This window comes from Bos grunniens, chromosome 18, assembly GCF_055505025.1.
Source record: "Bos grunniens cultivar Pamir isolate PY7600 chromosome 18, Bosgru_T2T1.0, whole genome shotgun sequence".
Lineage (NCBI taxonomy): Eukaryota > Metazoa > Chordata > Mammalia > Artiodactyla > Bovidae > Bos > Bos grunniens.
In genome coordinates, this window is record NC_141182.1 from 46,391,123 (window position 1) to 46,513,018 (window position 121,896).

Below are 121,896 nucleotides of genomic sequence, written 5' to 3' on the forward strand. Positions count from 1 at the left end.
CATGGTAATCCCTGGCAGATTGGCGTGAGGGACAGGCCCTGTGTTACCTTAGTAGTGCCAGATCCATATGCCCTAATGGAGGTGAGGGGGCAGGGAGAGAATTTATGGGGTGGCAGGAGGGAGAAGGAGAGTTAGAGGGAGTGGGGAATGAAGGGGCAAGAAGAGTTTAGAGGGTAGAGAAGGTGTAGAGAATTATTTAGGGAGAATGGATTTTGGAGAACTGGAAGGTTGTAATTAGTGGAAGGAGAAGAAATTCAAAGGATCACCAAGCTTGTTTCAGAGGCAGAGGTGTTAGGAGGAACAGGTCAGGTCTTTAAAAGGGGACAGAGAAGAGGCTATGAGTGGACAAGGAGAGGACTCAAAGTTTATAGTTGCTCTAAGAAGGTCTGAGAGGAGCCAAGTGAGAGGTTATTGAGGAAGGCAAGAGTTTAGGGGTGAACAATAAGGGTCAGAACAGGACCATGACAGATTCATAGGGGCAAAATGAGTGATATTATTATAAAAGGGACAAGCAAATAGCTAGTAAAGACATTACAGGTATTATAGGGTGAAAGTTTTTAAGGAGACAATGGAGGTTTTATACATGAAAAGTGAGTGTGCTAGTGTTGAGTGAGGGTCTTCTTAGTAAGGTGGTTTATAGGGACAAAGAAAAGGTTGCTTGGAGGATGATGAGAGTGTTAATTGAAACAAAGTATAACAGTGGGTCAGTTGGGGTACAAGGAAGCCAAGTGAGAGTCATCTGAATCAGTAGGGATTTTTGTGGAGACAGTGGAAGGGGTCATGTGAGACATCCTGTAGGACCAACAAACCAGTTACAGAAGACAGAGAAGAGCCGACTGGAGGTGGGGGAAATCTTACAGAGAACAGAGAGGGGTTATAAGGCATGAAGCAGGGGCCACAGGCTGAGAGTCCTGGGGACAGGAAGGTATTAAAGAGGACAGGGAGATGCTGAGGAGACATGGTGGGAGTTAGAGGGAGTTGGTGAGAGTTTTCAAGGGGGTCAGTGAAATTTTTATAGGCACCAAGAAGAGACGCGTTGAGAAGTCAAAGGAGACATTAGAATTCAGAAGCCATATTAAGCTATGTAACCCACTCCCTGCCCCCAGTCATCCCAAACTGTGTCTGAGACCCCCAGTGACCACATCTTGCTGTCGGTCTTGGCCTGCAATATGTGTTGCCCCTTAGGCACCATAGCCTTGTACTACTCTTTACAGGTGGGAATTCGAATTATGCCAACCCTCGCCCTCCCCTCCCTCTCCATCCTGGCCCTGATGCTGAACAAATTGTATCCATGTCCTCCCTCCTGTTTCTTCAGATCCTACCCTGTGCCCCCACAGACCCATGGCTCACCCCTATTCAATAATCCTTTTAAGTCCAACTATTCCTGCTCCACCTCTCCCATCCAACTCAGACAAGGAACTACATCGATAACAATGAACTTGCCTTGGCCACCAACTCCTCCCGGAAAGCCTTCACATTTGCAGTCTCAGCAATTGTTATAGCATCTGTCTGCCTGATCTGCATCGTCCTAGTCTTCATCTCAATTGCAGTCCTACTATTCATAATTTCTCAGTAACCTCCTCTCCAGCTCATGAGAAAAACACCAAATATATTTAAGTGTGACTTACCGTGGCTCTAAGTATCCATTTGGCCAAATGGGACATCATTTCGTGCATTCGTGTGTGCTGTCACTTCAGTCGTTCCTTACTCTTTGCGACTGTATGGACTGTAGCCCACCAGGCTCCTCTGCCCATGGGATTCTGCTAGCAAGAATACTGGAGTGGGCTGCCACGTCCCCTCCAGGGGATCTTCCTGACCCAGGGATTGAACCCACATCTCCTGCATTGCAGGAGGATTCTTTACAGCTGAGCCACCAGGGAAGCCCACACCATCTCATGGTTGGAAGTAAAAGGTGTTGCCAGCCTGATCCAGCACCTTGTGGTGGCTGATGGGGAAAGGAAGTGGGAGGTCAGACAGCTCACTGGACCAGAGTTCAACACCAACTCTGGACCCCACCAGGACACGGGCCACGGGAGACAAGAGAGGGCACTCTTTCCCCAGGGCAGCCTCCCCTCCTATCTACATGCATGCATTCATGCCATAAATCTACTTATGCCAACCAAGGGACTTGACTGAGTTGCATGACTCTCAGGACACAGTAGTCATCACTACGGACTCAACCCCAACCCCTCAGAACTGTTAACCAGACAGCGACACTCCAGAGTGGTTTTATCTCTAATGGGGGAAACATAGGGAAATGGGTTCTAAAAGTCTGGACCTAACCTGGGGCCTACCAGAAAACCAGGGAGTCAAACATCTGTCAGTGAACTGGTTAAAATTAGGGTCAAATTAGGATTGTAGAGAGCTTCTATAACAGCTTTGGTTGCCTCCTCTCCCCACCAACACCAGTGCTTGTGGTTTAATCATTATTCAACAATACTGAGGGGGCATCCATGATCTACCAGATACTGTGCTGGGAACTAGGAAACTTTCAAGAGCAAGATAAACAAGACACCTTTCTGATGGAGCTTACGTTCTAGTGGGAAGAAAATCATAAACAAAAAGATTTTTAAATAAACAAGATAATTATAGTGAACTGAAAATGCTGTAATTTTGGAGAAAATAAAACAGGGTAATAAGCTAAAGCAGTGCCAGTACTGGTCCACCAACTGCTGCTGCTGCTGCTGCTAAGTCACTTCAGTCGTGTCCGATTCTGTGCGACCCCATAGATGGCAGCCCACCAGGCTCCCCCGTCCCTGAGATTCTCCAGGCAAGAACACTGGAATGGGTTGCCATTTCCTTCTCCAATGCATGAAAGTGAAAAGTGAAAAGTGAAAGGGAAGTCGCTCAGTCATATCCGACTCTTTGCGACCCCATGGACTGCAGCCTACCAGGCTCCTCCATCCATGGGATTTTCCAGCCAAGAGTACTGGAGTGGGGTGCCATTGCTTTCTCCCCACCAACTGCTAGTGGCCTGCTAATGGTGCGCAACAAGGTAAGTACTGAAATTGCTACGAGGTGCTCAGAAATAGCAATCTGACATCATCACATCCAAGTATATGATCAAGAGTCTTGTCTTGTTTAACAAGGTGTAAACCAAAAGGATCAGTCCATGACAGACTGGAGATATCAAAAACAGATAACTACTTCACAACTGGGCTAGTGGGCAATATACAAATAAAAATTATTAATTTGAGAAATTAATGAGAAATATGAATCCTGCCATTTGCCACAACATGAATGGAACTTGAGGGCATTATGATAAGTGAGATAAGTCAGACAGAGAAAGACAATGTATGATATCACTTCTGTGGAATCTGAAAAAGCCAAACTCACAGACACAGAGAGTAGAATAGTGTTTTCCAGGAGCTGGGTGATGGAGGAAATGGAGACAGACTGGTAAAAGTATCCAGACTTTCAGTTGTAAGACGAATGAGGTCTGAGGATGTAAAGTGTAACACGATGACTATGGTTAACAGTACCTTTGTATATATCAGTACTAACACTTGCTAAGAGAGTAAGTATCCTCACCAGAGGTAACTATCTATAGATAACTATAGAGGTAATAGATGTATTAATTAACTTGTTGCTTAGTTCCTAAGACATGTCTGACTCTTTAAAACCCCATGACTATAGCCCGCCAGGCTCTACATGTCCATGGGATTTCTCAGGCAAGAATATTGGAGTGGGTTACCTTCTCCAGAGGAAAATCTGGAATATTGAGTCAGTGTCTGTGTTTCTTAAGTACAGGATGAATCAGTTACAATCTGGGGTCAGGGAAACTCAGAGCTGTAGTCTTCACCTGGATGTCTAATATCCAGGTGAAGACTGGATATAAGACATTTAGCTTCTTAAGCCCTAAAGAAAGAAATTTAATCTTGCCTTTGATATCTCCTTTCTTTCAGAAATTACTTTATTACTCTTTACTAATTTGGGGGGGATTTATTGAGGTATAATTCACAAGAGTATAGATATTTCAAGTATACAGATAGGTAAGTTTTGACATATGTATACACCCATGAAACCATTACTACAATCAAGGAAATGAAAATATCCATCACCATCAAACAGAAAATAGCTCTTCCAGTAAAAGAAAAAATTAGAGGAAATATTTCCAAAATCATTTCATTAAGCCAGCATTATCATGATACTAAAATCAGAAAAAAAAATGTACCAAAGATTACAGATCAATATCTGTTATGAATATAGATATGAAAATTCTCAAAGAAATAATAGAAAACCAAAAACAGAAGTATATAAATTGAATACAGCATCACCCACTGGGGTTTCTCCCGAGAATGCAAAATTTGTTCAATATTAGAAAATCAATGTAATCCACTATATGAACTGTCTAAAAAAAGGAAAACCACATGATCAATCGATACACAAAAGGGATTTGAGAAGAGTTAATATCCATTAAGATTAGAAACTCAGCAAACCAGAACAGGAAACTTCCTCATCCTGATAGTGTCCACAGAAAACCTATAGCTGACATCATATGTGGTGGTGAAAGTGCGAAAGCTTTCTTCCCTCATATATGCAACAAGGCGAGGATATTCACTCTCATCACCCCTATGCTGCATCAGATTGGAAGTCCTAATTAGCACAATAAGTCAGAAAAAGGCGGGGGGTGGTGAGGAAAGGGCATAGAGGACTTCACTGGTGGTCCAGTAGTAAAGAATTTGCCTGCCAGTGCAGGAGACACAGGTTCAATCCCTGGTCCAGGAAGATTCCACATGCTGCAGAGCAGCTAAGCTCATGTGCCACCACTACTGAGCTCACATGCCGCCACTACTGAAGCCTGTGCATCGAGAGCCCTTGCTCTGCAACAAGAGAAGCCACCTCAGCGAGAAGCCTGTGCGCTACAACTAGAGAGGAGCCCTTGCTGGCCACAACCAGAGAAGGCCCTCATGCAGCAACAAAGACCCAGTGCAGTCAGATACATAAACGTTAAAAGGGCATACAAAAGGATATTAAAGCTACCTTATTTGCAGATGACATGATTCTCTGTGTAGAAAAGCCCAAAGAATCTGAAAAAATGAAATAAAACTCTTAAAATCGATGAGTTTAGCAAGATGCAGGTAGCAATAATCAATATTCAAAAATCTACTGTATTTCCATACGCTTGCAATAAACAATCAGAAACCAAAATTTAAAATGTTTTTAAAATACCATTTCCAGTAGCTCCCAAATAGGCAAGTAGTTGGGTGTAAATCCGAGACTTCCCAGGTGGCGTTAGTAGTAAAGAACTTGCCTTCCAATGCAGGAGACACAAGAGATGCGGGTTCTACCCCTGGGTTGGGAAGACCCCCTGAAGTAGGAAATGGCAACTCACTCCAGTATTCTTGCCTGGAAAATCCCATGGACAGAGGAGCCTGGCGTGCTACAGTTCGTGGGGTCTCAAAGAGTCAGACACAACTGAGCATACACACATTGGGTGTAAACTTAATGTATCATGTGTATAAGTTGTGTGTGTAACTAGATGGCTGATGAAAAAAATAGGAGAACTAAACAAATGGAGAGTTTGCCCACAGTTGATAATTGGAAGGTTTGACACCTCTCTCAACTCATTCTGAAATTTTTTATGCAATTCCTTAATAAATATTTTTTATTGAAGTATGGTTGATTTACAATGTTTCAGGTACACAGCAAGGTGATTCAGTTATACATATACACATATATTATTTTTGAGATTATGAAATTCCTAAAGACAAAAAAGATTTGTAGATCTAGACAAGCATAGTCAAAGAAATTCTGAAAATTAAGAATAATTTTAAGTAATTAAGTACTCACATGACCCAACTTTAAGAATCATTATAAAGCTACATGAATAAGACAGTACAGTACTGGCAAATGGATAAACACATAAGTCAACAGAACATAATAAGGAGTGCATATAGAGACCCACAATAAATACAGCCATTTTATTTAGAATGGAGTGCAAAGGTAATTTACCAAAGAAACAGAAACAGTGTTAGTTTAATTGGACCACCATATGCAAAACATAATGTCAACTAAAACTTCACATTTGAAACTCAATATAGAGCATAGATTCAAATGTAAATTGTATTATAAATCTATTAAACTTTAAGATGAAAACATAGGAGAAAATCTTTCTGGCCCTGGTTAAGCAAGAGTCTTAGGCATTATACCAAAAGCACCTTCATAAAAAAAAAAAATTTAGATACCATCCAAATTAAAAACTTTTGATCTGCAGTGCACACTATTAGAAAATGAAAAGATGAACTACAGAATCAGAGAAAATATTTGCAAATCTTACATCTGACAAACGACTTGTATCCAAAATATATAAAGTGAAAGTGAAGTCACTCAGTCGTGTCCGACTCTTTGTAAACCCATGGACTGTAGCCTACCAGGCTCCTCTGTCCATGGGATTCTCCAGGCAAGGATACTGGAGTGGGTTGCCATTTTCTTCTCCAGGGGATCTTCCCAACTCAGGGATCGAGCCCAGGACTCCCGCATTGTAGGCAGACGCTTTACCGTCTGAGCCACCATGGAAGTTAGACTATAAAAGACCCTCAAACTTAACTGTAATAAAAAACAAAGCAATTGTTTTAAAATGAGCAAAAGAGATGAACTGACCCTTCTTCAAGGGGGATATGTAGGTGTTAAGTAAACACATGAAAAGACGTTAATTCTCACACACAGCAGCCGCCACTGCTGCAGAACCACACTCAAATCGTTAAATGACCCCTCTCAAGCTACCTGAAGCAACCCAAGACTCCTAGGCTTATATCACTCTTTGCTCAAGCGGCGCTTTTTCCCTCAAGGCACCTCGGGAATTGATCACCTAAGAGAGTAGGAGGAGCCTGAACCCCTACAGACCAATCAGAAGCCACTTGAGTGTTTCCCCAGCAGCCACTTGAGTGCTTGCCCAGCACACACAACCTCCAATCAGCCAATAGAAGTGGAACTACAGAAGCGGGGCCTGCCTGGTCTCCATGGTAATCCCTGGCAGGGCGGAGTGGGAAAAAGGCTCTATGTAGCCTTGGTAGTACCAAATCCAGGTGCCCTAAAGGAGGGAGGTGGGGGATTAGAAGAGGTAGGGAGAGAATTTATGGAGTGACAAGTGCCAGGAAGAGAGTTAGGAGGGGTAGGGGAGAATCAGGCGGAAGGAGAGTTTCATGAGCCGGAAGAGAGGGTTTATTAAGAAGAGAAGTATTTAGAGACAGTACAAGTTTAGCAGAACAGGGGAGTTGTGTAATTAGTAGAGGAAAAAGGAGTTCAAAGCTGGTTTCAGAGGTAGAAAGAAGACGTTAGGAGGACGCAGGGCATGTCTGTATAAGGGACAGACAAGAAGCTACGAGTGGATAAGAAGAGACTTCGAGTTTACAGTTGCTTAAAGAAGGTCTTAGAGGAGCCAAGTGAGAGGATAGATGAGGGGAAGAGTTTACAGGTGAACAATAAGGGTCATAGCAGGACCATGAGAGATGCTTAGGGGCAAAATGAGTGATATTATTATAAAAGGGACAAGCAGAGAGCTATTAAAGACATTAAAGTATTATAGGGTGAACGTCTTTAAGGGGACAATGGAGGTTTTACACATGAAAAGTGAATGTGTTAGTGCTGAGTGAGGATCTTCTCAGAAGGGTGGTTTATAGGGACAAAGAGAAGGTTGCTTGGGGGACAATGAGGGTGTTCATGGAAACAAAGTATTACAGTGGGTCAGTTGAGGTACAAGGAGGTCAAGTGAGAGTCCTCAGAGTCAGAAAGGACTTTAGGGGGACAATGGAAGGGGTCAAGTGAGACATGCTGTAGAGAGCAGCAAAGCAGTTGTAGAAGCCAGGGAGTAGCTTCCAGGAGATGGAGAAAATGTTACAGAGAACAGAGGGGTTATAGGGCATGGGGGTGGGGAGAAGAGAGGGTCTGGGAGTTATGGGGTAAATGGATTTATTAAAATGGATAGTAAGGTTTAAGAGAATACAGCATGAATTCAAGGAAGTCAGTGAGTCTTTTAAAGAGTGTCAGTGAAGATTTTATAGGAATCAAGGACAATCAAGGAAGGAAGTTACAGGGAATGGTAGGGTCCAGAAGCCAAGCTGAGCCATAACCCACTCCCTCTCCCCAGGCATTTGAAATTATGGCTGAGAAGCCCCCCAGTGACCACCTCTTGATGGCGATCTTGGCCTATCTCCTGTGCTTTCCTTTAGGCGCTGTAGCCTTGTACTATTCTTCCCAGGTGGGAATGTGTGTCGTGTGAGTCCTCACCCTCCCCTCCCTCTCCATCCTGGCCCTGTGTGTGTGTTAGTTGCTCAGTCATATCCAATTCTTTCCAACCCCATGGTCTGTAGCCCACTGGGCGCCTCTGTCCATGGAACTCTCCAGACAAGAATACTGGAGTGGGTAGCCATTCCCTTCTCCAGGGGATCTTCCCGACCCAGGGATCAAACCTGGGTCTCCTGCATTGCGGGCAGATTCTTTACCATCTGAGCTACCACAGAAGCCCTGACCTTGGATAAATTTCATCCATATTCTCCATCCTGTTGGTTCAGACCCCACCCTTGCAGTGCCTTCACCCCCTCCAATAACCCTTTTAAGCTCATCTGTTCCTGTTCTGTCTCTCCTCTCAAACTCAGACAAGGCGCCACAACCGCAGGAATGAACGAGCCTTGGCAGTCAAGACCTCCCGCAAAGTCTTCAGTTATTCAGTGGCGGGAATTATTCTGGCATGCATCGCTGCTGTCAATATCTGGATTGTATTTCTAATAGCCACTTTTAAACGGTAACCTCATCTCCAGCTCATGAAGAAAACCACAAAAATATACAACAGCATTGCTTACCAAGGCTCTCAGTATCCATCTGGGCCAGTGTCTGGTGTGCCAGGTGTTCTAACTTGAAGCACCTTGAGGTGGCTGATGGGGGAAGGAAGTGGTAACTCAGGCAGCCTATTGGACCAGAGCTCAAACCAACCCTGGGACTCTGCCAAGGGAGTGGGGCTCATGGGAGACAGTGTAGGGCACTATTTCTCCAGGGCAGTCTCCCCTCCTGCCCAAATACATGCCACAAACCTGTTTATGTCAACCAAGGGCCTTGACTGAGCTGCCTGACTTTGGGGATACTGCAGTCAACTTCAGGTCAAATCCCCACCCTTTCAGAACTTATAAACCAGGGGGGAAGACATATCACCAGATAGTGACCGTCCACATTAGAACTATCTGTAATTGAAGAAATCCAGTGCTGGGTATTGGAGGCTGAACCTAATCTGGACCTAATCTGGGGTACTTGTGGTCTAACAGAAAACCAGACAGTCAAGCAGCTGTGAGTGAACTGACTAGAATTCAGGCCAGGTAGGATTGTAGAGTTTCCATAACAGCTATGGTTGCCTCCTCTCCCCACCAACACCATTGTTTGTTACTTAGGCATCATTCAACAATACTTTGTGAGCACCTACTATATCTCGGCCACTAACTGGGAAAGCAACAGAGCAAAATAAATCAGACCTCTTTCTAATGGAGCTTATGCTCCAGTGAGAAGAAAACCATAAACAAATAGACCTCTAAGTAAACAAGGTAATTACAGGGAATATAAATACTACGGAGAAAAATATCACAGGGTAATAAGCTAAAGCAATGCCAGTACTGGTCCAGCAACTGTTAGTGTTAATTACACAAGATAGGTGCAGAAATTGCCAGTTTAGTTCAGTTCAGTCGTTCAATCGTGTCCGACCCCATGGACTGCAGCACGCCAGGCTTCACTGTCCATCACCAGTAATTGCCAGTAGGTATGTTGAAAGTGCAGGAGTAACATTTGTTCCTATGTAGATTTAATGTTGGTACATAGTAGAAAACCTCAAGAGATGATTGATATTTGGTCTCAGTTGCAGAGTGCTCATTTAAAATGCTGAATTATGTGCAAACTACATTTTACATAGAAATGTATCTCAAATAGTTCCCATTTGTGTTCTCTTCCATTAGAGGTCATTTCTATGTAAAACCATCAAAATTGCCTTTATAGGTCATGTCCATTTGACAGCCTCTAAACCCTTCAGTTCAGACGGTAAAGCGTCTGCCTGCAATGCGGGAGACCTGGGTTCGATCCCTGGGTCGGGAAGATCCCTTGGAGAAGGAAATGGCAACCCACTCCAGTATTCTTGCCTGGAGAATCCCATGGATGGAAGAGCCTTGGGGGCTACAGTCCATGGGGTCACAAAGAGTTGGACACGACTGAGCGACTTCACACACCCACTCATGTTGAAAGTGAAAATGTTAGTCTTTTGGGCCTGATTCTTTGTGACACCCATGGACTGTAGCCCACCAGGCTCCTCTGTTCATGGGATTCTTCACTCAAGAGTACTGGAGTGGGTTGCCATTCCCTTCTCCAGGGAATCTTCCCAACCCAGGAATTGAACCCATGTCTCTTGCATTGCAGGCAGATCCTCTACCTTCTGAACCACCAGGGAAGCCATACGTTGAAACTTACAGCAGTTTGACATTGTCATGGCATCCAAGTATAAGGTCAAGAATCTTGTTTCAATCAAAAATTAAAAAATAAAGAGTCTTGGGTCCATCTAGTCAAGGCTATGGTTTTTCCCGTGGTCATGTATGGATGTGAAAGTCGGACTGTGAAGAAAGCTGAGTGCTGAAGAATTGATGCCTTTGAACTGTGGTGTTGGAGAAGACTCTTGAGAGTCCCTTGGACTGCAAGGAGATCCAACCAGTCCATTCTGAAGGAGATCAGCCCTGGGATTTCTTTGGAAGGAATGATGCTAAAGCTGAAACTCCAGTACTTTGGCCACCTCATGCGAAGAGTTGACTCATTGGAAAAGACTCTGATGCTGGGAGGGATTGGGGGCAGGAGGAGAAGGGGACGACCGAGGATGAGATGGCTGGATGGCATCACTGACTCGATGGACGTGAGTCTGGGTGAACTCCGGGAGTTGGTGATGGACAGGGAGGCCTGGCATGCTGCGATTCATGGGGTCGCAAAGAGTCAGACACGACTGAGCGACTGAACTGAACTGAACTGAAAGTCTTGTCTAGTTGAACCAAGTATAGGCCAGAGTACGGGTGCAGCGGCCTTGGCCCGGAGCACAGGGGCAGGAGTGGGTGGCCAGGCAGATTGGGCTGGGAGGTGCTGAGTGGGTCCACATGGGGTGAGAGGCCTGACTAGATCTGGAGCCCTGGGGGCAAAGCAGCTGTGTCCCTCACGATGAAAGGTCTGGGGACAACTCTCTCTCCTTTGTGTAGTTGATAGTTTGAGCAGTGAGGAAATGGCTTACAGTATCAAAACCTTTCTGCAGGACCCTGCCAGGGGAATCAAAACCTCCATCTGGGGAATTTGTACCATCTCAAAGCTAGATGCTCAAATTCAACAGAAGAGAGAAGAGCAGTGTCCAAGAAAGGCAAGCAGTGTCCTGGCTCAGAGGAGAGCCCAGAGCACTGAGAGGAAGCAGGAGCGTGAACCACATGTTGTTAGGAGAATTTTTCAGTGCTGCACTTGGAATGGTGGAGTTTTCTGGTTCAATCTCCTCTTGTTTCATCACGTGTTTATTCCTGTGCTTCAGTCAGTAGCAGCCCAGATTATTGGTGATCCCATCACTACACAGGGATGTTTGGTCATGGCTGGAGATTTTCCCTGGGTCAACTTTCAGAGCTCTCTCGGTGCACTCTCTCTTTGCGCTCACCAAAGTCGTAAGCTCAATTTGGTTCCATGATATAGCTGACCTGGCATCCGAGGTATCAGGAAGGAAGCCTCCCACATTCCTTGCTGCTCCTGCTGCTAAGTCCCTTCAGTCATGTCCGACTCTGTGCAACCCCATAGACGGCAGCACACCAGGCTTCCCCGTCCCTGAGATTCTCCAGGCAAGAATACTGGAATGGGTTGCCATTTCCTTCTCCAATGCATTAAAGTGAAAAGTCAAAGTGAAGTCACTCAGTTGTGTCTGACTCTTAGCGACCTCATGGACTGCAGCCTACCAGGCTCCTCCATCCATGGGATTTTCCAGGCAAGAGTACTGGAGTGGGGTGCCATTGCCTTCTCCACCCACATTCCCTAGTGTAGCAAAATAATTGCTGACATGCTCTTCAGCCTTTCGCTGCAGGCTCTCTTCTTCCTCCAGGGGATGTTTGTGAGTGTTTTTCCCATCTAGCTGGTTAGTCTGGTTAGTCTTCTGCATATGTCTCTTTTCTACTCACTACTCACAGTTCATGGAATTCTCCAGGCCAGAATACTGGAATGGGTAGCCTTTCCCTTCTCCAGGGGATCTTCCCAACGCAGGGATTGAACCCAGGTCTCCTGCTTTGCAGGAGGATTCTTTACCAGCTGAGCCACAAGGGAAGCCCAAGAATACTGAAGTGGGTAGCCTATCCCTTCTCCAGCAGATCTTCCTGACCCAGAAATCGAACTGGGGTTCCTGCGGATTCTTTACCAACTGAACTATTAGGGAAGCTCTACTCACTATATTGCTTGAATGGATGGTTCCATAAAGGAATTGAAATGCACCAGCGGTTGTCAAACACAGAAAGGAATTGGCCTTGCTTTGGATTTGGCTTTCCTCACAGCAAGGCAGTCTCCAACATTGTCAGTGGCTGACCCTTCTCTGTCCTCTTCCCTTTATTCCTTATCAGCGCCAATGAAGCAAAGATCCCTGGCAAAGCAAACCTTTTCAAATTGCAGCTCTTCTCCTTAGTGATTTTCTTAAGCAGCAGACTCTTCCACAAGATGGGTGAACCTGCAGTAATTTCCACTTCTGCAGAGTTTCTTCACCACACCCATCTCCTGCCTGAACTGAAGGCTGCTGTGGGCCCCTGAGTCCATCACCTGCCATCTGGAGGAGATGGGAGGGATTGGAAGGATGCTGCGGCAGCTCTTTTCCTGGTTCACCTCCATCCCCTCCCAGGGAAGCTGGGGCCCACCATGCCAAAGGCCCTAGATACATTCCCTTCTCTCTGAGGAATCCGGACTTTTGTCTCTGGTGCACGTAAGGCAGAATCTTCCTGACACCACTATGGACTTTAAGCACTGGTGGGTCTGAAAGGACCTCAGGTTTTATCTGCAGCTCTTCTCTAACATTTGCCAGCCTCATGCCTGGACTGATTTGAATACTCTTTCTCCCTGTGCCATTTCCCCTTCCACTTACCCTTCCTGCCTCCCACCACCCTTGGATGAATGGATTTTTGTGATTCTGGCTGCTGTATTTTGTGGATCTATTATTTTTGTTTTTCTGTGATGCACATATATTGGCTGTGGGAGGGACAGGAGGCTCTGCTGCTCCTGGTCACTCCCTTTTATAGCCATCACTGTCTTGTTTCTTTAACTCAAGTTAGATTTTGGTCTCTTGCTCCACTGCAAAAAAAAAGGAGAAACAAGCCTGAAGAGATGGGACAGGGAGAAAGACTGCACAGCCAGATCTGCTGGGTTTTGAGGAGTGATTTTCTTTCTTCCCCGTGAAGGAGAAAAGCTTTTTTCACTGGTACATTTAAAGCTCGCTTGACGACAGGGAGGTACCAATTTTGGACAAGTGCCACGGCAACGTGGAATGCTCAGAGAACCTGACTGTTGGCCACTGCCAGGTCTGTCTGGTATTTCAAAGGAATACTGGGTGCTGCAAATAGGAAGTGAATGGGTAAACTTATTAAACCCATTAAACCTGAAAAAAAAAAAAAAAAAGTACAGCCCCAAAGTATCGATCCATGACAGACTGGAGAAGATAGCAAAAACAGATCCTATACTATAGTCACAAATAGCTTGAGATGCAATGAGCTAGTAGACACTGAGGTCTAGAAAGTATATTGTTTCAGGTCATGCTAGTGGCCATAGTAAATATACTAGCTCACAAAATAGAAGTGTATTTCACATTCCCAGAACCTCAAATTTGGGCATTTCAAAGGAGATGAGTCCTGCATGTTCTTTGGAAGGAATGATGCTAAAGCTGAAACTCCAGTACTTTGGCCACCTCATGCGAAGAGTTGACTCATTGGAAAATACTCTGATGCTGGGAGGGATTGGGAGCAGGAGGAGAAGGGGACGACAGAGGATGAGATGGCTGGATGGCATCACGGGCTTGATGGACGTGAGTCTGAGTGAACTCCGGGAGTTGGTGATGGACAGGGAGGCCTGGCGTGCTGCAATTCATGGGGTCACAAAAAGTCAGACACGACTGATCGACTGAACTGAACTGAACTGACCCACAAATAATTCAGGGATCCCGTCTCCTTCTATTTGGTAATTCCACCATCCCCAGAGGACTGAGTCTTTTGAATTCAGGTTGAAGTAGACAGTGAGATCCCCAACTTGATTTTTAAAAATCCCTGGCCTGCAAGTGAGCACTTGTACATTGTTGGTAAGAAGGTAAACTTGGACAACCACTATAGAAAAAAGAATGGAGGACCCTCGTAAGTATAATTTATAGATTAATTATGATTGTCTATCAACTGATGCAACAATTTCACTTTCGGGCATATGTCCTAAAGAAAGAAAATCACTGCTTCAAAGACATATCTGTTCACCCTTGATCATTGCAGCATTATTGACAATAGGCAAGATAAGGAAACAACTCAAGTGTCTGATAAAGGATGAATATCATCCACATAAAGAAGATGTGATACATGTACAGAAAGGAATATTATTAAGCCATGAGAAATATGAAATTCTGCTAATTAAGACAACAGAGATGGACCTTGAGGGAACTACCATAAATGAAACAGGTCAAACAGAGAAAGATAAATACTGTATGATACCACTTACATATGTAACTTTTTAAAATATATTCTTATAGAAACTAAAAGTAGAATGATGGTTGCCAGGGGCTGGAAAATGGGAGGGAAAGGGACAAGCTGGTAAAAACTTTTTAAAAAGTAGAAAATTTCAGTTACAAGGTGAATAAGGTTTGAGGGTCTAATATATAACATTGTAACTACCATTAACAATACTGTATTGTGAACTTAAAACTTGCTAAGAAAGTAAGTCTTAAGCATTCAACACCCCCCCTCCAAAAATAAAGAGGTAACTGTGTGAGCTAGCAGATGTGTTAATTAATTTGATTATGGTAATAATTTCACTACAGATATGATACAAATGAATAATCATAACAAAACAGAAACAGAGTCATCGATACAAATAGTTGCCAAAAGGAGGATAAGTGGAACAGGTGAGGGAGGTTAAGAGAGCCAAACTTCCAGTTAAAAAATAAGTGAATCACATCTATGTACATCGTGGGGAATATAGTCAGTAGTAATGAAATATCTTTGTATGGTGACTGATGAAACTAGACTTATCACAATGATTATTTTGTAATGTATAGAAATATCAAATCACTATATTGTGTACCAGGCATAGGTCAATTATGCTTCAAACAAACTCATAAAAAAGAGATCAGATTTGTGGTGACCAAAGGATGGGAGTAGGGGGAGGAGGACTTGGATGAAAGTGGTAAAAGGTACAAACTTCCAGTTATAAGACAAATCGTTACTAGAATATTATATATAATGTGATAATACAATCCACACTGCTGTAAGTTCTATATGTAAATTGTTAAGAGAGTAAATCCTAAATCCTAAGAGTAAATCATCACAAGGCAAAAAAAATTTTTTTCTGTTATTTTGTATCTGTATGTGATGATGGATGTTCACTAGGTTTATTGCGGTGATCATTTCATGATGTATGTAAGTCTGATCATCATGCTGTACACCTTAAACCTATGCAGTGCTATATGTCAATTATATCTCAATAAAAATGGAAGAAAAAACACATGCATACATATATATTCCTGGAATTGGTAACATGCGTTTAGAAGATCACAGGGTACAATATCAACAAGCAAAAATCTAAGATATTAGCAAATGCTAGCAATGAACAATAAGAATGCATATCTTTTTAAAATACCATTTTAAATAGTTTAAAAAAAAACTAGTAGAGTGTATATCTAAGAGATTCTGTGTATGCACTGTCTATTTAAACAACAGCAGCTGACGAAAGAAATAAAAGAAGACTTAAAAGTGTTCCCACAATCATTAGTTGAAAAGTTCAACGTCTCTCAAGTAGATACGAAATTTTAATACTATTCGTATTAAAAGACCAACAAAATTTGTAGATCTAGACAAGAATAGTCAAAACAATTATGAAAAATAAGAATAAAGTTATAGAACTCATGTTACCCAATTTTAAGAATCATTATAAAGCTACATTAATAAAACAGTGTGGTATTGGCAAACAAATAAATACATAGGCCAACAGAATAGAATAAGGAATGCAGAAAGAGACACACAATAAATACGGTCAATTTATTTTTAAAAGAAGTCCAAAAGCAATTTATGAATAAAAAAGGGTATTCATGGTGTTTAATTGGATCACTATAACCAAAATATAATTAATCTCAACTAAAACCTCATATCTTATACAGATATACTCAATACAGACCATAGAGCTTAATGTACATTGTAAATCTAACATTTAGAAGAAAACATTGGAAAAAATCCTCCTGAGTTAAGCAAAGAGTTCTTAGACATGATACCAAAAACACCTCCATAAAAGAAAAAAAAGTAATTTAGACTCCCTCAAAATTAAAAACTTTGCTCTGCAATGGACACTGTTAGAAAATAAAAAGATTAAGCTACAGACCCAAAGAAAATACTTTCAAGTCACAAATTTGATATCTGGATTCAAATATATATGACCCTCAAACCTAACTGTAATTAAAAAAAAAAAAAAAAAACTATTTTTAAATGGGAAGAAGACCTGAACTGACACTTCGTCAAAGGGGATGTACAAGTGGCAAATAAGCATATGAAAAGCTGTTCGTTCTTGCAAAGATCACCCTCCACCTGTCACTGCTAATGATCCTTCTCAAGGTGTCTGAAGCAACCTAAGACTCCTAGGTTCATATCACTCTTGCACCAAGTGGTGTCTCTCCCTTGCTGGGACTGATCAATCATCAGAGAGACTAGGAGGGGCCTGAACTCCTTCAGACTAACCAGCAGCCAGATGAGAATTGGCTTCCTCAACCCTAACACACAACCTCCAATCAATCAATAGAAGTAGAATGATAGAATATTCTAGGATAGGAGGCGGGGTCTGTCTGGTCTCCATGGTAATCCCTGGCAGATTGGAGTGAGGGACAGGCCGTATGCTACCTTAGTAGTGCCAGACCCATGTGCCCTAATGGAGGTGAGGGGGGCAGGGAGAGAATTTATGGGGTGACAGGAGGGAGAACGAGAGTTAGAGGGAGTGGGGAATGGAGGCTCAAGGAGGGCTTCGTTAGAGGGCAGAGAGGGTGTAGAAAATTATTCAAGGAGAATGGATTTTGGAGAACTGGAAGCTTGTAATTAGTGGAGGGAGAAGGAATTCAAAGGATCACCAAGCTCGTTTTAGAGGCAGAGAGAAGGTGTTAGGAGGAACAGGTTAGGTCTTTAAAAGAGGACAAAGAAGAGGCTATAAGTGGACAAGGAAAGGACTTAGAGTTTATATTTGCTCAAATAACATCTTAGCGGAGCCAAGTGAGAGGATATGGGCGTGGGGGAAAGGGAGGAATTTATAGGTGAACAGTAAGGGTCATGACAGGACCGTGACAGATGCTTAGGGTCAAAATGAGTGGTATTATTATAAAAGGGACAAGCAGAGAGCTATTAAAGACATTAGAAGTGTCGTAGGGTGAGAGCTTTTAGGGGGACAGAGGAGGTTTCACACATGAAAAGTGTGTTAGTGTTGAGTGAGGGTCTTCTTAGTAGGGTGGTTTATAGGGACAAAGAGAAGGTTGCTTGGGGGACAATAAGAGTGTTAATGGAAACAAACTGGAACAGTGGGTCAGTCAAGGTACAAGGAGGTAGAGTGAGAGTCCTCAGAGTCAGTAGGGACTTTAGGGGAACAGTGGAAGGGGTCAAGTGAGACATGCTGTAGAGAGGAGCAAAGTAGTCACAGAAGACAGGGAGGAGCTTATAGGAGATGGAGAAAATGTTACAGAGAACAGAGGGGTTATAGGGCATGGGGTCGGGAGGAGAGAGGGTCTGGGAGTTATGGCATAAAGGTATTTATTAGAGTGGGTAATAAGGTTTGAAGGAATACGGTGTGAGTTAGAGGGAATCAGTGAGAATTTTAGAGTGTCAGTGAAGATTTTATAGGGATCAAGGACAGTCAAAGAAGTTACAGGGAATAGTAGGGTCCAGAAGCCACGCTGAGCCATCACTCACTGCCTCACACCAGGAATCTGAAAGTGTCTGACGAGGCCCCCAGTGACCACCTCTTGCTGGCGATCTTGGCCTGTCTCCTGTGCTGTCCTTTAGGCACTGCAGCCTTGTCCTGTTCTTCCCAGGTGGGAATGTGCGTCATGTCAGTCCTCACCCTCCCCTCCCTCTCCACGCTGGCCCTGACCCTGAACCAATCTCATCCATGTTCTCCATCCTGTTGGCTCAGACCCCACCCTGAGTCCTTGCAGCGCCTTCACCCCTCCACACCCCCCACAGTAACCCTTTTAAGCCCATCTATCCCTGTTCTGTCTCTCCTCCCAGACTCAGACAAGGCGCCACAACCATAGGAATGAACAAGCCTTGGCAGCCAAGACCTCCCACATAGTCTTCAGTTTTGCACTAGCGGGAATTATTGTGGCATGCATCACTGCACTCAACAGCTGGATTATATTAATAATAGCCACTTTTAAATGGTGACCTCATCTCCAGCTCATGAAGAAAACTGCCAAAATATACAACAGTTATTAACCTAGGCTCCATATGGGCCAATGTCTGCTGTGCCAGGAGTTTTAACCTGAAGCACCTTGAGGTGGTTGACGGAGAAAGGAAGTGATAAGTCAGGCCAGAGCTCAAACCAACCCTGGAACCCTGCTGAGGGGTGGGGCTCATGGGAGACAGTGTAGGGCACTGTTTCCCGAGGGCAGTCTCCCCTCCTGCCCAAGTACATGCCACAAACTTGTTTATGTCCACCAAGGGCCTTGACTGAGCTGCCTGACTTTGGGGATACAGCATTCAACTTCAAATCAAATCCCCACCCTCTCAGAACTTATAAACCAGGGGGGAAGACATATCACCAGATAGTGACCATCCACAGTGGACCTATCTGTAATCAGGGAAATCTAGTAGGGGATAAGTGAGGCTGGACTTAATCCGGGTACTTGTCGTCTATCAGAAAACTAGGGAATCAAGCATCTGTGAGTGAACTGGCTAGAATTCAAGTCAGGTAGGATTGTAGAGAGTTCCCATAACAGTTACAGTTGCCTCCTCCTTTTTCCACCAACACCATTGCTTGTGATTTAGGCATCATTCAACAATGCTTCCTGCTGCTGCTGCTGCTGCTAAGTCACTTCAGTCGTGCCCGACTCTGTGCAACCCCATAGACGGCAGCCCACCAGGCTCCCCCATCCCTGGGATTCTCCAGGCAAGAACACTGGAGTGGGTTGCCATTTCCTTCTCCAATGCATGAAAGTGAAAAGTCAAAGTGAAGTCACTCAGTCGTTTCCGACTCTTAGCGACCCCATGGTCTGCAGCCTTCCAGGCTCCTCCGTCCATGGGATTTTCCAGGCAGGAGTACTGGAGTGGGGTGCCATTGCCTTCTCCGAATGCTTCCTGAGCATCTACTATTTATCAGCCATGATAACAGGAACTAGGAATGCAAAAGAGCAAAAGAAATCATACTCCTTTCTGATGGAGCTTACAAACAGAGCTCTAAATAAACAAGATAGTTACAGGGAATGTAAATGCTATGGAGAAAAATAACACAGTGTAATAAGCTAGAGCAGTACCAGTACCGGTCCACTGACTGTTAATGTTAATTACAACAAGCTAGGCAGAAATTTACAGTAGGTGCATTGAAATTTACAGCAATTTGACAGTGTCATGGCCTCCAAGTACAAGATCAAGAGTTCTGTCCTCTTGAACAAAGTATTACCCAAAAGGATCAATACATGACAGACTGGAGACATATGAAACAGATTCAATGCCACAATCAAAACTAGTTTGAGATGCACTGGGCTAGTGGGCACCAAGGTCTAGAAAGTATACTGTTTAGAGTCATGCTAGAGGCTGTAACAAATAAACCCCCTCAAGTCAAGGGCTCACAAGATACAAGTTTATTTCACATTATCACAACCTCAAAATGTGGGCATTTCAAGTGACCCACATATAGTTCACAAATCCCATCTCCTTCTGCTTGGTGATTCCACCATATCCAGAGGGCTCAGAATCCTTTGAACTCAGGCAGATAAAACAATAAGACATTTGCTTTTTAATTTTATTTATTTTTGCCTGTGCAGGATCTTCATTGTTGCACATGGGCTCTCTCTACTTGTGGTGCGTGGGCTTTTCATTGCAATGGCTTCTCTTGTTGCAGAGTAGGGGCTCTAGGGCATGCGGCCTTCCGTAGTTGTAAAGCACAGGCTGAGATGCCCTGTGGCTTGTGGGATCTTCCTGGACCAGGGATAGAACCCATGTCCTCGATCTTGGCAGGTGGATTCTTAATCATCTGACAACCATAGAGGTCCTCCACCGGCTTTTTTAAATCCCTGGCCTGAAAGTGAACACTTGTACACTGTTGGTGGGAATGTGAACTTGGACAACCACTATAAAACACAGAATTGAGGATCCTCAAAAATATAATTTAAATATTAACTATGATTGTCTATAATATGATGCAGCAATTTCACTTTTGGGCATATGTACAAAAGAAATAAAATCACTGCTTCAAAGAGATATCTGCTCTCCCTTGATCATTGCAGCGTTATTCACAATAGGCAAGATAAGGAAACAACTCAAGTGTCTGACAATGGATGAATGGATGAAGAAGATGTGTTATATGTACAGAAATGAATATTATTAAACCTTGAGAAATATGAAATTCTTCCAATTAAGACAACACAAATGGACCTTGAGGGAATTACTATAAGTGAAATAGGTCAAATCAGAAAAATATAAATACTGTATGGTATCATTTATATATGCTGCTGCTGCTAAGTCGCTTCAGTCGTGTCCGACTCTGTGCGACCCCATAGACGGCAGCCCACCAGGCTCCCCCGTCCCTGGGATTCTCCAGGCAAGAACACTGGAGTGGGTTGCCATTTCCTTCTCCAATGCATGAAAGTGAAAAGTGAAAGGAAAGTCGCTCAGTCGTGTCCGACTCTTAGCGACCCCATGGACTGCAGCCTACCAGGCTCTACGGTCCATGAGATTTTCCAGGCAAGAGTACTGGAGTGGGGTGCCATTGCCTTCTCCGATCATTTATATATAGAATATTTTTTTAAAAAACATAGAAACTGAAAATAGAATGAAGGTTGTCAGGGGCTGGAAGGTAGGGGACAAGCTGGTAAAAAAAAAGTAGAAAATTTCAGTTGTAAGGTGAATTTTGTCTGAAGGTCTAATATATAACATTCTAACTATGGTTAACAATACTGCATTTTGTACTTAAAATCTGCTAAGAAAGTAAATCTTAAGCATTCAACACTCCCCCAAAACAATCAAGAGGTAGCTGTGTGAGCTGATAGATGTGTTAATTAATTTGATTATGGTAATAATTTTACTACCAACATGATACAAATGAACAATCATAACAAAACAGAAAAAGAATCATAGATACAGAAGGGGGTGTGGAAATAAGTGGAATAGGTAAGGGAAAACTAAGAGGTACAAAGTCCTAGTTAAAAAATAAATGAATCACATTTATGTACAGCATGGGGAATATAGTTAGTAGTAACGTAATATTTTTTATGGTGATGGATGATAACTAGACATCACAGTGATTATTTTGTTCTGTATAGAAATATCAAATGATAATATTGTGCACCAGGGATAGGTCAATTATACTTTAAACAAGCTCATAAAAAAAAGGGAGACCAGATTTGTGGTGACCAAAGGAAGGGAATTGGGGAGGGGATATTGGATGAAAGTGGTAAAAGGTATGAACTTCCAGTTATAAGACAAATAATTACTGGGATATAATGTTGTTGCTGTTGTTCTGTTGCTCAGTCATCTGACCCTCTGCGACCCCATGGACTACAGCACACCAGTCTCCTCTGTCCTTCACTATCTCCCAAACTTTGCTCAAACTCATGTCCATTGAATTGGTGATGCCAGCCAACCACCTTATCCTCTATTGTCCCCTTCTCCTCCTGCCTTCTGTCTTTCCCAGCATCAGGGTCTTTTCAAATGAGTCAGCTCTTTGAATCAGGTGGCCAAAGTATTGGAGCTTCAGCTTCAGCATCAATCCTTCCAATGAATATTCAGGACTGGTTTCCTTTAGGATGGACTGGTTGAATCTCCTTGCTGTCCAAGGGACTCTCAAGAGTCGTCTTCAACACCACAGTTCAAAAGCATCAATTCTTTGCTGCTCAGCTTTCTTTGTAGTCCAACTCTCACATCCATACAAGACTACTGGAAAAACCATAGCTTTGACTAGATGGACCCTCAAGGCACTCCTGCAATTGATCAGTCACCAGAGAGAGTAGGAAGAGCCTGAGCTCCTTCAGACCAATCAGCAGCCTCCTGAGTATTTGGCTTACCCTAGTCATCACACACAACCTCTAATCAGCCAATAGAAGTAGAAAGATAGACTAGGAGGCGGGGCCTGCCTGGTCTCCATGGTAATCTCTGGATAGTGAAGGAAAGGCTCTATGTAGCCTTGGTAGTACCAGATCCAGTTGCTCTAATGGGGTGTTTGAAAGGGCAGGGAGAGAATTTATGGGGTGACAGATGGGAGGAAGAGAGTTAGAGAGGGTGGGGGAAATAAAGTGGGGAGGTTTAAAAAGGGACAGAGACAGTTTTATAAGTAAAGAAGTATCTAGAGGGAGCACAAGTTTAGGAAAGCATGGAGGTTGTAATCAGTGGTGGGAAAAAGAGTTCAAAGGATCACCAAGTTGGTTTCAGAAGTAGAAGGTTTCAGTGGGGGACAGGGCAAGTCTTTATAAAGGGATAAAGAGGCTGTAAGTGGAAATGGAGGGAACTTTAGTTCACAGTTGGTCAAGTAACAGAGGAGCCAAGTGAAAAGTTATGGTGTGAGGGGGAGAAGGGAGAAGTTTATGGATGAATATAAGGGTCATAACAGGATCATGACACATTCACAAGGACAAAATGAGTGGTATTATTATAAAAGGGACAATGAAATGAAATGTTAGTTGCTCATTCATGTCCAACTCTTTGTAATCCCATGGACTGTAGACTTCCAGGTTCCTCCATCTATGGGATTCTCCAGGCAAGAATACTGGAGTGGGTTGCCATACTCTTCTCCAGGGGATCTTCCCGACCCAGGGTTCAAACCTGCATCTCTTACATCTCCTGCATTACAGGCAGATTCTTACTGTCTGAGCCAGCAGGGAAGCTATAAAGGGGACAAGCAGAAAATTATTAAAGACATTAGAAGTATTATAGGGACTTCCCTGGTGGTCCAGTGGCTGAGACTCCTTGCTCCAAATGCAGTGGGCCTAGGTTCAATCCCTGGTCAAGGAACAAGATCCTACATGCTGCAACCAAAAATCTGAAGTGTCACGACTAAGACCCAGCACAGCCAAATAAATAAATGTTTTTAAAAAGACATTCAAAGTATTATAGGGTGAAAGATTTTAAGGGGACAATGGAGGTTTTACACATGAAAGGTGTTGAGTGAGGGTCTTCTTAGTTGGGTGGTTTATAGGGGCAAAGAGAAGGTTGCTTGGAGGACTATGAGAGTGTTAATGGAAACAAAGCATGACAGTGAGTCAGCTGAGGTAGAGGGAGGCCAAATGAGAGTCATCAGAATCAGTAGGGAATTTAGGGGGACAGTGGAAGGGGTCACGTGGGACAAGCTGTAGAGATCACCAAGCAATTATAGAAGACAGAGAGGAGCTTACAGGAGAAGGGGAAAATGTTACAGAGAACAAAGAGGGATTCTAGGGCATGGGGGTGGAGTGGGAGGCTGCTACCAGGTCTAGTGGTCAGGGAGGTATCAAAAGAGAGAGGGAGATGTTAGGGGGAGACAGTGAGAGTTTGCAAGGGCTAAGGGGGTGGTCAATGAAGAACTTATAGGAACCACAGAGAGATGTGTTGGTGTAAAAAGAGAGAGACCAGAAGCCATACTGAGCCATAACCCACTCCTTCCCCAGGTGTTTGAAATTATGTCAGAGGCATCACCCAGCGAGGACAACATCATGCTGCCAACCGTGGCCTGCTTCATGTGTTGTCCCTTATGTATGGCAGCCATGTTCTACTCTTCCCAGGTGGGAATCTGCATCTTGTGAATCCAAACCCTCCCCTCCCTCTGTCTGGCTGTGACCCTGAACCACCTTCTCCCTTGTCCTTCCTTCTTGGTTTCAGACCCCCACCCTGGGTCTGTACACTCCCAATGGCTCACCCCCATTCAGTAACCCTTATAAGCTCATCTATTCCCGTTCTGCCTCTCCTCTCAAACTCAGACAAGATGCCACAAAAATAAAATGAACAGTTTTGTGGGGACAGTGGAAGGGGTCAAGTGAGGAATGCTGTAGGGGTGTGCAAGGCAGTTAGAGAAGATGGTGAGGAGGTTGTAGGAGGCAGAGAAAGGGTTATAGAGAACAGAGAGGGATTAGAGGGTGTAGGGGTGGGGTGGGGGTAAATGAGTTCTAGGGAACATCAAGGTACTATAGTAAGGTTAAAGGGGGTATGGCACAACTAGTGGGGGTCAATAAGACGTTTTTAAAGAGTGCCAGTAAAGATTTTATAGAAGCCAAGCAGGGTGAAGGGTAGGAGGTATTGGGAATCATAAAGTCCAGGAGCCACACTGAACCATAACCCACTCCTTCTCCCCAGGCTTTTGAAATTAGGTCTAACAAGCCCCCAAGCGACCACCTCTTGCTGGCGATCTTGGCCTATCTCCTGTGCTGTCCTTTAGGCACTGCAGCCTTGTACTATTCTTTCCAGGTGGGAATGTGCATCGTGTCAGTCCTCACCCTCCCCTCCCTCTCCATGCTGGCCCTGACCCTGAACCAATTTCATCCATGTTCTCCATCCTGTTGGCTCAGACCCCACCCTGAGTCCTTGCAGCACCTTCACCCCCTCCAAGAACCCTTTTAAACCCATCTGTTCCTGTTCTGTCTCTCCTCCCAAACTCAGACAAGGCGCCACAACCGTAGGAATGAACGAACCTTGGCAGTCAAGACCTCCCACAAAGTCTTCAGTTTCGCTGTCTCAGCAATTGTTTTGGGATGCGTCATTATACTCCTCACCCTGAGTGTATTCCTAACAGTCTTACTTAAGCGGTAACTTCCTCTCCAGGTCATAAAAAAGCAACCAAAAAAATATACAACAGTGTGTCTAACCTTGGCTCTAGGTATCCACTGGGGCCAAATGAGACTCCTGCCTCTCAGTGTCTGGCATTCTGAGTGCTGCCAACCTGAGCCAGTGCCATGAGGTGCTTGTTGGGAGAAAGAAAGTGGTAGTTCAGGAAGCCCCTTGAACCAGAGCTCAAGACCAACCTAGGGACCCCACCAAGATGTGCGCCATGGGAGACAGGGTAGCATACTGACTCCCCACGGCAGCCTCCCCTCTGTCCACATTCACGCATTGATGCCATACATCTGCTTATGTTGACCAAGGACCTAGACTGTGCTGCATGACTCTGGGGACATAGCAGTCATCACTTGAGATCAAACCTTACACCTTCAGAATCTCACAACCTAGGCTGGAAGACAGACATATCACTAAACAGTAACAGTCCATAGTGACCCCATCTCTAAAGGGGAAAACTTAAAGAGAGGGATTGTAGGAGGCTGGACCTAATCTGGGATACTTGTGGGTCTATCATAAAACCAGGGAGTCAGGCAGTTGTGAGTGAACTGGCTAGAATTCAGACCAGGTAGGATCACAGACAGCTTCCATGACAGCTATGGTTGCCTCCTCTCCCCACCAACACCATTGCTTGTGATTCAAAAATCAACAGTACTTTCTGAGCACCTACTATGTATCAGGCACTAGACTGGGAAATAGGAAAGCAACAGAGCAAAGTAAATCAGACCTCTTTCTGATAGACCTTAAGTTCTAGTGGGAAGAAAACCATAAAAAATAGACCTCTAAATAAACAAGATAATTACAGGGAACAGTAAATGCTATAGAGGAAAATAACAGAGTAACAAGCTAAAGCAATAATGTAATGAACATTAACAGCTGGTCCATCAAACTGCTAATGTTCATTATAAGACAGGTGCAGGAATTGACATTAGGTACCTTGAAACTTACAGCAATTTGATGTCATCATGACATCCAAGTATAAGATCAAGAATCTTGTCAAACAAAGTATAGACCAAAAGGATCAATCCATGACAGACTGAAAGTGAAAGTGAAAGTCACTCAGTCATGTCTGATTCTTTGCGACCCCATAGTCCATGGAATTCTCCAGGCCAGAATACTAAAGTGGGTAGCCTTTCCCTTCTCCAGGGGATCTTCCCAATCCAGGGATCGAACCTAGGTCTCCCACTTTGCAGGCAGATTCTTTACAAGCTGAGCCACAAGGGAAGCCCAGGAATACTGGAGTGGGTAGTCTATCCCTTCCCCACTGAATCTTCCCGACCCAGGAATCAAGCCTGCATTGCAGCTGGATTCTTTACCAACTCAGCTATCAGGGAAGCCCTCCATGACAGATTGGAGATACCAAAAACAGAATCTATGCCACAGTCACAAATAGATTGAGAGGCACTGGGCTAGTGGGTACTGAGGTCTAAAAGGTATACTGTTTAGAGTCATGCTAGAGGCTGTAAAAAATAAACCCTCATCAAATCAGCAGTTCAGAAGATACAAGTTTATTTGACACTATCACAACCTTTCCATGTGAGTATTTCTACTGACCCATAGATTAAGCCGGGGATCCATGCTCCTTTTACTTGGTGATTCCACCATCTCCTAAGGGCTCAGAGTCCTTTGAGTCTGGGCAGAGGATGAAAGAGTTAAAACCTCCACTTGTTTCTTAATATCCTTGGCCTGCAAGGAAATCCTTGTCCACTGTTGGTAGATTGTAAATATGAACAACCACTGTGGAAAATAAGACGTGTGTGTGTTTAGTCACTAAGTTGTGTCCAACTCTTTTTCAACCCCAAGGACTACACTCCACTAGGCTCCTCTGTCCATGGGATTTCCCAGGCAGGAATACTGGAGTAGGTTGCCATTTCCTTCTCCAGGGGATCTTCCTGACCCAGGGATTGAACCCAAGTCTCCTACACTGCAGGCGGATTTTTTACCACTGAGCCACCAGGGAAGACCAGAAAATAGGATGGAGGTCCTCAAATATTAAAATTATAACTACATATGATGCAGCCATCTCACTTCTGAGTATACATCCAAAGGAAATAAAATCACTATCTCAAAGAGGTACCTGGAGTCCCATATTCATTGCAGCATTATTCATGAACAAACTGAGTGTCCATCGTCAACTTAAGAAATAAAGAGGATTTGGTATCTATATACAAAGGAAAATTATTAATCTGTGAGAAATATGAAATCCTGCCATTTGAGACAACAGATAGATCTTGAAGGTGTTATGAAAAATGAAAAAAAGTCTGACAAAGACAAGTACTGTATGATATCACTTACATGTGGAATCTTAAAGAAAACAAACTCGGAAGAACAGAAATTAGAGTAATGGTTGCCAGAGGGTGGAAGGTGGTGAGGAAAAACAGATAGGCTGGTAGGGAATTCCCTGGTGGTCCAGTGGTTAGGACTCAGTGCTTTCACTGCAGAAGCTACGGGTTCCATCCCTGGTCAAGGAACTAAGATCCCATAAGTGAAGCCACACAGTCCCCCAACCAAAAAAAAAGGATAAGCTGATAAAAAAGAAAAAGTTCAAACTTTCAGTTATATAATAAATAAAGTCTGAGGGGCTAATATATAATATAGTAACTAGAGCTAACAATACCATTTGATATACTTATAATTTACTAAGAAAGTAAATCTTAAGTGTTCTCCCAACCCCCCCAAAAAAAGGTAAAAAAAAAGAAACTGTAAGCTGATGGATGTATTAATTAACTTCAGTACAGTAAAAATTCACTATATACATGTATATCAAATCACCATGTTGTACATTTTAAATATATTACAATTTTATTTGTCACATATACCTCAATAAAGCAGGGGAAGGGTTTTGAAATAAAGCTTTGGTCTTAAAGTAACAAGCATCACTTTTTTTCTTAATCACTTTTGTCTCAGTCTTGTACAGAAGTAGTCTTATGGTCTCAACTGGATGTAAGGGCCTCTGAGATGAAGCCCCCAGACAGATCCACAGATGCTTCCCAGACCCTGAGATGAAGCCCGACTGCAGGATGTCCAGATGCTGGCCGAGAAGCCAGCAGCAGTCAAGGACCCATAGGCTTCACAGACGTTGAAAATTCGGGGCAGCCTCTGGCTGAGGATCACCCAGGTTCCTCTGGTACCCTAGTCAGCCTTCCATCCCTGGCATCCTGGCTTGCCTCGCCTCTCTCCAAATGCCCAGCACACCGCACCCACTGTCCCAGGCTCAGGGCCAGCACCAGCCTCTGGGGAGCCCTTGTGTGAGTCAGAAGAGGTGCCCATTCACCTGGGCAAGTGAAGCAGCTCCCATGCACTCCCCTGCCAGGTCAAGTCATGAGCAATGGGTACAAAACCGAAACAGCTCCAGGTGGCAGCCCTGCCCAACCATTGTCACTGACCCCCATGAGCTTCTTCCTTCCTGCCCCTCCCCGCAACCTGCAGACCCAGAGAGCCACCCTCCAGGGAGACGTGATCTGAGCCCAGGTCCGCTCTGCCAGCACCCTCTTCTTCAATGCCTGTTCTGCCCTCTGCACTTCCATCACCTCGTTCTTGATCATTTTCTATTGCAGTTGTGGTCATGGCCCTGGACCAGGACTGACAGACTCATCTGCACCTCAGGCAGTAGGACAGAGGAAGGGGGTGGGGAATGAAATGCTTATTCCATTTTAAGACACTTTCAGGAAATTTTACACACACACTTATACACACACCTATTCTGCTGCCAGAATTTAACTACACGTTGGCCAGAATTTAACTACAAGGCCTCTGGCTACCTCCCAGGGAACCTGGAAAATACAGTCTATTCCAGGAGGTCAAGTACCTGGATAAAATGAGAATTTCAGGTTTGGGGACTACCTATATGTGCCACCTTAATTCTAGTCTGGAGGAACAAGTATACCTGTGATAGTTTTTATTTGGAAGACTGAACATCAGGAATGAAAACTAAAAGAATTAAAATGGCAGTTGGAGAATGTGCATTGGTATGAATCAAACCAATTTGCAATCAATCTCATAAAAACCCAAGATGGAAGTGCATGCGATTACCACGTTGAGTACAAAACCTTGTACTGGCTTGATTTTATCTGCCCTCGAGTATTGTCTGCAGAATTGTCTGTCCATGACTTGATGTTACGTTAGAAAAGATTTCTGCCGGTTAACACAAAACAAACAAAAAAGCCAAGATGAACAAAGTTGTTCTCTTCTCTGTGGCACATTTACAGTGTCCATGTGCTACTCAGTGTGTCTAATTACAGCTGGAATTGCTCTTATCTGTGTCAGCTGAGGAGGAGGGCAGGGCAACCCACTCCAGTATTCTTGCCTGGAGAATCAAATGGACAGAGAAACCTGGCGGGCTACAGTCCCTAGGGTCACAAAGAGTAAGACATGACTAAAGTGACTTAGCATGGCACGGCACATGTTGGTTGAGAGGGTTGAGAGTTGCTCGGGTTTGAAGTTGGCTGCACTGTTCTTCGGAGAAGGCAATGGCGCCCCACTCCAGTACTCTTGCCTGGAAAATCCCATGGACGGAGGAGCCTTGTAGGCTGCAGTCCATGGAGTCGCTGAGGGTCGAACACGACTGAGCGACTTCACTTTGACTTTTCACTTTAATGCGTTGGAGAAGGAAATGGGAACCCACTCCAGTGTTCTTGCCTGGAGAATCCCAGGGACGGGGGAGCCTGATGGCCTGCCGTCTATGGGGTCACACAGAGTCGGACATGACTGAAGCGACTTAGCAGCAGCACTGTTCTTAAAATTTATCTGGAACGTTGAGTCAATGTCTGTGTTTTTAAAATATAGGATGGATCATTTACAATCTGGGGTCATGGAAATTCGGATTTATAAACACAAAGTGTAATTCCCAGGCATTTGTTTTTTAATTTTTCATTGGCATATAGTTGATTCAAAACATTGTGTTAGTTTCAGGGGCACAGCAAAGTGAGTTCGTTATTCATGTATCTATTCTTTTTCAGATTATTTTCTCATATAGGTTATTACAGAGTATTGAGTACAGTTGCCCATGCTATACAGTAGGTCCTTGTTGATTATCTATTTTACATATAGTAGTGTGGATAGGCCATTTCGGAGAAGGCAGTGGCAACCCACTTCAGTATCTTGCCTGGAAAATCCCATGGACGGAGGGGCCTGGTAGGCTGCCGTCTATGGGGTCGCACAGAGTCGGACACGACTGGTGACTTAGCAGCAGCAGCAGCATAGGCCATTTAGTTTTTTAAACCCTAAAGAAAAAAATTATCTTGCCTTTAATCTCTTTTTTACTTACAGAATTTACTCTGTCGCTCTTTTATTAACTTAATCTTTCAGAGCTTTATCAAAGTATAATCGACAAGACTACATGATACTTTAAAATACAATGTGATGAGTTTTGACACAAGTAATACACCCATGAAACTATTACCACAATCAAGATAATGAACATATTCGTCACCTCCAACTTATTTCTCCAGCCACTTTGTCATCCCTCCCTCCCATCTCTCCCCAGATGGCTACTAATCTGTTTTCTGTCGCTATAGATTAGTCTGTATTTTCTAGAATTTTATGTAACTGGAATCACAAAGTATGTGCCCTTCTTTTCTCTAATATCTTTCAGTCAGCATAATTATTTTGAGATTCATCAATGCTGTTCCATTTTCAACAGTTCATTCCTTTTATTGCTGACTACTTCATTATATGATTGTGCCACAGTCTGTTCATCTGTTAACCTGTTAGTGGACACTATGATGCTTTCCAGTTTTTGCCTAATACAAATAAAGCTGCTGTGAACATTCAAACACAAGTATTTGTATGGGTATGTGGGTACATGCTTTCATTCCTTATAAATAAATAACTAGGAGTGGGATGGCTAGATCATATGTTAAATACATGCTTAGCTTTTAAGAAATTGCCAAAGTGTTTTTCCAAATTGGTTGTACTATTTTACATTCCTGTAAGCCATGCATGAGACTTCCAGTTGGCCCATCTTTGCCAAGCCCTGGTATGATTAGTCTTTTTATTTTAGCCATTCTACTAGTTATGTAATGATATCTCACTGTGATTGAACATGCCTTTTCCTAGTGACTAATACAATTGAGTATCTTTCTGACTACTTATTTACCGTCAATACTTGGTGATGCGTTTGTCAAATGCTTTGCTTTTTTTTTTTTTTTTTTGGCCGCAACAAGTGGCATACGGGATCTTAGTTCCCTGATCAGGCATGGAACCTGTGACCCCCGGCAGTGGAAGCATGGAGTCTTAACCACTAGACCACCAGGGAAGTCCCTTGCCCATTTTTATTGGATTGCTTCTTTTCTTTTTCAAAAAATATACTTATTTATTTGACTGTGCCAAGTTTAGTTCCCTGACCGGGGATCCAACCTGGTTTCTCTGCATTGTAAGTGCAGAGTATTAACCACTGGACCAGCAGGGAAGTCCGTGTTTCTTTTCTTATCATTGAGTTTTAAGAGTTCATGATATATTCTGGAATCAAGTCCTCTATCAAATTTTCCAGCATGTACCATGTTTTTTGTTTCTCTCAACAGTGTCTTTTGAAGATTGGAAATTTTAACTTTGATGATGGCCATTTTGTCAATTTCTCTTTTATTACAGATCATATTTTTGTTGTTGGATCTAAGAAATCAAGGGTTTCTTAACCCAAGGTTTCTCTTAACATCCTCCTCTAGAAGTTTTATGATTGTAGTTTACATTTAAGTCTAGGATCTATTCTGAGTTCATTTTGATTAGATGCAAAGTATGCATCTGAGTTTACTCTTCTGCATGCATGCATGTGCGTGCTCAGTCATGTCTGACTCTTTGCGACCCCAGGGATTGTAGCCAGCCAGGCTCCTCTGTCCATGGGATTTTCCAGGCAAGCATACTGCAGTGGGTTGCCATCTCCTTTTCCAGGGAATCTCCCTAACCCAGGGATCGAACCTGAGTTTCCTCCATTAAAGGCAGATTCTTTTACAACTGAACCACCAAGGAAGCCACATATAGATGTCCAATTATTCCAGGGACATTTGTTGAAAAGACTGGCCTTCTCCACTGAATTGCCTCTGCATATTTTTTAAAAATTCAAATGTTCAGATATGTTAAGATCTAGTTCTAGGGTAAAAATAGGTTGTACCCTTCTACTGATCCATTTCTCTATCTTGAGAGTAATACCATATTTTTTCATTTTCCATGCCTTACAATAGGACTTGAAGTTAAGGAGTGTGACTGCTCCCATTCTGTTCTTCTTTTTCAAAGTCATTCTGGCTATTTCAGTTCTTTTTTATTTACATCTGAATTTATGAAGAATCTTATAAATTTCGAAAACAAATTTTAAAGGCCTGTGAGTATTTTCATTGAAACTGCACTGATTCTATAGATAAATTTGAGGAGAACTGACATCTTAGCAGGGCTTCTCAGGTGGTGCTAATGGTAAAGAACCTGCTTGTCAATGCAGAAGACATAAGAGACGCAGGTTGGAGCCCTGGATCAGGAAGCTCACCTGGAGGAGGGTATGGCAACCCACTCCAGTATTCTTGCCTAGAGAATCCCATGGACAGAGGAGAGCTACAGTCTATAGGGTCACAAACAGTTAGACATGACTGAAGCGACTTAGCACACACATACAACAACTTAGCAATATTTTATTTCTTTCTATCTATGAGCATGGTATACCTCCCCTTTTACATAGGTCTTCTTGAGATCAGCCCTGGGATTTCTTTGGAAGGAATGGTGCTAAAGCTGAAACTCCAGTACTTTGGCCACCTCATGCAAAGAGTTGACTCATTGGAAAAGACTCTGATGCTGGGAGGGATTGTGGGCAGGAGGAGAAGGGGACGACAGAGGATGAGATGGCTGGATGGCATCACTGACTCGATGGACGTGAGTCTCAGTGAACTCCAGGAGTTGGTGACGGACAGGGAGGCCTGGCATGCTGCAATTCATGGGGTCGCAAAGAGTCAGACATGACTGAGCAACTGACCTGATCTGATCTGATCTGATCTGATCTTTTAAATCTCTCAGAATTGTTTTGTAGTTTCCAATGTACAGAGATGGCATATCTTTTGTCAAATTCATCTCAAATTATTTAATATTTTTGACATCAGTATAAATGGCATTTTTTAATTGTAGTAAAATACACATAACACAAAATTTACCACCTTACAAATATTAAATGTGCAGTTCAGTGGTGTTCAGTATATTTCATATTGCTGTTCAACCAATCTCCAGAACTGTTTTCATCTTATAAAATTATATCTCTATACCTATTAAACACAACTCCCACTCTCTCCCTGCCACCAGCCCCTAGAAATCACCATTTTAGTTTCTGTCTCTACACATTTGACTACTCTAGATTTTTTATATAAATGAAAATCATAGAGTATTTGCCTTTTTGTAACTAGCTTATTTGTTTGTTTTTTGCTTGTTTGGCTGCACTGCATGGCTTTCAGGATCTTAATTAACTGATCAGGGATTAGTTCAAGTTCTAACCACTGAACATCCAGGGAGCTCCCTGTAACTAGCTTACTTCACTTAGCATAATGTCCTTAAGGTCCATCCATATTATAGCATTTATCAGAATTCCTTACTTTTTAAAGCTGGATTGTGTGTGTGTGTGCGTGTATGTATACACACACACACATATATATATATATATACATATATGTATATATATGTGTGTGTGTGTTTTTATAATATACATACATAAAAATGTTTTTATCCATATAAAATACATGTATTTTATATATATCCAGGCTCTTCTGTCCATGGAATTCTCCAGGCAAGAATACTGGAGTGGGTAGTCATTCCCTTCTCCAGATCTTCCTGACCCAGGGATTGAACCCTAGTGTCCTGCGTTGCAGGTAGATTTTTTTACCATCTGAGCCACCAGAGAAGCCCAATATAAACATACATGTATGTATATGCATGTGTGCTAAGCTGCTTCAGTCGTCTCTTACTCTTTGTGACTCCACGGACTGTAGTGCACCAGGTTCTTCTGTCTGTGGGATTCTCCAGGCAAGAATACTGGAGTGAGTTGCCATGCCCTGCTCCAGATCTTCCCCACCCAGAGATTGAACCCTCATCTCCGGCAGCTCCTGCACCGCAGGCAGATTCTTTACCCCGAGCCACCCACATATATTATCATGTATTATAAATATGTGCTTTTATATATATATATATACAACATTTTGTTTATCCATTCATCCATCAATGTATACTGGGGTTGCTGTCACCTTTTAGCTATGGTGAATAATGTTGTTATGAACATGGGTATGCAAATTCTTTTGAAAACATGAGAGTTTTTAATTCCTTTGAACATATACCCAGAAGTTAAATGGTTGGATCATATAATAATTCAACTTTTAATTTTTGAGGAACTGCCGTACTGCTGTCCATAGCACCTGTGCGATTTTGTATCCCTACCAACAGTGCATAGGGGTTCCAATTTCTGCACAACCTTGTCCTCACTTGTTATTTTCTAGGTTTTTCTGATAGTAATCATCCCGATGGATATGAGGTGATAGATATATCATCATGATTTTGCATTAGGGAATGACTGGTGATGTTGAGCACATTTTCATATACTTATTGGCCTTTTACATATCTTCTTTGAAGAAATTATCTAGTCCTTTGCCCATTTTAATCAGATTATTTTGTTTTTATGAGTAGTAGGGATTCTTTATATATTCTGGATATTAGCCCCTTATCAGATATATGATTGGCAAACATTTAATCCCATTCCATCATAGGTTGTATTTTCACTGTTAATGTTCTATGATACATACTAGTTTTTTTATTTTTATGTAGTCCATTTTATCTATTTTTGTTTTTGTTGCCTATTCGTTTGTTGTCATACCCAAGAAATGACTACCAAGTCCAGCGCCATTAAGCTTTCCCGGATGTTTCTATGGATTTTGTGTTTTAGATCTTCTGTTTAGTCCTTTGATCCAGTTTAGTTAATTTTGATGTATGGTGTACTTCATTCTTTTGCATGTGGATATCCAATTTTTCAACACCATTTGTTGAAATTACTCTTCTGCTTGGTTTTATTGTAATTTGCTCTCCTTTTTTCAGATACTCAAAGTGGAAGCTGACATCATTAATTTGAGATGATTTGCTATAGATCAAATGTTCATGTCTTCCCAAAATTCACATGTTTGAAGCCTAATCCCCAGTGTTATGGTACTTAGATGTACAGCCTTTGGGAAGTGATTAAGTCATGAGGGCAGGTATTAATGCAAACTATTGAGCATAAGATAGGCTCAAGGATGTATTGTGCAACATGAGGAATACAGAAAACATTTTGTAATAACTGTCAGTGGAAATAAACCTTTAAAATTGTTTTTAAATTTTTAAAATTTTTAAAAAGATAGACCATATCTTTGATCATAAAACTAACAAATTCAAAGAATTTAAATCATACAAAATCGTATTATCTGACTGTGGTATGTAAAACTCTAATGTGCCCCACCCCCAACCACAAAAGAACTCCAGCCCCTGGTGTGCAATCCTGTAAAATCTCTGAGATTGTGACTATGATGGGATATCACTCCTGTGATTTTCTGGTACAGCTGACCTTAAGAGAAGAAGATGATATGGATGGACCTAGCCTAAACACATGATGAGGCATTTAAACGTGGGTCTAGAGGTAAGAAACAGAAGTCAGACACAAAGCACAAGAGTGATTTTGATGGAAGGAGATTCTCTGTTCACAGCTTTGAAGATGAACAGGACCACATGCCAAGGAATGCAGGTGTGCTATAGAAGCTGAGAATAGATCCTGGCAGCTCGCCTGCAAGGAAGAGGATGGCCTCAGCCCCCAAGCCACAGGGAACTGAATTTGGTCACAACCACATGAGCTTGGAAGAGTATCCAGAGCTACAGAAGAGACATTTCAGCAGACACACTGATATCAGCCTTGTGAGAGCCTGAGCAAGGAACTCAGGCACACCATTCCTGGATTTCTCATCCTCAGAACTGTAAGCCAATATACGGCTGTTGTTTTAAACCACTCAGTGTATGTTGGTTTGTCATATAGAAATAGAAAACTAATGTGCTGACCATAATAAAAGTAATGCAGAAATAAATAATTGAAAGTTAACAGGAAAATCTTCAAACACTTGGAAAATCAATCCTGCAAGTCAAAATAACTCATGAAGCAAGGGAAATTAGAAAATGTATTTAACACATCAAAAAGGTAGTATAGGGCTTCCCTGGTGGCTCAGCGGTAAAGAATCCCCACACTAATGCAGGAGACATGGGTTCCATCCCTGATCCTAGAAGATCCTACATGGTGAAGAGCAACTAAGCCAGAGAGTCGCAACTACTGAGCCCATGTGCCCTAGAGCCAGTGCTCCGCAATAAGAGAAGCCATTGCAATGAGCAGCCTGCAGGTCACAACTAGAGCGTAGACCGACTCCCTGCAACTAGAGAAAAGCCCACGCACGAACGAAGACCAAGAACAGCCAAAAAAAAAGTGTATGTGGATGCAGCTAAAGCAGTGCTTAGAAGTAAACATATTATACTCAGATGCTTATTATATTAGAAAGTAACACGTCTCAAATTAACAATCAAATATATAACGTAAATCTATCAAACATTTGGAAGAAAATATAGGAGAAAATATTTCTGACACTGGGTTAGACAAAGAGTTCTTAAACATGATACCAAAGCACTTTCCTAAAAGAAAAAAAGAAAAAAAATATATATATATATACTCTATCAATATTAAAAAAACTCTTGCACTGCAAATGACAAAAAATAAAAAGATAAAGACCCAAACATAATAATTGCAAATCGCATATCTGACTAAGGGCTTGTATCCGATACAGATAAATAACTCTAAACAAAATAAAAAGAACATCAAAAACAAACAAACAAAAAACTAAATTGCAGTAAAAATAACTCCTAGAATTGATCAGTCACGGGAGAGTTTAGGACAGACCCGCACTCTACGAGACCAATCAGCATTGGTTTCCCACCCCAACACGCAACTTCCAATCAGCCAATAGGAGAAGGTACAGGGTAAGAGGCGGAGCCTGCGTGGTCTCCATGGCAATACCTGGAGGGATGGAGTCAGGGAGAGGTTCCATGTAGCCAGATCCAGATGCCCTAATGGGGGTGTTTGAGGGGGCAGGGCGGGAATTTATGGGGGGACAGGGTGGGAGGAAGAAAGCCAGCATGGGTTGAGGGGAATGAGGGGACAAAAAAGTGTTTCATAAGGGGAAGGGAGGGTATTAAGTATTCAGAGGGAGGCACGGGTCTAGGAGAACCGAAGGCTGCTGTCATTAAGTGTACAGGAAGTTCACAGGGTATTGAAACTGGTTTCAGACGTAGCGAGAGAGCATTAGAGGGCGACGTGGCAGGTCTTTATAAGGGGACAGAGAAGAGGCTATGTATAGACAAGGAGAGGACTTAGAGTTTATAGTTGCTCAAAGAAGGTCTTAGAGGAGCCGAGTGAGAGGTTATTGGTGCGGTCGGGGTGGGGGGTGGAGTGGGGAGGAGTTAGTAGGTGAACAATAAGGTTTATAACAGGACCATGACAGATTCATAGGGACAAAGTGAGGAATATTAAAATGGAGCAAGGAGAGAGCCACTAAGGTCATTAGAAGTTTTTATAAGTTGAGAATTTTGCAGGAGCATAATGATGGTTTTACACATGAAAAGTCAGAGTGTTAAAGTGTTGAATGAGGATCTTCTTAGTAGGGTGGCGAATAGAGACAAAGAAAAGGTTGCTTGGGAAATGATGAGGGTTTGTTTTATAGGAAGAAAATGCTCTTAAGGTGTCAGCTGAGTTTTCAGGGAGGCCAAATGAGAGTCCTTGGAGTCGGTAAATGATTTTGTGGGGACAATGGAAGGACCAAGTGAGACGTGCTTGGGATCTGAAAGGCAGTTATAGAATATGGTGAGGAGTTTACAGGAGATGGGGAAAGCCTTACAGAGAACTGAGCAGGATTATAGGGTAGGGGGGATGGATGTGGAGTGGGGGGCTGACAGTTCTAGAGGACAGAGAAGGTATTAAAAGGAATAGGGAGAGGTTAGAGAGAACACAGTAGGAAGTAAATGGAGTCAGAGTTTTAAAGGGTGTCAGTGAAGACTTTACAGGAACGGAGGAAAGTCAAAGGGAGGAGGTCAGAGGGATGTCAGAACCCAGAAGCCATACTGAACCATAATTCACTTCCTACTCCCAGACGTTTGAGATTTTGCGTGCCAAGCCCCCCAAAGACTATATGTGCCTGTCCATTTTGGCCCTCTTCCTGTGTTTTCCCGTAGGAATTGTGGCAGTGATCTTCTCCATCCAGGTGGGAATCTGAATCATGCCAATCCTTGCCTTCCCCCTTACTCTCCATCCTGGCCCTAACGCTGACTCAAGTTCTTCCTTGTTTCCTGCCTCTGGGTTTAGGTCCCCACCCTGTGTGCCTATAGTCCCATGGCTCACCCCTCTCCCATACAAGAACCTTTTTATGCCCATCTATTCCTGTTCTACTTATTACCTCCAATCAGACAAGGCACTGCAACAGATGGAATAATCGAGCCATGGCAGCCGAGACCTCCCACCAAACCTTCTACATTGCAGTCCTGGGGATTGTTATGGGAAGCATCATCATATTCATCATCTTGATTTTCTCCATGACGGACTTATTTTCTCGGTAGCCTCCTCCCCAGCTCATGAGGAAAAAAAGCACCAAATATATCCAAAACTGTTCCTTACTTTGGTTCTAAGTATCCATTTGGGCCAAATGAGACACCTGCCCCTCAGTGTCTGGTGGGTCAAGTGTTGCCAACCTGAGGCAGCACCGTGAGGTGGTAGATGGGGGAGGAGGGCCACTGGACCCGAGCTCAAGACCAATCCTGGGACCCCGCCAAGATGTGGACCATGGGAGACAGGGTAGAACACTGTTCTCCTCTGCCCATATTCATGTATTCATGTCATAAATCTATTTGTGTTGACCAAGGGCTTTGAATGTATTGCCATACTCTGGGGACAGAGCAGTCACCACTTAAGTACCACTGGTACCTCCTGTGAACTTATAAACCAGGCTGAAAGACAGTCATATCACCAGACAATAACAGAATAGAGGGTCCAGTCTCTACCGGGGGAAGCCTAGGGAAGTGGGTTGTAAGAGGTCATGTTGGGTGCTGTGGTCCACCAGAAAACTTGGGAGTCAGAAACTGTCAGTGAACTCATTGGAATTTGGAATTTTGATTGTAGGGCTTCTGTAATAGGTAGATTAACTCCTCTCCCCTCTAGCCACCAAGTATGAGGCTTATTCACCATTCAACAAGTACTTTTTCCGTTGAGTAAGTTGAATATTCTGAGCGCTTATGATGTACCAAGCACTGTACTAGGTACTAGAATCACAACACAGAGCTTACATCTGGGAAGTTTCCCCACATTCTAGTGGGAAGAAAACCACAAACAAATAGAAGCAAATAATTACAGGGAATGGTGAATGTCGCAGAGAAAAATAAAACAGGGTAATAAGCTATGGCAGTGATAATAGTGGTCTACCACTGTTAATAGTTTGCAATAAGCTAAGTGTGGAAATTGCCAGTAGGCGCTTTCAGACTTACAGCAATTTGACCTGTTACGGCATCCAAGTATTTGAAATAGACTTGTCCCGTTGTGCAGGGCATAGGACCAGTCCATGACAGATTGGGAGATATTTAAAAAAAAAAAAAAAAAAACAGGTCCTATTCCACAATCACAAATAGTTTGAGACGCACTGGGATAGACAGCAAAAGTCTAGAAGGTATATTGTTTAGGGTCATGCTAGCAGCTGTAACAAATAAACCCCACCATTTAGTAGTTCACAAAATAGGAATTTATTTCTCACTCACAGAACCTGCCAAGGTGGTCAAGGGACCCAGGAACCTTCCATGTGGTGATTCCACCATCCCCTAAGGATCCAGAATCCTTTGAGTCCAGGCAGAAGAGAAGAATGGAAAACTGCCACATGTTTCTTTAAAGCCTTGACTTGAAAGTGAACACTTGTGCACTGTTGGTGGAAAAGTAAGTTTGTAGAGCCACTGTGAAAACCAGGATGGAGGCTTCACAAAAATTTAAAAATAGAACTACCATATGAATCAGTAATCTCACTTTTGAGAGTATATCCAAAGGAAATAAAATTACTGTCTAAAACAAATATCTGGACTCCCACATTCAGTGCAGCATATTCATAACAGCCAAGATATGGAAACAACTTAAGTGTCCATCAACAAATTAAGGGATAAAGAGGATTTGATATCTATATTCCAAGGAATATTATTAAGCCATGAGAAATACAAAAGCCTGCCATTTGCAACAATATGAATGAAACTTGATGGCATTATGCTAACTGAAATAGGTGGAGAAAAACAAATACTCTATGATATCACTCATATGTAGAATCTTTTTTAGATTTGTTTTCAAACTCGTAAGAACAGAAAGTAGAATGGTGGTTGCCAGGGACTTGGGGTGGGGGATATGAGGACAGGCTGGTAAAAGGGTAAAGACCTTCGGTTATAAGATGAATAAGGTCTGAGAATTTAGCATAGGACAAGGTGACTGTGATTAACAATACTGTACTGTATACTTAAAATTTGCTAAGACAGTAGCTCTTAAGCACTCTCACCAAAAACAGACAAAAACAAAGGTAACTTTGTGAGGTGATGATATTTAACTTGGTTGTGGTAATAACTTCACAATGATGCATATAGCAAATCACCATGTTGTACATTTTAAACCACATTATAATTTTTGTCATTTATACCTCAATTAAGCAGTATAATTTTTAAATAAAACTTTGGCCGTAAAGTACCAACTATCAAATAAATAAATAAAGTACCAACTATCACATTTGCTCTCAGACCATTCAACAGAACTAATTTCATGGCCTCAACTGGAACAAGGGCCTCTGGGAAATGTAGTCCCACACTGGATACCCAGTGCACACCTTTCTAAGACGTTCCTTGAGCCAAAGTGTGAACAGCTGTTCCAAGAACTGTGAGAACAGAGTTCCCACAGAGTGGGACTAGCAAGTGTAAACGTCCATAAGCTGGAATGAGCTTTGCAATTCAAGGAACACAAAGGAAGCCAATGCGGCAGTAAGTAATGTCATACATCTCCACTCTCCAAAATAGGTGGGGCTCTCTCCTCCTCCTGGTAAGAATCCTTGTAGGTGCTTATGAAAGTCCCAAAGATATCCCCCATTTCCACCTTTACTGAAGAGGAAACCCAGCACTGGTTCTCACAGATCTGCTCACAGGAATATTTTGCACATACAGTCACCCTCCTATAGGACCTCCCAATCCCCTCCATGCCTGGCTCTGTGCTGGGTGATGCTAGAAACACAGCTGTGACCAAGACATACCCCATCCCCGCTTTCAGGAAACCCACAGCCCAGTGGGCAAGGCAGATTCACCCCCACACAGGGCTGTTGAGTTGTTCTTTCTTCTTTCATTCAGCAAATTTTTATTGTGCATCAATTGTTGCCCCAGGCAAAGGGCACAACAAAGCAAACCAAAAAACTCCTACCTCATGGATCTCATGTTCTTGTGGGGTGTGAAAGGTAATAAATGTAGTAAATAGTGAAATATTAAGAGGACTGTGGGGAGAAATAAAGCAAAGTAAGGGTGACTGGAAGTAACCAATCACCAAAACGACAACCAAAATGACAGTGAGGGGCTGTCATTTTAAATAGGGAGGCAGGTAATGCTCCAGTGAAGATCTGACTTTTATTTATCTTTGGCTGTGCTGGCTCTTCATTGCTGCACATGGGCGTCCTCTAGTTGCGGTGAGCAGGGACTGCTCTCTAGTTGCAGTGCTCAGGCTTCTCGTTGCCGTGGCTTCTCTTGTTGTGGAGCACAGGCTCTAGAGCGTGGGCTCAGTAGTTGTGGCACATGGGCTTAGTTGATCCGAGACATGTGGAATCTTCTCAGACCAGGGATCAAACCTGTGTCCCCTGCATTGGCAGGAGGATTCTTATCCCCTGGGCCACCAGGGAAGCCCCAGATCTGACTTTTGACCTAAGTCCTGTAGGACTTAAGTGAGGAAACTAAGCAGATATCTAAGTGAAGCTTATCCCAGGGACATGAAATGCTAGTTCAAAGGTCTGGAGGGAGAAGCATATCTGATATTTCTGAGATATATTAAGGAGGCCAGGTGTAGCTAAAGGGCAGAAGACAGGGAATGGTTAAAAGAGAAATCAGGGAGGAAACAGAAAATAAGATGGAAGTGAGCTTACTTTACTCTGAGTAACATGAACAGCCTTTAAACAGATGAGTGACAAGAGCTGACTCAGGTATTAACAGGCTCTCCATGACTTTGGAGGGGAGCTGACTGTGGGGGAAATGTAACAGTAGCAAATTGCTGTGAAAGTCTAGATGGGATGTGATGGAATATCAGGGCAGTGGAAGGGAAGTGGAAAAGGAAAAGCCTTGATGAATTTTAAAGGTAAGGTAAACAGGATTACTGATGCATGAGTATAAGAGAAAAAGAGGGATTTGGGGCCTCAGAAGCTTGAAGGAGAGAGCTGCCCTCATCTGAGCTGGAGAAGGAGGTGAGAAACACCTCTGGGATGTATGGTGTAGTGATCATTATGAATGTGGGAAGTCATATACTGGCTCAGAGATTGCTTCAGCAGTGGGCATGTGACCCTGCTTGAGTCAATGAAACTTAAATAAATGGCTTCTACAGCTTATAGAGGGCTTCCCCGGTGGCTCAGTGGTAAAGAATCAGCCTGCAATGCAGGAGCCACAGGAGACTTGAGTTCGATCCCTGGGTCGGGGAAGGAGGAGGAGGGCATGGCAACCCACTCCCAGTGTTCTTCCTGGAGAATCCCATGGACAGAGGAGTCTGGTGGGCTACAGTCCACAGGGTTGCAAAGAGTCGGACATGACTAAAGCAACTCAGCATGCATGCAGAGGTTATGGAAGGAAGCAGAGCACCTCTTCCAAATTAGCCTCTAACCACATCTTTGTCTCTCACCTCGCAGGAGCAGGGAAAGTCATTCTACAACCACATGAAAAAGCCTGGGGCTTTCAGGATGAATGAGGGGCCAAGGAAAAAGCAAGTACTAAGAAGTGGAGAAGCAGGAAACTGGGTCTTACTCATCAGGACCATCATCACCACTATCATCACCATTGTAGCTACCGAGCAGTCAACTGTGTCAATCACAATTCAAGGAACTTATGCATATTATTACATTTAAATCCCACTCACTAACCTTAGAGTACCTGCCAAATGGGTAGGGACCTACTGGAACTCTCTCCAGGACTGAAGGTTCCAGCAAGCAGCATTGTTTGATCCCCCAGGACTCCCCACAGCCTGTGCCTGCTCCAGCTCCAGCTGCCTGCTAAGGCTCCTACAGCATGACACATCCCTAGACTGCCCAGTCCATGTGTGCTCCAGCTCCAGCTGTCCACCAAGGAGGCCTTGGCACAACATGCTCCAGGGTTTCCTCTGGCCCCACAATAGCTTCCAGGTATCTACCAAGGACACTATCAGAGTGCCCTGGGACTAACCCCAGCCCCCGCCCAGTTCTCCTCCAGTAGGCCTGCCAAAGCCACCAGGTACAGGCAGTCTACACCAAGGATGCTCCCACACAAGGCTGCTTTTTCCAGACTGAAAGAGGTGCTGGTTCATCTAATTAACAGAAACAAACACAGAAAGTCAAACAAAATTAAAAGACATACAAAGAAAGAACAAGATAAAACCCAAGGGGAAAAAAATCCCTAATGAAATGGAAATAAGTGATTAACAGAAACAAACACAGAAAGTCAAACAAAATTAAAAGACACACAAAAAAAGAACAAGATAAAACCTTAGGGGGAAAAATCCCTAATGAAATGGAAATAAGTAATTTATCCAATGGGCTTCCCTGGTGGCTCAGATGGTAAATAATCTGTCTGCAATGTGGGAGACCTGGGTTCAAGCCCTGGGTTGGCAAGATCCCCTAGAGGAGGGTATGGAAAGCCACTCCAGTATTCTTGCCTGAAGAATCCCCATGGACAGAGGAGCCTGGCAGGCTACAGTCCATGGGGTCACAAAGAGTAGGACACAACTGAGCAACTAAGCACAATTTATCCAATAAAGAGTTAAAAGCAATGATCATAAAGATGCTCACTGAACTCAGAAGAAGAATGGATGAACTCAGCAAGAACTTCAACAAAGAGTTAGAAAATATAAGAAAGAAACAAACAGACCTGAAAGATACAGTAACTGAAATAAGAAATACAACAGAGGGAATCAACAGTAGACCAGATGATACAGAACACATAAGTGATCTGGAAAACAGAATAATGGAAATCACCCAATTAAAACAGCAAAAAGAAAAAAATTTAATGAGGACATTTTTAAGGGACCTCTGGGACAATATCAAGCATATTAACATTCCCTGGTGGCTCAGATGATAAAGAATCTGCCTGCAATGTGGGAGACCTGGGTTCGATCCCTGGGCTGGGAAGATTCCCTGGAGAAGGGAATGACTACCCACTCTAGTATTCGATGCCTGGAGAACTCCATGGACAGAGGAGCCTGGCAGGCTACAATCGATGAGTTCATAAAAAGTCAGACATGACTGAGCAACTTTCACTTCCCATCACTTCAGAAGGATAACAGAGAAAGAGAAAGGGACAAAAAAAAAAACACTTATTTGAAGAAATAAGAGCCAACTACCTTTTCCTGAGGAAGGAAACAGACATCCAGGTCAGGGAATCATAGAGTCCCAAACAAGATGAGATTAAAGAGATCTGCACCAAGACATAATTAAAATGGCAACAGTTAAAGAGAGACTCCAGGTAAAAAAAAAAATCCATTCAAAATCACATCAAAAAATAAAGTAAAATAACTAGGAATATACTTAACCAAGGAGATGAAAGACCTATACTCTGAAAACTATAATATACTGATGAAGGAAACTGAAGATTACTCAAAGAAATAGTAAGGTATCCCATGCTCTTGGATTGGAAGAATTAATACTAAAATAGTCATATTACACAAAGCAATCAACAAAGCCTTTGACTGTGTGGATCACAATAAACTGTGGAAAATCCTGAAAGAGATGGGAATACCAGACCACCTGACCTGCCTCTTGAGAAATTTGTATGCAGGTCAGGAAGCAATAGTTAGAACTGGACATGGAACAACAGACTGGTTCCAAATAGGAAAAGGAGTACATCAAGGCTGTATATTGTCACCCTGTTTATTTAACTTATATGCAGAGTACATCATGAGAAACACTGGACTGGAAGAAACACAAGCTGGAATCAAGACTGCCGGGAGAAATATCAATAACCTCAGATATGCAGATAACACCACCATTATGGCAGAAAGTGAAGAGGAACTAAAAAGCCTCTTGATGAAAGTGAAAGTGGAGAATGAAAAAGTTGACTTAAAGCTCAACATTCAGAAAACAAAGATCATGGCATCCGGTCCCATAACTTCATGGGAAATAGATGGGGAAACAGTGGAAACAGTGTCAGACTTCGTTTTTCTGGGCTCCAAAATCACTGCAGATGGTGACTGCAGCCATGAAATTAAAAGATGCTTACTCCTTGGAAGAAAAGTTATGACCAACCTAGATAGCATATTCAAAAGCAGAGACATTACTTTGCCAACAAAGTTTCGTCTAGTCAAGGCCATGGTTTTTCCTGTGGTTATGTATGGACGTGAGAGTTGGACTGTGAAGAAGGCTGAGCGCTGAAGAATGGATGCTTTTGAACTGTGGTGTTGGAGAAGAGTCTTGAAGTCCCTTGGACTGCAAGGAGATCCAACCAGTCCACTCTGAAGGAGATCAGCCCTGGGATTTCTTTGGAAGGAATGATGCTAAAGCTGAAACTCCAGTACTTTGGCCACCTCATGCGAAGAGTTGACTCATTGGAAAAGACTCTGATGCTGGGAGGGATTGGGGGGAAGAGGAGAAGGGGACGACAGAGGATTAAATGGCTGGATGGCATCACTGACTCAATGGATGTGAGTCTGTGTGAACTCTGGGAGTTGGTGATGGACAGGGAGGCCTGGTGTGCTGCGATTCATGGGGTTGCAAAGAGTCGGACACGACTGAGCGACTGATCTGATCTGATCTGATCTGATCAAAATATCTATGATAGTTCTTACAGAACTAGAATAAATAAACTTTATATGTAACCACAAGACTTCAAATTGCTAAAATGATCCCAAGGGGAGGGGGGAAAGTTGATGGTATAACCCTCCCAGACTTCAAACTATATTACAAAGCTACAGTAATCAAAACAGTATGTTGTTGTCATAAAAAATAGATCAATGGAACAGAATAGAGAGCCCAGAAATAAACTCATATATCTACAGTCAATTCATAGAACATGCAATGGAAAAAAAGACAGTCTCTTCAACAAGTAGTGCTGGGAAAGTTGGACAACTACATGTAAAACAGTAAGATTAGAGCATTCCCTCACAACACATACAAAAACTCAAAATGGTTTAAAGACCTAAACGTAAGATCTGAAACCACAGAAGAGAACTAAAACTCCTAGAAGAGAACATAGGTGGAACAGTCTTTGACATAAAGCATAACAATATTTTACTGGATCAGTCTCCTAAGGTAAAAGAAATAAAAGCAAAAATAAAATAATGGACCTAATTTAACTTAAAAGTTTTTGCACAGCAAAAGAAGCCATTAACAAAACAAGACAACCTATCCAATGGGAGAAAATGCTTGCAAATGATGAACTAACACTTCATCATAAGTACTTAATATCCAAAATATACATCTCATACAACTCAATATATTAAAAAAAATCCCAAATGGAATCAAAAAGTGGGCAGAAGACCCAAATAAACATTTTTCCAAAGAAGACAAAAGATGGCTAACAGGCTTGTGAAAAGATACTTAATGTCACTAATTACTAAAGCAATGCAAATCAAAACCACAGTGAGGTATCACTTCACTGTGTATATGAAGGGCTATCATCAGAAAGTCTATAAATAACAAATGTTGGAGAGAATATTGAGAAAAGGAAACTTTCATACATTGTTGGTGGGAATGTAAATTAGTGCATCCATTATGGAAAACAGTGTGAAGGTTCCTTTAAAAACTAAAAATAGAACTACTATATGATTCAGAAATCTGTTGCATTTCTATACACTAATAATGAACTATCAGAGAAATTAAGGGAAAAATCCTATTTACAAAGGCCTCAAAAAGTATAAAATACCTAGGAATAAATTTAACCAAGGAGGTGAAAAAAAATGTACTCTGAAAACTACAAGATACCAAGGAAAGAAATTGAAGACGACAAAAGAAAAGCACACCATGCTCATGGATCAGAAAAATCAACATCTTTAAAATGTCCTTACTATCAAAAGCAATCTACAGATTCAATGCAACCCCTGTCAAATGCCCAAATGCCAACGGCAGTTTTCATAGAACTAAAACAAACAATCCTAAAATTTTTATAAGACCACCAAAGACCCCAAACAGCCAAAGAAATCTTGAGAAAGAAGAATAAAGCTGGAGATATCATGCTCCTGGACTTGAAACTATACTACTACAAAGCAATAGTAATTGAAACAGTATGGTACTGGTAGAAAAATAGACAGTTATCAATGGAACAAAATAGAGAGTCCAGAAATAAACCCTCTCTCATATGGTCAATTAATCTAAAACAAAGTAAGGAAGAATATAAAATGGGGGAAAGACAGTCTCTTCGATAATGATGACGGGAAAATTGGACAGCTACATGCAAAATATGGCCTTCCCTAGTGGCGCTACTGGTAAAGAATTCTCCTGCAATGCAGGGGCCACAGGAGACCAAGGTTCAATCCCTGGGTCAGGAAGATTCCCTGGAGGAGGGCATGGCAACTCACTCCAGTATTCTTGCCTGTAGAATCCCATGGGCAGAGGAACCTGGGGATACAATCCATAGGGTCATAAAGAGTCAGACCAGACACGACTGAAGAGACTTAGCACACACACACATGCAAAAGAATGAAACTGACAACTTTCTTTCTTTTTGGTGAGAAGAAAAGTTTATTGTTTGATTTATTGTGACAGGTGGTTTTACCTAATTGGATACTATCACTAATCTTAAAATTTTGCTATTGTATTAACTGAAATCAAAACCTCATTTCATGCTTAATATTATTTTTGTTAAATCCACGTCATTCTATTTGTTAGGAATTTCATAAAATACTTTGTTCAGTTCAGTCACTCAGTCATGTCTGACTCTTTGTGACCCCATGGACTGCAGCACGCCAGGCCTCCCTGTCCATCACCAACTCTCAGAGTTTACTCAAACTCACGTCCATTGAGTCAGTGATGCCATCCAACCATCTCATCCTCTGTTGTCCCCTTCTCCTCCCACCTCCAATCTTTCCCAGCATCAGGGTCTTTTCCAATGAGTCAGTTCTTCACATCAGGTGGCCAAAGTATTGGAGTATCAGCTTCAGCATCAGTCCTTCCAATGAATATTCAAGACTGATTTCCTTTCAGATGGACTGGTTGGATCTCCTTGCTGCCCAAGGGACTCTCAAGAGTCTTCTTCAACACCACGGTTCGAAAGTGGTGAACACAGTTCAAATGTTCAACAGTTCAATTCTTCAGCGCTTTAAAATACCTAAGTTTCTTAAAAAGCCCACCCCTGCCAATGCAAGAGACATGGGTTCGATCCCTGGTCTGGGAAGATTTCACAAGTTGCAGAGTGACTAGACCCATGCATCACAACTATTGAAGCCCGAGTGCTCTAGAGCCCATACACCTCAACTGCTGAGCCCACTAGCCCTAGAGCCTGTGCACTACAATAAAGAGTAGCCCCTGCTTGCCGCAACTAGAGAAAGCCTGCGCAAAGTAACAAAGACCCAGCACAGCCAAAAGTAAAAATAATCAATTAAAGAATGAGGATGTAGCCTTTGAAGATAAGAAGGGTAATTGAGTTAGGGGGCAGAGCAGGAATAAAAGCTCAGATGTGAGAGGGAGGGAGTCTTGAAAGCTACTATCCCAAAGAGAACACTGCTTTGCTCTCTGGAAAAGTCTTAATCTTAGAATCCATTCCCTCCAGTTAGCCGTATCATCACTCTCACCAGTCCCTTGCTATGCTTCAGTTCTACCATCCCCTGCCCTAGTTCCCTGCCCTGGCCTCAGTCTCCTCCTGATATCAGGGTTCAATTAGAGAGACTGAACCAACAGCAGGGGATAGATAAGTAGGTAGATAGACAGTCAGACAGACAGACAGACAGGGATTTGACCTTATGCAAGTGGTGGAGACATTAAGCAGTCCCTAATATTATTGTCTTAGTGTCTGATGCTGCCACTCAAAGTGCAGAGGGCAGGCAGTTGTTAGGAAGGGAAGACAGATGTAAATGGGGGAAAGCTAGCACAAGCTGAAACAAACTTGCCTCTGACCTTATTGGTATGAATGCCCACAAGAGAAGCTGGAGCTAAACACACACATGGCCCAGGAGTTGCAGAAGTTGATGGAAGAGCCAGGAGAAAGTGCAACACTTGCTGACCTGGCTGCTGCCCTATGCAAACATGATGTGCGAGCAGCCAGCCAGGGACAACTTGCATGACTGGCAAAATGTCAGCCACCTCACTTCTGGATTTTAGACATTCTAATAGATATGTAGAAGTATTCCATTATTGTTTCAATTTGCAACTCCCTGATGACATTGTGTTGAACAAGTTCTCGTATGCTTACTTGCATTTATCTGTATATTTTCTTTGGTGAGACATATGTTCATAATTTTTGTCCATTTTTAAACTGGATTATTTTCTCATGGTTGAGTATAAGAGTTCTTTGTATATTTTGGGTACAAGTCAATAATCAGATATGTGTTTTGCAAATATTTTCTCCCAATCTGTGATTTGTCTCTTTATTCCTTTAACAGTCAATACTTTCTAACACTCCTTGAAAGGCTCAGAGACCCATGGCAAACATGCTAACTGCTTTTTTTAATAGCAAAACAACCCACAAAAGTTGGAAGGGTGGAGACGTTTGAGAGAAATCAAAACTGTTGAGAAATCAAAATGGTGAAGTAGAAGCTGCTAATCTTTCTTCCAGGAAGCCCATCTGGATTTTACATCAGCCCCAGGCACCCTCTTCTGCATCTCAGCCCATAAGAAGCATTTGAAGCTCAATTCATCTTCTCCCTGAAATCTGCTATCTCAATGGAAACCTTGTAGTCCCCTTGTTCCTGGAGCAGAGACTCAGCTGACCCTTGGACACCTCCTTGACTCCTCACACCCATAGTGTTGATAACATTGTTGTCAACATCTCCTCCAAAGCTGTCCCTTCTCTCATCTCCCCATATCAAGGTCTGTTCCACCTAATCTCCAGCCTAGAGTGCTGTATTTCACCCCTCTACAGCCAGTCAACTTCACATGAGATCCACTCAGTTACCTCTCTACTCAACATCCCTACAGTTGTCCAGCACTGTCCTCAACACCCTCCTCTCCCTCACCCTGCTCCATCCTCTTCCCTGGGTTCCCAGCTTTTAGTCTCACCCCGCCATCTTTCTCCCCCATTTGTTTATTCAACAACTATTTAGAGATTCAGGCTCTGTACTGGACACTGAAGACAGTGATTAATGACACAATCATATTGAGTGAGAGGTATTATTTCTCAGGACCATGTCTGAGGCTGAGTGGGCTCTCCAGGACTCCAGCCCTAGTATTAGCGCTTTCTAGGGGCACTCCACAGACCTCTCACGTTCCTTGACCCCAAAGTGACCCACCCCTGCCGCTTATGTCCTATCTATCCCCACCTGGTGATGCGTCTACTTCCCTCACTGAACTGTGAGCTCCGTAGCATGGAGACTGGGGCTGTCTCAGCCACCGGGGTGTCCCCAGCTCAAGGTCAGCTCACGAATGTTACGGATTGGTAAGGACGAACGAATACCTAGAAGAAAGTATGCCAGGGAAATATTAGGCTCATGCCAACTGCCCCCGTCCCTCGCTCAGACCTGACACCCTGTTTCTGAAATCAAAGGGCAGTAATTTTGGCATCCCCTCGCTGGATTGTCATCCTCCTAGGATGAAAGTCCCATTTTGTCGAGAAAATGAAAGGAGGCATTAGGGACCTTTAGCCTCTTAGGGAACAGCTGGTAGTAGGAAGGAAGACGCAGAAGGCAAGCGGATCCCACCGTTTCTTCAAGTTCTTTCATCTTCGCTCACAGGAACCCCGAGGTAAGAGAGCTGTGGGTCGGCTCTGAGACCCCGCAGAGCGGGAAAGCCCCCATCTTCCTGGAGACCGTGGCATCACTTCCGGCGCGTGCGTGACGTCAGAGAAGGACGCCACACTGAAGAAGGGGCGGGAGGCAGCGGCCTGGTCACTGTCATGGAGTTAGCGCAGCAAGCGCGGGAACTGGGTTGCTGGGCGGCGGAAGAGATGGAGGTGCCCGTGGCGGCCCGGGTCCCGGAGTCGACGCTGCGCAGGTGAGAGCCGCTCTGGGAGTGAGGACTCCCCACCCTGGAGATGGAGTCTCCCGGGATGAGACCCACGTCTTCATCCAAAACGCGCCATCCTCCCCTTGCCCCTCTGCCCCAGTGAAAATAACCTTTGAGGGCTCTGCTGCCGCAGTGCAATTAACCCTCGACGGCGCTCCTGCCCTGCAGGTAGTAAATCCAGGCAGAGGATCCTGAATTGAGTGAGGGAGTCCTGGTGGTGACTCCCACCCCCATCCTCTGAGGCCACCCAGAGTGGGGTCCCTTGCACTAGTGGGGATCCTCCATGAGTTAGTAATAAAGCTCTCTTTTATCAGTGTGAAAATTGGATCTCCAGGGTAAGGCTGTCCCTCAGTACATCACCACCCACCCCAGCTAGTGAGGACACTCAAGTCAGCAAAGACCGCCCCATTCGAGACCGAATGTATAGGAGTAATGACCCACAACTGATCATGAGAGGGCCCTTTCTGGCATTGTACCCCTCACCCCACCTCTGGAAGTAACTGGAGATAATCCTTTGCCAGGAGAGATGGAGCACTCCACCAGAGAATGAGAATACCCCTATCCCCAGTGAGACGCCCACCCTCTCAGTGGCTGAGAACTCCCCAGGAGGAAATACCTTACCCCTAAAAGTATGGGCCCTCCCTCCCGTACAGATGAGAATTCCCTAGTAAAGATCTTACCTCCTTACCACTCTGTTAGTGAGGATCCTCCATCCTGTGTGATGGCCCAGGCATACCTTTACATGCTGTTCCCACAGGCTGTGTCTGGGCCAGGGGGCCGACATCTGGGCCTACGTTTTGCGGCACGTGCACAGCCAGAGGTGAGCCTGGCCACAGAAGGGAAGCTTTGGCAGAGGAGAGGACCCAGGAGAGCCCCACTGTAACTCCCCTTCCTCCTGCCTCTCCATTTAGGAACGTCAGGAAGATCCGGGGAAACCTGCTCTGGTAACTGGTCCTCAAAGCTGTCCCTTCCTGTCTTCCCCAGCCCCATCCAGCCATGTCCCTGCCCCCAGCCTCACACCTCCTGTCTCTCCCCTGGAAGTCCCCATCATCCTCTCACTCTGGTCTCATTTCCTCAGGTATGGCCACCAGGACAATCCAGAGGTGAGAAGCATGTGCTGCAAGGTTTTATTTCATCCAAAAAAAGGACTTATAGATCTTCTGCTCTGGGCCCAGCCTTGTGCTGGGTGATGCCAAGGGTCACTGTGTCACAAGACAGCCCGATCCCTGCACTCACTTGCAGTCCGGGGGGAGGAGGCGTGAGCTGTGAGTGGGGGGACATGGATATGAGGCATCAAAGCCGGTGAGGTTGATGGGAGAAGAGATGGGCTTGGGAGAAATGCTGAGGCCAGTATGGGACCCAGCATGTGCATGGTGCCCAGGTGACATCTTGGGGGAGGCTTCCAGGAGACCTCAGGACTCCAGGTTTGGGGCTCAATGGGAAGATGAGGACTGGGACAGAGACAGGAAACAGGTTGGGGGGACAGATGAGGCAATCCCAGAAGGAAGGAGGGGAACAGGATAGTACCCTGGTGCTCTTCTTGAGGCACTGAAACTGCCTGGGGAAAACCCTATGCCATGTAACTGGGCAGGTAAGAGACTACTGCCCCACAGAGAGCAGTCAGGCCATGCATCTGACCCTGTACCTGATTCCACCAGGCCCGCCGGAAGTTGGAGTTGGAAGCCGACGTTGCCCGCCTGCGGGCAGAGATCCTGGAGTTAGACCAGAGCCTGGAGCTGATGGAGCAAGAGACTGAGGCTCAGGGTGACCCATGGGGCTGGAGAGATGGGCAGCAGAATGGGGTGAGGGAAAGCGCTGATGGCCACCCTTGTTCCTCTCACAGACATGGCCATGGAGCAGAACCTACAGAGAATGCAAGATACCCAGCGCCGTGCTCTCCTCCTCCGGGCTCAAGCTGGGGCCATGCGAAGACAGCAGCGTGAGCTCCAGGATCCCATGCAGCGACTGCAGAATCAGCTCAAGCGCTTGCAGGACATAGAGAGGTGGGCTTCAGGTGTCCAGGGAGCATCCCTCACCAGGGTGGGCATACAGACATTCTTAGAGACCCAGTGCTCTGCCCGGACCCCTTCTGGGTTCTAGAATTCTGAGCTTCACTCCATGGAGCCAGAAATTTTTGCCGTCTCAGCCACCTGTTTTTTCAGTGCTTAGCATGGTGCCAGCTGTATATCTAGAACGCCAGTGCTGGGGGGAGAAAAAAAAAAACAGTAAACGGGACAGTCCTGCCCTCATGGAGCTCACACTCTGATGCAGAGGAGACAAGTGCTAAACCAGGACACAAACAAACCCTATAATCAAGGGTGGAGATGAGCGTTATGAAGAAAAGGTGATGTAGAAAGGGAGAGGGAGATGCTACTCTAGGTACAGTGGTCAGAGAAAACCTCTCTGAGGATGTTAACATTTGAGTTAGGGGAGGAATTTCCATTGAGAGGAACAGCAAGAGCAGAGCCTCCTGAGCCTGGCATGTGGGAAGAACAGCCAAGAAGCCAGTTCAGCTTAAATTTTGAAGGCAAGAGGCAGAGTAGTAAGGGGGTAGGTTGGAGAGGTGGACAGAGCACTGTGAAGGCATTGGAGTTTTATTCGGAGGCTTGGTTCATGCCCTGGCTCAGCTACTTACAGCTGTGTAACTTTGGGCAAAGTATTTAACTGCTTTGTGCTTTAGTTTCTAAGTTCTGTAGAAGAGAGATAATATTAATATCTATTCTAAAGGGTAGGTATGATAATTGAGTTAAATCAAGCAGAGTGCTTAGAAGCATTCTAATTGTTGTTATTCTGTGTGTGATGGAAACCCATTACGTTTTCAAAGGTTTTGAGCAAAACAGGGACTGTTTTGATCTGTCTGAGGTTTTAACAGGATTGTTGGCTTACTGCTGGGTGGAGAACAGACTGCAGAGGGTAAGAGCAGGGAGATGGATGAGGAGATTAATGCAGTCATCCAGCTGGGAGGTGACCTCATCTGGGGGTTGGCCTCTGAGATCCAGGCTCAGTGATCCCTGTGACTAGCTTTGCTGGCAGCAGGAGGGAACACCAACCTCTGTGCTGCCAGCCGCCTCCTCCCAGGACCCCCAGCCCCAACTGAACTCCTCCCTCCAGGAAGGCCAAAGTGGATATAAACTTTGGACCCTTGATATCAGCAGCCCTGGGCCTGGAGCCTGCGGTCCTGGTAAGAGTCCTGGGCCAGCGGGGAGAAAGGTTGGGTGTCCGGGGTTAGATGGACCTCTGGGCCTCCCTCATACTACACCCTCTTCTTCACAGCACGATGTCCGAACAGCCTGCAGCCTCCGAACCCAGTTCCTGCAGAGCCTCCTGAGTCCTCAGGCCCAGGGAGGCGGCGTTCTGTGAGTAGCCCTCGGCCACCAGAGACCCTGTAAAGAACCTTGTTACAGACACTACCTCTGGGCTCTGTCAGCCCCAGGCCCTGCCCTGACAGGGCTCCCAGGCTGGGAAGAGAGGAAGCAGACCTTTAGAGATAGTGACAACCCAGGTAGGTAGGGCTCTCAGAGGGTGGGCAAGCCTGGGAGGCTTTGGGTACCCAAAGGAGGCACCTTACCCAGCTAAGGAAGCAGAGAGGATGGGTGCTTTGGTGAGGAGGGATAAAAGGTTGAGAGGATGTTCCAGGTAAACAGCACACATGAAAGGGTCCAAGGCCAAGGCATTGATATGCTGTTAAGTGGGACACTCAAGTCTAGCTGGTATAGAGGAACCTGGTTTCCAGTCTTTAACATGGGGACAGTGACAGCCCCTATCTTACAGAGTGGCAGTGATCATTAAAGGGTGAATCAATGGTTCTTGTAACATTCTCTGTCCTCCTTCCCAACTCCACAGAACCCTGCAAGATGACCATTTTGGAACTTCCTACCAGCAGTGGCTTAGCTCAGTGGAGGTGAGGGGCACTCTCAAGAAAGGCTACACCCCCTGCCCCATGATTAAACCTCAGGGTGCCAGGACCTCACTCATGATCCCTACTCCTTCTCCATGGAGTCCCAGCTTGCAGCCCTGCCCCCATCCTGGCCTGACTTCACCCTTCTCCCCACCAGAGCCTACTGACAAACCACCCACCAGGCCACGTCCTGGCTGCCTTGCAGCATCTGGCTGCAGAGCGGGAGGCAGAGATCCAGTCCCTGTGCAGTGTGGATGGGCTCCAGGATATGGAGAGAACCAGGTGAGGTGTTGGTGCTCCCAGTCAGCACAGGGCAGGTGGCTGGGTGAGCTGGGACAGGTCAGGACCAGGCAGGGTGACCTGCCAATGGGAACTGAGGCCCAGTAACCAGTCTGGCAGGTAGGCTGACACTGGTTACCTACAAGGGGACAGGGCTTCTCCCACTACAGCTCAGCCCTTATTCTCAGGTCCCAGGCACCAGACCAGTCAGACTCCAGCCAGACCCTGCCATCCGTGGTGCATCTCATCCAGGTGACCCCCCAGGACCCTTCCCAGGACTCCACCCCTTCCCAACCCAAAACACCTTGGTCCCCTCCCTGCCAGGGACCATGTCACCCTGACTTTGTGCTCACTCCAGGAGGGCTGGCGGTCTGTGGGTGAGCTGGTCACCCAGCGGGAACCCCTCCTGAAGGAGCATCAAGTCCTGACCCTGCGCCTCCAGGGCCTGATGGAGAAGGCTGATAGATGTATCCTGGGATCCAGCGAGAGGTGAAGAGTCTCCAAGGGCTATGGTCTCTAGGCCATGTCTCTCCCAAGGGTCTTAGAGTATAGACTTCTGCACCCTGGCTCCTGTTTCAGTCTTCCTGCTTGCTCTGCTGGGTAGTCTCCCTATGTTTACGGCTCCTTGTGCATCCTTGTGCCTCTGATCTCCCTGCTCCGGCGAGAGTCTCAGTCACCTTCCTTCTCCTTTGGTCTTTTCTCCTTGGGCCGCAGGCAAACTTTGGTGCTGGGGCTCCGGGTCTGTGCCCTGTGGGCTGAACTCAAGGCCCTGCGTGCCCTGAGCCAGGAGCTGGAGGAGGCCACTGGGCGTCGGCAGATTCTGCTCCAGGAGCTACAGGCCAAACAGCAACGGATCTTACGCTGGCGGCAACTAGTGGTGAGAAGTGGGATTGCAGGAGAAGTGGCCAGGCTTGATGGAGGGCCTGAGTCAGACTGGGAGCCCTAAGGAGCCAGAACTGGGCCTCCTGGTGAGGGGAGGAGGCCTCAGTGAGACTCCCAAGAGAAGTCAGGGCCTGTGCAAAGGGGTGAGCAGGGGCAGAGGCTCGGAGGTAAAACAGAAAATCAGCTCATCTCCATGGCCTCTTGGTTGCCTAGGAGGAGACACAGGAGCAGATCCGCCTGCTCATCAAGGGCAACTCAGCTAGCAAGACACGCCTGTGCCGGAGCCCCGAGGAGGTGAGATGGGAGTGGGGGCCAATTCTGGGGAGGGCTGGGCCTCCTCGGGAGGGGACTAAGCAGCCTCACACTGTCCTTCCCATCCCTTTCCTTCCCCATAGGTGCTAGCTTTGGTTCAGCGAAAAGTGGTCCCCACGTCTGAGGCGGTGGCTCCACAGAGCCAGGAACTGGTGCGGTGTCTGGAGCAGGAAGCCCAGCACCTGCCCCATCTTCCTCTGGGCCCCTTGCTGCAGCACAGCCCCGGAGGGTGAGATAGGGGTTGCCACATACCCTGTCGTGGATGACTGCTACTCCCTGGGCCCACTCCTAAAACACAATCCTAGGGTTCCCAGGCTGCCAGACCTCACCCTCAGCCCTACCTCCAAGTTCCTGGGCCTCTGGAACCCAGCCTCTCTCTCAGCACCCCTCCCAACCTGGACTTCACTCCACAGATTGCAGCCCCTCCCCATGATCCTGCCATCCATCCACCAGCTGCATCCTGCATCCCCAAGGGGCTCCAGCCTCATAGCACTGAGCCACACGCTGGGGCTGCCTGCAGGAAAGGTGAGTGCCTGTCCCCTCGGCCCTGTCTTCCGACCCCAACCTCCGCCCCAGGTGACTATCCGTCCTCCTCCCTCCAGGCTCCGGAGCTGCTCCTCCCGAGGGCTGCCTCTCTTCGCCAGGACCTTCTGTTCCTCCAGGACCAACAAAGTCTCCGACGCTGGTATCTGCTCCACATGAAGACCAACCTGCCACCAGGACCGTCCACCCAGGGTAGGCCTGCCCCACTTCCTTATCCAGCATCTCAGCCCCTTCCCAGCACCTTTAGCCTCCAGAAGAAATCACAAATACCCACTGCTTACACAGTGCCCACTGTGCATTGAGGTCTCACTAGAGTCCTCTGCGCAGCATCCCCGGGGGTTCTCTCCGTATCACAGAGGGCTTGCAAGCTGCCCAGACGGCCAAGCTAGATTCGAACCCAGGCCGTCTAACATGGGTCTGTGCTCCTAACCATTAGATGACACTGTTCATCAAACTGCCGAATATTCATCCATCATCAAACAGCAGTATACTTGAGTATACAAAGCAATCTGTATAGTTAAACTACTGGATTCTTTTCTCAGCAGTCCCTCTTCCTTGCTGTATGGTCTCCCTCTGCCTCAGTTTCCCCTGCAGTGGACTAAGCATAATCATATTAATAACACCTTACAGAACGGCTGGGAAGACTCAGTCAGGTGGCCTGAACAGGGTGTTGAGCTGAGGCTGGCTGCAGTTAAGCATTCTGTATCCCTCGCGTGATTCCAGTCTCCGCTCTCTGCACATGCACAGCCTCTTCTAGTCCTTACCATGAGGGAAGGGAGTATAAGACTACAGTTTACAGAAAGGAAGCTAAAACGCAGAAGTCCTTTATTCCTGGATTCACTAAGCAAGTACTCACTGCGTATATGCCATGTGCTAACCCCCGAGAATTCAGTGGGGAGGAAGGTGAGAGCTGTCCAGCCCCAGGGTGTCCCAATTGTAGAAGCAAAGAATTCAAAAGAGAAATAGATGGAAGAGGTGGCTTGAGAAGAAGTGAATCAGTGTACTATCAGCAAAGCAGGAAGAGACCATTTTCAGGCCTTTGAATTTTTAGCTCCTTACCACCCCGACTCTTCAGTGGGCAAGGAGCAGTGTGAAGGAACAACAGAAACAGCCCAAGACGTGGCACAGCATTGTCTTACTTCGTGGGCATCAGGGACTTTTAACACATCTGCAACTGGAACTCAGTTCCCTTTAGTCCGGAAAGCAGTTCTGTTTTTTTTTCCTTCCTGGTTTCCTTCCCTTAATAAATGACCCCACTGCCCTCATGCAGGGGCTAAAGCCAGAAATCCAGGAGTCATCCGTAATTTTTCCTAGTCTTCTGAACCCCTACCTTCAACCTGTCAGTAAGCCCTGTGGGTCCCCTCTCCAGAGTGCTCCCATCTGCTCCCTGCCTCACTAGCCTGTGGCTCAAATAATTCCATCTGTGCCTGAGAGTGCCCAAAGAAAGGGCAAGTGTCATGCCTGAGATTACAAAGCCAGGAAGGGGTTCAGGCCCAAAGGGTCTGACCACACTGCTGATCTGCACTTACTCTGAGCTGGGCTTATTCTGAGTCTGTAGAGAGAGACTAGACGAGTCACAGTCCCCAGGGAAGACACCAGTGGAGGGAAGGACTGCAGCAGTCTGAGGAAGCAGCTGGGGTGAGGAATGCTGGGAAGGGCTGCCAGGAGGAAAGATGGTGTCTCCAGTGGTCCTGGGGGACAGTGAGGCTTTGCTCCGGAGTAGTGAGCAGAGGCCACGTGGTGCATTCCTCAAGTACTAGGCTGAGAGCTTGGGCTCGGTCTTGAGGCGCTGAGGCGCCTTGGAGGGTTCCAAGCAGGAGAGGGAAAGGATCAGGTTTAGGCCGTGAGAGCACTCTGGCGGCCATGTTAAGGATGGACCAGTAAGAGGCTGAGGCTTGGAGCTAGGAGGGAGGCTGGGGGGCAAGCAGGGAAGCAGGTAGGACACTGAGGGATGGACCATGGAGACCGAGGGGGCGGGAGGAAGGTGTTCAGAGGATGCCTGGGGCATGGTGGGCTTGCACCTGGTAGGAGGACCTGGTAGGAGAGAGGGGCTCAGGAGGGATGCTGAGGTGAAGACTAGATGACCGGAGACAGTGACTCATTAGCTGCGAGGTACCCGGGAGCCCGAGGATTCAGTGCTGCCCTCTGGGTTTCTAACCTACAGAGCTGCTGCAGATCCAGGAATCCCAGGAAAAGGAGCAGAAGGAGAGCCTGGGACAGGCTCTGAAGTGGCTGGAGAACCTGCTGAAACAAGCACTGAAGCGAGTCCCTGAGCTTCAGGGAGTTGTGGGGGACTGGTGAGAGGGGGACATGACGAGGTGGGGGCTGAACTGGGCGCAATGGGCAGAACTTAGGCCGGGGGAGGGGGTGGGGGGCTGGTGACAAGCAGACCGTGGTGTTGAGGGTCGGCTAGTGAAGGTCTGGAGGTCCTAGACCTTCCCTTTTAACCCCATCCCCTTCTCCAGGTGGGAGCAGCCAGGACAAGCCGCCCTTTCCAGGGAGCTCTGCCAAGGCCTGTCGCTGTCCCAGTGGCAGCTGCGCTGGGTCCAGGCCCAAGGTGCCCTGCAGCAGTTGTGCAGATGAAGAGGTAGCTCAAAAAGAAGTCAAGAGCTTCGCACTTGTTCATCCCAACACATCACTTCCCTTAAGACCTCTGGAAGCACTGCCTGGACACATCTGCCCATGGTCTCTACCACACCTGCTGCCCACATCCCGGCTGTTCTCGGTGGTTCTCTCAATTGCCTTGACCCGTCCTGTCATTGCACTAAAGCCCAGACGAATGAGATACTACGGGCCCCACCCTAGCTGAAACTCGCCTCATCACTTTTACCCTCAGTAAGAAATAATCAAGTGCCTGCTGTAAACACTGAGGATCCAGCACTGAAAAAATGGACAGAAGCCCCAGCCTTCAGGGAGTTATTCTAGGACAGGAGAACAAACCGCTGACAGAATAAGTAAGCAGAATATCTAGTACATGGAAGAACTATGAGAAAAAGCGATTGCAGAGGTGCAGTGTTAGAGGACTGCGCAGCAAGGTGACACTGTAAAGGCAGTGAGGAGGAAGCACCCGGCTATTGAGGAGGGCCTCCAGGGGGAGACCGCAGCGCATGCAGGGGCCCCAGTTCACGTGTGTTGCTGCGAGGGCTGAGGAGGCAGTGTCGATGTTGGAAGAAGGGAAGCTTTAAGAGATGGGATTGTCTTTGAGTTTTTATACAGTTGTGTTTTTTTTTTACATTTAAATCTTTGAGCCATTTGGAATTTATCCAGATGGATTCCATTTTGTCTTATTTTAAGCACTTACTAAAATTCTCATTCAGAGCAGTGGTCACCTCTAAGGGAGGGGTGGGTGGCAAGGAGGAGACAAACTTCCTAGAGTTAAAAATACATTGTGTGTTGAAGGTGGTGAGGGTTACACAGGTGTACGGATTTGTCAGAACTAATCTCGCTGTACTCGTTAGGTCTGTGTATTTCACCGTGAATTATCTTCAATTTGTAAAGTAAAATTTTACCCACCTAAACTTTATAAAGTAGATTTAGATATTTTTCATACACAAAACTTCCATGGCTAATTGGGTTGTATCTGGGTTGTATCTGTTTTATCTGGCTGTATCCAAGACCGCTATCCGTCTGACTCTTGTGTGCCAACCCCACAGCGATTTAATTTTAAAGGCTGTGTAATATGTCTTAACTGCAATGACTGGTTGCCATCTTGTGCTTGTCAGTGTTTCCCTGTCTCTACTTGCTGTCTTTTTCTGTTAAGTGAAATTATACCAAATTTGGCTGGTTCCTGAAGAAATACATAGATAGGAGTTTTACTGGGGTTGCAGTTAGTCTGCCAGTTAGGGATATTTGCCATCTTTGAGATTTTAAACCTGATTTTCCAGCTCCCTTCCCATAGCTCCTCTCTCGACCGCCGGAGCACCCTCGCTCCCAGTGCCCCTCCTGTCCCTCGCTGCTCTTTCTCAGTCTTCACACACTTGCTTTCCCACATGCCACCTTAGTGTTCCCCCTCCTTTTTCTTCTCTTCGTCTCACTTCCCAGCCACCTCCCTACTGAACAAGGTGATCCTTACCCTGTCCTGCTTTTTTTTCTGTAACATAGCTTCTAACATATACTATTTTATCTTTTATTGTCCTCCTCAAACAAAATGTGACCTCCACGAAGGCGAATTCCTCTGTAAACTAGAACCTGGACAAACTGTCTTCAATATGATTTGAAATCCATATGCAATAAGGGAAAATAATACTGACAAAAACATAAATTTTTACATGATTTTTTTTAAAAAAGGCAAAGTTAACAAGAAGGCTAATTAGGGGGAAATATTTGCAGTTTATACCATAAAAGGATGTGTGAGTGTGTATGTATGTGTGTGTAGTGTCAAAATGGAAAAGAAAAGTTCCAAGTCCATAGAAAAATGGACAAAATATATGAATGAATAGTTCTCAGAAAATATGCTCAAAATCAATAAGAGAAAAGCTAATGAAAACCCCACTTTGATACATTTCCTACCTATCAGACAGGGAAAAGGAAACCTGGGATTTGGGCAGCTCCCTCTGTCGACAAGGCAGAGGGAAGCAGCACTCTGATGTATCAGTGGGTATGCCATATGGAACACCTGTGAGATAATCTCCAGCAAAACTGTATGAGGACATGCTCTTTGCCAAAACAATGCTACCTATAGGAATCTATCCCGAAGACATACTGGGCGAAACATAAGTTGTGGGGCTTTGTACATAACTACTAGATCACATCCTCAGAAAGTCAGTGGGGGTACAGAGGGGGCTGTTTTAGAATTAAAAGAGACATGACAGCCAAATGTAATGCAAGATATTGATTGTATCACAAGCTGTTGTGATTTTTAAGTGTTTGAGTTTGAAAGTAACATTTTTAAATCAATGGGGGAAGTTTTCATGAGAAATGGAAAATTGGTATATTGGAAAGTGTTATCTTTATTACATTTCTTTGGTGTGATAATGGTATTGTGGTTAGGTGAGAGAATGTGGACAAAGTATTAAGGATGATGTCTGCAACTTACTTTCAAGTAGTCTTATTGTTCATAATACTGATTTTTTTATTTTGATAAAAGTTTAAAATTTTGAAAGCCAACATCATATATTTTGAAATTATATATATTAGACTAAAGCATATAAGTATCTATGCTAACACTACTGGGGACCAAGTTTTTAATGCAAGTGAAAAAAAAAACAAATATAAGAAGTAATACCCTGTGATCTTTCATTTGAATTGGAAATACCAGAATGAATTCATGGGTTTTCCTCTTTCTTAAACAAACAAACAAAATATATATAGTTCCCTAGCTAAGTCCACAGAAAAACTCTAGATACAACAAACCCAGTAACCCTCATGCCCAGGTTGTGGTCTCTAAATACCACTTCTGACTCAAAGGAACAAGGATCCTTGGGGAAATAACTGATTCTAGTCTGGGGAAAGAAATGTGCAAAACGAGTATGAAGCATTTTGTGCCAGCAGCAAGGAAGTACTCTAAAACTACTGGGATTGAGTCAAAGGACTCAGAAGTCAATATGAAGAGGTTGTTGATTCTTAATCACTAAGTCATGTCCGATTCTTTGCGACTCCATGGACTGTAGCCCACCAGGCTTCTCTTGTTCATGGGATTTCCTAGGCAAGAATACTCAAGTGGGTTGCCGTTTCATTCCCCAGGAGATCTTCCAGACCCAGGGATGAACCCAAGTCTCCTGCATTGCAGGTGGATTCTTTACCTCCGAGCCATCAGGCAAGCCCATTAAGTTTAATACTCTATCTTAATAGAAACTTCACTTATCTTGAATCTAAAATTTGTAGTTGGGCCTACATACTCACGCTGTGCTTTTACAGTACCCAGAAGGATGATAAATTTTGAAGCATTAATTGCAGTAGTTTGCACTACAGTCCATGCAACTTTTTGTGGATTCTTGAGGCGATCGTTTACAAAGGTCACACATACTGGCTGTGGCTGGCCTGGCTGCCTGCCATTATCTTTCAACAACAATTTCCCAAGTGAAATTTCAAAACAGACCATTGAGTCCCCATTTTCCAAGATCCACATCATGCTCACAGCCAGGACAAGGAAAAGCAGTTGTCCTAGGGGTCAATGAATTGCACTTCCAGCCTGTGTATTTAGTAAATCTTTGTTACATCAGTAGGAAAATGAACAGAATGAAAGAAAAGGAGGAGTCATGTTTTGGAAAGATAGGTATCTAAATATATGTATTCCAAAACAATACTCAACATGGTTCCATATTGATTTATGTACTAAAAAAATTGTAATGGTTTTTCCTTGGCATATGAAAGATAAGCCAAAGCTACTAGTTATTAAAAAGAAAAGAAATTCTATAACAAATCTCATAAAAACCACATTAAATCAAACATGTGAACTAAACACATAATGCAATAGTACACAGGGTCAAGATCTTTTGAAAGTATACAGCTAACCTTTATAGTTATTTTTATATATCATACCCAAAGGAATCTGGCTTGCATTTAAATGAAAACATCCTTGACTGATAGGAAATCAGTTTATACATAGAAGAGCAGGAGTCCTTACCCCAGCCATGGTCCATGGATTGACTCTGCTGCTGCTGCTAAGTCATTTCAGTCGTGTCCGACTCTGTGCAACCCCATAGATGGCAGCCCACCAGGCTCCCCCATCCCTGGGATTCTCCAGGCAAGAACACAAGTGGGTTGCCATTTCCTTCTCCAATGCGTGAAAGTGGAAAGTGGAAGGGAAGTCACTCAGTCGTGTCTGACTCTTAGCGACCCCATGGCCTGCAGCCTACCAGGCTCCTCTGTCCATGGGATTTTCCAGGCAAGAGTACTGGAGTGGGGTGCCATTGCCTTCTCTGGATTGACTCTAGGAAGATTCAAATAGTTTAGTAAACCATTTAAAATTGTATGGAAAATTTTGCATCTGTGTATCCATACATATTGGCTAAAGATGGGACATTTTGAGCAGCAATTAGAATGACTTGAAGCACATACATATGTTTGAAAATGTAAGTTTATATTGATATTCATACACATATACCTCATTGGTCCTTTGAAGGGTGCTAGGTAACCAACTCATTTCTTCCCTCCCTCCCATAAAATAGGGAAAGAATCAGGCATTTTCTGTCTTCCTTCCTGTTTGTGAAAAAGTAACCAAAGTTCTGAAAAGAGGAAGTTTATAAAAGTCACTAATGATTTTAGAATAATAAAATTTGAAAACCACTATCTTCAATACATTAATGGCGTAATAGATACAGGTGATGATGATCAAGTGCTGCTAAAACTTAATGGAAGGACTGGAAGGGCTGATTGAGCTTTTTTAAATGGATGAACAGGATGACACTGCTGATCAATCTTGGCATCACTGAAGCAGGACAACCAGACACCACCCACTCCTGACAGGACAGTGGTGGTGCTTTAGCCACTAAGTCATGTCCAACTCTTGCGACCCCATGGACTGTAACTTGCCAGGCTCCTCCATGGGATTCTCCAGGCAAGAATACTGGAGTGGGTAGCCATTTCCTTCAGGGGATTTTCCCAATCCAGGGATCAAACCTGGGTCTCATGCATTGCAGGTAGATTCTTTACCGGACTGAGCTACATGTAGGATTCAATGGCTACTTTATAACAGCACTACCTCTTAAGCATTCTTTTACAAAATTAAATCTAAATCTAAGCTTCTGTCAAGTAAGGGAGAGGAACAAGTGAAACAATGTAATCAGTTAAACCCAAAATATGAGAAATCCAACAGGACAAGTGATCAGTTTCTCCAACAAATAGGGGGAAAAGAGAGAGAGAGAGGATCTGGGGGAGAAAGAAAAGAAAAAATGAGGAAGATAAAGAGAAGGACATTTTTCGGTTAAAAAAAAAAAAGACTTAAAAGCTGAAACAATTTGAGCAACAAAATAAGTATTGAATAATAACCAAAAGTATAAGATATCCATGAGTCCATACTGATACAAATGATTTACTAATTAAATGAAGGGGGTAGACTAGACATCCCCTATGCAAGAAAAAGAGCTTGAAAAGGTTTTTTGTTTTGTTTTTGTTTTAATTGAAGGATAATTGCTTTACAATACTGTGTTGGTTTCTGGTGAATCATACACAGTTATACATATGTCCCCTTCCTCTTGAACTTCCCTCCCTCCTTTCACCCCATCCCACTGCTCTAGGTTGTCACAGAGCCCCGGTTTGAGTTCCCTGAGTCACACAGCAAATTCCCACTGGCTGTCTTGGTAGTGTTTATGTTTCCATGCTACTTTCTCCATTCGTCACACTCTCTCCTTCCCCTCCCCCCGCACGTCAGCAAGTCTGTTCTCTAGGTCCAAGTCTCTATTCTTGCCCAGCAAATAGATTCATCAGTACCATTTTTTTAGATTATATATATATATATGTCAATATATTTGTTTTCCTCTTTTCTTATTTCCCTCTGCCTAATAGGCACTAGGTTCATCCAACTCATAGAACTGACTCAAATGTGTTCCTTTTCATGGCTGAATAATATTCTATTATATATATATACCACAGCTTGTTTATCTATTCATCTGTTGATGGATATCTCGGTTGCTTCCATGTCCTAGCTATTGTAAATAGTGCTACAATGAACATTGGGGTACATGTATCTTTTTCAATTATGGTTTACTCAGGATACATGCCAAGTAGTGGGATTGTTGGGTCATATGGTAGTTTTATTCCTAGTTTTTTTTAAGGAATGTTCATACTGTCTTCTGTAGTAGCTGTATCACTTTACATTGCCATCAACATTGCAAGAGAGTTGAAAAGGGAGGTTTCTTTTTTTTTTAAAGTAACTTTATAGTAGAGGCCTGACAAGTGCTACCTCAGGAGATGAAAATTAATAATAATTCATGTTGACAGTATGTACCCTTGATATGATAAGAATTACACTTTACCTCTGTGGTCTCCCCCCGCCCCTCAAAAAAATATAACCTCAGCCTAATAATGAGAAAAACATCAGAGAGGTCCCAAATGTGAAATATTCTACAAAATACATGACCAGTACTCCTCAAAACTATCAAAGTCATGAAAAAAGAAAGAGAAATTGTCACTGGCAAGAAGAGCTTAAGGAAACATGACAACTATATGTTACGTGTTATCCTGGATAGAATGCGTGAACAGAAAACAGATAAGGTAAACACTAGGAAAACTGAATAAAGTACGGACTCTGGTTAATAATTTTTAAGGTATCTTATTCTCTTCTTATAATATCTCCAGCACAGAAGCAACCAAACTATTTTAACAAATCTCTCATTTATGCTAATTCAAACTCGAACTTCAAGGAACCAAGGCAGGCAGTAAAATTAAGTTTTAAGGGGTGGGATGGGGGGTGAAGGAGACTGACCCACTGACCACATGAAATGTGGGGCTTACCTGGATCCTGATTTTTACAATACTATTGTAATATAATGACATTTTGAGTCAGGGGAAATAGAACGCAATGTAGGTGTAAGATAATAGAACAGTTTCCTGTATGTGAACATGGTATTTTTTTCTTTTAAATACTCCTTATTTAATAGACATCTTATCTGTTATACATTATGAAGCAAGTACAGGCGAATTGACAGATGTCTTCAATTTGCTATAATGTAAACCGAAAAAATGTATAGACAAAACAAGAAGGATAAAATTTTAGTAAATTCTTGAGAGGGACGTGGATGTTCGTTATATTATTCTCTCTACTATTGTGTAGTTTTGAAAATATTCATAAAACATCTTGAGGACTAAAAAAAGAAAGAGAGCTGTGTCTCAAGGAAGCACAAACAACAGACCTATACACGTGACCTTCTGAGTTGACATATTTGACTACCGTCCCTTGGCCTTTGCATGAACTATTCCTCCTACCCAGAGTCTCTATACTCATTTTATCTAGCAGAAGTCTTCAGGTGTCACCTCCTCCTCCAGGAAGCCTGGGTCAGGCGCCTCCTCTGAAATTCCCACATTATGGTCCTGGTTTTTCTGGAACTCACTGGTAGCATGTCCGAAAGTGGACGACCACGGCTTCCAGCTGTCTCCAACCCCATCCTGCACTGGGGTGACTGGGATGTCCCTGTGTTTTAAAATTTCCGGAACGGGTCTCACAGTGGCACGGGAGGAACCTCCGAACTTCCCAGAGTTCTCAAAGGCCAAGATTTCACTTTAGGGGCGGGCTGTGTTCCCCCATGAAGGCGTGGCCGTCTCTCTGGGTTGCACGCCCCTAAACGCAGTTTCTTCCGTTGACTCCTTTCTCCGGCACTCTGACTGGCCTATAGTTCTCCTTGGGGGCGGGCTCTCTGGGTGTGGCCAGGTTCTCATTGGCTCTCACTCCAAAGGCCAGCCCTGTTGACGCATGACGTCATGTATCGGCGCCCGTCGCTTTCGCTTATACGTCATCCGCGGGCGCCCATCCTGACGTAGCCAGAGAGTATACAGCGGAACCGGCGGAGGCGACAGAGCTAAGGCGGTAGTACCGGAGACAGTGACGGCAGCAGCAATGGCCGGAGCGGGGCCAGCCCCGGGCCTCCCGGGTGCAGGAGGACCCGTGGTTCCGGGTCCTGGTGCCGGCATCCCTGGAAAGAGCGGCGAGGAACGCTTGAAGGAGATGGAGGCGGAGATGGCCCTGTAAGGCCCGCGATAGGGAGCTATAAAAGCCGTCCTAGAGTCAGAGTCGTCGAGCCCTAGAGCCTCCAGGCCACGATAGACTCGATATATAGTTCTGTCTTGGGGAAATGGGACTTTCGGAATTGTGGGGACGAGGGTTAAGGAGGAGAGGTTGGCAGGGGTGAAGGCGCTGTCGCGATATACCCACCGTTTCAGAATTGGTGCAAGGTCCTGAGCTGTGGTGTCTGTCCTGCCTTCCCAGGTTTGAGCAGGAAGTTCTGGGGGCTCCCGTAACAGGAATCCCAACTGCCGTGCCTGCGGTGCCCACAGTCCCCACGGTTGAAGCGATGCAAGTCCCAGCAGCTCCTGTGATCCGCCCAATTATCGCGACCAACACATACCAGCAGGTACGGCTGAAATAAGGCATAGAAGAGAGCACAATGCCCCAGACACACGTTTGTATACAGAGAGCTTTTGAGATGCTGGCTTGTTGATTAATTAGCATGACAAATATTTTAGGTGTCAGGCACTGAGGACTCAGTAACGACTGAGACAATAATTCTGCCCTTTGCATGCTTTTATTCTAGATCATGATGGCCAGTAGAACTTTCTGCAATGATGAAAATGTTCTGTATTTATTTAAAATTCATATTAGAGTTACATAGTTCCTCAGACTCATTAATCACATTCAAGTTCTCCATATTTAACTATATGTGACTAGTGAAGAAAGAGATTACCAAAAAGTGAACAAGTAAATGAAACTTGTTCATTCTCTCGACAAATAATTTTCAGGTCCCTCTTCTGCGCCAGGTGCTAATCTAGGCCCTAAACATATAGCAGAGAATGAAACAGATAAACATTCACTACCTTTTTGGAGTTTCTATTTTGCTGTGGAGAGACAGATTAAAGTAGATTAAGAAGGGCAGAATTTTATCAGCTTGGTCAGGGAAGACCTTTCTGAGGAGGTGATATGTAAGCAAAAATATAAAGAGCATGATGGAGGGAACTGTGCAGATATCTGGGAAAAGAGTATTCCCAGACAACTGTTGCTCTGCAAAGGCTGTGAGGTAGGTGCATACCTGACATGTTCAAGGACCAGCAGGGACAACAGGGTGGCTGGAATGGATTGAGCAAGGGAGAGGATAGGAGGAGATATGGACAGAGAGGTGATAGAGACAGATCTAGTAGGACTTTGTGGATCACCATAAGGACCTTGGTTTTTACTCTGGGATGAGAAGCAGTTGAAGGATTTTGAGCAATGGGGTGATATGGTCCAATTTAGATGTCACCAGGGTCACTTTGGTTGTGTTTAGAAGACAGGTTATAGGGGTCCAGGGCAGAATCAAGCAGTCTGAGGAAGAGGCTACCATCATACTCTAGGTAAGACATAATGGTGGCTTGGAGCAGGGTGGTGGCATGGGAGATGAGGAGGCCAAGCTGGACATAATTTCAGGTAGTGCTGAATGCTTTGGGGAAGGTGAAGCAGGATGATGAAAGAAGTTGCACCAGGGAGGGACTAAGGGCACCTTGAGCTAGTGTGATCCCAGAAGCCTTTCTGAAAAGTGATGTTTTAGCTGAGACCTAAAGTTTGAGAGATAGCCACACAGTGCAAAGAACAAAACCCTTGGTTCCCAGGTGAGCCTGCCAGGCAGCTTGGGGGCACTGAGTCAGACCCCTCACCCCAACCCGCATCCCACAGGTCCAACAGACTCTGGAGGCCCGAGCAGCCGCTGCAGCCACAGTGGTTCCTCCCATGGTGGGTGGCCCGCCTTTTGTGGGTCCAGGTAAGTAAGGAGTGGTGGGACGAGGGAAGCAGGGTGGTAAAAAGGGAAGCCTGGGACTCTCCTCCCCTCCCCCCCATCCTCATCACTCCCCTCCCAACAGTTGGCTTTGGCCCTGGTGATCGGAGTCACCTGGACAGTCCAGAGGCTCGAGAAGCCATGTTCCTGCGGCGAGCAGGTAGGTCTGAGGCCAGAGAATCCCACATTTCACCAAGCACTTTTGTTTTGACTACTTCACCCTCTCCATTTCATCCCCAAGATATCATTGTCTTTCTAAAGCATAAACCTAATCATGTACTTCGTTGATTTGGCCTTATTTACTGGGTCATTGCAAACCAGCCCCTTTCTTGTGACTCCTAATCCATATTCTTTGCTATTTCTTCATAGCACTTCATGTGCTACAAAGCTATATAGCCTTATAACAAGTTATACAACTTACTTGTTTATTATGATTACCATCTTTTGCTTTCTCTAAAATATAACATCTGTGAGGCTGCCTGCCATCTTATAAGCATTACATGTTCTCTGTTGATGGGATGAACAAACCAGACCATCAAACAAGCACCTGTGGTCCTCACCTGACAGTCAAGACCTTACATCAGCCGGCCCCTTGTGGAGAGAGATCCCCGTTTCCTTCCCTGGAGCCCCAGACATTGCTGGGATTTGCCAGCAAGGCTCTTGTTGAGGTCCCTTCCCTCTCCTGCTCATTGTCACCCAACTTTTAACCTTCCAAGCCTATCAACTAAACCAAAATCTAGCTAACTAAAATATATTGTCTCCACAGGACACTCTTACTTCATGTTGTTGAGATGACTTACACAAACAGTCAATTTTTGTGACATTAACTTCCTTACTTGTAGGAAAAGGATATGTGTTCTGTAATGTTCTAGTGTCATCTCATTAGATCAAACTTGTTAATTGTGTCACTTAAATCCTGATAGACTCTTTTACCTGATATCTGAGGTTTAGTATCTCCTATATGGTTTTAATGAAAGTGCACATCTGACCTAGTCACCCTGCCCAGCTTCCGGCCCTGCTGTGGCACCCTAGTGCCCTCCAGAGAACAAGCACTGAAACAGTCTTTCAGCCACCAAGACTATGCTTGGATGCCTACTGACCGCTTGACCATCCTCTTATGATGCTCTCCAGCTCCTGACTTCCCCTGTTGGAATCAGGCTAAACTAAAGAGGGAAAGGTTTTGGTTTATAAGCATTCTCCTTGCCAGTAATATTGCCAAACTTAGCCTTTGCATTACCAGCTCTTCATTATCTTTTGGGTCTCAGCTCACAGATCCCTTTCTGCCAGAAGCCTTCTCTGGTCCCCCTGATGTCCCTCTTCTGAGCTCCCTACTGCCAGCCTCAGTCACCCTGCCTGGGCTTCCCCCATCCCGGCCCTGATCACTCTGGCTGTCACTCTGGTGATGAGTATGTTCTTTCCTGCTCTGGACCAGGAGCTCCCGTAGGGCCTGTGGTCTTTAGGTGTGCCCCTAGCATTGCCCAGGACAGGGCCGGGCCCAGAGGAGATCATCAGTGGTAAGTGTTTTGCTGAATGAACAAATGAAAAGGACCCCACATCTCCCAGAGGGTTCCCCAGGCTCTTCGGCAGAATTTCTTGGGTGCTCAGAGCACCCACAGGCACATACCTTGCCCTGAGTGCCCCAGTCCCCCTTGACACACACCCTCATCTCTCCCACAGCTGTGGCCCCCCAGAGTGCCACTATTCTGCGTCCAGCCTTCGTCCCTCACGTGCTGCAGAGAGCAGGTGAGGGGGCCAAGGTCATCATCCCTGCCACATAACTCCTCCCCAAGTCCTCCAACTCCCCCACTAACACCCTGACAGATTCTGCTCTTACCTCTGCAGCAGCTGGGCCCCGCCCTATGGCCTTGCGGCCCCCTCACCAGGCCCTCGTGGGCCCCCCCCTGCCTGGGCCCCCTGGACCACCTATGATGCTGCCACCAATGGCTCGGGCCCCCGGACCGCCCTTGGGCTCCATGGCTGCGCTGAGGCCTCCTCTGGTGAGTTGGTCAGGGAACTGAGGGTCAGGTGTGGTGGACAGAGAGACTCTCATCCTGGCCTAATGAGCTGTGTCCACCAAGTCTGCCTTTCCCCGGCTTTCCATGTCTCTGCCTCTGTCTTTCCCTGTTTCTTCCTGTGGCCGTATCATTCTGTTTTTTGCTTTTTTTTTTGAGGGAAGTTTAGAGAGAAAACACAAATTGTAGGTGCATTTCTCTGTGTGTGTCTCTATTTTTCCTTTGATTGTCCCTCTCTTTTTCTGTATTTATTTATTGGTCCGTGTGTTTGTCTCTCTGCCTGTTTCTCTATCCCTGTGTTGGTCTGACAGGAACAGAGACACTGTTCCCTGTCTTGGTGTCTCTTGCCTGCTCTCTGGTCCCAGTGCCCTTGCTCTGTTGTACAGGATAAGGATGAGAGGGAGGTCTGAGCCTGTGATCTGGCCCCACTCATGCCCTCCTTTTGCCCGCAGGAAGAGCCAGCAACACCCCGAGAGCTGGGCCTAGGCCTGGGGTTGGGCCTGAAAGAGAAGGAAGAGGCTGTGGTGGCAGCAGCGGCTGGGCTGGAGGAGGCTAGTGCAGCAGTGGCGGTGGGAGCCGGGGGCGCCCCAGCTGGCCCTGCAGTCATTGGGCCCAGCCTGCCACTGGCCCTGGCCATGCCTCTGCCTGAGCCTGAACCCCTGCCCCTCCCACTGGAAGTTGTGCGAGGCCTACTGCCCCCACTGCGCATTCCTGAGCTCCTGTCCCTGCGTCCAAGACCCCGGCCACCTCGGCCTGAACCACCCCCTGGCCTCATGGCTCTTGAGGTAAGCAGGGAGCAGAGTAGTGGGGGACAGAAAGGGCTGGATGGGCAGACAGCAGCCCATGGGCTTCCCCACACAGAAACACAGGTCATGTTCTGTCCGTGGAGGTAGGAGGGACCCAGGAAATTGGAAGGTTTGGGAGAACATGGGGAAGAGGGAGGCAGACACACACATATACCTGACACCCAGAAGCGTATCCTGTGCTTTAACTATGGAGACAGGAGAACTAGGGGGACCAAATGGAAGAGCCTCAAGAGGGCAGATGGGCCCAAGAGACTCAGATCTAGCCCTTTGCACCCTTCCTTTCCTCTGTAGGTGCCGGAACCTCTGAGTGAGGACAAGAAGAAAGGGAAACCAGAGAAACTGAAGCGCTGCATTCGCACAGCAGCTGGGAGCAGCTGGGAGGACCCCAGCCTGCTAGAGTGGGATGCAGGTGAGTGGGCTTGAGTGCAGGGTCTGTGCTGCTCAGCCAAGGAAGGTGAGCTGGGCAGCTCCACACCTCAGTGTAGGGCAGCAGTGTTGTTAGCCCGCCTCCTGGAGAGCCAGACTGTGGCTCAGGGGGCAGGCCCTCACCTAGTCACTGAACAGAACTGGGTGAAGGGGATTGGTGCGTAGGACCTCTGGCCCATTTCATTCATGAGGTGCCTGGCTTGTTAAAGGAGAAAGACCATTCTTTAACTTTCTGTGAGAAATAAATTTCTCACAGTTGCACAGTTAACTATATATCAACCACCTAGATTCAGCAATTAACATTTTGCTATCTTCACTGTAACCCTCCATGTGTATCTTTTTTTGGTTTTTGCTCAATCGTGTGAAGTAAATTATAAATGAGGTTATCACTTCACTCCTAAATACCTTAATATTCATCTCCTAAGAAAAGTAATATTTTCTTTCATATCATTACATGGTTAACACATCTAAGAAAATTAACAGTAACTCTGTGTTATCTCCTATTCTGTTTGTACTGTGATTTTCCCAGTTGTCTCCAAACTATTTTCTTATAGCTGTTTTTCCCCTAAACCAGGAGGCATGCAGTTTTGTGTGACTAGATTATCTTTTAAAGAGAATGTCTCCCTCCCGCTGCTTTGTCTCAGGTATAATAGTTTTTTGAAGTGTTCAGATCAGTTGGTTTATGGACGGTCCTACCCTCTTAAGTTTGTCAGATTACTTCTTCCTGGAGTGACCTAACTTGTTCAAGAGTGCCCTCTTGAACAAAACTGTGAGGCAACCACAGTGGTAGCCAAGGAAAGGGGCCTAAGTCCCACCCCATTCCTTTACTTCTGCCTCTTTTCCTGGGACCATCTGCCCACCCCAGGCCAGAGCCATACAGCACTGGCCCAGAGGTGGCTAGGTGGTAGACCCTAATTCTGTGACCTTGGACGAGTCACTCAGCCTTGCAAGCCTCATTTTCCAGCAAGAAGATAGTAATAGTATATGCTCGTGGGGGAAGGGATTCTTTGAGCTTGAGCACATTTGGTCAAGACCAGACTCAGCTCAGGAGGTATATCCAAAAATGGCAGCTGAAGTTGACCTTGGAGAAGAATCAGGCAGTGTGTTCAGGTTTCAGGGACTCAAAGGGGATCAGAGAGGGCTCTGCAGAGGAGGCAGAGCTGAGGAATGATGAAGTCTGCGGTCCTGGGGTGCCATTATGGGAACCAGTGGGTGTCAGGGGCCCAGGGAGTGTCCATGGAGAGGTGTTCAGTAGACCAAAGGATGCTGGGGGCTCAGAGGACAGGCCAGCGCTGTGATGACAAAGGTAGGGGCTTCATCACGGGAGTGGGTGAGGTGGCCCTGGGGTGGGGCAGGGCAGTGCCATTAGTTGAAAGTGAAGGCTCTGGAGCCAGATGGATGCCTGAGTTCTTGTCCCAGCTCTGCTGCTTGCTGATTAACTTTGGGCAGGTGACTTGACCTCTCTGTGCCTTGGTGTAAGGGGCTGTTGGGAATGCCAGGTATGTGAAAACTTTACGGACGCTTTGCAGAGAGTCTAGCACAGGGTAAATACTACCCAAGTGTTGGCTGTTATAACTAAGAGGACCTCAGGTCGAGACTGCTGGGATACAGAGGGAAGAGGGCTCAGGGGGTGCTCCCAGAGAAGGTGGGATCATTTCAGTAAGACAGACACTGGGCTGCAACATGTGTATCCTCTGATCTTCCCTCTCCCAACCCCAGATGACTTCCGGATCTTCTGTGGGGACCTGGGCAACGAGGTGAACGATGACATCTTGGCCCGAGCCTTCAGCCGCTTCCCATCCTTCCTTAAGGCTAAGGTTATTCGCGACAAGCGCACAGGCAAGACCAAGGGTTATGGCTTCGTCAGCTTTAAGGACCCCAGTGACTATGTGCGCGCCATGCGTGAGATGAACGGTGAGTGCGGTCTCCCCTAGGGTCAGTGGGCATGGCAGGCATCTGGTCTGAGCATGGCCTTGAACTGTCTCTTCCCACAGGGAAGTATGTGGGCTCACGCCCCATCAAGCTGCGCAAGAGCATGTGGAAGGACCGGAACCTGGACGTGGTGCGCAAGAAGCAGAAGGAGAAGAAGAAATTGGGCCTGAGATAGGGTCTGTGGCCAGGCACCCGCTCCCATCCGGCCGGGCGCTGGTTCCTCCCCACAGTTCTTTGGAAAACCCTCAACTGTCTACCCACCCATCCTCCCCAACACCAGTTTCAATAAATTTACGTTCATTTCCATCCTTGGCTAGGCTTGGAAGCACTCTTTGGAGAGCCGAGTTTAGCATCCCCCACTCTGGAGACAGTGGGGAGCCTTGAAAGTTTACATAAACATGCAGATGGGCGATTTCAACGCTGCTACCTGCCCGTTAGATCTTCTTGAAACCTCTTTAAGTGTACACTTAGTGCAGCCCATTCCTCACAGGAGGAAGTAGAGGCTTAGCGCAAGGTCAAAGCCGAGTGGAGGCTCACACCAGTGGTCTTCTGACTCCACCCTGTGTTCTCAGCACCAAGGTAGTGGGTCTTCTGGGCCCTGCCGTTCTGGAGCTCAGAGCTTTCCAGGCGTCCATTCATTCATCCGCTTTCATCAAGGACAGTGTGTGGATACAGTGGTAACAGTGTTCCTAGCTAATGGTTCAGTGGCAGAGATAGGGCCATTGCCAGACAATGACAGCCCAGAGTTATCAGGGTTGGGATGGGGAACCATCCCTAGGGATCCAGGAAGGCTTCCTGAAGGCACTGGCCATTTCTGAAACTATTTCATTCTCTTCCTATTAATATCATTCTCTCTCCTTGTCTCTGCCGTTCTCACCCTTAAGGTCTCTGAGACTGTTTTCCAGTTTCTTCACTCTGCCAAAACCTGGTCGACTTCTGCTGTCTCTTTGAATGTTTATGCCTCCTCCTGTTTCTCTTAAGTCCCCCTCTGCTTCTTGTCTCTTTCTAAATGTCTCTGAGTCTCTCCTCTCTGTCTGTCTGTAAGTCTCTCCCCAGCTCCTGTTTCCCAGCTCCAGCTTGTCTGCCTGTCAGAAGTAAGTGTGCGTGCGGGACCTTGAATGCCAGACTGAGAGCTTAGCCTTTACCCTGAAGGCAGCAGCCAGCCGTGAGAAGCTGAGACAAAGCTCAGGCAGGGGACTGGCATCACAGATTTGCACTTTAGAGAAAACAGGTCCAGGAAAGAGGTTGGAGCAGTGACCAGCCAAAGGAGGGAGATGGCATGGGGAGGGGACAAGGGTGTCCCAGGGGCATAGCCATCAGAACCCCAGATTGGGAGGGGAGAAACAATACCAAGGCTTCTTGGGAAGCCAGTCACCCAGGAGAGGTGTCAGATTTCCTCTGTTCCGGTCTTCCTCCCTTACTGCCCACTCTGACGTCACATTTTCCAGTCTGGTGAGAGGGGTGAGGGCCTCCTTTCAATGACAGGAAGTGCCCTTCAGCCCCCTGCCACCTGGCTGGACCACCCAGCTCCAGAATCCTCAAACCCCATTCCCACATCACTAGCCCTTCCCTTCTCCTAAACCCCTTCTATTCACTGCAAGCAAGGGAGGAGATGCAAATGATTCCAGAAAGGAGGGTTTTAAACATGCATTTAAGTCCCAGGAGAGAAGAAAATCAATGGGGGTGAGAGACAGATGGACAGAGAAGGAGAGAATGTAGTGAGCAGAGACTGAGGGGTGGGGAGGGAGGAAGAAAAGAGTGGGTGGGTCAGAGGCTGTACAACAGGAAGGAGTTGGGGGAAAAGTCCAGAGAGGGAAAGAGATGGAAACATAAGAAGGTAGGGAGAGAGAGAGGAACACTTGGAGACAGATGGAGAGGGACTGAGACACCAGAAGAGACTTGGGGGACTTCCCTGGTGGTCCAGTGGTTAGGATTCCACACTTTAACTGTCAGGGGCAAGGATTCAATCCCTGGTCAGGGAACTAAGATCCCACAACCAAGAGTCAGGCCTGGTACAACAGAGGACACCAACCCAGGGCAGGAGGACATGGAGAGAGACCAGCTTCAGGGAGAGGAGGCCCCAGGCCTAGTGGGGCATGGCAGATACGAGATTCCTTTCAGACCCCTGGGTTAGATGGATGGAGGGACCAATGACTCCTGAGGGCTCTGTGGTTCAACCAACACTGGGTCCAGTCCCAGCACCAGCCACCCACTGTGTGACCTAGTGAGTAGCTCTTCCTCTTGAGGCCCAGTTTTCTCTGTGTAACACAGAAAGGCAGTGCCCACACCCCCCAGAATGGCAAGTGGTTAATGATCAAACTGGGTGAATATTGGAAAAGGTCCATATTAAAGAGGTTATTTTTTTTAACACAAAATTTTTGTATTGGAGGATAGTCGATAAACAATTTGTAGTTTCAGGTGAACAGCAAAGGGACTCGGCCATACATATACATATATTCATTTTCCCCCAAACCCCACTCCCATCCAGGTTGGCACATAACATTGAGCAGAGTTCCATGTGCTATACAATAGGTCTTTGTTGGTTATCCATTTTAAATACAGCAGTGTGTACATGACCTTCCCAAAGTCCCTGACTACTCCTTCCCCCACACCCTCCCCCAGCAACCATAAGTTCATTTTCTAAGTCTGTGAGTCTTAAAGGGGTTATTTTTAATGATACATATCTATCTATCAATATTTCAGGATAGAAACAACATAGGTTCTGAAGTCAAGCAACCAGGGTGTAGGGTTGCCAGATTTAGAAAATAAAAATACAAGACACTTAGCTAAATTTGAACTTAACATAATTTTCTAATTGTATGTTCCAAATATTGCATGTGTGTATGTATATGTTGCAAGTATACATGTTTTGGTTTAGTTTTGCTGAATCATTGGAAAAGTTACAGACATAACACTTCACTCCTAAATAGCTGTGAGCCTTTGTTGTTTGTAAATAGCTTCGTTTCTTAGAAATAGCATTTCATATTATATAGCATTGTCACATGGAAGAAAATGATCCATTCTATATCTCATATTCAGTTCCTACTCAAATTTTCCCCATTTGTCCTGAACTATTATAGCATGAAAGGGCGCAGATTCTGGAGATGAAGAAAAGTGGGAGTCATCTTCAATTTCCCCTTTCATAAAATCAGGATAAGACTAATACCTACCTCTTCAGGGGAGTAAACAAAGGCCCATAGTTTGGTGGTATGCAATGAGCCCCCAGTAAATGTCAGCTATTACTATCACTGCTGTTATTGTTTACATTGTTACTGTCCTTGGAAGCATCCAGAATGTCCTCCTCAAAGCCCTAGGAAGCGGGGAACTGGGCCTGGTGGAGGATCCCAGGTCGATCTACCCCCACCTATCCCCCACAGGGCCCCTGCCGATTGTGACGTCTGTCGACCGACCGGGGGTCTGGCCGGAAATCCCCCTTCCTGTTGAAGATAAGCCTGGCACAGCCCAGCTGACCCCTGGCCCGCTTCCCCCACCACCTCCCATGTCGCAGGATCAAGTCCCCAATCCCCACCCCCCTCCCGGCTCTTGTCACCCCGGAAACACCCCTTGCACCCTGGTCTCAACCCAGCCTGCTGTTTCCCAAGCTCCCGTTCAAGTCCAGGCCAGCCATGCAGCGGGACAACCAAAGCTGCCTCCTAAAGCTACCCCGGAGGCCAGCAGTCATCCCCGGGGCCAGAGGGGAGTGGGGCGGGGGTGACATGGCTTGGCCACGCCTCAGCCCCTGCAACTCGACCCCTACTGCGACCCCCAGCTCTGACGTCTTGGAAAATCCGCTCCCCCTGCTCAGGCCCCCAGGGGAGGGGTGCATGGTATGAAATGGGGCTGAGACCCCCGACCAGGGGCAGAAGGACCTGCCAGAGGTGAGCCATGAACTGGGGGCTGGAAGACCGGGTGTCTGGGGGCCTGGTTTCCTGGGTCTGGCTGGGTGTCTGGGGGCCCTCACTCCTGGGTCTGAGAGGAAAGGACACTGGAGGCCAAGATTTCAGGGCCCTGGGGAAGAAGGGAGCAGAGGCCTGGACTCCTCCTTGTGAGGGAAGCAAGGGATAAGGCTCAGACTCCAGGGTCCCTAAGTGTCACCGGCTCACCCTGTGCACCCCCCCTTTTTTTCCGACCCAGTACATTCACAACGGACATCCATGGACTTGTGGAACTGGGATGAAGTATCACCACAGGAAGTGCCTCTGGGGCACAGGATGTCAGGGCTGGGTAGGTCCCAGGGGTGTGACAATGTGTGTGCGGTGGGTACGCAGGTGGGGGCCTTCGATGAACCTGACGGGGCTCTGTCTAACTTCACTGCCTGCAAAAGGAGCTGAACTCAACTTCTATATCCCTGAACTGGCAGTCCAAGCGGACACGCTGACAGAGGACACATGCTGGAAAGGTGGCTGTGGGCTGGGACCTCTGGGCACTGGGGAAGAAGGTGAGGCTGGGCACCTAGGTCTGAGGAAGGGGGCATGCTTATCCTGCAGTTGAACCCTGAGAGGGATTTGGGCTTGAACTGCAGAGGTTGAAGGAGGAGGAGGAGGGGGCCAATGTCCTGAGTCCTAGGTCTAAGTGAGTAGGAGCTGGGGTTGAGAACTCTCAGTCCCTGACAAAGTGCACTGGGTGAGTGGCTGAGGGGAGTCTCCAGGCACTGTGCACGCCCTTCCCTAAATCAGCTACAACCTTATTCCTTGCAGGGCTCCCACAGCCAGACTGGAGCTCTACTCCGTACCCAGAAGCTGCATGGGGGGCGGGTGAGTGTGTACGGAGAAGCGCGGGAGGAAGGGGAGGGCGGGGCGGGGAGGAGGGGACTGGGGTCCTCCACTGTGACTAGAGGTTTAGATTCCGCGATCTATGAAGGGGAAGGGGGTTAGGACGAGGGACACTGTGTCCTTAAGGTGGTATGACCTAGATCCTGGAGCCTGGAGTCCCAGACGCCAGGGCTGAGAGCTTCGCCTCCCAGAACTCCAGAGGGGAGCGGGGATCGGGACACCTGGGCTCCTCTCACTTGGGGTCCATTTGTCCTCGCAGAGCCCGCCCCTCAAGCTCTTCCGTGGCCGGGAGACTGGACAGACCTGCCGTGCTCCGGCACCGTCTCTTGCAGCGGTGTTTCCCAGGCCCCGGGTCCCGCCACCTGGACCGGCTCCGAAGGGGCTACTGGCCAGAATTACACCACCTCCGCGGGTAGTACCAACTCGTGGTCGCGCGCCCAGGTGGCCTCCAGCTCCACCAGCTGGGACTATTCTATCGGCCCCGACGGCGCCACCTGCTGGGGCAGGAGCCTCGGCGGGGAGCTCTGTGCCGACTCGACCCTTCCTTGGGCCGGGCCTGAGGCTTCGGACTGTACCACCTCCTGGGACTCAGGGCTGCATATGGATTGCACCACCTCTTCCAAAGAGTACCAGAGCTCAGATCTCACCACTTCCTCTGAACCCACCCAGCAGTCGGACCGCGCAACCTTGGCTCGTTACCCCAAAACTAACCACAGAGGTGAGGTCCGAGAGACTTTGTCCGATGGGAGCGAAGCGGGTGTCTAATGAGGCGCTAAGGGGGCGGAACCCAGGAGATTGGCGGCGCTCCAGAGAGGAGGGGGAGGGGCCTCACTGCCGGGTACCTAGTGAGGAGAGGAATAAGACACAAGTAGTTTCTATTGTTTCTAGGGAGCAAGGGACGAGGACCTAGGCTCCTAGGTGAGAAGAAAGAGATGAGGATCTGAATGCCTGGGTCCCTGAGATGGGGCAGCCAAAATCCTAAATCTCCAACAGGAGTCTCTGGACTCCTGGGTCCCCAGGCCAATTCTTAGGTCCCTTAGATGGAGGAATCAGGATTTGCTGGTCTCCGAGGAGGAGCAGATCCGGATTCCTGGGTCATCGAAGCGACATCATCTGGGGCCAGGAAACCTGAGTGTACACTTGTCCCCACACTACAGGTCCCATTCAGCTGTGGCAGTTCCTCCTGGAGCTGCTCCACGACGGAGCGCGTAGAAGCTGCATCCGCTGGACCGGCAATAGCCGAGAGTTCCAACTGTGCGACCCGAAAGAGGTAAGTCAGTTTCCCAGACCCGCCAAGTTCCGCCCAGGTCTCCCAGTGTTCGCCATCAGCACTTTGCCTAGTGCTAGGCCCCGCCCCCAGCCTCGCCTTCATCTCCTGCCTGCTGCGCCCCGACTAACCCCTCTGCAGACAGACCGGAACCCCGCCCCCGCCCCACCCATCCACCGTCTAGCCCCGCCCTCCCCAACCCTCTCCCGCCCTTTCGGACTAAGCCTGGGCTCCTCCCTAGGTGGCGCGGCTGTGGGGTGAGCGCAAGAGGAAGCCAGGCATGAATTACGAGAAGCTGAGCCGAGGTCTGCGCTACTACTACCGCCGCGACATCGTGCGCAAGAGCGGGGGGCGCAAGTACACGTACCGCTTCGGGGGCCGCTTGCCGAGTCTAGTCTATCCTGACCTTATGGGAGGCGGGCTAGAAGCACCGACCCAATAAAAATACCCAATCAAGCCTCGTTGTGCTGTTTGCATCCTTCCCACTGATACAAACTACTTCTGCTTGGGAGTCTGTGCACACCATCACATCCACATCCCAGCCCCCCCGCCCCCAACAAACCCCATGTGATCCCAGGAAACACGATGACCAAAACAGACCCAAGACCCTAAGGGGAAATACTGTGTGCTCGCTGTGTAATGGGATATGCAGAGGTTTCAAACTGAGTCCCCACTGCGCCTGCCTTGTGCTGGGACCTGCACCGAAATCAGACCCTATCACTAACTTTCCACTTTACCAACTGTTCCCCTCTTGAAGAGAAGGCTTATATTCCCCAAAAAAAAGGGCCTACTGTGTGCCTTCCCAGTACTAGCGACCATCACGGAATTAGACCTAGTGCTTGCCTCCTAAAAGCCTCTATTCCAACCCACCGGACACAGAACTCATACTCCAAGAAGAGCCTACCGGATTCAGATCAGATCAGATCAGTCGCTCAGGCGTGTCCAACTCTTTGCGACTCCATGAATCGCAGCACGCCAGGCCTCCCTGTCCATCACCAACTCCCAGAGTTCACTCAGACTCACGTCCATCGAGTCAGTGATGCCATCCAGCCATCTCATCCTCTGTCGTCCCCTTCTCCTCTTGCCCCCAATCCCTCCCAGCATCAGAGTCTTCTCCAATGAGTCAACTCTTCGCATGAGGTGGCCAAAGTACTGGAGATTGGGGAACTACTAAGTCTGAAAGAGAGCCTATTAAGTGATCCTCCTGTGGGCCCTGCTAGGGACTTAGCAATGACAAAGACAACTCTGGACCTTGCCCATGGGAGGTTCACAGTCCAGTGAGGAGACAGACACCTCCCCACCCCCCCACCCCCCACCAGACAGGGACAGGCCAGAGTGGTCAGGACTGAGATGGGAGAACTCTGCAGGGGTAGAGGTGGCCCCCAAAGAGGGACCTGCCCTAGCCTAAGGCAGGAAGTTGGGGGTTGGTCAGGGAAAACTTTACTGGAGGAGAAAAATAGCTGATTTAAGCAGTCTGCTGCTGTTGCTGCTAAGTCGCTTCAGTCGTGTCCGGCTCTGTGCGACCCCATGGACTGCAGCCCACCAGGATCCTCCGTCCATGGGATTTTCCAGGCAGGAGTACTGGAGTCAGGTGCCATTGCCTTCTCCGTTAAGAAGTCAGGTAGGAAGAAAAAAAAATCAGGTAGGCAAAGAATGTTCCAGTCAGAAGAAATCAAAGGCCTGGAGGTAGATCTCACAGCACTGTTTCATGAATTAAAATATCAGCGTAGCTGGAGAGGGGACCATGAGTCAGTTCACAAAGCTCCAAGATGAAGTGCCCATGTTGGCCGAGGTAAGGAGCCTAGACTATGTCCTGAGGGCACAGGGGAGCCAGGGAGTTTAAGCAGGGAAGGGATTTGGGCTTGAGGAAGATCTCATCGAAGGGGGTAATACAGGCACATAAACAGGCAGCTCCACAAAAAATAACAGCATTGATGAACACAGAGCATAAGAACCCACCAACCCAGTTAGGCCTCGACACTGCACACCGCACGCACATGAGAAGCTTTGGAGGCCAGACTGAGGGGAGAGGCAATAACAGTTCTCTTTTTTTTTTAAGGTTGAGCCACAGTCTTTCATCGGAGAAGGCAATGGCACCCAACTCCAGTACTGTTGCCTGGAAAATCCCAGGGACGGAGGAGCCTGGTGGGCTGCAGTCCATGGGGTCACTAAGAGTCGGACACAACTGAGCGACTTCACTTTCACTTTTCACTTTCATGCATTGGAGAAGGCAATGGCAACCCACTCCAGTGTTCTTGCCTGGAGAATCCCAGGGACGGGGGAGCCTGGTGAGCTGCCGTCTATGGGGTCCCATAGAGTCGGACACGACTGAAGCGACTTAGCAGCAGCAGCAGCACAGTCTTTCATGGCTTCCTCTTCCAGTCCCCAGAAGCCCACTTTATTTACACAAAAAATTCACTCATTCCACAAATATTTATAGAGTAATCATACTATGTACCAGAAATTAAGTCGTAGAGATACAGTGCTGAGTAAGAGACAAAAATTGCTCCTTTATGATGCTTCTATTATATTGAGGGAAACAAAAAGAGAGAGAGAGATAAACAATAAAAGGAAGTATATAGTATGTTAGAAGATAAGTGCTTTGGAGAAATAAAGTAGGGAATAAACTGACAAGATAGCAATTTTAAATATTTGGACTGAGAAGAACTCACTGATAAGGTGACATTTTAACAAAGACCTGCAGGACATGGAGGGAGCCAGCTGACGGAAAAGCATTCCAGGCCAAGGGGACAGCAAGATCCTTGGGGGAAGCCAGCTTGCAGGTTTAAGGAACTGCTAGGAGGCGAGAGTGGCTGGAGCAGCAGCAGTTAAAAGGAGATAAGGGTCTGGTCCCATCACTTCATAGAAAATAGAAGGAGAAAAGTGGAAGCAGTGACAGATTTTATTTTCTTAGGCTTCAAAATCACTGCAGATAGTAACTTCAGCCATGAAATTAAAAGACATTTTCTCCTTGGAAGGAAAGCTATGACAAACCTAGACATCATATTAGAAAGCAGAGACTTGGCAGACAAAGTTTCGTATAGTCAAATATATGTTTTTTCTAGTAGTCATGTATGGATGTGAGCATGTATGTGTTAGTTGCTCAGTCGTGTCTGACTCTTTGTGACCCTGTGAACTGTAGCCCACCAGGCTCCTCTGTCCATGGGATTCTTCAGGCAAGAATACTGGAGTGGATTTCCATTCCCTTCTCCAGGGGATCTTCCTGACCCAGGGATCAAATCCAGGTCTCCCACATTGGAGGGAGATTCTTTACCATCTGAGTCACCAGATGGATGTGAGAGTTGAACTATAAAGAAGGCTGAGTGCCAAAGAATTGATGGTTTCAAATTGTGGTGCTGGAGGAGACTCTTGAAGAGTACCTTGGACAGAAAGAAGATCAAACTAGTCAATCTTAAAGGAAATCAACTCTGAATATTCATTGGAAGGACTGATGCTGAAGCTGAAACTCCAATACTTTGGCCACCTGATGCAAAGAGCCGACTCACTGCAAAAGACTCTGATGCTGGAAAAGACTGAAGGCAAAAGGAGAAGAAGAGGGAGTGGCAAAAGATGAGATGGTTAGATAGAATCACAGACTCAGTGTACATGAATCTGAGCATACTCCCAGAGATAGTGAAGGACAGAGGAGCCTGGCATGCTGCAGTCCATGGGGCTGCAAAGAGTCAGACACGACTTAGAGACCGAACAATAACAAGGATATAAACGGAGCCAAACTGTGTAGGTCATTTGTAAGGACTTTGGGTTTCAACTAAAAGAGTCAGACCAAGCACGTGGGGAGGTTTCCAGGCCAACGAAGAGAAGTGATCTAACTGAGGAGTTCACAGGGTCCCTCTGGCTGAGTGACCTGATTGTGGAGGGCAGCATGGAAGCTTAGGGCTCAGGGAGTGGGCCACTGCAATAATCCAGGCTGGAGGTGCCTGTGACTTGAATCAGAATATTCTGGATATATTTTTAAGGCAGAGGCAACAGCATTTCTTGATTGATCAGCTATGGGGTGTGAGAGAAAGGAGACAAGGACATGTCTGTGACCAGAAGTTGTCATTTCAGAGATGGGTCAATTTCTGCCAGACCCTCCACGGACCCAAGCTTTAACTCGTAACTCTTAACCTCCTCTCTGTGAGGCAGGAATTTGGTTTATGAGCTCTCAGTCACTCAAATCTTTGTTAATTTGTACCTTCTAAGGTTTGGGGAAAGATGGTAATGAACAGGGAGGTGCAGTCTGGGCACCCTCATAGCGTGACAAACGACCCTGGGAGAAAAAAATGATTTGTTTTCAATCCCCTAACAATTCAGTTCAGGTCAGTCACTCAGTCATGTCCAACTCTTTGCAACCCCATGGACTGTAGCACATCAGGCCTCTCTATCCATCACCAACTACCAGAGTTTACTCCAACTCATGTCCATGGAGTTGGTGATGCCATCCAACCATCTCATCCTCTGTCGACCCCTTCTCCTCCTGTCTTCAATCTTTTCCAGCATCAGGGTCTTTTCAAATGAGTCAGTTCTTTGAATCAGATAGCCAAAGTATTGGAGTTTCAGCTTCAATATCAGTCCCTCCAATGAATATTCAGGACTGATTTCCTTTAGGATACTGGTTGGATCTCCTTGTAGTCCAAGGGACTCTCAAGAGTCTTCTCCAACACCACAGTTCAAAAGCATCCATTCTTCAGCGCTTAGCTTTCTTCACAGTCCAACTCTCACATCCATACAAGACTACTGGAAAAACCATAGCCTTGACTAGACAGACCTTTGTTGGCAATGTCTCTGCTTTTAAAATGCTGTCTAGTTTGGTCATAACTTTTCTTCCAAGGAGTAAGCGTCTTTTAATTTCATGGCTGCAGCCACCATCTGCAGTGATTTTGGAGCCCCCAAAATAAAGTCTGTCACTGTTTCCACTGTTTCCTCATCTATTTGCCATGAAGTGATGGGACCAGATGCCATGATCTTCGTTTTCTGAATGTTGAGCTTTAAGCCAACTTTTTCACTCTCCTCTTTCACTTTCATCAAGAGGTTCTTTAGTTCCTCTTCACTTTCTGCCAAAGGGTGGTGTCATCTGCATATCAGAGGTTATTGATATTTTTCCCAGCAATCTTGATTCCAGCTTGTGCTTCATCCAGCCCAGCGTTTTTCATGATGTACTCTGCATTTAAGTTAAATAAGCAGGCTGACAATATAAAGACTTGATGTACTCCTAGTCTGTTGTTCCATGTCCAGTTCTAACTGTTGCTTCCTGACCTGCATGCAGATTTCTCAAGAGGCAGGTCAGGTGATCTGGTATTCCCACCTCTTGAAGAATTTTCCACAGTTTGTTGTGACCCACACAGTCAAAGGCTTTGGCATAGTCAATTAAGCAGAAATAGATGTTTTTCTGGAACTCTCTTGCTATTTCGATAATCCAATGGATGTTGGCAATTTGATTGTTGGTTCCTCTGCCTTTTCTAAAACCAGCTTGAACATCTGGAAGTTCTTAGTTCACATACTGTTGAAGCCTGGCTTAAGAATTTTGAGCATTACTTTACTAGCGTGTGAGATGAGTGCAATTGTGTGGTAGTTTGAATATTCTTTGGCATTGCCTTTCTTTGGGATTGGAATGAAAACTAACCTTTTCCAGTCCTGTGGCCACTGTCGAGTTTTCCAAATTTGCTGGCATATTGAGTGCAGCACTTTCACAGCATCATCTTTTAGGACTTGAAATAGCTCAACTGGAATTCCATCACCTCCACTAGCTTTGTTCATAGTGATGCTTCCTAAGGCCCACTTGACTTCGTATTCCAGGATGTCTGGCTCTAGGTGAGTGATCACACCATCGTGGTTATCTGGGTCGTGAAGATCTTTTTTGTATAGTTCTTCTGTGTAATCTTGCCACCTCTTCTTAATATCTGCTTCTGTTAGGTCCATACTATTTCTGTCCTTTATTGTGTCCATCTTTACATGAAATGTTCCCTTGGTATCTCTGATTTTCTTGTAGAGATCTCTAGTCTTTCCCATTCTATTTTTTTCCTCTATTTCTTTGCACTGATCACTGAGGAAGGCTTTCTTATTTCTCCTTGCTATTCTTTGGAACTCTCCATTCAAATGGGTATATCTTTCTTTGCCCCTTTGTTTTTTGCTTCTCTTCTTTTCACAGCTATTGGTAAGACCTTCTCAGACAGCCATTTTGCTTTTTTGCATTTCTTTTTCTTGGGGATGATCTTGATCCCTGTCTCCTGTACAGTGTCATGAACCTCCATCCATAATTCTTCAGGTACTCTGTCTATCAGATCTAATCCCTTGAATCTATTTCTCACTTCCACTGTATAATCATAAGGTTTTGATTTAGGCCATACTGAATGGTCTAGTGGTTTTCTCTACTTTCTTCAATTTAAGTCTGAATTTGGCAATAAAGAGTTCATGATCTGAGCCACAGTCTTGTTTTTGCTGACTGTATAAGGCTTCTCCATCTTTGGCTGCAGAGAATATAATCTATCTGATTTCGGTATTGACCATCTGGTGATGTCCATGTGTAGAGTCTTCTCTTGTGTTGTTGGAAGAGGGTGTTTGCTATGACCAGGGCATTCTCTTGGCAAAATTTTATTAGCCTTTGCCCTGCTTCATTCTGTATTCCAAAGCCAAATTTGCCCATTACTTCAGGTGTTTCTTGACTTCCTACTTTTGCATTCCAGTCCCCTATAATGAAAAGGACATCTTTTTTGGGTGTTAGTTCTAGAAGGTCTTGTAGGTCTTCATAGAACTGTTCAACTTCAGCTTCTTCAGCATTACTGTTTGGGGCATATACTTGGATTACCATGATACTGAATGGTTTGCCTTGGAAACGAAGAGAGATCATTCTGTCGTTTTTGAGATTGCATCCAAGTACTGCATTTCAGACTCTTTTGTTGACTATGATGGCTACTCCATTTCTTCTAAGGGATTCCTGCCCACAGTAGTAGATATGATGGACATCTGAGTTAAATTCACCCATTCCAGTCTAGTTCGCTGATTCCTAAAATGTCGATGTTCACTCTTGTCATCTCCTGTTTGATCACTTTCAGTTTGCCTTGATTTATGGATGTAACATTCCAGGTTCCTATGCAATATTGCTCTTTATAGCATCAGACCTTGCTTCCATCACCAGTCACATCCACAGCTGGGTATTGTTTTTGCTTTGGCTCCATCTCTTCATTCTTTCTGGAGTCATTTCTCCACTGATCTCCTGTAGCATATTGGGCACCTACTGACCTGAGGAGTTCATCTTTCAGTGTCCTATCTGTTTGCCTTTTCATACTGTTCATGGGGTTCTCAGGGCAAGAATACTGAAGTGGTTTGTCATTCCTTTCTCCAGTGGACCACATTTTTTCAGAACTCTCCACCATGACCCATCTGTCTTGGGTGGCCCTACATGCATGGCTCATAATTTCATTGAGTTAGACAAGGCTGTGGTCCATGTGATCAGATTCGTTAGTTTTCTGTGACTCTGGTTTTCAGTCTGTCTGCCCTCTGATGGAGGATAAGAGGCTTGTGGAAGCTTTCTGATGGGTGAGACTAACTGATCAAGAAACTGGGTCTTGTTCTGATGGGTGTGGCCATGCTCAGTAAATCTTAAATCCAATTTTCTGTTGATGGGTGGAGCTGTGTTCTCTCCATGCTATTTACCTGGGGCCAAACTAACAATTGGGCTTCCCTAATAGCACAGTTCACAGACCACAGCCTTGTCTAACTCAATGAATTAACTAAGCCATGCCGTGTGGCACCACCCAAGACAGGAGGGTCATGGTGGAGAGGTCTGACAGAATGTGGTCCACTGGAGAAGGGAATGGCAAACCACTTCAGTTTTCTTGCCCTGAGAACCCCATGAACTGTATGAAAAGGCAAAATGATAGGCCACTGAAAGGGGAACTTCCCAGGTCGGTAGGTGCCCAATATACTACTGGAGATCAGTGGAGAAATAACTCCAGAAAGAATGAAGGGATGGAGCCAAAGCAAAAACAATACCCAGTTGTGGATGTGACTGGTAATAGAAGCAAGGTCCAATGCTGTAAAGAGCAGTATTGCACAGGAACCCATAATGTCAGGTTCCTATCCAATACTATCTTCACGGCAGATAGAGGGGGAAACAGTGGAAACAGTGTCAGACTTTATTTTTGGGGGCTCCAAAATCACTGCAGATGGTGATTGCAGCCATGAAATTAAAAGACGCTTACTCCTTGGAAGGAAAGTTATGACCAACCTAGATAGCATATTGAAAAGCAGAAATATTACTTTGCCAACAAATGTCCGTCTAGTCAAGGCTATGGTTTTTCCAGTGGTCATGTATGGATGTGAGAGTTGGACTGTGAAGAAAGCTGAGCACTGAAGAATTGATGCTTTTGAACTGTGGTGTTGGAGAAGACTCTTGAGAGTCCCTTGGACTGCAAGGAGACCCAACTAGTCCTTCCTAAAGGAGATCAGTCCTGGGTGTTCATTGAAAGGACTGATGCTGAAGCTGAAATTCTAATACTTTGGCCACCTCATGCAAAGAGTTGACTCATTGGAAAAGACCCTGATGCTGGGAGGGATTGGTGGCAGGAGGAGAAGAGGATGACAGAGGATGAGATGGCTGGATGGCATCACCGACTCGATGGACGAGTTTGAGTGAACTCTGGGAGTTGGTGATGGACAGGGAGGCCTGGCTGCTGTGATTCATGGGGTTGCAAATGTCGGACACGACTGAGCAACTGAACTGAACTGATAGCTCAGTTGGTAAAGAATCCACCTGCAACGCAGGAGACCCGGTTCGATCCCTGGGTTGGGAAGATCCCCCGGAGAAGGGAAAGACTACCCACTCCAGTATTCTGGCCTAGAGAATTCCATGGAGTCGCAAAGAGTCAGACATGACTGAGCCACTTTCAAACTAACAATTGGCCCCATAATAATCACAGAGATTAGTTCAACTATGCTTCCTCAACGCTCAATAGAAGTACCCAGCACTGGGTAAATATTCAATAAGTAACTCTTACACGAATAGGAGCATTTCTGCTGGAATATTTTCCGCAGGACCACTCTCCAGCCAATTCCAGGACCCAGAACCCCTTTCTCCTAGCAAAGACAGAGAGCTGACCAGGTCGCGTCAATACCTTGGAACAGAGTCCACAGCTTGGAACAGCTCAGAAAGATACCTACCAAGTGCCACGCAAGCTTACGATTGGGCCGAGAATGAGAGGATTAACAGGCATTCGGCCCAATAGGAGGTTGGAATTCGCAAATATGGGCGTGGCCCGAACGGCTCCAGGGACGGCGCTCTGGCCGTGCGGAAGACTCCTCTGTGCGCGGCTCCCTCCCGCTTCCGGCCGATCTTTTTTCCGCTTCCGGCCCGGTACTGGCGTCTTTGCTGAGGGTCACATTGAGCTTCCAGCGACTTCAGGGGCATCTTTAGGTGAGTGTTGAGGGCTCGGGAACCTGGAACCCCATCTTGGAGGACTGAGGATCCCTACTGGAAAATGAAATGACGTTTCCATCCGGCGGTGGCCGACCTCCCGGAACCCTGGGGTCGTTTCAATTATTAGTCGTAACTGACGATTATTTGGTTCTTCTCGGATGCCTAGAACTTTCAAAGCGATTTATGTTGATTCGTTTAAGCTTCCCTCCAACTCTATGAGATAAGGCCTGTGATTATCTCTTTTAGCTAGGAGGCAACTGAGGCTTAGATACTACGCAGTTTAGCTAGCGATCAGGATTTGAAATCATTAGGACTGCATTGCTCTTAATCACCAGGCCGCAGGCATTTCTTTCCCCGGCCCCTGACCCCCGAGGCTTGGCTGGGCTGCAGCCTGGCTTCCTGGTGACTCCCCACCCCCACCCCCCGCCCCTTGCACGTTCGAGGGGCTGCAGCGTCATCCCCAGTCCACCCTTAATCCCGAAATCAGATGGAGATGGCTTTCAAAACAACTCTTCAGACCGTGTCTATGTCACCGCGTCTAGTGTTCCCCATCCTCTGCTCCCGGAAAGACGCTACTCCGGTGCCCCAAATCCTTACCACTACCCTTGGTCGCTTGAATTTATTACTGGTCTACTTAACTTCTATGTAATACCACGACTCCTCGAATAATCTGGAATAGAGGCGGTGTCAGATTCCCTAATGAAAACCGTGTGTCACCTCATAAAAGATTATGGGACAGGTTTTTAACCCTAGGTCCACAGAATGGATGGAACTCAAGGGATGCTAGTGAATAGAGGTAAATTTACATCTGTATTTTTGCCAGTTTCTCATTGATAATGTAGCATTTCCTTGGCTTGGGAATGGAGGCAGTAGCGGTAGTATTTGGCATCATCAGCAGTGAAAATCACAGGTTATCATATCATATATCCATTATGTTTGCAGGTTTCACAGCATAACCCTTTTCAGGCATGATTATTTGAAACTGTGGTAGTTCATAAATCCTCAGCTACATGTAATTGGTTTTCTTTGTGATCCTGTGCCATTTTTAAATGCACTGAAACGTATTCGGAGAAAGGGTTCATTGGATTCCTGAGGACTTCATGGCACCAATAGAGATTAAGAACTTTTGCATTGTAGGTTATGTTAGTGATGGAGTGCCTCCATCCCATGTGTGCTGTATGACCTTGGGAAGTTGCTTAAACACCCTGTCTCTTGTCTGTGAAGCAGTGATAATAGTTCCTGTCTTTTGGAATAGCTTTAGGAGTAAAGCTTCCTTGCCTATAGTAAGCACTCAGTGAATATCAACTAGTGTTATTTTGGCCTGTTTTTTTTAACCAAGGAGTTGTCTACCCCCACACATCTTGCTGTGACTTCCATACCTGATGTGTTCTTGCCCAGCCCTTCACCTCTGTCTGTATGTTGAAAGGGAGGGGGTATTGGCTCATTCACACCCAGCCCATTCTTCTCTGTCAGGCCTCCACTGGGCCTGGGTGGGCTGACAGCCCCGTGTCTAGGCCCTCAGGACCTCTCCAGAATCCACTCTCTTTCCCTCCAGGAGTCAGCACTATGGCAGAAGACATCCAGACCAAAATCAAGAACTACCAGACTGCTCCTTTTGACAGCCGCTTCCCCAACCAGAACCAGACCAGGAACTGCTGGCAGAACTACCTGGGTGAGCAGGACTTGGGGTGGAGGGGGGCAGTGTTGACCTTCCCCTGATCCCACACCTCATATCACTTACCTCTTGCCTCCTCATAGCCTCTTCTCTTTCATTCTGAACATCCTACTTCACGGGGCCCATGTCCCCATCACCACCTGTGTTCAAGATCTGACCTAGGATCACAAACTTTGGATCCCATAGTGATTTCCGCCACCCCCCCCACCCCCCCGCCCACAAGATATGTATATGTCTGTCTGTCTGTATGGAATATAACATAGGAAGTACATAAACCATAATGTACAGCTAAATGAATAACTCTAAATTGAATCCTCCATGTGATTTTAATCTGGATAGAGAACTGGATACTGCCAGTCCTCTGAGCTCCCCTGTCTGCTGCATGCCGTCTCTTGAAAGCAACACCCTGCTCTCCCCACTAGAGTTGTAATCGCACAGACTTAGGGCAGTCATGTTTTGGTTTTATCACCACTTTCAGGTTTGCTTCTTTGTGAACTTTATAAATACTGTGTGTTGTCTTATGCTTGGATTTCTTCATTCAATAGTTATGAAGATTCTTCCATGCTGTGGCATATATTTTGCTCATTTTTATTGTGTACAGTTTTCCAACATTTCATTCATGAACACTGGTGTGGTTTCCAGTTTAGGGCTCATATGAATAATGCTGCTATAATTGATGTAATTTGATGTCTTTGTGAATGCTTTCTGTCTTAGGGAGTGTGCCCAGGAGTGTAATACTTGGAATAATCTTTGAATTAATTTCCTACTATTAAAAACTAGATTCTCCCCCTCCTTTCTCCTCTCCTGGATGCCAGCATCTTAGCATCAAGACCATCTTCCCCTTCCCTTGTCCTGGTTCTGGACTTCCATAATCCCCACACACACCTCTCAGGTTTCCCTGTTGTTCCTGACCCGGAAGTTCCAAGTTGAACAGTAGTTCTTTTTTCTTTTTTTTCTTGGCTACTCTGGGTCTCCTTTGTGATGCACGGGCCAGGCTTCCTTGCCCTGTGGGATCTTAGTTCCTCCTCCAGGCCATGAACCCAGATCCCCTGTAATGAATGGAAGGCGGATTCTTAACACCAGGGAAGTCCCAGACAGTAGTTCTTTATGGATTGCAAAATAAGCTTAGTGTGGTGTGTCTAGCCCTTTTCAGTACTACCCTTGTAAGGATATACTTTCTTTGTGAAACTTGGGAGTGGGGGGATTCGTGTAACTGGTTGTGAAGTAAAAAGTATCTCTGAGTTTGGATCAGAAATGTGTTCCAGCCCTTGGTGTGGGCTGACCCTGATCCCTTTTCTTCATAGACTTCCACCGCTGTGAGAAGGCAATGACCGCTAAAGGAGGTGACGTCTCCGTGTGTGAATGGTACCGGCGTGTGTACAAGTCCCTCTGTCCCATATCCTGGGTAGGTGCCTCCTGGGGCCCTTGGGATGCCAGGGTGGGGTGGGGTTTTTGCCAAGGGGCGTATGGTGACTTGGTGGGAGCTTCTCTGTGAGGGGCAGAGGGAGGACAAGGCTTCACACCGGCCATGGATGCACCTTTGCTTCTTCCTAGAATTGCCCGCCTTTCCTCCTTTCACCAGGACTCTCAACCAGCCAGGCTCTCAGCCAAGGCAGCCAGATCCATCTCACCCAGGTGCTCTACGAGTACATGCCCTGTCCCTGTGGAGCTCATCTGCTTTTGGAGTCTTCTCCTTTCTTTATATGAACATTTCCAAGTGTGTATAAAAGTAGAATAATTCAGTCAGTTCACTTGCTCAGTTGTGTCCGACATTTGCGACCCCATGAATTGCAGCATGCCAGGCCTCCTTGTCCATCATTAACTCCCAGAGTTCACGAAAACTCATGTGCATCAAGTCGGTGATGCCATCCAGCCATCTAATCCTCTGTCATCCTCTTCTCCTCCTGCCACCAATCCCTCCCAGCATCAGGGTCTTTTCCAGTGAGTCAGCTCTTCTCGTGAGGTGGCCAAAAAAGTACTGGAGTTTCAGCCTCAGCATCAGTTGTTGCAATGAACAACCATGACTGATCTCCTTTAGGATGGACTGGTTGGATCTCCTTGCTGTCCAAGGGACTCTCAAGAGTCTTCTCCAACACCACAGTTCAAAAGCATCAATTTTTCAGCGCTCAGCCTTCTTCACAGTCCAACTCTCACATCCACACATGACCACTGAAAAAACCACAGCCTTGACTAGATGGACCTTTGTTGGCAGAGTAATATCTCTGCTTTTTAATATGCTATCTAGGTTGGTCATAACTTTCCTTCCAAGGAGTAAGCGTCTTTTAATTTTATGGCTGCAGTCACCATCTGCAGTGATTTTGGAGCCCCTCCAAAATAAAGTCTGACACTGTTTCCACTGTTTTCCCATCTATTTCCCATGAAGTGATGGGACCAGATGCCATGATCTTCGTTTTCTGAATGTTGAGCTTTAAGCCAACTTTTTCACTCTCCTCTTTCACTTTCATCAAGAGGCTTTTTAGTTCCTCTTCACTTTCTGCCGTAAGGTTGATGTCATCTGCATATCTGAGGTTATTGATATTTCTCCTGGCAGTCTTGATTCCAGCTTGTACTTCTTCCAGCCCAGTATTTCTCATGAATAATTAAGTGACCCCAAATATACCCATCACCCAAACTGAGTAGTTAGTTCAAGATTTCTCCATGTCTCCTCCATCTGTCCCCACCCCCACCCTGTTTTCTTTGGCTGCCCTGGGTCTGTGTTGCAGCACACGGGCTCTTTGTTGTGACATGCGAGGGGACTTCTCTAGTTAGAGGGCACAGTCTTAGTTGTCCAACCAAAGATCAAACCTGAGTCCCCTGCACTGGAAGGCAGATTCTCAACCACAGGACCACTAGGGAAGTCCCATCTGTCCTTTTTGTTTCTTTCCTTGGCTGGAGTATGCTGAAGCAAACCCCAGATCTGTCATTTCACCCCTGCCTACTTCTGTGTGCATCTCTAAAACTAGGAATGCAGTGAGGCAGTCTTCTAGGCCTGATCCAACCAGACCTGTTGTTACTATTTGATACTCTGCCATACCCTCTTTTTTTTTTTTAGTAAAATATTACTTTATTTCATCAAGTTGAAGACCCCATTGACTACAGGAAACACTTAGAGATGTTTAAATCTTTTTTTATTTTGATGCTGGAAATGAATGTGACAAGCATGCTAATTTCAGAGATGTTAAAATGAAAAAATGTGTCTTAAAATCAGAATATGATATTACAGAACTAACAGTGCTCATTTTTAAAAACAAAACAAATATGAGCAATACAGTAAAATAAAAATTAGATCTACTTGCATTCCTCAGTCCCCCTCTCCCCTTGCTGCTGCTGCTGCTAAGTCGCTTCAGTCGTGTCCGACTCTGTGCAACCCCATAGACGGCAGCCCACCAGGCTCCCCATCCCTGGGACTCTCCAGGCAATAGCACTGGAGTGGGTTGCCATTTCCTTCTCCAATGCATGAAAGTGAAAAGTGAAAGTGAAGTCACTCAGTTGTGTCCGACTCCTAGTGACCCCATGGACTGTAGCCCACCAGGCTCCTCCGTCCATGGGACTTTCCGGGCAAGAGTACTGGAGTGGGGTGCCATTGCCTTCTCCGCCCTCTCCCCTTAGGTAACAATTATTAGCAGATTCCTTTTTCTCTGTATACATTTATCATTCATAAGCCTATGGAACTTCTGTGTAAGTATGGATCATACTGTATAGTCTGTCCTATGTCTTGCTTTGACTTATCAACATGTTTTGAGCCTTTTTTTTTTTTTAAGACATTGCATATAGATCTACCTCATTTTTGTTTGTTTCTTTCCTTTTTTAAAATTTTTTGGCCATTCTGCATGGCATGTAGAATCTTAGTTTTCCAACCAGGGATCGAACCCTCACCCCCTGTAGTAGAAGCACAGAGTCTTAACCACTTGACTGCCAAGGAAGTTCTTAATATACAGATGGTTTTATTCAACTGGTCCCCTTTGATTATATTCCCATTTTTCAGTATTTTAAACATCCTTGATGTGCATCTCTGGGGCCTGTTTGTTGAGAACAGACTGCCTTAATTCACTTTTCCTCAACCTCTTTGGTACCTCACACCTCTCCAGCCACACACTCTTAAGTGCCTGTGCATACCCACTGCCCTTTCAGGATTTCTCCTTGTCCCTACATGATCTTGGGTACCATCCACCCTCCAGCCTCTGGGCCTGCATTGGATGGGTGCACACTGGCCCAGGTGCTAGGAAGTGCTGCCCCATACCCCAGTCCCTGGCACCAGGGCCTACCGTTACCTGGGGATCATTAGATTATGTGGTCCATCCCTTCAAGCACTCACTGTATCTGCCTTCTTAGCCCTTCTTAGGGCTGGATATGAACACATTTTTTTTTAACACACTCTTTATACCCAGCAGCCGTGACTTCTTTGTTCTAGAAATTGGTGACACAAAAATAACTGTTTTGTTAATGCTGTTTGTTTTTGTTTTTTATAAGAATGAAACCACTTCATAAAAACTTAAGAAATAGAGGAAGGGGAAAAAATTGTTCTTCATCCTCCTGATCTGGCTGATCATAATGTAACATCTTCCAAGTGTTTCCTGTGTGTTTTTAAAAATTCGTCTCTAACCCCAAAATGTGTATTTGGAGAAGAATGGGGGTGAGAGTCCAGCACTTTTTCTGTATGAGCATTTAAAACATTTTTGCTTATCAGCTTTTCCCTTTTTCTCTTTTGCCACATCTGGAGGCTTTCAAGATCTTAGTTCCCCCGTCAGGGATTGAACCCCAGCCCCCACAGCAGTGAAAGCCCTGAATCCTAACCACAAGGCCACCAGGGAACTAACTGCCTTTTATTTTCCAGTGTTAAAACATCTGTAGTTTCTCCATGAAAAATTCAGTGGCTTTTTGGAAAGCTTCAAAACAAGTTTTTATGGTGCAGAAAGTGGAAAAGTCATCCCCTTTCTGAATCCAAAGTTAACTTCCCTTCGAAATTTGGTATAAATCTTCCACTTCCTTTTCTGTGTGCTAATGTTTGTATAGGTGTGGGTGTATGTTTATATGCTTTTAAAATATAGTTATGGATCATACTTTAGATACTGTCTTATCTTTGGCTTTTTTACTTTGTTTTATTTTCATGTCAGTACAACCTGCTCGATTACTGGGTAGCCATTGTCTTTCATAGTTAAAAAATAGTTCCTTCCCCTTTAACTGGACTCAGTCTTTTTTCACTATTTTAAATGATACTGCGGTGTACAGTTCCACTACAGGAAATATTTTGCATCTCCTTTCTATGAAATGAGATTATTGAGCAAAGACTATTTTGCCAAAAGATCAGATCAGCCTGGTCCTTCAATATAAAAGAAAGTGGGCAGGGGTAGATAGTGCTCAGTGTTGGTGATTCTGTAGACTGGTCCAGTCACATTTAAGGTCCATCCTGAGGCAGGATCTTTCAAAATGAAAAAAATCATACTGCAGATATGGCCTTTTCACCTCTACACATCCTGTAAAAACGTGTACGAAGACATCCACTGCAGAGTGGTTTGTAATGGGGAACATTTGGAAACACGTTAAATAAATGGATATTCATCTTGATCTTCATGACAGAATACAGAAAGAGCTCTAAGACTCATGAAAAAAGCAAGTAGCATGACAGTTTAAGTACAGAGTATTTGTGATGCATGGTGTATGTGTGTGTAAATAAAACAGGCACTTACTGAAGGCACTTAAATGTTGTATTTTATGTCATTAAAGGGCAAAAATGTTAAAAACAGATAGGTCCTTTTATCAGGATCATCATTTTACAGAATTGGAAATTGGAGCCCTGAAAGGTTCAGTGATTTGCCTGAGGAGATCACAGCTGGGAAGTGATGGAGTGAGGGTTCAGACTGTCTTCCTTGTCCATGCACTTATCCATTGCCTCTACTGTATCGCATGTGAGTGTGCATGTGTGTATAAAAATGTGCTTCTGATTGCCTGTAGGAGGGTTCACACGTTGCAGAGCATTAGTTCTAGGTAGTGTTAACAGTTTGCTGTGGGCCTTTCTGTTAGGTTTCATAGGTGTGCACACGTACATGAGCAATAGTGGGATCATGCTGTATATCCAGTTTGGATCTTTTTGCACTTGATTGTATATCTTGGAGATGCATTCCTGCTGAAGTATAGATAGCCTCTTTCCCCCATCCCCCGCCCCACAGCTGCCCGGTATTCCTTCTTCCCTCTGTTCTGTCAAACATCATTGAGTGTTGACTTTGGGGTTCCTGAAGCAGGGCACACACAGTCACACTCCTGAAGCTCTGTACACACATCTCCCCGTGGACAGCTCTGCTTTGAGTCTGCCTGATATTCCTCTCCACCCACCTTCCACCTCCTCTCCCCTCAGTGCGTCAGCTCATTCAAGGCATTGATTTTTGTCCTTCTGGGTCAGTATTGGTCCCCTGGCTCCTGGAACAGCTGCCAGTATTGGCATATAGCAGGTACTGGGGTTCCTTGTTGACTGAACAGGTGGGCAGACTAAGGAAGGCAAAGAAGTCCGCCCATCTAGTTTCCCTGTGGAGGAAGGGAATAACACTGGCTGTGTATCTACAGGTGTCAACTTGGGACGATCGCCGGGCAGAAGGCACGTTTCCTGGGAAGATCTGAACTGGCTCCATCCCACCTCCTCTGTCCTCCGTCCTTCTCCCCAGGGTGGTGAAGGGGGACCGGGGTACATGGTGATCCCCACCCTGGGATCCTGACTCATGGTATAACTAATAATAAATGCTCGTTGGAAACGTGTAAGGCTGTGTATGTGTAAAAGAGCTGGACGATGGGGCCAGAAGCTGGGGCGGAATTAGTACCATGATCAGTAAAGGAGACTGAATTCAGGGTGGGGTTTTTTGTTTTTTATTTGTTTTTCTTTGAATAAATTTTGACCACCTCTTCTTTACCAGACAATAGAGTGAATGATTATACAAAATAACTTCAAGTTACTGTATGTGCTAAAATTTATCCATACGTTCTGCTTTGTTATCTGTACAATTTTTAAAACTTATATTTTGAATCACAAGAAAATAGTATAATAAAAACTATCACGTAGCTCAACAGTGATCGACAAATGACCAATTAGTTTCATCTCAGCTGCTTCTCTTCACTAGGTTATTTTATTTAGTTATTCCCACGCCACTAGGTTGTGGGATCTTAGTTCCCCAACCAGGGATTGAACCTAGACCCTTGGCAGTACAAGTGCCAAGCCCTAACCCTGGACCATCAGGGAATTCCCTATCTAGATAATTTTAAAGCAAATACTGGAGGTCATATTTTATCTAGAAATATGGTACAGATTTATTTTAAACAATCATAATTACATCTAAAAACTAAGAAGTTCTTAATATTGTCTAATAAGCAGTCTAACGTGCAATGTGTTAATTTCTCCCAGTTTTCTAGGCCTCCTGTATTGTGTTGATCATAGTGACGGTTGGAAGTCATGTAAGTAGACCAAGTTAAGAATTGTCCTTTCTTGACATCCCCAAAGGAATTGTCACACAACAGTACAAAATATCATCCTCTGCAAACTTGTCAATAGGGAATTCCTCAGACGGCGTGACAGCTAGCGTACCATGTTGTGGTCAGATTGGTGTTTTCTCAAGTCAGTCAGTTCAGTCACTCAGTCGTGTCCGGCTCTTTGTAACTCCATGGACTGCAGCACGCCAGGCTTCCCTGTCCATCACCAACTTGCAGAGCTTGCTCAAACTCATGTTCATCGAATTGGTGATGCCATCCAACCATCTCATCCTCTGTCGTCCCCTTTTCCTCCTGTCTTCAATCTTTCCCAGCATCAGGGTCTTCTCCAATGAGTCAGTTCTTCACATCAGGTGGCTAAAGTATTGGAGTTTCAGCTTTAGCATCAGTCCTTCCAATTCAGGACTTCCAATTCAGGACTGATTTCCTTTAGGATGGACTGGTTGGATCTCTTTGCAGTCCAAGGGACCCAAGAGTCTTCTCCAGTACTAGTTCAAAAGCATCAGTTCTTCGGCACTCAGCTTTCTTTATAGTCCCAACTCTCACATCCATACATGACTACTGGAAAAACCATAGCTTTGACTAGATGGACCTTTGTCAGCCAAGTAATGGAGAAGGCAATGGCACCATACTCCAGTACTCTTGCCTGGAAAATCCCATGGATGGAGGAGCCTGATGGGCTGTAGTCCATGGGGTCGCTAAGAGTCGGACGTGACTGAGCGACTGCCCTTTCACTTTTCACTTTCATGCACTGGAGAAGGAAATGGAAACCCACTCCAGTGTTCTTGCCTGGAGAATCCCAGGGACGGGGGAGCCTGGTGGGCTGCTGTCTATGGGGTCGCACAGAGTCGGATACGACTGAAGCGACTTAGCAGTAGCAGCAGCCAAGTAATGTCTCTGCTTTTTAATATGCTGTCTAGGTTGGTCATAGCTTTTCTTCCAGAGAGGAAACGTTTAATTTCATGGCTGCAGTCACCATCTGCAGTGATTTTGGAGCCCAAGTCTGTCTCTGTTTCCATTGTTTTCCCCATCTATTTGCCATGAAGTGATGGGACCAACTGCCATGATCTTAGTTTTTTGAATGTTGAGTTTTAAGCCAGCTTTTTCACTCTCCTCTTTTATCAAGAGGCTGTTTAGTTCTTCACTTTCTGCCATAAGTGTGGTGTCATCTGCATGTCTGAGGTTATTGATATTTCTCCCGGCAGTCTTGATTCCAGCTACTGCTTCATCCAGCCCAGCATTTTGCTTGATGTACTCTGTGTATAAGTTAAATAAGCAGGGTGACAATAAATGGTTGTTTTACAAACTTATGTTCAAAAGAGCAGAGAGATGATGGCCCTGTGAGAGTGCTCCTGAAACGGCCACCCATGAGGAGGGGCAGCTGTAAACCAATGGGCGTAGTGCGCACAGAGAAACTAGAAGCTTGTGGCCTGTGTTGGGAATAGGAAAGAATGTAAACATGGTGAAATTTCAAATGAATACAGTCCAGTGAAAAACCAAGATGTAGGACTTCCCTTGACCCCACTCACCCAGTTCTGCCCAGGGGCTGCCACCATGAGCAGTTTCAGAGATTGCCCAGAGAAGCATCTAGAAACATAAATACGGGTTCTGTCTATAGTTGGTTTGATAAGGATAGACACAGCTCTGCATTTCCTCTTTGCTCTCCCACTGCGCATGTGCTCTAGCAGTTCCTACTGCACTGCTCTTGATTGTGACAGAACTGTGAGGTAACGAGGTCAACGCACTAGGCTGGCTCCAACCGCAAGGTCTGTGCACCCGCCCCTTGCTCTGTCTGCAGTGCTTTCCCACGAGCTAGCCACTCGGCTTGCTCCCTCCTGCATTCAGCTCTTCCCAGGTACCATGAAGTGAGCTCTTCCCTGACCACTCGACCTACCAGTTCACCTCCACACACAGAATTCCCTGGCAGTCCAGTGGTTAGGACTCCACGCTGACTGCCAAGAGAATTGGGATCCCGCAAGAAGGGCTGAAAAAACAAAACACACACTTTGCAGCCCTCACCCCTTTCATTTCTTAAGCACTTACCACTAATATTCCCTACATTCTAGCCCTTGATAATCATCTCCCCACCACTAAAACATAATTTGCACAAGGGCAAGGAATATGTATATTCTGTCTTCATCTTATTGCCCTGTTAGTGGGGGCCACTATTTGTCTCCTCTGGAAAGATCTGGCAGGTGACCTGTGGGATGGTACTATGGAGAACAGTTCCACCACGACAGCCTTGCACAGCACAGTACTGTTAACTTGAAAGCACAGTGTTGGACAGCAGACCTTTAGAATTTATTCATCTTGTATAACTGAAACTTTATATCCGTTGATTAGTAATTTCCCCATTTTCCTCATCATTCCCCATCCCCTGGCAATCACCATTCTACTCTCTGCTTTAATGAGTCTGACTATTTTCCTCTTTTTTAAAAAAATATTTTTATTTATTTGGCGGTGTCAGGTCTTAGTCATAGCATGTGGGATCTACTTCCTTGACCAGGGATCAAACCCAGGGCCCCTGCACTGGGAGCATGGAGTCTTAGCTGTTAGGCCACCAGGGAAGTGCCTTCATTACCTGTGATAAGTGGAATTATACACTATTTGTTGTTCTGTGACTGGTTTATTTCATGCAGCACCGGGTCCTCTAGGTTCATCCGTGTTGTGTATTGCGGGATTTCCTGCCTTTCTAAGGCTGAAGGATATTCCATTGTATATATAGATCATGCTCCCTCTGTCAGGAATGTTCTTTTCTGCCTTTTACCTGCCAGCCCATCTCCTCCTCCAATGTCCCTTCCTCCAGGAAGCCTTCCTGTGCACCCTCGGCTAGGTTGGACACTTCCTTTGGGTTCACACATTCCCTTTGTTTTCCCCATGTGTCCTCCCTTGGTCACTCTGGCATCCCCTTGACCATGCTGAGCTATCACTCTCTGGTGACTGTCTGGCCACACAACTCCCTCCACCCCCACCTGCCGCCAGCCCCTTCTTCCGTGAGCTTGTGAGGGCAGGGACAGAGCCATCGTGATCACCGCTGTGTTCCCAGCCTTGCCTCCCACAGAACTGGGAGAAAATTCAGTATGTGCATCAGATCCTTGATGCTGAGTTCAGGCCTGATCACATACTTGGTGCTTGATAAATCTGAGAAAGAAAAAAGGTCTTCCCTTAGTCCAGTGGCTAAGACTCCGAGCTCCCAATGCAAGGGGCCTGGGTTCAGTCCCTGGTCAAGGAACTAGATCCCACATGCTGCAATGAAGAGTTTGCATGCTGTAACTAAAGATCCTACATGCTGCAACTAAGACCTTGCACAGCCAAGTAAATACATATTAAAAAAAAAAGAAAAAGGCCTTTTGACCACCCTGCTCTCCTGCTTTCCTCCTTGCTTCACCACCTCACAGCACGTCCTAGTCTTCCCTGACTCCTCTCTCTACCCCTGCTTCCCTTCCTCTCTCCCCATCAAGCCACCCTTCACACTGGCCCCATTCAGCTCTGAAGCTTCACTTTCTTGGGCGTAATGCCCTCTCTCGCACCCCTACCCGTGAATTTCAGGTCTTCCCTTGCTCAGCTGACCCAAAGGAGCACCTGAGATTTCAGCCTCTCTTTATCACCTTAGCACCCAAACTTCAGGTTTCAGAATGTTGCTAAGTCTGTGTACCTCTGTTCTGCCATTGATGGCGTTTTCCTATATCCTCTTTGATAAGTTCATTTGGAAAGGAAATTTTAACCTATGACATATTCTTGCAAAAGAATGGATGAAGTAGAGCCACATAGTTCAGTTCAGTCGCTCAGTTGTGTCCAACTCTTTGCGACCCCATGAATCGCAGCACGCCAGGCCTCCCTGTCCATCACCAACATATTAGGTGATGTATAAATCTCAAAAGCGTAATGCTGAGGTATAAAAAAAATCAATTGCCTGTAGCACAAGACACAATGTATTTAAAGTTTGCCCCCAAATCTAAAACTGTTCTATATACAGACATAGAGAACAAATGCATGGACACCAACGTGGGGAAGGAGATTGGGGTGAATTGGCAGATTGGGATTGCTTATATACACTTATATACACTACTTGGAGAAGGAAATGGCAACCCACTCCAGTACTCTTGTCTGGAAAATTCCATGGATGAAGGAGCCTGGTAGGCTATATAGTCCATGGGGTTGCAAAGAGTTGGACACAACTGAGCAACTTCACTCACTCATATACACTACTGTGTATAAAATCACTAATGAGAAACCACTGTATAGCTCAGAGAACTCTACTCAGAGCTCTGTGGTGACCTAAATGGGAAGGAAATCCAAAAAGGAGGGGATATATGTATACCTATAGCTGATTCACTTTTCTCCACAGCAGAAACTAACACGTTGTTAAGTAACTATACTCCAGTAAAAATAAAGCTATTCTATACATCGTTGATGAATACATGCATATATATTAAAAATGTGAAAGCATGCATAGGAGTAGAAACCCCAAACACTAACAAACATTTGAAAAGATGCTCAAAATCCTCAGTCATAAAATGGAGTGAGAATGGAAATAACGGCATGTATCACTTTATAGCAAATTACTCTTGTCAAAAACTAGAAAGCTGAGTAATGTCAAGCGTGGATGGTGAGGGAAGGATACAAGAACCCTCATGAACTGTTGGTTGGAGTGTTAAAGGGGACAGCCATTGTGGAAAGCAAACTGCCGCATACATACCCAGGACCCAGAAATTCTGCTCCCTAAGAAAGAGACACAAGCATCTGTCTACAGGGCCACACATGAGGGTGCTCGTTGCCACATTATTTACAGTGGGAATGGTGGAGGTGGTGGAGTTGGAAGTAGCCTGACTGTCCTCTCTGGGGAGGAGACAGTGAGCTGTGAGGGATGCACCAGAGGTGTCCCAAGCAACCATCAGAAGCCACGGACTCAATGAGCCCAGAGTAACAGTGATGGCCCTTAATAACACTAGTGCTCAGCAAGAAAAATAAGACTAGGATAAGCTATTAACACGATCATGGGGAGATAAATTAGAACAGACGTGCGCTGGACACAGTGGTACTCATTTTACAAGAACTCACTCAACAACAACAAAAAATACTATATGAACATATTAGAATGTTTGTCAGTAGCAGGTGGGGCACCAAAAGAGACTGGGATATGGAGACTGAGGGAATACATAAAAATTTGTTGAATATTTGTTATTGGTCAGTTACATGTGTGATCCATTCATGTAGCCTGTTCTTGTTTCAGCTGAAGTGGTAGTGGTGGTTTAGTCAGTAAGTCATGTCCAACTCTTTTTGAACCCATGGGCTGTAGCCCACCAGGCTCCTCTGTCCATGGGATTCTCCAGGCAAGAATACTGGAGAGGGTTGACCTTTCCTCCTCCAAGGGATCTTCCTGACCCAGGGATGGAACCCCCATCTCCTGCAGAGCAGATGGATTCTTTACCATCTGAGCCACTGGTGAAGGCCAGAATACATTAAATTTAAATCAAGAGATGTCTTGCGGGGGATAATGAACTATAAACTGAGGGTGTGGGATTAACGCAATCCATGACACCTGCGATCTAAAAAGGAAGACAAGGGAAGGGATGTAGAGGAGGAGGAGTCCCAAATTTAGTAGTGAAGTTGTCTCTGGGCAGGAGGTGACTTCAAATGCCATCTGCAATGTGTGCACCTTAGAAAACCATCTGCAGGGAATACAGTAAAATAGACTTGACGAAGCTGGGAAGTGAGGATGTTGGTGTCAGTTACATGATCTTTCCGTTTTCTTCTATACTGAGATATTTATAATAAATTTGAGAAAACTTTCCTTTCACCACTGACCAGGGAAAACAAAACACATCAGAAAGACTGGTTAGAAGTGGCTCATTTTCATACAACTTTTATATCCTTTCGTGCCATTGCATTTTCTGTTCATGGAGCACCTAAAATTATCTTGTGTGCCTTCTTTGGGAAACACCACTTTTAACACGTCAAATATGTTTCTTTTGAAAGAATCTACCCTCTCTAACTTATTTTTGTCTGTGTTGAGTCTTCATTGCTATGAGTGGGGCTTTCTCTAGTTGTGGCGAGCAGGGGCTACTTTTCACTGTGGTGCGGGGGCTTCTCGTTATGGTGGCTCCTCTTGCTGCAGAGCACAGGATCTAGGCACACAGGCTTCAGTAGTTGTGTCTCGCAGGCTCTAGAGCACCGCCTCTAATAGGCTCTAGAGCACTAGCTTAGTTGCCGCAAGGCATGTGGAATCCTCCCAGAACAGAACCTGTGTCCCCTGCATTGGCAGGCAGATTCTTTTTTTTTTGGCAGGCAGATTCTTAACCACTGGACCACTAGGGAATTCTTGATCTACCCTCTTTCGAAGGCATTGGAATAAAAAAATAAAAATTAAAAAAAAAACAGAAAAGTGCACTTATCATGAGGGTACTGCTTGATGAATTTTCAGTCTGAACACACTTGCATAACTGGTATCCAGATTCAGAAAGAGAAGTCCCTTTCCTGTCCCCTACAGTCACATCCCATGGGTAACCACTCCCTGACTTTTATCACTCTATTGCTTTTGCCTGTTCTAGAACTTCCTATCTAGAATCATATAGTGGTAGTCTTTCAAGTGTGGCTTTTTTCATTTAGAGTAATGCTTTTGAGATTTATCCCTGTGGTGGCATGTATCCATAATTCATTCCCTCTTGTTGAATAGTATCTGGTATATGCATGTACCATCATGGACTTATCCAGCCTCCTGTTAAGGGGCATTTGGGTGGTTTCCAATGTGGAATACATTCACAGCATCCAGTAGATGGAAGTGGCGAAATTCCCACGGACAAATGGCTGGATCGTGTGTAGGTGTATGTCATCTTAAGAAGATCTTGGCACTGTGGTTTTTATCAGCATTCTGAACATCCGAGTAATTAGCACTTCAGATCTTCTTGCTTTGAAGACTAGCTTATATAATAATCAGAAAGAATAGTGAAAATTCAACCTTGACATCAAAATACACTGGGTTCTTGTTTCAGAAAATAGATCCCTTTTATGACAAGTAACGTGTTAATGCCCCCACTGACAACAACTTTTTGCTTTTATTAGACTTTATATAACATCCAATTACTTATAGTTATGAACTATTTGAAAATAAAAATATTTCATATTATCAGCATGGCCCTATTATTTTGCAAGTTATTTTAGCTAAAACTTATAAAATGTATTTGACAGGTTATATACATAAATATTATTTTAATGTTCTCAGTCCTTAATATAGATGTAAGTCATCAGAGAAAAACTATTTTAAATGTGAAGTGGACTGACTAAAAATCACGTTATCCATTTTGGCTGGAAAACATCTCTTGTGTCTTATTACTAAGCTAGTATCTTTTTTTTTCCCCGGCCGCAGCGCTTGTGGGATCTTGGTTCCACGTGCACGCGTGCTAAGTCTTTAGTCCTTTCCGACTTTGCGACCCCATGGACTGTAGGCCGCCAGGTTCCTCTGTCCATGGCATGCATTTTCCAGGCAAGAATACTGGAATAGGTTGCCATGATCTCCTGCGGGGTCTTCCTGACGCAGGAGTTGAACCAGCAGTTCCTACATCTCCTGCATTGGCAGGAGGATTCTTTACCACTAGCGCCACCCCGAGATGCAAGCTGAACCCCGTGCACTGGAAGCCGTGGATTCTTAACCACCAGGGCAGTCCCACCAAGCCAGTATCTTGACGATGGAATTTTAAGTAGCGTTTGTGTGCCCATTTCTCACACACTCGGGGAGCCAAAACCCAGAGAGAAAATCCAGCAAACGCGCCAGCTCTCGGGGTTGAGAAGTTCTGGAGGACAGAGTCCAGGCCACCATTTTCGCCTGCGGAATAGGCCTGTGTGCCACTGGGGGGCGCCATCGGAGGGACCGCGGGCCTCTCTGGAACGCGGCTGGTGAGGCGCCTTCGCCCGCTGCACAGCTGGCGGGAAGACTTCCTTTGCAGACATCCCAGCCCTCAGTTCCCACCGCCGCCCAGGAAAGCGATATGATGATACCCATTCTGCAGATGGGCAAATGCACACGCCAGGTCGCGCGGCACGGAGTAGGCGGAACTGGGTTCAGAACCTAAGTCTTTGATTCCGCAGACTGAAGATATTTCCAACCATGGCTCCTCCTCGCTGTGACCTTGCTTTGTCAGCGCGAGTGTGTGGTGATGGGGCGCGGGGGCGGGGGGTGGGGGGTGCTCCGACGAAGTCCATTCAGTATGCCTTCCCTTTTTCTTGCACACTCCTCTCCCCGCCTGCTCGTTGAACACTCGTCTCAAAATCCCGTCACACACACACACATCTTCCAAACTCTCCCTCGGTCCCAGAGGGGAGCATCCCTTCCACTTGTCTCGTCTCCTCCCTCCTCCCGGCCTCGTCCAGTGGCCCTCGCGGGCCGGGGTCACTGCCCTGGAGAGGTGGCGCCACCAGCCGCGGAGGCAGTTCTGGGATTCCGGACTCGCCTGTGGATTTCATTTGAATCTCTCCCCCTCCCAGGGAGGCTCTAGTCCTGCGGAGAGAAGTCGAGTGGTATACTCGCCCTCCCTACCCTGTCCCCATCCCCACCCCCACAAGGGACTGAGAACCAGAGGCCACCGCATGTCACCCTGCCCATGTGGCCAGCATAATCTGGAATTTCAGGTCTATAAATCACTGGCAGGGGGTGGGGTGGGGGAGGGGGGTCATAAAGCTGTTCTCCCATACTGGTCTGCTCGCTTGACCTCTTGTCCCCTCCTCCAGACACCCTCCCCCCTCCAGGAAACTGGCCTAAGGAGGGGCCTGGGCGTATATAGGGAGCCACCGTGGGAGGGGCTGGCCAGAGAGGCTACAGGCAGAGAAGGTGAGGAGGGGGCCCTGGGGGTCTGGATGCGTAGGGGGAGCTGCGGAGGCCAGCCCTGAGCTCTGATCAGTGACTGCCCCATCCCAGCCTTGGTTTCTTTTTGGGGGGGAGGGCGGGGCACGCTCCATGGCTTGCAGAATCTTAGATCCCCAACCAGGGATTGAACCCACATCCGCTGTAGTGGGGGCACAGAATCCTAACCACTGGGTTGCCAAGGAAGTCCCTCCTCTTCTGTAAAATGGCCCACTGCCAGGGTTGTGGGCACACTGGAGACCAGCCTGGGCCCAGCAGCGAGGTGGGAGCAGAACCTGGCAGCTGGGGTGTGGAATGGGGGCAGTGGGTCCTGTCCAGCAAGGCCCGCCCCCCTCTCCCAGCCTCTACCCGGTCTCATGTGTCCCAGGCAGGACTATGGCTTCTGCAGCAGCAGCAACGACAGAGAAGGGGTCTCCAGTTGTGGTGGGTCTGCTGGTCGTGGGCAACATCATTATTCTGGTGAGACATCCACTGGGAGCCCAGGGGGCAGGTGAGGAGGAGGGAGTCGTCCTGAGCCTGGGCGTGGGGTGGCTGAGAGCCCAGGACCCACTTAATGGCCCGCGTCGCCTGGCTTCTCAAGTCTGAACGGTCCTAATTTGGATCCCAGCTCTGCCTCTCCCCAGCTGTGTGAACTTGAGCAAACAACTTGACTTCTCTATGCCTACTTCCCCATCTATAGATTATGTCTTCACTGTGGGCACTGTCGAGTGGATTAATCCTGATTAATGGTCCTCAGATCAGAAAAAGTGCTTGACAAGTGCCAGCTGTCATCATTAACATGATTATGGACATAAAGCGCCTGCTGGGTGCACAGGAGGCCCATAGCAATGAGTAATGTCAATGTCTTTAAGTTATCTAATACCTGCATGTGGAGCCGGACAGCCTGGGTTCAAACCTCAGCTTTATCACCTTCTACTCTGGGACCTGGGGCCAGTGATATAATCTCTCCAGGCCTCAGTGTTCTCATCTGTAAGATGGAGATAAAATAGGAATGCTGAGAGGATCAAGTGAGTTACTGGAGCTGTGCTTAGGCCAGAGCCTGGCACACACGTTGCTATCAGTACGGGCCATCACAACGATAGTACAGGACAGCTGGTGACGATGATGATTATCACATGGGAAGCAGTTTTGGGGACCAGTGCACACAGTAAATACTCTGAACCTTGGTCTGATTGTTGGCAAAGGTACCACCGGGCAGTCTTCCTCTTGCCTGATTCCCCATCCCAAGAGGTAACCAGATTTTTATTTTCTCCAATATTTCTTGAAGCAGATACAAGCAGATAGGAACTAGTACCTGTTTTCTCCCTTTTCTTGCTTATTCCGCATCCTGGCCTGTGCCTCCCCCATCCTCCTGCTCCCATTGTGTGTAGGCCCCTCCACCCCAGGCCTCCGCCAGCCTCCCCACCCCTTCCCACAACTGCAGAGCCCTCCGTTGTGTGGCACCCTGGCTCCTTTATTCCCTACAGTGCAGCAGGGAATAACCTGGTGGGGGTGTGATTTTCCTGCATGGGCAGGTATATCCGGAGGATCAATTCCTGTGAGTGGAACGGCTGGACCAAAGGGTAGATGCCTTTGTCATTTGTTCTGGCCACAGCCAGGCTCCTCTCCTCAGGGACTAGCAACTCTCTCCAGGAGACCCAGCATCTCCTTTTTTTTTTTTTTTTTTTTAAAAGCGGCGCCGCGCTGGCCGCTTCTGCACAAACTCTACCTCCGGGGACTGCAACCGCCGAGCACAATCCCAGCATCTCCTTGAGGCCAGTCATGAGCTCCAGGCTTAGCTCGTAGTGTCTCCTCTTATCCTTGAAGTCTTCAGCAGCTGGGGTGGAGGTGGGGTTCAGGGGCCTGGCTGGGCCCTCCCTCCCTTCTCGGTCCCCTGCCCGGCTTCATCCCTGCTCGTGGAAGGGGACTTCTTTGTCACTCTTACTACTTTCCAAGAGGGCAGCAGAGGCTCAGAGTGGGGAAGGCGCTTGCTCACAGAGACTCACGCGGGTGAGCCAACTGCGCCTGCCCAGCCCCTGCTGACCGGCCGTTCTGTCCAGCTGTCAGGCCTGGCCCTGTTTGCTGAAACGGTATGGGTGACCGCCGACCAGTACCGCGTGTACCCGCTGATGGGCGTCTCGGGCAAGGATGACGTCTTCGCCGGCGCCTGGATCGCCATCTTCTGCGGCTTCTCCTTCTTCGTGGTGGCCAGCTTTGGTGTGGGCGCAGCACTCTGCCGCCGCCGCTCCATGATCCTCACGGTGAGGCCCCGGGAGGAAGGGATGGGCATGGCTGGCCATAGAGGTCATCCTCACAGTCATAATACCAACTGCACAGAAGCCCCTAGTGTGCCCTCCCCGTGGCATGGCACTGGGGCCTCCTGGCAATCACGTCATCTCCTCTGTCCATAAGCGAATAACCTAGGCTCAGCTGTGACTCTCGTCTTACTGGGAAAACTAGGGCCCACGGGAGGCAAGGAAAAAGGCGCTGCACAGGAAGATGGCTCTTGAGTAGCAGGACTGGGACTGGAACCTCAGCTAGTTGGTCTCCAGGGTCTGCACCTGTGAGCTCTGTTGATAGCAATGACAATAAGAATAGCGCAGCTACCATTTAAAGAGTGCTCCGTGTTCTACACAGATGAGTTCATTTGTGCTTCACCGTCCGTCATGAGGTACCATAATCATCTCCATCTTCATCCTCACGAGCCCATTTGACAGAGTTGCTACTGAGGCTCAGAGAAGTGAATCCACTTCTCTGGGGTGGCACGGCAAGTGAGTGGCGGAGCCAGGATTTAAACCTGAGTCTGTCAGTGCTTGAGCCTAGGCTCTTAGTCTCCGCCCACAGCGATAACCCACATTCCCCCAAGTACCTCCCACGTACCTGACATGAGGCTAAGCAGTTTAGAAAGTGAACGCCTTCAAGCCAACCAGCGGCCGAGAAGTGAGTGCTTCTCTGCCCATTTACCAGATGAAGAAACTGAGGTTCAAAGAGGCCCACAGACCAGATGATAGGGAAAGCAGGACTTACAATCTTGGCCCTACTGACCCAGAGCCAACATGGGACTTCCTCCCCATCTGAGGGCTTCTTGGACTCCCAGGAGCAGCTACTTACCTAATCCACAAGTGTGTACTGAGCAAGAACCATGTGCCAAGCCCTGTGCTAGGCCCTGGGTGATTTAGTGAGCAAACCACAAAAGCCCTGGCTATGGGGCCGGATACTGTAATGGGGAGGCAGTGACCAGGGAAGGAGGAGCTGGAGCTGCGGAAGGGAGAGTGGAGAACTTGCAGGTAAAGTGAAGCAGAGGCGAGGTTGGTGGGGGGTGTGCAGTGAAGGGGGCTGTGAACCACGTATGTGTGGGCTGGAGCCAGTTGTGGGGAGGTAGTGAGAGGAACTGAGGGCGGACAGGGGAGGAGAACACTGGGGGATGGGCATGGCGATGAGGGGAGAGAGGGGAGGTGGGCCTGGTCAGGACTTTGGCTTCACTATGTGTAAGATGGAGCCATGGAAAACACTCTTTTCCGGGCCTTTCCTTTTATTCTTTTCTTTCCTGCATTTAGGTCTCTGGCACAACAATTTTCCAGTCCTAAAAGTCCACCCAACTAGTAAAAGAAAAAAAGTCTGTGTCTGTCTCCCCTGTGAGTTTGTCATTAATTGAGACACAGAATTTTTCTTTAATTATTATGAGAAATTTCAAACAGACTAGAGTGAATGGCACTATGAACCTTGTGGACCTATCACCTGGTTTCAACAATATCACCCACACGTCATGCCCCCTACCCCACCCTCTGCCTGCCCACATTTTTCTTTCCTGGGGTATTTTGAAGTGCATTCCAGACACCAAGTCACTTCCCTGTAAATACTTGAGTGCACATTTCTCTGAGCGATAAGGACACGGTTTTAAAGCAGCCAGGTGTGCTGGGCCACAGCATCTCGTCTGGGCAGTGAAGTTGGCAGGTCCACACCCCACCCTCTGTTGCTTTAAGGGTAAGGGGAGGGGACAGCTGAGGGTCAGAGAAATAATTTTCATTAAACACCAAAGGGGTTTTTTTGGGGGGGGGAGTTTTTTTGGCACAACCACTATACCGTGGGCACACCCTGTAAATTTACCCCACTCCCTTCCTATCTATCTTCCAATACCTAGTCTGTGTTCAGATGTCCCTGGTTGTCTCAGGAATGTCTTTATATTTTTCTTTTCTATAGTAGACATTCATTTGACTGCATCCAAGCTAATAGTTAACTTCAGGGAATACCTTACATATTTTTAAATTTCATTTCCTCCTAACATTTTATTATAACAAATTTTCAAACATACAGAAAGGGTGAAAGATTTGCACAGACAGTACCTATGTATCCACCATGTAGATGTTTCCATTCATATTGTGCATGCTTAGTCACTCAGTCATGTCAAACTCTGGGCCCCCATAGACTGTAGCCCCCCAGGCTCCTCTGTCCATGGGGATTCTCCAGGCGAGAATACTGAAGCGGGTTACCATGCCCTTCTCCAGGGGATCTTCCCAGCCCAGGGATCGAACCCAGGTCTCCCCCATCACAGGCATTTTCTTTACCGTCTGAGCCACCAGGGAAGACCTCCATTCACGTTGTCTTATACTTTTGTAAACAATTGCATTTCTGAGAATTCCCTGGCAGTCCAGTGGTTAGGACGTGGTGCCCTCACTGCCGGACCCATCCCGTGAGGGGTGTGACCTCACAGGCTTTGCCCTGATGGCACTGGCCCTCCATCCCTCCCTCCGTCTCTCCGCAGTACCTGATACTCATGCTCATCATCTACATCTTTGAGTGCGCCTCCTGCATCACGTCCTACACCCACCGAGACTATGTGAGTCCGACGGAGGCCAGGGGAGGGACGTGACTTCTGGTGGGGGGAGTTCGGTGAGGGTCTCTGGTAGAAGTGGAGGTCGAGCTCTCTCCCCACACAGCCTGGCTGGACCCTGTTCTTCCTGGCCCTCTGCAGATGGTGTCCAACCCGTCCCTGATCACCAAGCAGATGCTGACCTTCTACAGTGCAGACTCGAACCAGGGCCGGGAACTGACCCGCCTCTGGGATCGCATCATGATTGAGGTGGGCGAGGGTCTGCAGTGTTGGGGGGTTGGGGGCGGATCTTGGGCTCTGACCACAGAGGTAGTTAGGGCTCCCATGATGCCCACTGGTGGATGATATTTACTCAAGTGGTTCTTAGGAGGGAGGAACTCTGGTCGTTGCCATTTTCCAGATGAAAAACCTCAAAAGAGAGAACAGCACTTGCCCATATGTTTGGTAAGGGACAGAGTTGGGGCTCAAACCTGGCAGCCTAGATCCAGACCCACTGCTCTGAACCATCTCATGCACCATCTTAATAATAACAATAGTCATAATAATAACAGCAAACATCAACCAGCACTACCTTTTGTTTTGGAGAAGGCAATGGCACCCCACTCCAGTACTCTTGCCTGGAAAATCCCATGGATGGAGGAGCCTGGTAGGCTGCAGTCCATGGGGTCGAGAAGAGTCAGACACGACTGAGCAACTTCACTTTTACTTTTCACTTTCATGCATTGGAGAAGGAAATGGCAACCCACTCCAGTGTTCTTGCTTGGAGAATCTTTTGTTTAGCACTGTTCAAAAGCACTTTCAAGCTTCTTTAATCCTCACAGCCACCCCATAACAGAGATCAGCTCTTAGCGATGAGGTAAGGGAGGCAGGAAGTCACATGGCTGGTCGGTCACAGAACCAGACGGACTCAAACCCGGGCTGCCAGGTTCTAAAAAACACACGTTAATTAAACTCAGTGTGATATAGGAGCACAAAGGGAGAATGTTGAGGACCCCTCAGAAACCGAGGTCCCCATTTGCTTTAACCTAGCCAGGACTGGAGCCCACGTTTGAAGGGGCCTATGTTTTCATCATTTGGAAGCCAGAAATTAAACACCCACAAGGGCCAGGAGAAGCCAGAAATCGGCCCTTTGGTGTCGTTTAACTCTTTGTGTTGATGGGTAATTTAAAAAAAAAATTTTTTTTTTCCAATGAATTTTTTTTTCAAAAAATTTAAAAAATAAACCATGAATGTGGGTTTGATCCAAATCCCCCATCAGCCTCAGGGTGCTGGGACAAGTATTGCCTGCTCCTTGCTCACACACAGACAGTGGAGTGCAGGCCCACCTCGGCCTTCCTCGCTGTGAGACGCAGGGGAGCGTCTGAGTTGGAGCCCGCCTGACCCCAGCCTCTCCCTCCAGCAAGAGTGCTGTGGCACGTCAGGCCCCATGGACTGGGTGAACTTCACATCTGCCTTCCGGGCCACCACCCCAGAGGTGGTGTTCCCCTGGCCCCCGCTATGCTGTCGACGGACGGGCAACTTCATCCCAGTCAATGAAGAAGGCTGCCGCCTGGGCCACCTGGACTACCTGTTCACCAAGGTGTGTCTCCTCCTGCTGTGTCTTTCCGTCTGTCTGGCCCTCTCTGGTTCTTCTGTCTCTTTCTCCCTCCCACTGTCTGTCTGTCATCTCCTCCCCAACCCCCATCTGACTTTTCCAATCTTCCATCTGTCCGCCCTCCACCTCCCCCACCGACCCGCCACCTCCCTGTGCAGGTCAGCGGGATGCATACCGCAGGTTTGGTCTGATCCAGACCTGGCGACACCTGAAACTTTTCTCAGGTTGTCTGGGGATCAGAGCAACAAGAACAATACCGGCAGCACACCACCAATAACCACTAACATTTCTTGAGCCTTTACTTTGTAGCAGGCATCCTTCTAGGTGCTTTACATTTTCCTTTTTTACTTATTTCCTTCTCACGGCAGCCTAATGAGGTAAGGTTGTAATGTTTTCATTTTACAGATGATGAATCTTGCTAGTGAGGGATGGAGCTGGGATGTGATTTCAGGCAGTGAGGCCCCAACCAGGTGCTTTAACTCCTGCAAGGGGAGTTCAGAGGCAAAGAGAGAAGCCAGAGGAGGGGAACCAGTCCCAGTGGGCTAGGGGCGCCCTTCAGCGCCATGTCTTAGATCAAGTATCATGGAGAGAGGAGCCTGATGCAAGCCATCACCTAGAGTCAGATAGCTGTTCCTTGAGCCTTGGCTCTGTGCAGAGCACTTACACGCCTCATCTCACAGAATCATCACAGCTACTTTTTGGACGGTAGTGCTGTCAATATTGCTATTTCCCTGATGGGAAAACTGAGGCTCAGAGGGTCAGAATCGTAGCTAGGCCCCATAGCCAACAAACGACAGAGCTGGCCCTCAGCTCTGTCCTGCTGACTCCAGGGCACACATCCTGAACCTTTAAGGCAGATAGAGCAGGGGATCTACATGAAGGCAAGTGGTGTGGGGCTCTGGCCCTGCTCAGCCTCACCTCTAAACGAGAAGCTATTAGAACTGGTCTGATCCTAAAGTTAAATTTCAAACCTTTGGAACTTGGGGGCAGCATGGAAAGCCGGCTCCAGACAGAATCGCCCTCAGACTGCACCATCGGAGGCAGCACCTGCCTGTGCAGTCTGGGTTATCGTCACAGCCCTGACTCCCCGAAATCACCCTGGGAGGGAGACACTGCTGTGATCCCCAGGGTGAGAAACCCCCACCCTTGGTGATCGCACAGGAAAGAAAAGCAAGACTGGAAGCAGGAAGTGACTCTCCCAAGGGTGCCCAGTGACTCTTGCTTTCAGCAGCCAGCCTCCCTGGGCATTATCTCACACTCCCACTTTCCACTTGCCCAGGGCTGCTTTGAACATATTGGCCACGCCATCGACAGCTACACGTGGGGCATCTCGTGGTTTGGGTTTGCCATCCTGATGTGGACGGTGAGAGGCGGAGCCTTTGAGCTGGGTGGGATGGGGGTGTGAGGCTGGAGTGTCCCTCACCTGACGCCTCCTCTTCAGCTCCCCGTGATGCTGATAGCCATGTATTTCTACACTACGTTGTGAGAACGAGAAGTGAAGGCCACGTGCACACCTGGCTTCCTCCTCCTCCTGCCCTGGCTTCCTCTGGCTGAGATGGCCGACTCACCTCTCCCTGTCCCACCTCCCTGGCCCAGCCCTCCCTCCACTCCAAAGATGTTTTACCAGGTTTCTGAGCCCTGCTGAGAGTTGGGGTGCCCTAAAACCCCTGGACATCCTCCTACTAAGGACTAAGCTTCAAGCAAATTCTCTAAGGGGTGTGTAGCATGTGTGTACAGACCGTTAGTCCTTAACCTCCTTTCACTAGACTGATTCTTGGCCCATCTTTCAGGGTCAACTTCAAGTCCTGTCCTCGGGGGGCCCTTTCCTGATCTCACCACCCCATTCACAGATGCCTTTCTTATAGTTCCCAGAGCTCCTCCTCCATGGTGGATGTCATCATCATCACTGAATAGTTTGTGATTGTCTGTTTAAATTCTGGTAGAACTGGGATTGCCATGAGGAGAGGGACAAGTTCTGTTATGGTCACTTTAACATCCCCTGCATCGCCTGGCATGGGGCTGAGCACGGATATTCAATAAATACTACTTGAATGAGTTCGTTTGTTTTCTTCTAAGGCCAAGGTAAATGAATAAGAACTATCCCAGAGGAAGTAGCAGAAACCCAACCAGCACTGACTGAAACATAAAATGGAATGTACAGGCTCATGTAACCAAGTCGGTAGTGCTGGCTTCAGGCATGTCTGGATCCAGGGGCTCAATCTAGGTTTCCAGGAAACCTGCTTCATTCTCTGGCAGGATTTCTCTGGTAACACCAGACTGGCATCCTTATAGCTAAGCAACACGGCAGTGAGAAAAGGCCTCTTTCCCAAAAGCTTTCACCAAGGTCAGGAATTAAATCTCACTGTTTTGGCTTAGGTTTTAGCCCCACTCTTCAGTCTGGGAAGGGAAACCAATGTGGATTAACATTCCTGCTAAAGATGCATCCAGGGGGTGGTGTTAGGAAGGGGACTGGTTATCAAAAGAAAATCAAAGTGCAGGGCTGCTGGGCCAGTACAGGTGACAGACATCCTCCTTTATTGTCGTTATCTGGTCGCCAAGTCCTGTCCAACTCTTTGCAACCCCATGGACTGTAGCCCAGCAGGCTCCTCTGTCCGTGAAATTTCCCAGGCAAGAATACTTGAGTGGGTTGCCATTTCCATCTCCAGGGGATCTTCCCTGATACAGAGATTGAACCTGTGTCTCCTGCATTGGCAGGAATATTCTTTACCACTGAGCCACCTGGGAAGCCCCAGACATCCTCCTACTAGGGACTAAAGCTTCCAGTAAGTTCTCTAAGGGGTGCATGAGAGCAAACAGTTTAAGAATCTCATCATTGTTCTTTTGTTCTGTCTGAAGCAGGCCCATGCTCTGGCCACTTGACAGTGGTTAGGCCGTATGGGAAGAACTCGTCCTTACCCATTAAGTGAGGTTTGTCAGGGTCCTCATTTCCTCCACTGGTCTGCAAATGGCCTGCAAATGCTGGAATCAGATGTCAGCTTTTGAAAACATACTTTAATGGTCAAATCTATTACAGTGAAAAATTGGAAACAACAGAACATCCATCAGCAGAGGGTGGGTTGTACAACTCATGTTATATCCTTGACTGGGATTCTCCATGGCTGTCATAAAGAAGGTAAATCTATGTGAGCTGATATAAAAAGATGTCATAATGGTATAAATAATTGGAAAGCATATATAAGGGTGTTCATTATGTAACAAATGAACATCAGTGGTGGACTGGTTAAATTAGCTATGTTATGTCTGTACTCTAGAGTACCACAAACAATACTAAAGAATAATGTTTTAACATGAAAAAAATCTCCAAGGAATGCAAGTAGAAATACTGGCAAAGCACTTACAGTGTTTTTATTCCTGTAGATCTCTATGCAGGGTAGGTCTTTTCTTTTAAAGAAAGAGATCAAGGTTTTAAAATAATGTTTAAAGGAATATGGGAAATACTTTTTAGAAAGCAAAAATAATTTATAATGCTTCCATTTAAAAAATTATACAAATTTACAAATGGGAAGGGTCCCATGTTCCATTCCCCAGTAAACATCCCTCCAGATCTTCTCCAACCCTGTAGGTAATGCTATTAATACATGATCAATGTCCTCTTTGGCTTTTCAAACATTTTTATCAATGTATTGATATATGCTTATATAAGCACATATATACACATGTTTGATAGAATCATGCTTTGGATTAGATTCCTTAATGGTCCAGTGGTCAAGAATCTGCCTTCCAATGCAGGGGATGTGGGTTCAATCCCTGGTCAGGGAATGAGGATCCCACATGCCACAGAGCAACTAAGCCCATACCACAGTTAGAGAGAAGCCTGCCCATCACTATGAAAGATACCACGTGCTGCAGGTAAGACCTGATGCCACCAAGAATAAATAAGTAAATATAAAAAAATAGAAACATGCTCGAAATATGTATTACAACTTGTTTCCTTCACTTAAGTATATATTTTGGTCATCCTTTCATGTCAGCTTATGTGAATTCACTTCTTTTTTTGAAACTGTGATTGTGTTTTCTAGAATACAGATATGTCACAGATCATCATACTCTGCTGTAAGTAAACAAGGCAAAGAGCAGAACCACATATATAAGTGATTTCTTTTTTATAAAAATGATATATACATATTTCTCATAAAGTTTTTTTTGAAAAACAGTTGGGATGGAGGGCCAAGAGGAGGAGGAATTTCCATACCATATATATCTTTATGATGTTTGGGAAAAAATGCTTTGTAAAGATAATGTGTTACTTTCCAAAAACAAAATCTAATAAAGGGATTTCTGAAATACTCAGCAATGTACAACTTTGCTTTTCGAGACAGAATTTTTTTTAAACACCAGGTAGATGTAGATGTTATATGTACCGTATTTTAACACATAAGCATACCTCCAGATTAACTGGCTTAACAGGCTTTTCTGCAGGCCCAGGAATGAAACTTCTCCTCCATCCTTGAGCACATATTTGACCACGTTGTAAACATGTCAAGGAAAAGAGGGTATTTGTCACAATCTACTTTTAAAATCAGATGTATTCTCAGGTGGAAGTTCACAGTGACCTAGTCAGTGACTCAGATTCTCTGGGAAAGGAAAAGAGGCAGTACTGAGTTCTCACCCTCCACCACCACACTCTGAGCCTCCCTGTTGCCATTTAGTCGCTAAGTCGTGTCCGACTCTTTGCAACCCCATGGACTAGAGCCAACCAGGCTCCTTTGTGGGATTTCCCAGGCAAAAAATACTGGAGTGGGTTGCCATTTCCTTCTCCAGGGGATCTGCCCTGATCCAGGGATCAAACCTGGGTCTCCTGCATTGAAGGCAGATCCTTTACGACCGAGCCACCAGGGAAGCCCTGAGCCTCCATGTACCCACCTCTCTAAAATTGGCTTCTTGGAACTTCCCCGGTGGTCCAGTGGTTGGGACTCCACACTTCCACTAGGGGGCGTGGGTTTGACACCTGGTCGGGGAACTAAGATAGTGCATGTGGCAGGGTATGGCCAAAAAAAGAAAAGTACAAAGAAAAATGGGGTTCCTGCAGCCCCTACTTCATGGCATAGGGTTCATTATATTCTAAGAGCTCAGGAATCCATAGACCTCTTTATTATGGATCAGGAATTTTCTCAATCCTGTATAATCAGAATCAATACAGAAATAAACTGCTGGGTAAGGCTGATAAAAATATAAATATGTGTGTTGTTTGCCTTAAAACTGTAAAACACTGTAAAAAAACCTTTGTAAAATCCTAAAGTTTAACCTTGGTTATCAAGGAAGAGGAGACACTTGAAGGGGGGGTTTGTTTCATTTCTTGGGCATTTTGGTATTTTCCAAAAATTTGTATGAAAACTCTTGCTTTTGTCCTCCATAAAAATAACTATTAAAAGAGTTCCTTTCTACTTGCTAGATGGGATGCTGTCTAAATCATGACCCGTTGCATTAAGCCAGTTAGATCTTCAGATTTATTCAGCTGAATTTTCTTAACACTCCTACTCAGTGCTAGCTCCAATCACACAACCACAGCTTCCAGAAGACAAATACTCCTGCTGGACATCGGTCTCACATTGGCCATTGCAATTTAACAGTGGCACTTAAATTTGCCTGCTTAAATGTGATGTGAACCAATTTCTGATAGGCAGTTGGTGAAGTAGAAGCAATGGGGGAGGGGGTCCCTCTATAGGCCTTTCTGTTTCCAGTAAGATCCAAATAAGTGACTGGCAAAGGAAACTTAAAGGAAGCTCACCACTAGGCAGTCCCAGGAAGACCAGAGCTGGGAAAACCAGACACCAGCCCCTTCCCGCCCCTAACCCCCACTGCAGACAACTGCAAACAAGCTGTTCTCGTTTCTCTCATTTCTGGTAGTAACCTGTATAAATAAAATAGATGAATGATATTCATCATTCATCATTCGGCTGGATGGCTGAATAGATAATGATTGATAGATTTTTTTAAAGAAGAAAATAGAATATTAATAAAAACTTCACTGTTGGACATGAGATGTATATTGCGAAAAGAATTATTTTGCTAAACATTGTCAAACTTTATCTGAACAGTTAAGACAAGGTCAGGCTTTGTCAGACGCTGGGGTTTGGAGTCAAGCTGGCCTCTGGGCCATGGGTAGGTGGACCTCCACCTCTGCCCCACATCAGCCACTCCTTTTTCTGGCTTCATCGGGTCACATTTCTGCTCAGCCGGAATGGCAGCAGTGTAACCTGGCCAAGGTAGGCCTCATCTGGCAGGACGGGTTTGTCTGCCCCGGCCCTACCACTCAGAGGCCCACTCCTGAGGGTGAGAAAGGAGCAAAGGGATGAGGCTCCCAGGACCACCCAAGAGAGAGGCAGCCATTTGATGGCTGTTCCTACTGCACCTCTGCAGGATCACATCTGTCTAGAGCTGAATCCGACCTCTAACCTGCTATGGCTCCCCAGTGCCCTCAGCACAGAGTCCAGCTCCTCGGCCTGGCGTTGAGGGGCCCCTGTGGCTTGTCTCCTTTCTTCCTCCCCAAGCTCACCTCTCCCTTCCGTCTCGTGGAGCCAACCTCTCTTTCACCACTGGAGATCATAGAATGGAAAGGATAAACCAATGTTATATAGCACTCAAGCTTACATTCCTTCCATGAGAACAAGTTGATTTATTCACTAAAATATAAAACTCACACCCCTTTGACCCACCTGATTCCACCTCTGGGAATCTATCTTGCATATACACTCTCAAGTGTGTTAAAAAAAACCCACATACAAGGGTAACAAACGCAGTAACTGAAGAGAACTAGTGATACAATTCATTTTTTTACACCATAGAATAGTATGCGGCTAAGTTTAAAGGGAGCTCCATTTATTTTTGCTATATTAAATCATCTCCAAGATAGATTGTTCACTGAGAAAAATGCAAAGTGAAAAGCTGAATTAATGCTAAATGAAATGTGGTATCCTAGATTGCATTGTATTTAGCATTAATTCAGTTTTGCAATTTGCATTTTTCTC

At 46.0% G+C, this 121,896-nt stretch overlaps 5 protein-coding genes, 1 non-coding gene and 1 pseudogene across 12 annotated transcripts; 6 read left to right on the top strand and 1 right to left on the bottom strand.

The window, feature by feature from the left end:
* The first annotated feature begins 11,104 nt into the window (after positions 1–11,104).
* LOC147353670 (etoposide-induced protein 2.4 homolog pseudogene) lies at positions 11,105–12,771 on the top strand (annotated as a pseudogene).
* Positions 12,772–51,395: 38,624 nt separating this feature from the next.
* HAUS5 (HAUS augmin like complex subunit 5) lies at positions 51,396–62,579 on the top strand. Of its 2 annotated transcripts, XM_086351913.1 has the most exons (19): positions 51,396–51,547; positions 52,317–52,379; positions 52,471–52,503; positions 52,638–52,662; positions 53,218–53,323; positions 53,403–53,562; positions 54,671–54,740; positions 54,833–54,915; positions 55,403–55,460; positions 55,615–55,739; positions 55,925–55,988; positions 56,095–56,225; positions 56,451–56,613; positions 56,832–56,912; positions 57,014–57,159; positions 57,344–57,455; positions 57,533–57,665; positions 59,638–59,770; positions 59,939–62,579. In XM_086351913.1, the coding sequence occupies exons 1-19, from the start codon at positions 51,450–51,452 to the stop codon at positions 60,054–60,056; spliced, it is 1,902 nt and encodes a 633-aa protein (XP_086208039.1). In that variant the 5' UTR covers positions 51,396–51,449; the 3' UTR covers positions 60,057–62,579. The 2 variants fall into 2 exon arrangements, with proteins under 2 accessions (XP_086208039.1, XP_086208040.1); XM_086351914.1 differs by lacking the exon at positions 53,218–53,323.
* Positions 62,580–67,885: 5,306 nt separating this feature from the next.
* RBM42 (RNA binding motif protein 42) lies at positions 67,886–75,353 on the top strand. 4 transcript variants are annotated; one of them, XM_086352083.1, is made up of 10 exons: positions 67,886–68,093; positions 68,335–68,479; positions 69,772–69,856; positions 69,957–70,031; positions 71,549–71,614; positions 71,693–71,868; positions 72,336–72,668; positions 72,981–73,098; positions 74,835–75,029; positions 75,110–75,353. In XM_086352083.1, exons 1-10 carry the CDS (start codon positions 67,966–67,968, stop codon positions 75,220–75,222), a joined length of 1,434 nt encoding a protein of 477 aa, XP_086208209.1. In that variant the 5' UTR covers positions 67,886–67,965; the 3' UTR covers positions 75,223–75,353. The 4 variants fall into 4 exon arrangements, with proteins under 4 accessions (XP_086208209.1, XP_086208210.1, XP_086208211.1 ...); XM_086352084.1 differs by having other exon boundaries at positions 71,714–71,868; XM_086352085.1 differs by lacking the exon at positions 71,549–71,614.
* Positions 75,354–78,991: 3,638 nt separating this feature from the next.
* On the top strand, positions 78,992–81,542 carry ETV2 (ETS variant transcription factor 2). Its single transcript, XM_086352258.1, has 6 exons — positions 78,992–79,271; positions 79,372–79,485; positions 79,745–79,801; positions 80,079–80,537; positions 80,977–81,089; positions 81,328–81,542. Exons 1-6 carry the CDS (start codon positions 79,202–79,204, stop codon positions 81,526–81,528), a joined length of 1,014 nt encoding a protein of 337 aa, XP_086208384.1. The 5' UTR covers positions 78,992–79,201; the 3' UTR covers positions 81,529–81,542.
* Positions 81,543–90,426: 8,884 nt separating this feature from the next.
* On the top strand, positions 90,427–98,923 carry COX6B1 (cytochrome c oxidase subunit 6B1). The gene is made up of 4 exons (XM_086352222.1): positions 90,427–90,498; positions 92,057–92,173; positions 93,481–93,581; positions 98,735–98,923. Exons 2-4 carry the CDS (start codon positions 92,068–92,070, stop codon positions 98,786–98,788), a joined length of 261 nt encoding a protein of 86 aa, XP_086208348.1. The 5' UTR covers positions 90,427–90,498; positions 92,057–92,067; the 3' UTR covers positions 98,789–98,923.
* Positions 98,924–99,329: 406 nt separating this feature from the next.
* Positions 99,330–99,401, bottom strand: TRNAT-UGU (transfer RNA threonine (anticodon UGU)). The gene has a single exon. It is a non-coding gene; the product is annotated as a tRNA-Thr (tRNA).
* Positions 99,402–108,437: 9,036 nt separating this feature from the next.
* UPK1A (uroplakin 1A) lies at positions 108,438–116,962 on the top strand. Of its 3 annotated transcripts, none has more exons than XM_086352169.1 (8): positions 108,438–108,470; positions 108,871–108,962; positions 110,543–110,743; positions 113,245–113,319; positions 113,455–113,562; positions 114,713–114,892; positions 116,187–116,270; positions 116,349–116,962. In XM_086352169.1, exons 2-8 carry the CDS (start codon positions 108,879–108,881, stop codon positions 116,391–116,393), a joined length of 777 nt encoding a protein of 258 aa, XP_086208295.1. In that variant the 5' UTR covers positions 108,438–108,470; positions 108,871–108,878; the 3' UTR covers positions 116,394–116,962. The 3 variants fall into 3 exon arrangements, with proteins under 3 accessions (XP_086208295.1, XP_086208296.1, XP_086208294.1); XM_086352170.1 differs by having other exon boundaries at positions 108,449–108,522; positions 108,663–108,962; positions 116,349–116,958; XM_086352168.1 differs by lacking the exon at positions 108,438–108,470 and having other exon boundaries at positions 108,661–108,962.
* The last annotated feature ends 4,934 nt before the right edge of the window (positions 116,963–121,896 follow it).

Excerpts from the sequence above, each read along its gene's own strand:
- HAUS5 (XM_086351913.1), top strand. The coding sequence starts at position 51,450 with ATGGAGTTAGCGCAGCAAGCGCGGGAACTGGGTTGCTGGGCGGCGGAA. Across the intron at positions 54,741-54,832 it reads GCCTGGAGCCTGCGGTCCTG|CACGATGTCCGAACAGCCTG; the intron begins GTAAGAGTCCTG and ends TCTTCTTCACAG. Across the intron at positions 56,614-56,831 it reads TACGCTGGCGGCAACTAGTG|GAGGAGACACAGGAGCAGAT; the intron begins GTGAGAAGTGGG and ends TTGGTTGCCTAG.
- RBM42 (XM_086352083.1), top strand. The coding sequence starts at position 67,966 with ATGGCCGGAGCGGGGCCAGCCCCGGGCCTCCCGGGTGCAGGAGGACCC. Across the intron at positions 68,094-68,334 it reads ATGGAGGCGGAGATGGCCCT|GTTTGAGCAGGAAGTTCTGG; the intron begins GTAAGGCCCGCG and ends CTGCCTTCCCAG. Across the intron at positions 75,030-75,109 it reads CGCCATGCGTGAGATGAACG|GGAAGTATGTGGGCTCACGC; the intron begins GTGAGTGCGGTC and ends CTCTTCCCACAG.
- ETV2 (XM_086352258.1), top strand. The coding sequence starts at position 79,202 with ATGGACTTGTGGAACTGGGATGAAGTATCACCACAGGAAGTGCCTCTG. Across the intron at positions 79,272-79,371 it reads GCACAGGATGTCAGGGCTGG|GAGCTGAACTCAACTTCTAT; the intron begins GTAGGTCCCAGG and ends TGCCTGCAAAAG. Across the intron at positions 81,090-81,327 it reads AACTGTGCGACCCGAAAGAG|GTGGCGCGGCTGTGGGGTGA; the intron begins GTAAGTCAGTTT and ends GCTCCTCCCTAG.
- COX6B1 (XM_086352222.1), top strand. The coding sequence starts at position 92,068 with ATGGCAGAAGACATCCAGACCAAAATCAAGAACTACCAGACTGCTCCT. Across the intron at positions 92,174-93,480 it reads CTGCTGGCAGAACTACCTGG|ACTTCCACCGCTGTGAGAAG; the intron begins GTGAGCAGGACT and ends TTTTCTTCATAG. Across the intron at positions 93,582-98,734 it reads CCCTCTGTCCCATATCCTGG|GTGTCAACTTGGGACGATCG; the intron begins GTAGGTGCCTCC and ends GTGTATCTACAG.
- UPK1A (XM_086352170.1), top strand. The coding sequence starts at position 108,798 with ATGGGGGCAGTGGGTCCTGTCCAGCAAGGCCCGCCCCCCTCTCCCAGC. Across the intron at positions 108,963-110,542 it reads TGGGCAACATCATTATTCTG|CTGTCAGGCCTGGCCCTGTT; the intron begins GTGAGACATCCA and ends CGTTCTGTCCAG. Across the intron at positions 110,744-113,244 it reads GCCGCTCCATGATCCTCACG|TACCTGATACTCATGCTCAT; the intron begins GTGAGGCCCCGG and ends GTCTCTCCGCAG.